This window comes from Castor canadensis, chromosome 8 (genome assembly GCF_047511655.1).
Source record: "Castor canadensis chromosome 8, mCasCan1.hap1v2, whole genome shotgun sequence".
Lineage (NCBI taxonomy): Eukaryota > Metazoa > Chordata > Mammalia > Rodentia > Castoridae > Castor > Castor canadensis.
This window is the reverse complement of record NC_133393.1, coordinates 47,887,112-48,031,290: the sequence shown is the minus strand read 5'-3', so window position 1 is coordinate 48,031,290 and position 144,179 is coordinate 47,887,112. Positions and strand designations below refer to the sequence as shown.

General features: G+C 41.2%; 1 protein-coding gene across 3 annotated transcripts; it reads left to right on the top strand.

Annotated features, from left to right (window-relative positions):
* Positions 1–68,216: 68,216 nt before the first annotated feature.
* Positions 68,217–132,841, top strand: Ly86 (lymphocyte antigen 86). Of its 3 annotated transcripts, none has more exons than XM_074082957.1 (5): positions 68,217–68,440; positions 100,675–100,761; positions 101,986–102,114; positions 126,823–126,870; positions 132,433–132,570. In XM_074082957.1, the coding sequence occupies exons 1-4, from the start codon at positions 68,227–68,229 to the stop codon at positions 126,846–126,848; spliced, it is 456 nt and encodes a 151-aa protein (XP_073939058.1). In that variant the 5' UTR covers positions 68,217–68,226; the 3' UTR covers positions 126,849–126,870; positions 132,433–132,570. The 3 variants fall into 3 exon arrangements, with proteins under 3 accessions (XP_073939058.1, XP_073939057.1, XP_020028286.2); XM_020172697.2 differs by having other exon boundaries at positions 68,219–68,440; positions 126,818–126,870; positions 132,433–132,841; XM_074082956.1 differs by lacking the exon at positions 126,823–126,870 and having other exon boundaries at positions 132,433–132,615.
* Positions 132,842–144,179: the final 11,338 nt, after the last annotated feature.

The following is a 144,179-nucleotide window of genomic DNA, read 5'->3' as shown; positions in this document are numbered from 1 at the left end:
AAACCAAGTTTAACATCTGGTGAGGCTGAAGTTGTTAAATTTCACTGGGCAGGGTATAACAGAAAAGAAAGCTGATCAGAGAGAGAACTCAGGAAATCTTCAGGGGATTCCTCTTAAGTGCTCAACTAAGTACTGATAGGTGCACATGTGAAGGAATGAAGAACTCTCTGGGGGGAAACATTGAAAAGGAGCTGGTGGAATAATCCCCAGGGATAAAAATTTGTTTATATTCCCATGAGCTAAGGGAGAAAGACTTCCAAATACATAGGCATCAAATAGTTTCATAAAGGAATTACTTCAGAAGTAGACAAAATGTCAAAGCCATCCAGCTCATTCTCAGGCTGTTCAGACTGCTATGACGAAATACCATGGACTGTGGGGGCTTAATCAATCTAACAGTTCTAGAGGTTGGAAAGTCCAAGATCAAGGTGCAAGTAGATTTGGATTCTGGTGAGAGCCTTCTTTCTGGCTTGCAGATACCTGGCTCCTCACATGGTGAAGAGAGAGAGTGTGAGAGAGCTCTGGTCGCTCTTTCCCTCCTTATGAGGATGCCAATCCCATCATGGATGTCCCCACAACACACACTTATGACCTCATTAAATTTTATTTCCTCCCAAAGATCTAACCGCCAAATACTATCACATTGGGCTTAGGGCTTTATCTTAGTCTGCTTTGTGTTGCTATAACAGAATAACAGACACTGGGTAATTTATAAAGGAAAGAGGTTTGTTGGCTCATGGTTCTAGAGGCTTGAAAATCCAAGACTGGGAGGACACATCTGGTGAGGACTCTGTACTGCTTCAATTCATGGCAGGATGCAGATGAATATGCAGGCATGCACTAGAGAGAGAATGCAAGGGATAGACTTACTTTATAACACCCTGCTCTCATGGTGATTAAATTCATCCTACAAGAACAAGAATCCATTCACACACGGAAGGCATTAATCCAATCATGAGGACTCTACCCCATGTCCCAAACATCCCACTGAGTTCCACCTCCCAATACTGTTATATTGGGCCCAATCCTCAGCACAAGTTTTGGTGGGGAAAAGCCATATTTGAACCATTGCAGGCTTCAACATATAAATTTTTCTGAAATGTTCAATCCACAACACTCTACCCTTGAACCCCCAAATTCATGTCCTTACCTCATGCAAAATATACTCATTCCATCCAACAGCTCCAAAAAGTCTTAACTTATTCCACCACCAGGTTTAAAGTCTCAGGCTAGAGTTTCATCTAAGTATCATTTAAATCAGACGTGGGTGAGACTCACAGATATGATTCATCCTGAGAAAAACCGGTTTCCAGCTGTGAGCCTGTAAAACCAGATAAGTTATGTACTTCCAACCTGCAATGTTGGGCACAAGGTGAGCATTCCCTCTCTAAAAGGGAGAAATCACAAAGAAGAACTGGGTGAGGGTCCTTAACAAGTCCAAATCTTAACAAGCCCATTACTGGATCTTAAAGTTCTGGACTAATCTTTGGCTTGATGTTCTTTTAAAACCCACTGAAGTGGCAGTTCCACCTCCATTGTTCTGCTAGGAGAGGTTGTGCCCCAAAGAATCTGCCAGGTTGAAGTCACATCCTCAAAGACTCTAAGCAGCTAAAGTCCAAAAGTCAGGTTGGTCATCTCTGAAGTGTGCTCAGGGCCACTCATCCCTTGTCTTGAAGAATAGTGCATGTCACAGCCAAGTATCTCTATGGTCCAGCCCCTGCATCTAAGAGCCTCAACAACCTTCCTTCACTCTATTCCAGCTCCAACCCCTTCAGTTCAAACTGTCAGTTTCTGCTGGGATAACTAAGTCCCTAGGTCCCACCCATATTAATGTCATTGCCAAATGCTTGCTTGGCCACATTCATAGTGTTCTCTTGAGGACAAGCTTTCATAGTTTTGCAATATGGATAGTCTGAGAATGTGCCAAACCCTTAAATTCTGCTTCTTTTTGTTTAACAATTTCCTCTTCATCTCATTTCCCTCTTCCTGCATTTTACTATAGGCAGTCAGGAGGCATCAAGGCACTCATCAACACTTTGCTTAGAAATCTCCTCACCTAAATGCCCAATTGTATCACTCACAAATTCTACCATCCACAAACACTAGAACACAGTTCATCAACTTTTTTGCCAGTTTATAACAAGGATATATTCCTCATCCACAGCATACTTCTCATTCATCAACTGAATGGTCTTTAAAGTCCTTACTCCTACTAACATTCTGCTTATGGTTATTTACATGTTCTCTAAGAAGCTTACTGCCTCTTTATCTTGGTAAATTTCTCATATGCACTTGAAAAAGAATGTGCAGTCTATGCTTTCAAGATGAATGTTTTAAAACAGCAATTAAGTCAACTAGTCAACATTGTTAATAAACTCTATCTTTGCTGATTTTCTGTCTAATTTTTCTATCCATTATAGAGATAAATTTGATAACTCTGTCTGTAACTATGGGCTTATCTATTTTTCCTTGCTATTCTATAATGTACTTTGAAACTCTACTTTTTGGAATCATAAATATTTATGGCCCCTTTGTCATTATGAAAAAGCCTTCTTTATCTCCAATAATACCCTTTATTCTGAAACTGATTTTATTGGATGTTAATATAGCCAGTCCAGCATTCTTTTCATTAGCACAATGTATCATTTCTATACTTTTACTTTTAACCTATTAGTGTTTTTATATTTAAAGTGTGTTTATTGTAGGCAACATATAGTTGGTTCATGCTGCTGTATTCAATTTGACCATCTCTGTCTTTCAAGTGCAGTGTTTAGGCCATTTATATTTAATATAATTCCTGATAGGATTAAGTTTAATTCTTGCTATTTCTTTTCTATTTATTAAATTTGTGCTTTACTTATTTTTTCCTTTTCTTTCTTCATGATTTTACTTCATCTCCTTTTTTGGCTTATGAGCTATAACATGTTTTAGTGAAGGATTTAAGGATATAATGTATTTTTTATGCATTTCAACTTATTGCATACTACTTTCCAGTGATATATATTATATGGCTAAGTTATATTGCCAAGAACTGTAAAGAAAATAGGTAAAACATCCTATTTGCAAGATAACAACAAGTTAGCCTGCTACAGTTTTAGGCAAGATACAAGACTCCTAAATCAGAAATGTTGTGATTTATTAGTCACAACAACAGCAGTAGCAAAAATGCCAGCATTTTTGTCAGTTCCCTGAGATCCAATTCCCTCAAGCATCCATACCAGGCAAAAAGCACTACATGCCACCTCCTGAGGGTTGAGTGAAAAACGAAACTTTCATAGCAGACAGTGAGCATGTTCTTTGCTCCCAAGGAAGACACTATCTCTAGCTTCCAAAGATGTTTTCTATACACACAAAAGCACAGATAGTGATATATTTGCTATGCAATCATCTCTAAAAAGATCATTCAGAGCCTGAGGCACATGCTTGAAATTCCAGTGCTCAGGAGACTGAGGCATGAGGAATGCTAGTTTGAGGTTGGATGGGTTACATAGTAAGACCTATTGAGAGAGAGAGAGAGAGAGAATATAAAAGACCTAGTTTACCAGGCATATGGAAACACAAAATAACCATGGAGAACTGTTTACCAGCAATATCCACACCTCACTTCTACACTACACTTGCTTCTGGAAAATTCTCCCATGATTCTCCACCTTGTCAATCATTCCTATCAATCTAACCCCAGAGACCCAAATCTTTCTCATTGTCTGATACAACAGAAACAGCTGTTTTCAATAGGACTCCAAGCAGCAAGCTGAGGCAAACCTGCAGTATTGATCTGAAGCATGTTCCAAATGTCTCAGAACCAACAGCTGAACACATCCTATAAACCATAAGGGTTTTCTACAGCTTGGTCATCACATGTCCATATTAATCCTCCCTCTTGGTCCAAGACACTAATCCAGGCACAGCAGGATGCATTCATTATTTCACAGATGGCCTTGGCCTGCAGAGAGGAAGCTGGGAGAATTCTGTTACCTGGGTTAACCCTAGTCAGTGAGTTGAAACTGGCTTGCATACCTCCCAGGGCCCACATGGTGCCAACAACCACTTCAGCTAAAGTCAGGGACAGACTTCATACCATATTTTCTAATTAGAATGGGTTCCATCATAGCTACGATTATCTACATGGTACACATAAATAATAAGCTGTCTATCCTCAAAGCTTCCCCCAATAACCCCAGCTAGTCCTACTAGGAGAGATTCCCACAGGCATCTGAGCCTGGGCTTCTCTTTTAGCCCATCTTTAAAGTGAAGATCACTTTAAGAGGAAAACAAGTTAATGCCTGGTTTCCATACCAGGACAGTTGTTGGTTCCAATCAATGAGGCCCAAAGAAAAACCTATGCCTGCTGGGGACACAGGTTGATAGTGTTTCTAACATGGCCTGTGGTTGACTATTTAGCCTCAAAGATCCTATCTTTGCTCAGACAACTAAGTCTACTCCTCATTTGTGGATGGACTACCTGAAGAGACATAATATAGCCTTTCCTAGTTATCAACCAGGTGGCATTCACCCATTCCACGGAGTGGTTGAGTTTCACCAATTAGAATCGATATGTGTTTTATGTAAAAGGCTCAGGAACTAGGCCTTTCACCTCCTGATGTTTTCAAAAGACTTCATGGAAACGCTAAGGGGAATGCCCATCCAATAAAGGTAAGAGCACTCTAGTGAGTGATGTCAGATCTAGCAAAGATAAGTCAAATTTAATGTGCTCACAACCATTTAGAAGAGCCCTGGCATGGAACAAGATATGAGGGTGATTCTCAGAAACAAAAATCCTAAGATCTTCCTCATACATTCTGGAATCTAAGGTGTTTCCTCTTCAGGTGTCCAAGTTGTTGTTCTTCCTCCACCACAAAATTGATGTTTTCCCTCAGTAGATGTAACTTCACCTGTTAGACAACTGTTTCCTACTTACACTCAGACCTTTTATCTACAAGGGTCACATGAAAGAGGCACCAGGGTATTTTCATAAAGCTCACAGAGACCCTTTATGTCCTCAATTTGTGCCACTCAAATTGTGAGCAGTGAATCAATTATCCTTGTGATCCACGATCATGATAATCTCATGAAAGAATCCAGGTAACTGACCCAGAAAGAAATCCAAAACTTCTAGGCTCCTTTAGGAGCCTAGGCACCCTAAGTGTGCCTGGAGTTGCCATTAGTGAAAACAAAGAAGCAGCTTCATGTCCAGGAATGGTAGGAGTGGAATCCCAAATATTCATAGTCCTAAAAAACCCCCATCCATTTCATCCTCTTCATTACCTATGAAGCTACTGAAGGATAATCCCTTTCTGGGACAGGTGCTACTAAAGTGTATTGATCAAGAGGACTTCTATCTGAGTGACTTAGACAACTTGACTAGCAGCTCTGATTGATTTCCATAGTTCATGGCCTCAAAGAGGAGTATCTTCAGTCAGTCAGCTCATCAGTTTCCAAGTCCCAGACCAAGGCCCAGGTCGTCGGCAGCAGTCCAACTCTTAGTCAAATGTAACAAAGTTCACCAAGAAACACATTGGCCAGAGCTATGAGAATGGCACATGCAATCTAAATGTGTTAGAAAATTACACCCCTCTTTTTGCCCCCACACGGCTCACCTTGGACAAGTAGGGTGCAGGAACACATAGGTAATTCTTCCTCTTTCTTCTCCTGGGTTGTATGGCAACAGAGTTATATGGCTTTTCAAAGGATGGCATGTGAGACAGTGACAAGCTACACACAGCTGGGACCAGTTCATTAATGTATCTCCTGTTGACCCTCCTTTCTTGGTTGCCTATTCCCCTTGTCTCTCATTTGCATTCTCCAAGAGTTTACTTCTCAAAAAAACAGTAGCACAAAGCCTAAAACAATTAGCACAAAGGCTAATACAAAGCCAACTACGAGGTTTTGTATTCTGTATTATGTCACCCTAGAAAAATCACCATTTTATAGCATAGTGAATAGTAGTACTAGCAAAGGTTATCTTGTTGGCAATTTTTACAATAAACTACTTTAGAGAGGAAGGTTAGTTGGAACCACTCCTGTTTCTCTGACAGCATTTACATTTCTGAGCTGTAAGACACTGTCACCCACTAGTTGCCCACATATCCTAATTACAGGCAAGGTAGGTAGGAAGAAACAAGCAAGGTACTAAATGCTAGCCTTGCAAAACCAAACCTATAAAGCAATGACAAACGTCATATTTCAAGACAGAACAGGACAATAATGGAGTTTCAAACAAACAAAAATAGAAGACAAATGACTGAAAAGTATGTTAATTTTTTATTAAAAAACTTTGAATCAAACCTATAATTCATTAGCATAACATTTCCTACTTCCCATCTGGAAATCAGAAATATTGGTGATATACATCATGTAGCAGAATCCAACAAAATCATTTAAGAACCATAAATTTGGATGCATGTGGAAAATATGTATTTTATTTGTGTTTTGTGTGGAAGAGGTGCTCTCCCCCTTTAGAGGAGCATAATTTATATCTGTTTCTCCAGCACTGATCTGAACTTAGCACATTCTTGGGTGTTTCAGAATTTATGCTCTACTTTGCATTTTTCAGTCCAACTATTTCTCTGTAAGGTATCCCAGTGGGAAGAAACCAAAAAAAAAATTTCTTTTTTGCTTCCCCAAGAATCTTAAAATTCTCGTAAGAAAAATGAAATGACCAACAGTGGTTCCCAATGAGAATCTAAAAGACAGGAGGTTCATGTGGCTTCTTAATACATGAGTTTCTCTCTGTGTATTCATGACCCACAAGAATGTCAGAGCCCACAGGTTGGAGGACATAAGAATCTCAGCTCTGCTTACACTTTCACAGAGGTAGCTAATAAGGGCAGACATCCTCTTCCTCTCAAGAGGCACTGGCTACAGCCCAGTGATACATACTGCCCAATTCTTCCTATTTCAACACGTTGCACTTGACATTGGGAGGACTCCAACTATATGTAGGTGGTCAAGCTGCACAAAAGATTCTCCTCATACCAGCCATTTGATTTAACACTGAAACATCATCCTAGTCGACAATGGACCCACACCAAGGACACACAGAAGATGGTCCATCATTGCCTCCATGCATGACTTCCTACACAAGAGTCTTGCCCTTGCAAGAAAAGAGGTCAACTCAGGTACACCACACTGTTGAAGGTACCGTTTGAATATCATGATCAATAAACATTTCCTCTGCCTTCACAGAGCAGATGGAAAAGAAACAATTGGATCTCAGAGAATTGATAATCTAGACCAACAAAGAACAGAGAAAAATCACACTTCCTACATTCTGGTTGCACTGTGAATTCCTTACTGAAGACCACAGGAGGAGAGAAAAAAGGGCAAGAAGGAAGCACCGTGGCTAAGAAACACACACAAGCTACTTAGGTGGCTACAATTAATCACACTAGTTCATGCCCTGGTAGCTGAGAAATATTGGGCTAGAAAATTAACTTAGAAAAAATAGTTTTTATACAGTTTAACATTTTTAAGGATATAAGTATACATGTGTGTGAATATATGCATATAAAACAAAATCACATCTAATACTTTCCCTTATCATGAGAAGCTGCTGATAGGACAGATTGAGGAAGTGAGAGCAATATTAATCAATCTTAATCAACTTCCATATTTAGGGCCTGGAATTAGACACCGTGGACATTGGCATAAACCTTTTGCACTTAGCACAAACTGTCCACTATCTTTCTCCTCACTGAGGCTTGATCCAAACATCTATAGGCCTTCCTTGAGGAGGAAAATCAGTAACAAAAGCCATTTGGCAAAGGGCTGTTTATTTTGGGTTCTATTGTTATGATGATTCTGGCTTCCAAGACAATTATTAACAAAAAAGGCCATCTCTGTAAATCTCCATTGAGTTGTTAAGGCAACCAGACCAAGATTAAATCTAGAAATGTTCACTCCACCACCCCCTCCCTCCACCCTGTTATCTATCTTGCAAGTCCTAGTTGGTTGTGCCAACTCATCACTACATTTCTGCCACTGCATCCTGAGAGTATCAAACAATATGAGGTAGGTGTGGATTTGAAAGATGGCATGGAAGCATGTATTGGTGCCCAGGTTATGTTTGTACATCTGCGGGTTTATGTGCAATTCTGAAAATAGTTCATCAAATTTTCCCCTACACTCTGTCAGATTGAACCAAAGAGATAGGATAATTGACAGTAGTCTTGGCAGTCAATGATTAAATGTGGGGGTGGCAGAAGGGGAGTTGAAAAGAAAGGGAGCCAGCAAAGGAAGGAGGGCAGAAATAGGAAATTCAGAGGGAAGAGCTGTTCAAGGTGGATAATATATTCTAATTTGGGAGGTGTCCAGCAGGAAAAGAGAAATTCAGATAGGGGCTGTTGAAAGAGGTCAGAGCCACAGAAAGACAATGGCTGCATGTTTTTTCCTTATATGTGGAAGATAGATTCAAAAGATAAACATACGAACAAAAACATGATCAAACTCATAGGTAGAACATTTGTAATAGCAGAACTACCCTATGGAACTTGGGGAAAGAGGAAAAAGAAAAGAGAATGATAGAGCATAAACAATGTCATAAAACATAACATCTGTGAAGGTAGAGGATATGAGGATGTGTATTGAAAGCTATTGAAAAATGGGAAGGGGAGTAAAAGGATAAGAGAGAGCAATGGAAGGAGGTTGAACAGACCAAAGTAAAGTATACTCACAGTGGGAATAGACTGAGAAACCCCTTTGAGCATCAACTTAGATAATAATAATGAAGTACAGGACTGTAAAATAGGTATAGTGGGGGGGTCTTATGGGAGGGGGAGGATGAATAAAGGAGATTAGGTGAGGGAAATGGTTGATGGACTTCATATACTTATACAAAATAGAACAAAGAAACCTCTTGCAATAGGTTTAAGTGGGGTGGGGAATGAGTCAAGGGGGAGAGACATTGGAGGTGATCTAACCAATCTACAATATAAGCCTATTTGAAATTGTCACAATGAATTCCATGTACAATGAATATATCCTAATTTTAAAAAAATTAATGAAAAAAAAAAAAAACCAAAGAGATCAGAGCCAGAGATTCCATCTACATCACAGTCAAGGGAAAAGATAAGCTTTCTGACCACAATATGGCAAGAAAAAAGAGAAGTGGTCTGAAGATGTGACTTTAGCCATAAAAGTCCATTCCTAACCAGTGCATTTGTTGGTTGGGCAAATTCAGGACCTAAGCCCAGGGAGCTGGTGAGAAGGTAGACATCCCACCTAGGCAGTATGTGGTCTCCTGACAGATTAATGCACTTTGCCTCTGAGCTCAGAGATACCCTGGAGAGAAGACTCATGCTGCACACACCTTGTGACTCAGTTTCCATCTGGCCACCAGAAGTTCTTCTGCCTCACATGACCTATCAAATAAATGAGTGGTGAATTGGGAGAACACACGTCCACATTAATTGAATGGCCAAATTGAGCTTCTGCAAATGAACTGCCATTGTTTTGAGTCCCACATTTTATTTCACTTACAGGGAGTTTGCTGGGTGAAAAATGACTGCTGACCCCATTCTGTGGCCTTTCTTAGAGAGGGTGGTATGTGGGGAGATGACTGGAGAAAGTGGTCCCTGCCTGTGAAGGCAATGAATACTCTGTCTTACTTGAACCGCTGGCTTCCAAATTGGGGTAGATTGTCTTGGAGAGATTTTAATCACAGATCCCTTCTTCTAATCAGACCAACTAATTAAAACCTCAGGAAGTAGAGCCCATGAATTCGATCTTTAGCAATCTCATCAAATATTTTAGAGATGGACTTTTACAAGACCCCTTTTTCAGAAATCAATGCCTTAGGGCATTTCACCCATTCTCTGTAAGAAATATCTAGTGATTTTTCAACAGTTCCATAAGAAAGAAATTTTCTTGGCAAGGCCTATAAGCATGGGGGTGAAGACTTGCTGATAGGGAAACAAAAAGGCATTTTCTAAAATTGTCATTTGTTTTCATCATGATATTTATTGGTAAGATCAAATCACACACAAGCTTCACATCAGATTGGTATCTTTAGCAGAAGAACTTTGGATCAAAAATGGCTGAGAAACTTCACAGTTGAGATGATGCCACACTTGAGTTATGCAAAATTGAGCTCAAGTTTTTTTGGGGTGTCCATGTCCCTGAACTTAAGAGTCTTCCTTGTTGAGCTCTGGGCAGGCCATGAGATGTCCCTGGAGGGACACTGAGGGTCCTGCATTGCTTAGGAGGACACTCAGCATGTAGGCCAGAAGCTTGGCACTTCCAGCAACTCTAGACAGAAGAGGATCTCTTCCTCTCTTTCACTCCTTCTGAAGCCTGAGAGGACAGGGCACTCCACTCCCAGGGAGCAGAAAATGCTCTGGATTATAGGGACATCAGCTCAGGAAGCCATTCTTTTCCTCTTACCTTCAGCAGTGACACCAAACATTAAAACTCACCAAGCTCACAGCTAACATGTAGGCTCATACATAAGTGAATCTCTCAGCCTGCTAGCTCACAAGCCTCTCGAAAACTGGAGGCAGAAGATGAGATATTTGGACAGAAAATAGGAAGGGTCTCAGTTCATACCTCTTCTGAATTTGTCTCTTTGTCTTTGAATTTGGAACAACTGACCTTATGCACTTCACTAAGAGGGTGTGGGTGATCAGAAGGGCTCCCAAGGTCCCCTGAGGGGCAGATGAGGGGCTGTGGGGAACTGTATGGAGCCATGCAGCAGAGGGAGTTTCAGAGGTGTGAGTCCCAATTCCCTTGCTTTTGCTGTGCTTTTTATACCTTGCCAGGTGCAGACAAAGCTGTTGGCAACAATTTCCCTCAGAACCCTGAGAAATCTCAGGAGCCCAGACTTTCAGCAAGAGGTGGCAGAGCTCCAGCCTCCCTCCCTTGCCTAGCTTTTTGTTTTTTTAGATTTGGGTTTGTGGCTACAGTTCACATGTCCCTCCCCTCCCCCATGGGAGCTCTCATGGGCAGTGTGGCACAGCTCCAACCTTCAAGCTTCAGGTAAAAAAAGGCTGGGATTCTGGTTAGGGGCCCCAGCCCAGAGAGCTCCATTCAGCATCACCCCCATTCAGTCCTGCACTATGAAGGTCCTTTGTCCCCAAGTCCTGGCCCTGTCTGCTACTCTGGCCTCTAATAGCCACAGGTTCCAACCCTTAGGTCCCCACAATGCAACCTGCTTTGTCTGCACCTAACAAATCACCTCTCTCTGCCACATATGACTGAGCAAAAGTGGGGTGGTTCTTCCAGCAGGTGCCAGGATTTGAAGTTGACCTTCATGTCTCATTTTCCAAGGCTCCAGTTCTTGGCTTCCAGAAACTGTATCTTTTTGGTGTATATTTTTTTTTCTCCCTCATGCCATGTTTCCAGGGAACACATCACCCTTCCCCTGCCCAACACTGGGTACCCAGATGGCTCCTAGGGTCTGCAGCAATCCCCCCACTTCAGTGTGACCTGCCAGTTTCTCTATGGGATTCTTGCACATGTAGAAGGTCCTCCCAATTCCTTATTTCACTTCTTCTCCAACCTCAAACTCTTTTTTCTACATTTAATAAATACTCATAGAATGGCCTTTATGGCAAGGGTTGGGGTTATTTTTTATGCAAGGATACAGATTTGCGGGCCTGGTGTTGAGTGCAGTCATTTGAGAAACACTGAGAACCTATGGAGTGAAGCAAAGGCCAAGTGGTAGAGAACTTCCTATCACAGTCCTGACTTCAATCCCCAGTGCCACCAGAGTGGGTAGAGGGGAGGGTAGATAGAGAGAGATGGAGAGAATCTACTGTATGTCAGACACTGGGAAGTCCACAGTGAACAAAAGAGCTGTCACTGCTGTCCTACCTTCCATCCAGGGAAGAAGACAGTAAAAAATAGAAACACCAATAAAGAAAATAATTGTATATTTTCAAAGTACTGTGAAGAAGCAGACACAAGGGCTGAGGTAGAAAGTTCTCAGGTAAGAGAAATATCAATACTAGATATGGTGGGGAGGGAAGAACTCTCTAAAAAGATTACATGAAAGCTGAGACTCAAATGATGAAAAGTAACCAGAGAGGTGTGTGTGTTTGTGAGTGTGTGTGTGTGTAGACATTCCATACTAGGGAAAAGCAAGTGCCAAGCTCGTGGGGTAGGAAAGACCCTCAGCTATTCAAGGACCTAAAATAAAACCAGTCTGGCTGAACATTCACAAGAGGAAGTGGATAGTCCAAGAAGAAACAAGAGAGATTGGGAGGAGCTATGCTATATAGCATCTTATAGGCCACAGTAGAGATTTGTTTATTTTACTAATAAGATTTATTGTTAGCTGTGAGGTTCCAGAAGCCTTAAAAATATTGCTTTGGCAGTTTCTCCTGGCGTATATCATAGAGTTCCTGATGTGGTACCTTCCTGCATTTTAGACACACATTAATCTGACTAGGTTTCTATAGTGACCCTCCTCTACACACATTGATCCATACCCACATACATGAGTGTCTGGGTGTTTTGTTTCTTTGAATTCTGAGGTCGAATTATACTTCAGAACACTTTACAATTTGCATTTTCCATGTGGCATTGTTCTGTGGACATTCCTACACATTGGTATTCATGTCCCTAAGGCAATCTGTTCCAGCCCTCTGTTCAGCCTTCCCCATACACACACCTCACCCATGCACTGCTCCCCTCCTCAGCCTCTCCCTCCCCCAGATATACACAGGAAAAGCCTGGACTGACCTAAGACTACAAGTACCCCTTGCTGAAGATGCAGTGGACACCTGCTCACAAACATTTCTTCTCCAATGGTATAAGCATGCACTACAGTAAATTAGTGTCTCTGGGGAGGTTGCTCCTGGGTTTATGGTACAGACCTTCACCAGAGTCATTTCCTTCACGCCAAAAAATGTGATGGAGTTGGTTAGGATCACCGATACACACACGAGTTTTGGAGTGGAATCTCTCTCCTCTCCTCCATGACATGCTGACTTGGGTTCACATGGTTAGAGGTCTTTACCTTCATGGTTCCTTTAATACAAACACACAAACACACACTTTACCCAAGACCTGCCTGCCAGTAGTCCAACCTCCGCACCCCCAGATGTTCGAGAGTTGAACTCATTTCTCTTGATTCTACTTCTAATCACTTCTTGCCCCAGGATTAATCACAATTCTTCTATGGAAAATTGCATATTGTAACATGTTTCACCTGCAATAAAGGGTGGATGAACTCTGCACCAGAGGGAACTGTGAGGACTGGAAAGATGGAGTTTGGTTGGGGAGTAGGGTGGGGAGGCATATGAAGAACGAGTTGACCAGATCACGGGAAAGGGATGCTCTGAGACTAGCAGTATCTGGTGTTTCTTTACTGTACAATTCCACTGAGAACCACACAGTACATCTCTGGACCCTACAGGACTGCCTGGAAAATTAAACCAAACCATCAGGTGTCCCAGGTAAGCTACATATTGGGAAGAAATAGGGCAGTGAAAGGTTTAGATGTCCTTTCTTTTCTTTTTTAAAATTTCAAAGATTCACACTTTCTGCACGTAAGTTTAAACATATATATTAATCTAAATCTCACTCTCACGTCCCCAGAAAATGTGGTTCCATAATCCATGGGAAAGAGGAGGGCTTAGGCTGAGCTCCCCAGAGGCAGGTCCTGAAATAAGGACGCTTGTGCAAGTGACTTTGGAAAACGTGCTGCTAAGGACAACGAGTAGCAAAACAGGAAGAAAGAGACCAGGAGCAGAGACCAAGTGCAAGCACCAACTCAGACAAAGACCTGGGAGGGAGATTGCAGCCTGATCCTGGAGGGCTCTCAGGAGCAGGCACTCCACAAAACTCCTGTAGCCACCAGCCCCTGCACAAAACTGCCTGCCCTAAGGGACTTCCCCCAGGGACTTTCTGCTCTCGTATCCTGCAGACTCTGAAGGCTCCAGGGCCCCAAGGCAGTGAGAAAGAGAAGCAGCCCAAAGCCATCTGGTACACAAAAGTGGTGAAGAAAAGTAGAGGTGATCTGGGCAGAGCAAAGGCATCATCCGCTACAAAGCAGCAAAGACTGAAATTAATGAGACTTGGTTTCCCCATTTACAAAATGAGATTCTCTAACTGTCCTACAACCTAGATTCCTTATCTGTAAAATGGGGTATGTAATGCAGTCATGTGCCACATAACATTTTGGCCAATGATGAGCCATGGCCCATCCCATAAAATTAGAATGGAGCTGAAAAATTCCTTTTGCCTTAAGACAACCTAACTGTTGTGACATCATAGCACAATGTGTTCTCACCATCTCTGTAGTGATGCTGATGTAAACACACCTCCCTTGCTGCCAGTCATATACAAGTACAGCATGCACAATTATGTAGCATGCATAGCTACATGCTAGCAAAGCACCTCATGACGAGTTTATGTCTTTACTGTACTTTCATTGTTATTTTAGGGTGTGCACTCTGTTCATAAAATGTTTGCTATAAATAGCCTGCTGTGTGACACAGGCAGCAGCCTTTTCCATCTCACGTTTACTGAGTCTCCCCTGCATCAGGAGGCCATGTCACATGATTGACCTGGAGCATCTAGGTTTGTGTAAGTGTGCTTTAGGACGTTCGCACAATAACAGAGTCACCCTATGAGGCATTGGTCAGAATCTGGCCCCATCGTGAAGTGACACAAATGGCAACACCCACTTTTGAAATATCAGCTGCTATAAATATTTACAAGCAAGCTCAACAGTAATTTCAGCTGGGCCTCTGGCTCTGGATATGATGCTCAGTTACCTGGAAATGAAAGGTTTCTGTAAGGCAGGAGGAACTTGGACTACATTTATGAGGAATTTTAAAAGCATTTCTTTGGATAAAATTCATCCCTGGGTCTGTATGGTGGTTTCTGCTCTGTTCATCTCTCAGGCACAATTATGAGACCACTTTTAACACAGCCCACAGTGGCTATGAGCACTAACCTACTATTAGGCTAGCCATACTCTGAGCTGAGCCAGGAGCTGTGAGGGAGTGACTCCTTTATGGCATTCAAATAACACATAATGTGAGCTTTCTCTAGAGAAGGCTTTTGAGAACTATAAGGAATTAGTCATATCTTCCAATGTGGGGATTTTAACAGTTGTGAAATCATGAAGAAGACCTGACTCAACAATTCCAATATTGCAATATGTCACCTCACTGTCATGTTTCTGAAAATTATGTGCTTTAGAAGACAGCAACTTTAAAAATGAACCCAACTAAGGTTGGAAAGAAAGGGAGATACAGACAGAGCAAGAGAAAAATATATAATTGTTGAACAATTTAAATGAGCTGTTTAACAATTCTGAGCTCATTTAATATATTTTTTCTTAAAAAGCACATTGAATAGGCATGTTTATTCTCTCAGTGAATTTTATGTTGAAAACGCACTCATTAAATAGTGGCTTAATTTAAACCTCCAATGCAGAATATAAACTGGATTTAATATGTTGCACAATATTCAAATGAGTCATCCCTTTGGTCTCCCTTTGGGTAGGTTAAAAAAAGATGAATAGACTTTCACTAGACAAAGATGATTAAGCCAATTCAAGACAACCTTTGTGCTATATTTTCCAGCCTCTTCATTAGGTTACTCCTCATTAACTTCCCTAAATGAGCTACAAATAGCTATCAGGTCCTGTCCTTCATATATGAAAATTAGGCCATTAGTGAGCACATGACTCTTGAGGTATTTTCCAAGAGTAGTGAAGAGTTTGAACTTTTTCAAGCACACCTCTTGGCTTCCCTTGACAAAAGCATACATTTGCAAGATGGCTAGCCAGGGTGAGGAGGAAGCTAAAAGACTCCAAAAGAGATGGTTTTAATGAGCTTGGTCTCATTAACATGGTATGATAATTGAATAACCCAGCCAATACAAATGCAGCACTGGGCACATTTGAAGAGTTATAAATAGCTCCATGAAATGTTATATACAAAGCTACAAATAGCCCTATCCCTTAAAGAACTATGCAAACTATTGAATAGAACAAGTTCTAGAATGGGTGGTATGGTGAAAGAATCACTGCTCCATATAATTCATTGAATTCCAAAATACATGTTGGATGTGCTAAAGAAGTTTATTCCAATATGTTGACTTCAAATACTTCTCACTTTTCATGTATTTTAAACAAAACAGTTCTCCTCAAATCAGTCTACAAATTAAATGCAGTTCCAATCAGAATTCCATCGGGACTGTATATGAACTTAACAAATTCACCTGAAGAGTGACCTGAAAAAACAAAGCAAGGAAATTTGCCTAACCAGACACTAAGATACTACAAAGATGAAGGAATTAAAATAAAAAAGGTGGTGTTGGCATTGGAAGAGACAAAGAGATCAACAGAACAGAGTAGGAAGCTCAAAAACAAACTCAAGTCAATGTGAGAGTGTTTTCTATGATAGACATGGCATGATAATGTGAGAGGAGTGGGCTGATGGAGTGGCTTACGTGGTAAAACATCTGCTTAGCAAGTGTGAGGCCCTGAGTTCAAACTCCAGTACTACCAAATAAATGAATAAATAATAAACAAATAAATGAGAGAGGAAATGATAGGGAGTTTTTTAGCAGCTGATGTTAGGAAGCTTCACAACATGTAGGAAAATGTCTATGTCATAGCACATAAAAATACAAATCTAAACTGATTAAATATCCAGTATGAAAACTGAGACAATGAAATAAATAGATATTCAAATGTGACATTGGGATGTATAGAAAGAGTTTTGAATAATATTCTAAAAACACAAGGTGAAAAATGGTTGATAAAAAATTGAAGATTTCTGTTCAATGTAGAATACCAAAAACAAAGTTAACATACAGGTGACAGACAGAGATGAGAGTTATGCAATACTGAAAATGACTTGAAAGTTAATATTAATATTGCGCCAGGAACTCCTACAAATTAACAAGAAAAATATAGGAAACTCAATTTTAAAATTTCTAATGAATATGAATAGATAATTCAAAGAAGGGGAAGACCCAAACATACGTGTGAAAATATTCAACTTTATCTACAAATAATCAGAAATATACACATTAAAGCAATTTTATGACCATGTGGTTGGAAAAAATGTGAACACTGTAAAATGCCAAATGTCAGTTCTAATCTTGGTGTACAAATACCTCTTGTGCACTGGTGTGAGAAAATACTGATTTCAGTATATGAAATTGTTGTTCAAATGAATTCACTGCCTCTCTGCCACCTCCACAAGAGGCGTGTGCTCTCTCTCTCTCCATCTTGGGCATGGCCATGTGATTCAATGTGGAAGACTTCCTGTGTAGTTCTCACTCCTAGATTTAAACCTGGTTGCATGACTTGCTTTGGTCAACAGAGTGTTGGCAGTAGTGACTTCAGCAAAGGCTTGAAATGCGGTCATTTGATTGGACTTGATCCTTGTGCGTCTGTCTTGGCCACAAGAAGAAAATGCCCCAGCTAAGTCACCTTGAGTTCAAGAAGGAGAGACACATGGAGCAGACCTGACCCAGCCTGGACTGGACCTAGCTGAACTTTCAACTGATCAATCAATGTAAGTCTGATAATAAATTATTATGCTTTAAGTCATTTAAGGACAGTTTGCTTCACAGCATTATTTTGGTAACAGCTGACTGATACACTAATACAACATGTAATCAGTACTTAGGTTATATATGTATAATAATATATACACTGTGAAATAGAAAGCACCACAAAGCTTCCTCTGCTTTTTACTTTTTGAAAAATGTCTCCTACTTTGGGGGCCAAAAATTCTAGATGTCTGCTTTTCAGTCTCTGTTGCAACATAAAGAAAATTCTAGTCAGTGGGACCCAAAAGGAAATCCACTAAAAGACTTCTGGTAAAAAAAAAAATCTATCTATCTATATATATATATATTCCTCTACAATAAAAAGTGACACATGGGAAGCTGTAACCTCTTCTTCAGTAACTGTGATTATGTCTTCATATGGATACCTATTAAGAAAATAACATTGACTTACAGAGAATAGTAGAACAGAAAGATGGAACACATATGGATCCTTGATGACACCACTAGGCAGCTAATACACCCTCTAGAAGACATGGAACAGTTTAGGCTCTTACTATTTAAGTCATTCTTAAGTGAGACGCTAAACACATTCTTAATGCTCCATCAATTGAGCCACCAAACTCAACTCTTAGATAGGAACAGGTGCAAAGATAAGAGGACAGATGAAATGGTGTCCATCACAATATTATTTTATGGTAGCAATACTTGAAGACCACCTACGTTTCTACCACTTGAAACATGGATGAATAAAATGTTTACAATGAAACATTAGATAATAGTCAGAAGTAGTAAACTATGCTTACATAATATCTAAATAGATTTCAGAAACATGGAATGAAGAAATAAAGGTATATAACATGTGCAACTTATAAATACAGAATACAAGTACATAAAACATACAATTTCCAAGAAGCCACAGAGAGTCAAGGAAAATATTAAAAACACTACAGGGTATGCTTAAGTTGCAGAAAAGAATATAAAAAAGGTTAGGGAATGAAGAAATTAAAGAACTAAAACTCTGAGTACTTGTATTAGTTACTACTGCATTACAAATTATCCCAAAATTTAGTAGCTTTAAAACAATAAATATCTATTGCTCCAACATTCACTTGGGTTTGGAATCTAGGCCTGGCTTACCTGGGTGCTTTTAGGTCACATTCTTGAGCCCAATCCAGTTTGGGGCTGTGGTTTCATCTGAAGGCACAAGGGGAGGATCCACTTTCAAGTTCATTAGCAGGATTATTAACAGGCTTTAGTTCTTTGTAGATTGTTCCCTGGGGCCTCAGTTCTTCACTGGCTATTGGCCAGAAGCCTCCTTCAGCTCATTGTCCTCTTCTCTCTCTATAAGGCAACTCTAAGCCCAACAAATTGATTCCCTCAGAGGGTGTGACCAAGTTGAGGAGAGGGTGCAAGATAGGAGCCACAGTCTTACCTTTGTCACATTGAATTTACTGGCACCAAATTACCAGGCCCAACCTACAGTCAGGTGGAGAGTATGACACAGGGCATGAAGAGTAGGAGGTGGGATTGGCGAGGGCCATTGTAAACATTCTCTGACACAGCCTTCAGTACTATGAACAGTGATAATCACTTACCATGAATGGAGGAATGTGACCAATTCAACTTGTGGCCTGAGGTCCAAACAACAAACAAAAACAGATGGCAAAAAGAATCATCTTAACTTTGACTTTTATAAATTTTCAGGTCAAGTAGCAACTAATTGACATTAAATAATATTGAACAGACTGAGTAGTTTGGGGGGCCAAAATGCTGACTTTGTGTCTGAAACTATTAAGAAACACAGAAGAAAAACTCAGTTTTATTATTTAAGATCAAAGATGAAGAGGCAGAAAGAAAAGTGAATGTTAGTATAGTTTCTATTGAAAACACCAGCTTAAATCCAACTTTAATGTGAAAAACATTATTTTAGGTACTAAAACTTTTTGATGTATATTCAGGCAATTTTATAATAGGGGAAATTTTTTAGGATTCCCTCATTTAATGGGTGGAAAATCAGAGGTCCAGATGGCCAGGGGCTTTCCTCAGTTCTTGGCAGCACTTCCCCCTAGCCAAGCAACTCTATAGGCAGACTTACCTATGAGAGTGGAAGTGTGGTCTTTACAGTCTCCAATAGCATCTAGTCTGATTATAAATGGGTGAATATTGACACAGTCTTCTTTTCTTCTCCAAGAAGTTCATACCAAACAGTTAATTGCATTAAGTTGTTCTGAATTCAACTTCTGTCTCTGCTAACAAGCAAAATTCAGCTGTCACCATTTTTTCTATCTAGAACCAGAGAAAGGCTCCTTTTATTTTGTTTCAGCATTATTTTCCTGAAGCTCTCTCATCCTTTTCATGCTTCTCATCACAGTGTAAGTCCATGAAAAATTAACACTCCTGTTCAGCAGGGAAGCTAGCTCCTTTAAAAGAATGTTCTGGCAAAGACAGCATCAGGATATGCATCTCCAAGCAGATCTGCTTCAGAAAGGTACAGTGTGTTGCAGAAGATTTTCCCTAGAGAAAAGCTTCTCTAGGGAAGCTTTCCCTAAGGATCCCAAGAGCTGTGGCAATTATTTTAGACTCCCTATATTCTTCCTCCACTATCCATGTTTTCATCTATGAATTTGCAAAATCAAAATAACCCACTACAATGATGCAGAAGCCATGATACTTTCTTGGAGTCCATGGCCAATGAAGGAAAGTTGTTGTTTCTAAGTCAAATTATACAAACAAAGTGACAGGTGCAATGCTGAATAGAGCAATCAAGGTTTGGGGATGAGATATTTTGTCCACAGCAAAGAGTTTAAAACATCAGGGTCAGTTAGAAAAATAGGCAGTGAGGCAAGGGGGAAAATATACTTGCAATGTAAAAGTTCTTCAGTGCCACGAAAATCTAGCCAAAGAAGATGGTTGCTGCAGCATTTAATGAAAGCTAAAATTGTGTTTTTCCTAAAGCTAAACATTGAACTTCTAAAAATTTTTGTATTTAGAGTTACAAATAACCATTTGGGTTAAAAATTTTCAGTGAAAATGTGATTGGAGCTTTCGAAGTATGTCATTTGATTAAAGAGCTACTCTAGTGATTATATAAGAGTACCCAACTGGACTTCATTTGATGAATTTGATGCTATGGCTAAATAAGATCATGATTCCTCATCACTATACTCATTCCTCTTTCTTCTACTATCCTAGAGATATTTGGGCTTAGTTTGTTCCATATTCATACTTGCAAGGAAGCATTTTGTAAAGTCACCAGTGGGTGACTCAACAACATTAAGACAGAAGAGGGTATGATCCTAAGAAATAGACACTGGCTCACTACCAATTGGGAACTCTGACCAGGCGAATTTTCTTTTCAATGCCCTCATTTCATGTCATCCCTCAACACCAGACTCTCCTGGACTCAGCAAACTTTGTTTCTTCCATGGCTGTTCCATCTCTGTTTCAACTGGCTAGACAGTCTTAAAACCCTAGCCCTTGGAATCCAATTTGATGCCCAGACTGGTAAATAGACTTTTATTATGCTTAGCACCCATTTCTCTCCACCAGTCCCCTCTTAGTCTCATATTTATATCTTTCTGCCCAGCTCCAACAATAGCACTCGACTTCAACAGTTAGTTCTTGGTTCTGACAGACTTGCCATTCCTCCAAAGCCTCTTCAAAGATCATAATAGCCCCAACACCTTAGAATGAATTTGGGTAAAATATATGGAATGTGTGAGTCACCATAACACATAAACATCAATTTTACCTTATCTCTAAATATTTCATAAGCTCACCACTTTCTTCCTGAAATTTTACAAATAACAAAATGACTGAGCACAAGAGATTCATTTCTATGGAGTATATGTATCGTGAAAGCCTTTAAAACAAAAGTACTAATAACATCCCTTTGATTAACCAGAAAAGCAATGAGAGAAACACTAAAAGGTCCTCTCTCTGTCTTTCCAAGTTTGTTCAGCAACAGCACAAAATCTCTCAGAATTAGAGCTTGCCACCTTCATTCGTCTTGTATGTGCCTCGCTCATTCCACATAGATGCTATTAAAATAACTACTCTAACTCAAGGTTACACTAACGGAGCTAAAGAATCTAGAGCCCACACAGTAATAGTTCCACCGTGTGTGATCTTAGACCAGCATTAAACAGGTAGAGGAGAAAAAAAGCCATTTAAAATACAATTTTAAAAAGTAGTTCTCAGTCAAAACTACTCTCCTCTAAATCCACTCTAAATCACTGCCAGATTCAATAGAAACTCAGAGGGAACTGCACACTAATGGATTCTCAAAAGAAAAACACATTATAATTGAACCATCTTATTCCTTGGCACAAATAGCAGCTGTTCTGGCCACACATGGAGTACTATGTTCGATTCTGGCGCCATATTTTAAGAGGGAGAATGACAAACTGGAACACGTTCAGAACAGGACAACCTATTTGGGCAACTGTTTCATATGATAAATGGTAGGAAAAACTAGTGATCTATAATCCACCAGTGAGGGAAGCAGGGTAGCTGCCTGGAGTTGTGGGAGTGGCTGGCAGTGGGACTAGAATTATACAAGAATGGCTAGGAACATTAATCAAATGAAGAGCGCTAATCAAATAAATGCAAATTAAAACAACAGTGAAATACTATTTCCACATCCTCTCACCTCAGCAAATTGGGATGCACACATATTTCTCCCAATGGAAATGCTTACTGTTTCACTGATGTGGGGAGCTTTTCTGGTAGTCATTTTGGAAGTAAGAATAAAATTCTTAAAATTATTTATTCCTTTTTACCAAATGTTTTCATATCTAAGGGCTTATCTTAAGAAAATAACCAAAAGACCAAAAATCGTATGTTCTCCCTCATTTGTGGACATTAGATCAAGGGCAAACACAACAAGGGGATTGGACTTTGAGCACATGATAAAAGCAAGAGCACACAAGGGAGGGGTGAGGATAGGTAAGACACCCAAAAAACTAGCTAGCACTTGTTGCCCTTAATGCAGAGAAACTAAAGCAGATACCTTAAAGCAACTGAGGCCAATAGGAAAAGGGGAACAGGAACTAGAGAAAAGGTTAGATCAAAAAGAATTAACCTAGAAGGTAACACCCACGCACAGGAAATCAATGTGAGTCAATGCCCTGTATAGCTATCCTTATCTCAACCAGCAAAAACCCTTGTTCCTTCCTATTATTGCTTATACTCTCTCTACAACAAAATTAGAAATAAGGGCAAAATAGTTTCTGCTGGGTATTGTGGGGGGGCAGAGGGAGGGGGCGGAGTGGGTGGTAAGGGAGGGGGTGGGGGCAGGGGGGAGAAATGAACCAAGCCTTGTATGCACATATGAATAATAAAAGAAAAATGAAAAAAAAAAGAAAATAACCAGAAATGTTTTCAAAGACTATTATAAATGAATGTTCATCAAAACAATAATTATGCTTACAAAAAATGGAGGCAATACTAAACACTCAGTAGAAACCTCTGGATAGTCTCCAGTAATAACTGTATAGTGCTTACAATGTGTCATAGTGTCCATGATCTCCTCAACAGTTCTGTGGGAGACAGAATTAACCCCATCTTACGGGGAAGGAAGTTTAAGGGCAAAGTCATCCCAGATAACATACAGTAGAAGTGAAATTCCAACATGAGCTGGCCCCAAGGCTCACATTCACAGCCATGTTAAGCTGACTAAAATGTTATGATGTGACAAAATACAGGACACTTGTTTTTTAAAATTAAATGAAAAAGGATATGATGAACTTACTCATATTAGCAAAAACTACTCTAACTCCCTTTTTTTTTTTTTTTTTGCGGTACCAGAGCTTGAACTCAGGGCCTACACCTTGAACCACTCCACCAGCCCTTTTTGCCTTAGGTATTTTTGAGATAGGCTCTTGCGAACTTATTTGTCTGGGCTGGCTTTGAACCATGATCCTCCTGATCTCTGCCTCCTGAGTAGCTAGGATTATAGGTGTGAACCACCAGCACTTGGCTCTAACCCCATTTTTAAGAAAGCTAAGACCACATTAGCCTTTCTTCAATCTGTGGCGTCACCCCTGTCCTCCAACTTTCTAAAGACTTCCCCACAACCCCCTCCAGCCCTTAAGATGGAATTCTTCCACACCACAGAGTCATCTGCTGAGCTGCTAGGAGGTGCCCTGAGGTCTCTGGCTAGCTTTTACTCTGCTCTTTCAACTGTTGTCTTGCAGGATCAATGGATATAAGGAACTAGGAAGAATATTTTTATTTTTACATTCCTCACACCACACACACACACACACACACACACACACACACACACACACACAGAGTATTTTCAGGCAAATTAAAAAACTAAAAATGAATCATGGGTTTGGTTACTTTTTTCTTTCCATCTTAGAATAATTAAGAAAAATTGGATGGTAGATGTAATTACTAAGAAAAAAATTCAAACTGAGGTTAATCTCCCTCATCCAATCAAATGAAGTAAAAGGTTTTTATCTTTTTTTTCTTCATGCTGTACAGTTCCTTGTCATCCTGTAAACTAACTAACAAACAAACAAAAATCCTCATATAACAAAAAAATCAAAAGTACAATTCTTGCTTTTTCTGTCTTAACTTTTGACTCACTTATGAATGCAAGTCTGTGTTTTAAATCCATGCTATTTACTCCACAAGTTCCTTTTAAAAGCTAGTCAAAAATATATATATAAATGACCAGATAAAGAGGGTTTTAGAATCACTTTATATAAATACAAATCAGAAGTAGAAAAAATACATAGGTAGAATTACCCTACAAATGCAAAGAAGTTGCCTAGCAACATAGGTATGTCAACCTAGTAACATCAGAGAGAGAGAGATTCTCCAAAGACAGAGTTTATGCAAAATAAGCAGAAACATTTGCAATTGCAGAAACACGTATGCCATCATGAATCATGGGCATATTAAGGGAGGCAAAAGGAGACAGGGTTTTTAATTCCAAAATCAGGGGGACATGTAATATGTTTAGAAACAGGAAAACATTGGTTACCGGGCTTATCACAGGAACTGAGCTTAGTTTGAGACAGTGCATGTATCAGGCAAGTGTTCTTCTCTGACAGCTGGCTAACTTGAGACTCAAATAATGAGCTGCAGTTTGGAAATACTTGGCAAAAGTTACGGGCATATGTGCATAGGGCCCTGAAGATAGTCTTGCAATAGTTATCATAGGTCTATACTCATGAGGGCCTTCCTTAACCACCAGGATTGTTTGTTTGGGTTTGACACAAGTGACTTCATTTTGATTGTGCCAACTTTCACAGGTCTTATATGAAGAACTGGTAGAATGCTCAAAATTGCTCCAAAAGACTCAAGTTTGATCTACAGAGAGCTAGTAAGAACTGAGTATCCCCTAATCTTTTCATTCCTTTGACTTAACACTCCCAAGATTTACAAGCAGCCTGGTGTCTACCAGAGATGTATGTGGCTTCTTGAGGAATCTCATATTCTCACGGTGACTCCTGATAGCAAGCCCCAATTTGACTGAGTTGGTTGTCATCATGGGTCTTATCATGTTCCCTTTCATGCTGCTTCAGCTCTATACCAAATCCAGATATGAAAATGGTATTTTCCTTTGCTTTCACAAAAACAGAAAAAACTCAGAAAACTAGCAAGTTAGTACAACCCATTCTCACACTTACTTTGTGTGGTAAAGGTCACTGGAGCACTGGAGATTGGGGAAGATCAAAGAAATTTACATCACAGCAGTGCAAACTACAGAACAGCATAACCTGGTTCCAAGTCTACTTCTGATCACCTCCCTGCCATCATGGTTCACTGGGCCTACCAACACAAGTAAAGTGTCTTCCCCCAGAATTCTTGCTCACTTCAGTCTGCTTTCCTTTCTCTTCTTTATTTCTAGTGCAAAGAATTTAGTCCCTTTATTTCAATTCCTCCTGTTAATCCCATGTGATTTGCTATTTTTTTTAACAAAACAAGTCCCTTGCAACAAGAATGTTAGTGATCTTATCACTGAAATCATAGAGGCTCAGAAGTCATTTGGCCCAATACCTTGTTATAGCTAGAGAGAGAGAGAGAGAGAAAGACTCATTCCAAGGTCTCAGATGTTAGTAACCAACATGAAAACTGCTTCTCCTGACTGCATGATGTTGTATTTTCTATACTAAAATGCAACTACTAAACACTGGACAAAATGTTCATTGTGTTTGTTTGTTTATTACATTATAAGAAAGTAATGCAGCTGTTGAACAAACAATTAGTCCTAGGAACTTTTTATTACCAAATGGTTTTGATCTTACAAATTTTCCAGGTTAATAAATTCCTTTTCTGACATATAGATTCTTTGTATCATGAGCTCAAATTAATATATCTCCACTCCTGATCTCAGTTCTATCCTTGTGCATCTAAATGTCTTTAGTACCAAACCAAATGGTTGACAAATAAGCAAAACAGAATTTTTTTTCGGTGCTGGGATTTGAACTCAGGGCCTAGACCTTCAGCCACTTTTTTGTGATGGGTGTTTTCAGATTAGGGTCTTCCAAACTATTTGCCCAGGGCTGGCTTCAAACTGTGATCCTCCTGACCTCTGCCTCCTGAGTAGCTAGAATTATAGGCATGAATATATAGCACTCAGTCAGAATTTTTTTTTTTGAGACAGGGTCTTGTATGTATCCCTGGAAGGTCTTGAATTCTCTGTTTAACCCAAGTTGGCTTCCAACTTAAAATCTTCCTACATCAGTCACCAGAGTGCTTGGAATGGGCATGAACCATCACACCTGGCCTATTTTAGAGGAGTTTGGGCCAAGCAATCCTGATGCTATTTACTGAAATGCAGAATCTGGTCTTTTCTTTCCGTAGGAATGTCTTGATTATTGTCGGATCTTTGCTTTTTTTTATAATTTCCCCACAAATTTTTGTTTGATTTATTACTAGCTGACTTGTGTTTTTATTGCTGTTGCAAATAGCATCATTTTAATGTATTTTTGAAATGTTTATGGTTGACTTTTTAATATCGATCTTGCATATCTACTCACTTTGTTAAATATTTACAAATGTTTTATAATCTGTCCATAGCTTCATTTGAATTTTCTTTGTAGAAAACATTATTATCTGCAAATAATGGTAGCTTCATTTCTTCCTTTTCGCTTCTTAACATTTCTCTTTCACTCTTATTTTCTTCTTCTCTCTCTTCCTTTCTCTTTCCTTCCCTTTCTTCCTCCCTCTTTCTCCTCTCTCTTTTTCCTGGGCTAGCTAGAAAATACTGAATGTCCAGAACAACATTAGAACTAATTCTAATCTGATGGACCATCCTGCATCCTGATATAACATTTGCTGAAAGTTTAGATAGATATACTTTGTCAGGCTAGTGATTTCTAGTTTCCTAGTAATGCTAACTATAGAATAGATGTTGAATGCCATAAAATGTTTTGTTTGCATCTTTTGAGATAATCTTAATCCTTTACTGGTAAATGACAAATTACCAAAAAAAAAATCATTAAACCAATCTTTGCTACCCAGTATAAGCCAATGTGATCGCGTTTTTCATACATTGATGGATTTAACTTTCCAAAGTTTAACTTAGAATATTGTACCAATGTTCCTAAGTGAGCTTATACTATCTTTGTCAGTTTTGGAATCAAGATTCCACCAACCTCATAAAATAAATCCCCTCTTTTTTTCCACTTTCAGGAAGAATTTTTGTAATGTCTTCCTGAAAGATCAACACAACTCATCTATAAAATCCTCCAGGCTTGGTTTGCTCAGTAGGAATATTTTAAGCTACTAATTTTTCCTTTTGACAATGGTTATAGGACTGCCAGTGCTATTTTTTTCTTTGAATGGTTTTGACTAGATAGTCCAAGGAATTGTCTTTGTATCTAAACTTTCTGGTTACTGGCCTATAATTTTTCATGGAATTTTATTCAATTATATCTTCTTTTTCTATGACCATGTTTGCTTTTTAAATTCCTAATTGCTCACTAGGAAAATCTCTCATTTTAATAGCACAAATTCACTGGAGATTTGTCCATATTCCTGATGTTTCAAAGAACCAGCTTGTAACCTTGCAGATTCTCTCCGATGTATTTTTATTATTTCATTCATTTATCCTCTTTATTTTGTTTGCTTTTTTTCATTTCTGGTACTTCCTTGGGCTTACTCTGTTGTTTCTGTTTTTCCCCCAAACTTAAGTTGTTTTATTCTTTAATTCACTAATTCTTAACCTTTCCTCTTTTCTCATAGAGTCACTTAGATTTTCCTCAATTACTTCTTAAGCTTCGTTCTGAGGTTTCATTGTATTTATTGTGATTACTGAAATCACAATACTAAATTTGAATATCATCCAGCCATCTCACCCATATCACTTTAAGCTTTCTAGTTCTTCAAGGTGTTATTGCTGCTGCCACTTCCCTTTCATGCTTTTAGACTGAGCATTTTTTAGAATTCAATATTTCCCCCTACTAATTTGAAAACTGTGAACCCTGCTTTTGTTCTTTCAGGAATTGCTCTGGAAATTTTAGCATGCAAACTTAATGTCAAAAGTTAATTAAATCTCTACTCCCCTCTGTGAGAAATACAGAACTTTAACTTCAATTGCCTCGCTTCCAACTTACTATCTATTATCTATTATCTTGGTTTCATTTACTTTTTTTTTAAAGCCCCCAAACATGACATTATTGAAATCACTGCTTTAAATAGTTAATTATTGGTGTCCTGAAATCATTTTTCCTTCTTTCTAAAGTAGATCCTTTGTAATTTTATTTAGTGCATGTCTCCTGTAAGTATACTAGACCTTTTCATTTTTATCTTCTGAGACTATGTGCCTCTCCTCTATGTCTTTCTCTCTTTGTTGTATGTGAGTAATATCTTCAGAGACTTCCCTCTAGTTCATGGATTCTCTTTTAATTTGCATATAACATGTTAAAAACATTCACTGAGGCATGGCATGCATGGTGGCACATACTTGCAATTCCAACCCTTGGGAGGCTGAGGCAACAACTTTGAGGCCAGCCTGGCTTGCATAGTGAGATCCTGCCTCAAAAAAACTTACTGAGATTTAATTTCAACTGATATATAGAGATTTTATCTCCAGAAGGTCTATTTGCTAATTTTCAAATCTTTTTAGTCATTGTTGATAGTCTCTTGTTTTTCACTCATTTTGGAGATTCCATTTTTATTTCTTTAAAAACTTCATATTCTATATTCTATATGTAAGCAGTCTAATATCTAAACCTGATGATGGTCTGAATTTGATTGCTGATTCCCACCGCCCTAGTTTGCTGTTTTTGAGTGCTTATACTTTTTGAGTTCATATGCAGCTGAATTTAAACACTGGGACACAGAAGGGCTTGCAGGGCAATGTTTTCTTTGGATGGTTCATGCTTGCTTCTAAAGCTGCCTGAAAGCTCTGACACAAACACTTGTGGTGACATTTTAGCTCACTCCCAGGTCCTACTGTCACCTTCATTGCAAACACAATTGTAAATCAGAGACTAAGCTCTAAATCTTTTGATTTAACCTCAAAACTCTTCTCCAGCTACCTGCAAAGGGAATTCTGAGTGCTGACCTTTCTCTATTCCTCTTTTTTCCATCAATTTCTTCCCACCATAGCTTGTCAGCTATATTCTTTGACCCCTCCAAGATCAGGAGCAGGGGAGAGAGGATGCAGAAAAAAAGAGAGTCACATGGAAACAGGGTTGTCTCTGTACTAGAGAGATGGCTGGACTCTTCTTCTCATAGATACTTTCCTGGGAACTTCAGAGATTCTTCTGTTGGGTTTTTCCAACTCATGAGACCCAGCTGATGCCATATATGTAAAGGACTTTTTAAAAGAATAGTTTTAGGTTCACAGGGAATTTGAAAGGACAGTACAGACATAACATTCGGTTCAGGAAGTCAAGAAAGCAGTCTGTGTATATAATCCACCCCAACATATACAGAGTGGTACATTTGTTACATCAATGGACCTAGGTGGCACATGGCTGCCACCCATAGTTTACAATGGACTCCACACTTAGTGCTGTGCAGTCTATGGTTTTGACAAGTGTATATTGACATGTATCCACCATTGTAAGCATGACATAAAATAGTCTGTCTTCCCTAAAAATTCTCTGGGCTTTGCCAATTCATCCATCACTGTCCTCTAGGCCCCTGGCAACCTCTGCTCTTTTTGTTGTCCCCATAGTTTCATCTTTTCCAGAGTGCCGTGCAATTGGAATCATGTAGTGTGGATGATACCTACTATGCCGGGATCTTGCATTACGCATTTAAGTTGCCTCCATGGCTCTGCATAGCATTGTACTCCATTTCTTCTTCACCCTGAATAATATTCCATGGTCTGGGTCAACCACAATCTATTTACCCATTCACTTCCTGAAAGGCATCTTAGCTGCTCCTAAGTTTTGACAACTAAGAAGAAAACTGCTATCAATAGCCACATGCCATTTTTGTGTGGTTGTAAGTTTATACTTTGTATCAAGGAGTCTGACTGTTGGGTTAGTGAGTGTACTTGGTTCTGTGAGAAATTGTCAAACTGTCTTCCAAAATAGATAATAGCCTTTTAACCCAACTGAACCAGCTGCCTGCCATTGGCCTCCGGTCCACAGGCAGGTCCCCTTATAAATGCTCAAGGTTGGCATCCATGATCTCTGCCATGCAGACCTCTAGAGCCAGGCCTTGAAAGGGCTCAGGTCAGCTATGCCTCCCATAGGGACTACATCTGGCCCAAAAGGTACCAACCAGGACTCTTCAGTGAAGTATGGCTTCTTGCTTGACACTGCAGCAACTCCCCTTTGCTCCTCTGTGCCAGCCAGCACCTCTTACCCTCCAGATTACTTACCTTGTAACCATGGACCAAATACAAAACCTTGTGTAGCAGTGGTATATGTTGCTTTTCTATGGAAAGGTTTCACTTGCTTGTCACAGGAGACACAGGACCAGAGGGCAATTTGTGCACATCCAATAAGAATCAAAACCACATTGGAGCCCATGTTGCCTGTTATGTGACGACTGCTGTCCTGTGTTTGCTCTTATTCCCCTGGCTTGGGCTTCAAGGCTCAGATGACAATGAGGTCTTTAGATGGTTCCTCCTCCTTGGCAGCCTGAATTATGCGTTATATCTACGAGAACTAGGAGTGTGCCAGCATCTTGGCTTAGCTTTTAAGCCTCTTTAACAGCTGCTTTTGTTTGGTTTCTTGGCATCTCACTCTTCACATGCACAGTTTAGAGATTAAAAAATCGTTTGAAGAGAAATTGCAGGCAGACTCAATTTTCTTTGGTTCCTTTTTTTCTGTGTTCATGGTCCATCAAGTCCTGGCAACCTTGTGTCCTGAACTCCAATTTTTTTGACTGTGACAAGCAATGAGCTGTCACTTTTTGTTTGGATTCTACACCCCATGACAGTACATGAGTCAGCAAATGCTCTCAGGGGACAGGAAGACCTATATGAGACTTATTTCAATACATTTCTCTCCTTTTCCATCTTGGCGTTTCCAATTCAACAATCTTGATTGCTCTTTGATGCACTCAGGCTACTATTTTATATTTTGCTTTATTTTATTCAACTTTCACAGTTCTTTAGCACAGGGTTATTCTGATACAAACTACTTCTTCACAACCAGAAATGGAAATCCTCCCACTTCCTTTCCTCCCAAGAAATGTATCAAGTAATATATTTTATTTTCTTTATTTTCTTGGGGTTTTTTTTCTTTTTTTTTTTCCCTTTAGGTTTTTTGAGACAGAGTCTCACTATACAGCCCAAGCTCGCTGGAACTCTCTGTCCTCCTGCCTCTGCCTTCTGAGTGCTGGAATTGTAGATGTGTACCACCTCACCCAGCTCATATTTTCTCATTTAATGAAAATGTCTTTCTGTTGGCTTTAATTGTGAAAGATACTTTGACATAGAACAAAAATTCTTGGATCACAAATAATACCTTTTCTTTAAAATTCTGTAGCTGTTGCTTCATATTTTGGGGGCATTAAGGTGTTTCAGAAGAAAACTCTTTGTTCTTTTAACAGGTGTTAAAATTAATTCAACTGGTGTTCTGAGCAACACACCAAAAAGAATGAGATCAGATACCAACCAGTGTCTGTACAGATTTTCAGAGAAGGCTGATAGAGGGGATTCCACAGCTCTCGGGCCCTGGCCAAAACCAGAAAGGTAATGAGAAGCTGGGCACGGGATAATGTGTGAGGAGGACTTTGGGGAGGAGGTGGCATTGGAGTGTTGAGTCTCTGTCCCTCACTGTCTTTTTCACCTCAAATATTGGGGGAGGGTGAGCTAAAGCGACCACCCAGACATCTTGAGATGTTTTCCACCTTCAGATTAGGAAAGTTTTGCCATATGGGCTTCTATCTACTGCCTATGGTTTTTGTTTGTTTGTTTGTTTTTGCTGGGCTGGGTTTGAATACAGCCCTACCATTTAAACTACGATGCCCCAGACCTTTTGTTTATATTTTGTTTTTGAGATAGAGTTGGCCTTGAACATTTAATCCTTCTGCCTCTACCTCCTGAGTAGTTGGGATTACAGATATGTACCACCAAGCCAGCCTATCAATGTTTCCCAAATAATTACATTTCAAGTTTAATATATGATTTATGGTCTCAGCAATCAAACATGCATAGAAAAATATCTAAGGAAACACACCAAAAGATTATAATATATTGGAATCTAGGTAAATATTTTTAAATTTTTGGTATTTCTCTTCACATATTTCCTTACTTTCCAAAAATGTGCAAAGATATGACACCTTTTATGAAGGAAAATCATATTTTTAAAAATCTCCATAAATAATGTTTAACATTATACCATGTGTGTTTTGTTTGTATGTATTTTAACATACAACTATGTAAAAGAATCCAAATGACAAAAGACCTGACTAAAACACCCTCCCTCAAGAAAAACAAGCCAGGTGTTTTCTCTAGTAGGCACTGCCTCCTATATATTTGTATTCTCACGCATTTATAGAAGGAGAGTAAGAAAACGCCAACTTCAGACATTTGTAGACCTACCTGCATGTTGGGCACACCTTGAACATCTGCAGGGCAATTCCCTTGAAAGCCCAGCATTCCTTCCTCTCCCCAAGCTCAGTTAGACCCGGCTGTCATTCTGCCTGTTCATGTGACCACAGGGTGTCACGCCATTAATATAATCCAGAAGAACATGACAAGCAGCTGGGCCAAGCCCCGCCTCCCTCGTCAGGGGCGGTGTGGGCGCTCCTGGGCAGGTGGATTGCAGGCCCAGATCCTAGAACCCTCTGGCTACTGGGAGCAAGCACCAAAAGGCCTCAGCCCAGACTGTCACTCAGTGTGAAAACTGTCCCTAATCTGAAGGTTGAAAACATCTCAAGGTATCTGCATGGTCCCTTCAGCTTCACCCTCCCCTCCCCCAGCACTGGAGCCAGTGAGGGATGAAGGCAACACTTACAAAGCCACCTCCCATCACCCTTCAGTCCACCTTCTCTGACTCGTGGAGCCCCTCTACCCCTCGCAACTGGTTCCACTGACCTGACCCCAGGCTGGCATTCTACTCTTTCACCCCTATTTTGTGAGTGCCACCTCTTGGAGGCCCACGAGCTCTCAGAGGACCAGAATGTGAGTGTAGCCAGGCTTGTATTCTAGTGTGAACCCAAGCAGGTTTTCTACAAAAGCGATTTAACTGGCCAGAAGCCTTTCCCCACTTGCCCCAGGCCTGGAAACCCAACCAGGCCAAAAGGAACCAAGAAATGTCCCCCTCCCCCCACCCCCAGAGGTCAGCAATTAGCGTTGCCCCTGGCACGGACGGGTTCTTAATGGCTCCTGCCCCAGAAATTGCCTTCAGATCGACAGCCAAGGGAATCGCCATGAAAAATTCATCAGCCTCTTCCCGTCCGCCGCCCAGCAGCGCGAAGCAGATGACCTCGGCAGGAGCCAGCCCGCAGTGGAGCGTCGCGTCGCCGCCGCGCCCCGGGGACTGGGTGCACTGAGCTGGGCAGCGCCGGAACCAGGCCGCGGAGCTGGGAAGGAGACCACCAGGCCGGGAGCTACGGGGAACGGCGAGGACTGCGACAGTCGGGCCCTATGATGGCCCCTCTGGGGTCCGCGCCTGCAATCCACAGCGCCCACCTGCCCTGGAGCGCATGCACCGCTGTAGACCAAGGGGGGGCTCCGCCGGGCTGCTAGCCTTATTCTTCTCCGTAATACCAAGGGAGTGCACACCTGCGATCCCCATGGTCCCTCGAGTCTACCAATGGGCCAGCCTTGGCGACTGGCCTCCTACCTAGGACCTATTTCCTTGCCACCACCTCCTGCGGCCCTCACGCAGGTCCGCCGCACCGCCCCTAGGGGATGGGGGCGATCAAAGGCAGCAGATGCCAGAGCAGGGGTGGCGAGGGAGGCCAGAGTTGGGGAAATGCAACCAAAACGCAGGTTTCTGGAGGCTTCTCCAGCCTCTGCCATCTGGGCCTTGTGCAGACAGACGCTGCGTAGGCCTGGGTACTCGCCACCTCCGCGCCACGCCGCTGCGGCTGCTGGAGAGCTCCACGTCGGGGACTGCGGATGGGGACGCTTGTCTGGGAGCACTTGCTCCCCAACTCTGCATTTTGAAGTCATTTTCTTGAAATCAAACTTTGAATAACCACCGACGACTTGCCTACGGGTCACGCAGGACCGTGAGATGCCATTCTCTGGCCTCTCTGGGATGAGCAGCATTTTTCTGTTGTTTTGCTTTTGAATCAAATGTGGTGATTAGGGAAGTTTTAGATTCAGGTCAGGCTTTTCCTGGACCTCCAAGGATGGAGAATGTGATAGACTTTAGGCCAACAGCGCCATCTGGTGGTTGTCATCCACATGAGCGCGCTAGTGAAGGGAGAATGGAGGATGGAATGATGTAATGGTCTCCATTTGTTCTGCTCAGGGCCGACTCGTGTTACCAGGTGTTTTATAGCTCAGTTGTTTGGTTTTTGTAAGTGCGGCGTTGGACAAAGGGCTTGTTCATAGGGCCAATGCTTTGCGTGGTAATAGAAATGTCCTCGTTGCAATCTATTCTAGGATTATTGACTTTGAAATGGAAGGAGTTGTTGGAGATCAAAATTCAACATCTTTTATTCACAGTCATGAAGTGGGGATGCTTACCTGACCTTCAAGTCCGCCAAGCCCGGACCTGAGCCCCCCCTCCCAGTCCCGCACCCCTGATTTCAACCCTAAAGTTGATATTGCATTATTCTTGCCTTCTCTTGCAGGAACAGCTCCTTCCTTCCCTTGGGACTGAACTACAGACTCGACACTGCCTAATGAACTCCAGGGACCCTCATTCTCAACCCTGCCTCCCCCACACCCTCAGACTTCTTTCTGTTTCCTTCCTTTTCAGCCTGAGCTTAGTCATCTCCCCAGGGCTCTCCTGCTTCTTGTGTCCCCTGGGCTGTCCCTTGCCCTTTGTCCCTTACTTTACCCCTTGCCGATGTGCTGCCGCAAGCATCATTTTTATCTCATCCCCATCCTGCCCAGACTAACTACAGAAGGTCACCACTTAGGTTGGCTGGGCCACCTGCACGTGCCCTGACTGCTGGGCCTCTGGTGAAGCTCTCTGCAGCTCAGTGCTTTCAGCCTCTGTGGATTCCCGCATTGCAGACACTCCAAGTGCTTCCTCTGATCGTTTGCTCTTGCCCCTACAGTACCTGCAATCTGAAAAACAAATTATACTTTGCAGAGAAGTTTGCCAATATGAGCTTCCTCCATGTTGCCTTTTTTGGCCTTAAAATGTTTAATGTTTTTATCATCTCCTGTCTTTTCATTCTTTCTTCAGGGAGAAAGAGAAAATATTTTGTCTTTCCCAAAGCAAATGCATCTGCTTTTACCTTTAACATAAAATGGTGAGTGCAAACAAAACAGTCTGGAGGGGGAGAAACTCTGAAGAGAAAATACAAGAAGCAAAAGGAAATGTCAAGGAACTATAACATTCTCAGAAGAATGAATAAAAACACTGCATGCATAAAAATATGAAACAAGAACAGGAGTATTCAGATGACGGGAAAGGCCAGAATTTTTTTTTAAGTGATAGTTACAATGAAAGATTCCATAAAGAATAAAAGTTTGGAGAAGTTTCCAGAAAGTATAAGAAAAAGACAAAAAGGTAAACAAATTTTTTAAAAGCTACAAGATTCAGTCCAAGGTGAAATCAGTCACATAGCCTGAGAGGCTCAATGCGAAATTATAATGTGGAGTCCTTTGTTTAAAAATCTTCAAGAAAGCCCGGCATAGTGATGCAGGTCTGCAATCCCAGCACTCTATAAAGCCCCAGCCCTCAGAGGCAGAGACAAGAGTGACGTAAGTTCAAGACCAACCTGGGATACATAGTGAGATCTTGTCAAAAGAAAAGAAAAAGCAATAACTTTAAGAATTGTAAGGGCTGACAGCAGAGCAGTAAGCCAAGTGTGGGTACAATGGTTTGAACATATCTCCTTGACTCTTGCCTCCCTCACAGCTCAGGAAAGTCAGCAACCCATGCAGGAGGAGTCCCCTTCTTTCATCAGAGTCTTCATCAGAGCCTCAAGGTCACTGTCCTGTGGACTGCCAAAATTGGTGGAAGACAAGGTGCCATCTTAGCCCTAAGGATGCAGAACTGTGCTTTCCAGTGCAGAGGCTTCATTACAGCTGGCTATTGAGACTCCAGTGTGACTGGTGGGATGGAGATGGCCTATAAACATAAAACATGCCACAGATTTTAAATATTTAATATGAAAAAGGATGTCAGGTAAGTCACTAATTATTGTTATATTGACTACATGTTAAAGTGAAAATGTTTTAGATATATTGAATTGAGTAAAATGTATATTATAATTAATTTTACCTGTTTTATTTTACTTTTTTAAGATGTGACTACTAGGAAATTTTTCAAGATGTGGCTTATGTTGTATTTCTGTTGGATGGGGTTGGTTTAAAACAATTTATTACTGAACTTGTCATTAACTGACTATGGCTATGGCAATCAGCTTCCAAGGAAAAAAGCAGAAACTATTGTAAGTATTTCAAAGTGAGGAAGTTTAGTATGGGTTACCAAATTATTACAAAGACCAGAAAAGCAAAAAAGGAAAAAGTGGTATTTCTAGAAATCCTAATCAGCAGAAAGTGAGCACCACCCCCTTCTTCCACCATACCATCTTCCACCTTCAACTCCCTCTTCCACCTTACTCCCCACCCACCTACACTGGTTAGGCAGTTCCAGAGTCTGTAGTCATGGCTATGCCAGGCAAGCCCATCACTGCTGTGGTCAGTGTGGGCACTGATGCCACTGTCACAAGAGTCAGCAGTCACCCCGACCCCTCCCTGGGCTGGAATGACTGACACTTAAGAAACATCTTTTCACACTTTCTACTTCCTGTGAATGCCTCCAAGGGCAGACCCAAGCAGAACGCCACTGGAAAGGGCTCTGCAAAGGTACAGTTTGAAAGCTTTCAGCCCTGATGGTGAAAAGGAGGCCAAGTATAGAATCTCTCCTAGAAGACAAAACAGAAATGGATAGATGTGACTGCACATACTAGGAGGAACGCCTCTGGAAGAATGAGAAGGAATTATTGATAGTGACACACAAACTACTACAAGAGCAATATAAATTTAAAACTAATTCAATTATAAACTCCAAAAAAACCAAAAAGCTGCACAATAAAGGAAATATACTCACCATGCACTACTTGCTTTGGCTATGAACAGTGTTCATATTAACTTATAGAAAAATTATGTGTAGTTTGGGGTTGGTGAGGCAAGTAGGAGAGTATGTGTAGTAGGGGTTGGTGGATTTGAAATCTAACTCTTCATCGCCCATGATAGAATGTAATGAATAAATTTGAACACAGTGGGGAGGGAATTTAAAAATTGCAGTCTGAGTGGTTATCTGTATGTTTGAAGATATATCCTCATGGAAACAGTTGAATAGTTAAAATAGAGAATAGATTCTGGAGGGAGGTAGGGGACAAGGCAGTTTGGGGTTATAAGTCCTGGGGAATTACAGAACTTGTTTTATATGTCATCTTATACATGTAATTCAATACATATGAACTTAAATGTAATAAAAATTTTATGTACAAACTCCTGTATATAAAATTCAATAAGAAGTTTTTAATTTCATAAGTAAGGAACTCTCTTTCACAAAACCCTGTATTTCTCATAGAACATTTATTATGCACACAAATTTATGATAATGATGAAAAGAAAATGTCATTACTGTCAGAGTAAAGCAGTGTTTGACAGCACTGAGTGACATGATTTATTTACGGAAGGAGAGGTTGACTGAGCAAGAACAAATTATAGCTCTCTTTGATCAGTACACTTTTTTTGAGACAGGGTCTTCCTATATAGCCAGGCAGACCTCAAATTCAAGATCAGTTTCTTGAGTGCTGGAGTTACAGACAAGCACCACTACGCCTGGCACTAGCCAGTATTCTTTACCACAAATTCATGTAAATAAAGTTTTTCTTTGGACAAACAGTTGTGGGTGCAAACACTGTTTTGAATGCATATATGTAGCATGTTGTTTCCATGTTGAGATTGTTAGTTAACTTTGATATCTATGTTAACACTTTGAGGCATAATTATATCTGAACAGACTTACTTACTACTCACCAAATAGTCACTTTTTTTTGGGGGGGTGGAGTTGGGGCTTTGTGCTCACAAAGCAGATACTCTACTGCTTGACCCATACCTTCAGTCCATTTTGCTCTGATTATTTTGGAGATGGGGTCTCATGAACTGTTAGCCCAGGCTGACCTCAAACCTTGGTCCTCTTAATCTCAGCCTCCCAAGTAGCTAGGATCACAGGTGTGAGGACCCAGTGCCCAGCAATAGCCTTTCTTAGAGTCAAGCAGGACCACATGACTCAACCAACAGGTTATGAATGGAAGTGATTTACAACCTTTTTTAGCCAAATTATTTCAGAGCCAAAGTCCAACTTTTCAGCACTGTCGCCCAGCAATGTGTATGGTTGAGAAAAGAGGACCAAGATGATGCATTATCTTGGGTTGCTGGGTTACCACTTGGGAAAAAGTTACCCTGAGAGTTACCCACCATTTGGTGTACTTTGGGAGGTTGAGAAATAAAACTTCATTGCGTTAACCTTTGAGGTGTTGGAAGGCAAGTGTTATGGAATCATAACTGATCCTGTCCTGACACGACATTCTTTTGTCCTTTTGGTTTTTTGCTCATGAAAAAATTTTAGTATTGCTATTTATAGAATCATTTTACTAATCCACCATCATAAATTCATAACCAAGTATATTTAAGCCATGATTCATTCTTCTATGAGCAAGGTTGAGTTGCACACACTAGACTGAAAAGATGCTTTCCTTTAAAGCGATTGTTGAGAAAGTGTCTCAGTCAATTTGGGCTGCTATCATGAAGTAGCATGGACTGGGTGCCTTGAATGACAGAAATTTAGAGTTCTGGAGACTAGCAAAGTGAGATCAGGGTGTCAGCATGGCTGAGTTACAGTGAGGGTCCTACCATGGATTGCAGACTTCTAGCTTCTGCTTGTGTCTTCACATGACAGGTTGCTTTCACAAGGACAGTAATTCCATTCATGAGTGTTCTGCTCTCACTTTCTAAAGGCAATCCCTCCTAATACCATCATTTTAGTGGTGAGGATGTCAACATAGGAGTTGGGGGAAGATGCAAACATTCAGGTAGTCACATAACAGATCCTTTCTCTGTGTGTAGTTAACTCACCTTAGGAGGAACTGAACCCACAATCAAACATCGTGTTCTAGCTAACTGACATAAATCCCAAAGGAAGCAGAGCAACAGGGGTGAGACTGTATAGACTGAGTCAAGCATTCGTCACTGTGGATACCATTAATCCGAAGCCTGCTGAATTGAGTGTGTTGAGCCAAGTTCAATATAAGACTGAAAATGAATGGGAGATACATTTAATCTCCCCAACACAGGAAAGAACAGCCATGCAGAAGCCAACTTAAACATCCGTGTAAATTCACATCTCAACAAATGCACATCCTAACTTGACTTGCATGTCCCTACCTGTCCTACTCACCCTCCAGCCTCCATGTCTTTGCTTCCAGCAGACAGCTCTGAGTGACACTATGCTAAGAGCTAGTGCAGGCAGGGAAAACCACAAGACATGTTCTGGGAGGATGCAGAAGTCTCTAGGTAATGCTTCAAGGGAGGCTTCCCACAGAGGGCAGAACCCAAGCATACATGCCTTTTTTCTACTACCCCCATGGTAAGCTGGAGTGACTGGCCAGCTTGTGAACACAAGGCTAAAATCTTTGGAACCAAAGCCATGCACCCAAAGAGGGATAAATGGAAAGAAAGAAGGAAAGCAGGGCTCCAATGGCATAGAGCCACTATACCCATCCTGGGTTACCTACCTCAAAATGCCAGATTGTATCCAGGAAGTGCAGTGCATGCCTATAATCCCAGCTTCTCTGGAGGCAGAGGCAGGAGGATCAATAGTTTAAGGCCAGCCTGGGTGAAGTTAGTGAGACTCTATCTCAAAAGCAAAATTGAAAACCAAAAGGGCTGAGGCATGGCTCAAGTGGTGGAGTGCTTGCCTAGAATGTGCAGCCCTCGGTTTAGTACCCAGTACTGAACAAAATTTTTAAATCTGGCAAAATTTTAAAAGCCAGATTGTAAGGAAAAAATAATATTCCTTACGATCACAGCACTGGGCTTCTGTCGCCTGTAGCTGATGAAGTTTCTATCTGTCTGCTGCCTTTGCACATTTGCCCATCTGAACAGCTCTGTTCCCCCTTGTCAACATCACAATTCCTTTCTATCTCACTGCAAGGCCACGCCTCCCTTCCTGGCTATTCTGTATGCGTGACCTCTCATCAAACCCTGCAGTGCACACTGCGTGTGGCATACGAGCAACCTTTCCACCTCCCTGGTCTTTAGTTAGCTTTTGTTTTGTATGGGATGCATTTTCTCCAGTACATTGTAAGATTCTGGCAATTGACTTTCTTTTTTTAATACTTGCACAGAATCCTTACATTTGGTAGATATGGTGCTTACTGAGTGTATCCCTTTAAAAAATCTAATTCTAGCTGGGCACTAGCTGGGCACTGGTAACTACTTGGGAGGCTGAGATAAGGAGAATCATGGTTCAAGGCCAGCCCAAGCCAGAAGATCCCGAGATTCCATCTCCAAAATAACCAGAGCAAATGAACTGGAGGTGTGTCTCAAGCAGTAAAGCACCTGCTTGGTAAACACACTGCCCGAGTTCAAACCCCAGTTCCACCAAATCTGAGACTTTTGCACTAAAGTTCATGAACGATTGGTCTCAGCTTCCAACATATAGTAGATTAATTATGATTCATTCAGCGTAATAATGCCAAACTTTAGCCCACGCACACAGCACCACACACAGCTACTCCTAAAGCTGTTAGAAAACACCAGCTCAGGGCATTTCCTCTAGTGGATCCTCCACTCTTCCTCAGGAAATTTTCAGTGATTCTAACATCACCACCTCTCTGTCCTTCACCAGGTCCATCTGGATTCCTATGGCCAAAATAGCATCCCAGAATGACTATCCCAGAATACACTTTAAAAAAGTGGAATACAGGGGGTTTTCTGGGCCAGAAAAATGATAGCCATTCTTTTCTGGACCAGAATCTGTTTTATTGTCCCTATTCTGCTCCATTGTCCCCTGCCTGGTCCTTCCCAGTGCATTATTCCCAGTAACAGCAAACGGTGCAGTATGCCTACTACACACATTGCTTAAGAACTCCCGTTTGTCTCTTCAGATGCTCTTCTGCAAGATTAGATGGATCACCACAGCAGAACTGTGCAGAGCACAATCTGTGGACTCTAATTCCAATCTGTGGCCTGACTGTGGAAAAGTATTTCAGGATCCCAAGGTCTGTGATTGCTCAGGCAGACAACTGACCCAAGTGCTATGGACAAACTCCGCCAATGAAACTCTCCACCCTACTACATCTGAATTTGGACTCAAGTGGGATGCATTAAAAAGGTGTCCAAAGTTATTGCAACAGGTTCCTCAAATTCCAGGAGCCTTGTGGGAAGCTGCAGACCAGCCAAACCTTTGCCAGGACGCTCCCTACAAGCCAGAGGGCTCCATCCCTGATGTTTCCTGCATATTCTACAAAATTTATCAAACTCCTTTCTTTCTCCTTCCACAAAGACTTAGAAATCCATGATAATGTAGCAGATGTCAAGTGGAGGAACTTTGTTGTTCTTCCATTTGCTTTTGGAAAGAAACAGCGTTAAACACCGGCCACCAGTATCCAGTGGGGCTGGGGCTGGGCAGCCACAAAGCTCTTTCTGCAAAACTTCCCAAGAAAGCAACCAGCATGGCCTCTGATCCAACAGAAGCAGGGTGCGGGCCGCTCTGTCCTTGAACGAGCAGGAATCTTATTACAGCTACATGAACACAATATTTCAGTAAAATTTTAGTGAGAAAATTACAGATTTACATGTAGTTATAAGCAATAATAGAGACATTGCTGCCAATCAGTATTTACTTTATTGATTATTAACCAACAACCAAGAGATTCAAACTATACTTCACCTGGTTCTCCCCAATGTAACAATTTTCACAACTATAATATAATATGACAAGCAGTATACAATCCACTAATATTTAGATCTCCAGTTTTACTTGTACTCCTGTGTGCATGCGTGTGTGTGTGTGTGTGTGTGTGTGTGAGTGTGGTGCTGTACAATTTTATCAATCTGTAAATTCATTCATATTACCACAGCCAAGATTACTGAATATTTCCAGAGTAGGGGTGTGGCTCAAGCGGTAGAGCACTTGCCTAGCAATGGCTAAAACACAAAAAAACTCCAGCACCACTAGGACCCGTCCTGCTGCCCTTTTCTAAGCACACCCCACCCCTGCTCAAGCCTCTGGCAACCACTATTTTCTCCTCCACTTCTACAATTGTGTCATTTAAGAAATACTATAATGGAATATAATATAATACTAAATGGAATATACAAACATTCTACAAATGTTAAAAATGCCCTGTTACTTCTCAGGATTAAACTGTGGACTCAGCATAGCTCCCTGGAAAGCCATCCAAGTCATGCAAGTCTGCCGGTGTTCAGAGTTCATTCTTTGGTGTTGCTCAGCAGAATTGCAGTTTCTGTGCACCTCAGTGTGTTTAACCTCGTATGCGTTGGAGTACATTGAGGCTGCTGCTGCCACGTTTGACCATGAAACAAAGCTGCTGTGAACATTCGAGCAGTGCTTTTAGCACCAGTGACTGATGAGGCTGAGCACTTCCTGTGCTTATTGTCCAACTGCAGATTGTCCTCGGTGGAAATCTCTTCAGAGCATGCACCCAATTTCTAATCGGATTGTTTTTTGATTATTGAGTTTTGAAGGTTCTTTATATAGTTTGAATAGTAATCTTTTCTCAGATATGTGGTTTGTAAATATTTCTCCTAGACTCCATAGCTTGTCTTTTCGTCCTCTTCACATGGACTTTCATGGAACAAAAGTTTTCATTGTGATGAGGTTCAATGTGGTAATTTTTCTTCCATGGATTGTGCTTTGGTGGCAATTCTAATGATTCTTTGCCTGGCCCTAGAGCACAAAGACTTTCTTACAGGCTTTCTTCCAAAACTTTTAAAGACTTATATTTGCTTTAAGTCTATAATCCACTTTGAGTTAATATTTATAATGTCTAGGTCAATGTTTATTTTTTGCAGTTGTGAGGATGAAACCTAGGGCCTTCCACATACCTTTACCTCTGAGCTATTTGTCAGTCATTTCAAAGTTTGTTTTTGTTTTTTTGTCTACTGATAACCAGTTGCCCCAGCACCATTGAAAATCTAGCCTTCCCTCACTGAATTGCTTTTGCACTTTTGTCAAAAGACACTTGGGAAGATTTGTGTGGATCTAGTGTGAAGTTCTTCATTCTGTTCCACTAATCTGTTTGTCTGTCCTTCCACCACTACCACACAGTCTTGATTACTGTAGCAACACAATAAGACTTGCTATCAGACAGATAGTAGACTCCCTTCCTTATTCTTCTTTGTCAAGATCATTTTACCTACTCTAAGGCCCAAGCCTTACCATGTATATTTTGGAATAAGCCTGCCTATTTCTATAAAAAATTATCTTTCTGATTTTTAACAGGAATATCATTAAAACAATAGATCTATTTGGATAGAATTACTGCTTTCAAGATTTTTTTCTTTGTCTCCAATACTCAAAACTTCCAAAGAAGTCCTGGTGTTGATTTTTTTTTTTTTTTTTTGGTATATCCTGCTGGGGAGTTTCGTGTCTTTTGCCAAATTTGGGATGCTTTCAACTGTTACTCGTTCAAATCATCTTTGGTTCCCTTCTCTTCTTCTTGCATTTAATGATACCAATCTTTGGAATCATTTCTTCTTGTCCCTGGGGCTCTGTTCATTTTTTTTTCATTCTACTTTTCTCTCTGATATCCATATTGGGTGAATTCTGTTCTGTTTTCAAGTTCACTGCCTCTACCCTCTGTTGGGAAAAGTGTTTCTCTGACTCACTGCTGTGGATGGGGCTCCCCACTGCTCCCCTTGTGCTGGTGGCACATGATGTAAGCTGAGGGACTCTTGTCCACCTTTGGAGGGAACAGGATGCCTGGGATACCTCTGCCTGCTAGGCTGGGGGTTGGGAAATGCCAGGGTTAGGAGGCCTTCTTCTGTTAGAACCTATGACACTTTACCTTTGTCCCAGTCCTGGGATCGCACACAAATCCATCTTCTCTCTTTCAGGGAGTTCTCAGGCTTGTCTCTGGAGTTGTTTATGGAGTTTTTCTGACTGTGTTTCAGTGAAGAGGAAAAGAGAGAGATGGTCTGTCTTTTCTCACCTGGACAAGCAGTCTCCCAGGTGTTCTTTAGGAACACAAAGGCTCTCAAAAGGAGGGAAGAGGTGCTCCCAGATGTAGGGAAGCTTGGGGTCTCTCAGGGAGTAGGAATCCCACCAGTCTGTGACACTTTCCTCAAAGGTATGTACAGGAGTGCCCAAGCCATACTAAGGGCCCGTGGATCTGATGAGTCACTAACATATGCCACAGGGTACTGTGCCCACACTTGGAAGAAATATGACTGGGCAGAAAGAGGAAGTAGAGGTGGCCCAGTGACCAAAAACCTCAGTGTGACTTGTGGATTTATGGATAGATTCATGGGGCAACAGTTGAGAAATTTTACTTAAACAGGATAGAAAGGGCATTCATACAGTCACAAACTTCTGAAACTATTTTTATGTACGTTACTGTTTATAAACAGGGAAACCAAGGCTCATGGAGACCAGGTACAGCCTGTAAGAGGCAGAGCTGGGATTTATTCGAAGCTGGGTTGTCCTGACCCTAGAAATGCACATTTCTTGGACTACATCATCTGTGAATGGGCCAGACTCCTGTCTTTGAGGTCACAGTGGGCACACTTCCTGGAAATGGAGCAAAGTTGATTTGGTTCTAACTTTTAAGATCCTCCCCATCTGAGTAGGGGACCAGGTGTCTCCTTCAACTTGCCTCACAGCTTCATCTCTTTAAGGTCACAGACTGGCAGTGTGAGATTCTCCTCTCTGCTCCCCACAGCCTGCCCCTCCCCACCCTTAGGGAGGATTCCCTCATATTGAGTACAAGCAAATACAGGTAAATAAATCTGGCTGGAATTGGGAGAAAGCTGGATGAGGTGAGGCCATCAGGAAGAAATGACTACTCTGGTGTGACCACAAGCTGGTGAGAGGAGGAAGCCTGGGCCTTTTCCTTGTCATTCAACATGGAAAAAGGCTACAATATGCAAAAGCAAATTCTCAACCTCATTTCCACTGAGCCTAAATTGAAACATTTATTAAAACTGAATTTAATTTTTTCTGCATCTCTCTCATCCCAGAGGGAAAACTTGTGTCGCTGGTGCACCCTACAATAATGGGTAGAATTAATATGGAAGTCGTGCAATTTGAAATGCAGTAGACTGGAGCTTCGACTCTTCCTTAGCTTTCCAGCCTTTGGCTTCAGAACAAAGACTGCAGGTCTGAGAAGTGATGACACAGCAGAAAACCCAGTGCCACCTTTGGTCAGCTCTGCTGTTATACCTTTGTCTGCAATGTCCTGCAGATGTCAACTTTTGGGGCAAATATTCCATTTTAAAAATCAACTCTCCTGAGTTTGGCTATAAATCTTTTATGGAAATTAAAGATGAAAAATACATTTCTTTTTCATTGGTCTCATTTGTCTAATAAATGCCTTAGGGACTCACAGCTCAATCAATGCTTCCAAGCTCCTGAAATTAAATTATCCTCCTTCATGAGCTAGATAAAAATGATTTAAGTAGGTGGAATAATTTGGCTCTTATCTTAGTGTTATTGAGTGAATGGTATTATCATCAATGTTTTTCCCTGCCTGTGCTATTTATTTCAAGAACAATCTAGTGATTCTGCAGACAGAGAGTCAGAGAGAAGCAGAGAGTTACAAAGACAAAGACAGAGAGCGATTATTTCAGTAAAGAGTATGTTTCCAAAATAATTGAAGTCAGTAGATAGAAAGTCTCCTACTTACCTTTGGAGACGGCCACTGACCTTCATCAAATGAAAATGGATTTATTTAGTCTCCCTCAAATCAGAGCATTCATAATAAGTTTAGAGCATTCTCACATGAGAAACATACAAGGTAGAATTACAGAGGAAACTTGGCAAAACTTTCTCCATCATTTATTTTGTCATATTTCATTTTCATGTTTATTGTACATATATTTATCTAACAACCAATGTTTTCTAGACTTATGGCTGGGCTCTGGAACTCACACAGTTTATAGAGGTACACATATAAACTAATAATGTTGAAAAGGTTGGGGTGTGAATCCATGGTTGGATGTTTCCTACTTTGAGCAAAATCCTGGGTTTGATCCCCATCACTACAAAAATATTAAATAAATAATGTTAATACAGCATAAATAAATGTTAGAGTTAGGATGTATAATTGAGCCCTAAGTGAGAAGGAGTCCCGAATGGTGGTCCACCGAGATGATACATATTCTAAAGTAGAACTTTCCAATGGACGTTTCTGTGCCACGGACTGTATAAACAAGTCTAGTAGATGGCTACTAGACTCATGTGGCTACTGAGCACCACTTTTTCATTCTATTTCCTTTTAATTAACTTGAACAGCCACATGGCTAGTGGCTACCATACTGGATTGGATAATTAGATAGCTCAAGGCTTTAGTAAGCATCACCACCTAAGACCTTCTTAGTTCTGACTAAGTAGGTCTGGTATAGGGCCCAAGAATTTTTACTTTTACAAGCTCCAGGTGACACTGATGCTGCTCGTCCACAAATCTCACTCTGAGAACCACTGTCCTAAAGGACTCCAGCCCTTGCTGTCAGTGTAGGGCCAATATGAGCCTTTTGCCACAGGTAGACTTACTTTGAAGCCAGAGAAGTTAACTTATCACCCTCACTTCCAAGTCCCCTTCTAGAATCTGTCTGTGGAATGGCATGGCCAAGGGCACTTGAGAGATAGAATTGAGCATGCATTCTATAGGGTAAGTGGGACACATTTCGGTGTGTGGAGTCACTGCCAATAGTTCTGGGGTAGGAATTGTTTCCAGGAGTACTCCCACCACCCACTCTGTGGACCCATCAATACTGGTTAGAAGGTTCAGGAACAGAGGTGGCTGGATCTCCATACCATCAAACTTCAGAAGCGTGGGGGTGCCGGGGTGGGAAGAGAGACAAGGTTTGAAATGAAGACATTTAGCACTGTAAGTGGAGGTTTGGTTTTTATTGGGACAAAGTCAAAATAGAAGTTCTCTCCTATTGGAAATATATTTGATGATTCAGTTGATGCAACTATAAACGTACCATCTTCTTTTTTTCCTTTTTTATAAGGATAATGGAGTTTTTGATAAAGCTTGAAGTTGTCATTTTACCTATAATTTGGAAAACATTTTTTGGAATGTGTTGATAAAGCAAGTGAAAACTTATCAAATCCTATCTTGGATTTAGAAAAGGGACATCTATTGTGGTCATCATTAAATTTGTTTCCTAAAAAGTCAAGAGAAAAATCCAACCGAAAATTAATAAAATATAAACAGAAGCCATAAAGATAATCAATTCAACCAGTAGTAATCATTTGAATGAGAATTAAATTGTAGCAAAAAAAATCTTTCCTTTTAACTTTATATTAAGCTAAAAGTAGCAACTCATTAAGAGGAAATGTTATACTTTGAATGAAAGTAAAGAATGGGCTCTTTGCATTGTTTGATATTCCAATTAATGAAAAGTGAGAGAACAAGTATGGTGGCACATGCCTGTAGTCCTAGCTACACAGGAGATGAAGGCAAGAGGATTATTGTCCAAGGCATGCCCTGTGCAAAAGTGGGATCCTACCTGAAAAATAAACTAAAGCAAAAAGGGCTTGGAGGCATGGCTCAAGTGGTAAAGCACTTGCTTGCAAGTGCAAGGCCATGAATTCAAACCCTAGTTCTAAGCGGAAGGAAAGAAGGAAGGAAGAAAGGAACAAAGGAAGGAAGGAAAGAATGAAGGAAGGAAAGAAGAGTAGGTCCTATAGACAAAATGAGAAGACTGATCTCTCAGGGAGCTGGCACAAACTACTGATACCAACAGTGATAACCTAAAACTCTTAATAAGCCACTGACGTGACAAAACAGCTTATCACTATTACCAGCTTAAAGGTTTTTCAGAGCTTAATCAGTATTGGAAAATGCTGAAAAGTCCTTACGATTTTGTATGAAAGAAGCCCAGTAGACATTTGCTCAAATTTGACAAGAATTCCTAATATTTCCCAATAACTAATTGGAAAATGAAAATGATTTTTGTAGACCACCATAATAATACTAAATTCAGTTACTAATGCCAGAGGAAAGATTGAATTATTGTCTGAGTCCCCATGCAGGAAAATAGTGCAAAATTACCATCAGTAGAAAGGGAAGCTGAAGACAAGGTAGGTGAAACCAGTACTTAGAAAAACCAGGTAGCCAACTAAAAAGATTATTATTTTTACATATTTTGCAATGTTTTAAATATAATGATTTTAAAGTTCATGTTATATTTTTCATTTTAAATATTTAAGTATTTCTTGTATTTACAATTTTATGTATTTTTTTTTTTGTTCAAGAGCACACATGCATTGTAAACATTCTAGGCTATACAAATCCTGAGTTCACCTCTGCACTTATCTAAGTGGTTATGAAGAAAACTGAGCTAAAGGCTCTACAAACAAAACGAAGTTAGGAAATGCTTTCTTCACTATCATACGTCCAGTGCCTAACACAGTAGGTGCTCAATTAAAACTTATTACAGAATAAATGAACAGCAGTTTTCTGAGATAGAGCAACACGCATCAGAAGTACAGGGGGGCAGGTCAGGGAGAAACTTCTCTTCTTTTTATACACCCCAAATGTTTCCCTTCATTAACCCAAATGTATTGATCTTGTGAAATACTCTGCTAGGTTCTGAAGATCTAAGGCTGTGTGTGACAGTCTTTCAAGGAGCTATAATCTAGATAAGGGGACAGAACCTATATAAAATAGAGCACAACCTTTCTTAAGTACTGAACCTGTGGGCTGATGCTGCAGAGGAGAGAGACCACCCTAGGTTGGTGTAGTTGGGGAAAGTTCATGAAAATGTCCCTCTGAAGCAGAGAGGAGAGCAGAGACAGGAAGAGAGGTGGGACAAGGGGAGAAGCCTCTTGAACTGCTTAGAAAAAAAAAGTAGGCACTTGCTGTAAATGGGGAGACCTGAAGGTGGCGCCAGTAGTTGGTGACAATCAACTGTGAAAGCCAAGTAATGTGGTGCCATCTTGGATAAAACAGAACACACAAAGGTGAGACCTGCTTTGGAAGACAGTGGGGTTCAGTTCCCATGGCCCAAAGGATGACTTAGAAAGAGAGACTCCAGGCAGAGACCACATTGGAAGCTCAGATGCAAGGGCACAGATCCAGGATTATGAGAACACAAAGTAGGGGTGAGCCAAGAAATGTGTTTATGTGTGTATGTGTGTGTACGTACATGTATATTTGAGTGTGCATGTATGTGTGTTTGTGTGTGAATTTGTGTGTGTGTGTGTGCACGTGTGTGTGTGTGAATGTTTACTGAATGCTTAGGATGCAGCAGATGCTCTTATCAGGACTACTTCACTTCATCTTCAAGCATCCCTGGGGAAACAAGTCTTCATCTTCATGACATGTATCGGGACACTGGAGTTTTGAGAAGGCATCAAGATGGAAGCTGGGGTGCTCTATGAACATATTCTTTTGGGGCTTTTGCCCTGCCCACATGCCACACTGACTGCATTAGAAAAGAGAGAGCTAGAGTTGGGAATCACTTCTTTTAAGTTTGCAGCACGAAATCCAAGGTGAGCGAAAGAGAGAGGGGTTGGCCAGAGAACTGGTTGCAGAAGAGAGGAAAAACCAAATGCTTTTCTCCTACCATAGTCTCACAACACTCAGTCACTCAATATAACACTTCTGACACTAGGTTGGGGGATTCCCCACAATTAAGCAATTCTCCAGTAGACACCAGCTGGGTGCCCTCTGATTCGGTTCAACATGGCACTGTCTGCTTAGACATAGCCTCACATCCCACAGGTTGAGGGTTCAGCCCCCAAGACTTTCTCCACTCAGATGCCAATTGCAAGTCCCAATTGTGACCTATGCCTCTGACCCACTGGTTATAAATCAGGCCTACCACCTCCCCACCCCACACACACACCTTGAGTTTAACTAATTTGCTAGAAGAGTTCAAGGAACTCAGGGAGATACTCACACTTACCCACTTGTTCTGAATGACATAAAAAGAACACTCACAAACTGTCACATGGAAGAGTTGCATGGGACAAGGGCCCTGAGCATCCGCTTCTTCTCTGACGGACTACCCTCCAGCATGATCCAACCCTGACCTTTGGGTTCTTATGGAACCTTTAGTACATAGACATGATTGACAAATCATTGGCCATTGCTGATCAACTTAGCCTTCAATTCCTCTCCCTGGAGAGGTTGGGGATGGGGCTGAAAGTCCCCCCTTCTATGATACTCCCCTATTCTCACTGGTGAGACTACTACACTACCCAGCAGCCATCCTGAAACTACCAAGGCTTTGCCAGCCTGCATTATCCACAGGCTTTCAAAAGATACTCATCATCCTAGGAATTCCAAGGGTTTTAGCAGCTGTGTGTAGGGAAATGGGGACAAATACCAAATATATATATATTTTTTTCACAATATAGGGATAAAGAAGAGCAATGACCTGGTTTAAAGGAATGTCTTTTGTATTGGAACAGCTGGAGGACAGCTTCTTTCTCCTGTTTTCCCAGCTGACAAGCATTTTGAACCCTAGGACTTTGACAGAATCTCTCCCCAGCTGTCCCTGACATTTAAAATCTGTTCCCAGTTAGAATTAAATGGAATCTTCAGTTCTGAGATATGAAGACTATTGCTAAAAGGTTGTAGAAAACATTTGTTTGAGCTTTTTTCCCTGTTGCAACTGACTTTCTAGACAAAGACACTGAACGCCAACAGGCTTCCCCTGTCTCCACGGAAGAAAAGGCTAGGAGGTAGGATTCAGAGCCAGGAAGGTGATGGGCTCTCGGATTTGGCTCTACTTTTCTCCCCAGAGGACTAAATCATGGTCCCATCTGAAGCTAAGCTAATTAAGTGCTAGCACTTCCTCTATGTCTTTTGCGTTCTCCAACTCTTTGCAGCTCCATCCTCAGAGAAAACTCAGGTATGCTCAGGAGAGAGGTACTTGTGCTCTAAGAAGGAGGAAATATTTACGAATTCCCACATTTTACATGTTATAGCAAAGACATATTAGTTTGTTTAAATATTTTCTGACAGTTCAGCTTTAGCCTCTGTCAAGGACAACTCACCACAACTGGATAGCAGTCCTCTTTTTCAAAAGTCAAAAACAACTGACCACTTTACATTTTTCTCTTGCCATGGAGCGTGTGAAAATTCAAGAAATACATGGTGATACCGTAACAGGAAGCTCTGAAGATCCTGGGGACATTATTTCAGTTTGAGGAAATGACATTAAAAGTGAAAATAACCATCTCTATTTGGCACCAAGTTGAATACTATTTTTGAATTGTCTTTGTAAATTTCACAAACACTGTATGCTCATTATCAAATATGCAAATGCCAGAGAAGGGTACTGCTAGAACACCCTTTTCTTCACTGTATATCACAGGACATCAGGTTTTGCTGTGAAATTATACATTTTTCAACATAAAATAGGCCCTCTATAATCCAGAGATAGATACTGCCCAGCATCACTCTTGGCTCTCCCCTTAAAATGGCTCAGGTGTCATCATTCTACTCGATTCCTTTTTGAGGTGATGAAATTTCCACCCAAAGCATGAAGACATATAGGAGACATTTTTACCAGGCTCCACACAGTAAGATGAATGTAGATGTCAGAAGAGGTCAACTGTCTTGATTGTGAAGAATTCCTCTTCGATTTGAGAAAGCACCTCTTGTCCCTTGTTTCTGGTGTGTGTGGGGTGAGGGTGGGGGCTTTACACTATCCTTTCTACACAAGCAAAATAATGGTAGATGGGGCTTTGAAAGTGCCTTTATTACAAAGTTAAGGTCAGCAACACAATTTAGCTTTAATGTTTTCAACCATTTTACAATCCCTAAGTGCACAATTCGGTGGCATTACATATATTCACAAATTGGGAAGCCATCACTACTACTCCAGAACTTATTTGTTACAACAGAAACTCTGTAACCATTAAGCAGTAATTCTCCATTTCCCTTCCCTTATCCCTTGGTATCATACAATTTACTTTTTGTCTATAAATTTGCCCATTCTGGTGCCACATGTAAATGGAATCATAATATTTGTCCTTTTGTGCTTATTTTACTTACAATAATTTTTTAACGATTCATACATGTTGCCTGACACGGTGGCACATGACTGTAATCCCAGTTCTCAGGAGGATTGCGAGTCTGAGACCAATCTAGACTGTATAGCAAGAAACTGTCTCAAAAAAGAAAAAAAGATTCAGATATGTCATAGTTTCTCATAATTTCAATCTTGTTTAAGGTTGAATAATACTCCATTGTATGGATGTGTCACATTTGGTTTATCTATTCATTCATCCATTGATGGACATTTGGGTTGTTTCCACATTTTGGCTGATGTGAATAATGAACATTGGTGCATGAGTATATGTTTGAGTGTGCCTTCATCTCATTTGGGACACATACCTAGAGGTAAAATGTCTGGATCCTATGAAAATCCTATGTTTAGTTTTGTGAGGAGCACAATGGCTATACCATTTTACAATTCTAACTGAAGGCATGAAAGCTAGCTTTCCCCACACCCTTAACGACAGCTGCTATTTTCTGGGTTTGTTGTTTTTATTAGCCATCCTAGTGGATACGTCAAGGGAAATGGATACATTTCCCTAATGACTAAGGATGTGAGCATATTTTCATGTGTTGTAGAAGAAATCTCTACTGAAGTCCTTTTCCCAGTTTTTGAGTTGAATTGTGCTATTGTTGAAATGGGTTTTTTAATTCTGGATATTGATCCCTTGTCACATATATGATTTGCAAATATTTTCACCCATCCTTTGAGTTGATTTTTCATACCCCTGACCAGGTTCTTTGACAATAAAGTTTTTTTGTATTTTCATGAAGCCCAATTTGTCTATTTTTTTTCTTTGACCGCCTGCTGTGTATAGATGTGGTCTGAGTGTGCCCAAGGGTCCATTTATTGGAAGAATGGTCTTCAGGGTAGCAGGATTGAGAGGTGGTAAAACCTTTAAGATGTGCGGCATAGTACACATCTAATTGGGAGGGAGTTTGCCTTCTAAAGAGATTAAAGTAGTATTTATTTTTCTTTGGTGGTGCTGAAGATTGAACTCGGGGGCTCAGGCTTGCTAAGCAGGCATTCTTACCACTTAAGTCATAACCCTAGTCCCTTTGCTTTTAGGTAGGTTTTTAGACAGGACCTCTCACTTTGCCTGGCCAGTCTTAGACCCTGATTCTCCTACCTCCATCTCATGAGTAGCTAGGATTGTAGTCGTGAGCCATCACTCTCAATTCCTAAAGTAGTTCTTGTGCAACTCTTTTGTAGTTCTTATGGGAGTGTAATTATAAAAGGACAGCCTGGTCACTCCATCTATCTCTGCTTCCTGGTTCAAGATGTGATTTTTCCTCTTACACACACACTACCATCAGCATTGCAGCCTTCAACAGATTCTTTACTAAACTAATTGAACTTACAGCCTCCAAAACTATGAGCTAAATAAATACCTTTTCTTTATAAAGATGGTCTATGTCAGGTATGCTCTTAAAGTGACAAAAATATGACTAGTACATTGCCTGTGCTTTTTATGTCACAATCAAGAAATCAATGACAAGTTCATTGCCATGGAGATACCGCCCTATATTTTCTTCTAAAAGTTTAATAGTTTTAGCTCTTAAGTTTGGGTCTTTGATCCATTTTGAGTGATTTTGTATACATGGTAAGGGTGCAACTTCATTCTTTTGCATGTAGAGATCCACTATTCCCAGCACCATTTGCTGAAAAATGCTATACTCTTCCATTAAATGGTTTCAGTAGCCTTACTGAAATTCATTATATAGGTGAGGGTTTATTTATGGGTTTTTAGATTCCAGAGGTCTATGTGTATATTTTATGCCAGTACCATGCTGTTTTGATCACTATAGCTTTGCAGAAAGTTTTGAAATCCAGGAGTATGAGTCCTTCAACTTTGTTCTTCTGTTTCAGGATTGTTTTGGCTGTTAGGAGTCTCCTGAGATTCCATATGATTTTGGGGATGGGTTTTCTGTTTCTGCATGTGTCATTGGGACTTTCATAAGGATCACATGGAATCTGTAGACCACTTTGAGCAGTAGCAACATTTTAATGAGACAGTTGAAAGCTAAATTGACTTCTTAATTTCCTTTTTAAAAGATTGCTCAATACTGATAAATAGAACTAGAGCTGATTTTGTTTTTATTAAATCCTGAAACTTTGCTGAATCCAGGAATTAATATTTATTAATTTATTTTATTAGTTTGAGTATATAGTAGTCAGGATTTTCTGCATATAAGAATGTTGCCTGTGGTCAGAGATAATTTCACTCCTTCCTTTCTAATGTGAATGCCCTTTATTACTTTTAATGCCTCATTGGTGAAGCTAAGTTGATTAGAAATGACAAAAGCAGAAATCTGAGTCTTGCTCCTGATCTGAGTGAGGAAACTCTCAGTCTTTACATTGAATATGAGCTTACCTATGGGGATTTCAAATATTGACCCCAAATTCTTAATTTGGAGAACCTAGAAATCTACCAGCTGGAGCTACTCTTAGAGGGAGATGTACATCAGCTCTGGAATCAGGCAGACTCAGGTTCAAGTCAAAGAATCTTCTTCCACAGCTTCTATGGACTTTTTATCACGATAGAGTAATGAACACCAAATTTACCCACCACTCTAAACAGCAGAATGGAATATATGAAGCAATTATTTTCAGGAATTGGACAACAGGCAGCATGGGGTTATTTTAACAAGGTTCAATATTCTTTGAAGCAAGTCAACATAATTCAAACTCTCAACAACATAGCATTCATGATGCCTATCATAGAATGAAAAAATATTGAGCACATAAAGAAGCAAAAAAGTGTAACTCAGAATATATCAGTTAATAGAACTATCTAGAGATGACTCACCAGTGGCATTTAGTTAATAAAGATGTAAAAATGGCTACTCTAAATATAATTAAGGACTCTTCTCTGTCCTTTCTCAAGACAGAGTCTCACAACATAGCCCAGGTTGGCCTGGAACTTGCAATCCTCTCTTGTATGCTGGAATTATAGCTATGTACCTCCATGCCCATCTACGATTAGGTTTTAAGGAAACAATGAACATAATGAATGAACAAATAGGTACTCTGTACAAGGAAATAGACATTACAAAAGTGAGCTAAATGGAAGTTTGAGAACTGAAAGATACATTATTTTAAATAAAAAAGTATTACATTTTGAATTTCAAATAGAAACTTCCAAACAGAAACACTGAGATGAGTAAGAAGGAAAAAATGAACAGAGCCTTAATGATCTATGTGATCATTTCAAACAATCTAACATGAAAGCAATCAAAGTCCCAGAAAGAGAAGAGAGAAATATTGGCACAGAAAAAATATTGAAAGAAATCACAGCCTAAAATATTCCTAGTATCAATTCAACTCACAGCTCCAAGAAAGTCAAAGAACTCCAGGCAAGATAAACACAGAGAAAACCATAGTAAGACACATGTTAGACAAATTTCTGAAAACCGAAGATAAAGAGGCAACGTGAAAAACAGTCAACAAGAAAGGTACATTCCCAGGGGAGCAACAGTAAAAGTGATCCTTCACTGTTTATCAGATTCAATGTAAACCAGAAGATAGTGGAACAGCATCTTTAAGGCATGGACAAATAACTGTTACCTAGAATTCTAGCTACAGTTAAAATACTTCAAAAATCAAAGTGAATAAAGGCATTTTCTGATAAACAGAAGCTGAGGAAATTCATTACCCACACATCTGCACTCCAAGAAACATTGAAAGAAATATTTTAGTCTTAAATAAAAACAGATGGAAATGGTCTCTCACAAAAGAATGAGAAATGGTAAGTAAGTGAACAAATACAAAAAAGCATTTTTCTTAATTTTTAAATTTTAACTTATTTTAAAGACAGCTGACTATTGTTGGGCGAAGCAGTGCACCCTAGGCCATGGGCATCTGTGCAAGTTCTCATGGTGTGTGCTCGGTGACAAGGTTTTTCTGTCTTCTGACAAAGGGTGGTTTCTGTAGTTACTCATGAGGTGACTGAGAAGCAAGGCCAGGACAGTGTGACAGCGAGAGAAGTACTTTCTTACGATGAGAAGAAGACTGGCTTCTTCGCTGTTTTATACAATGCTCACTGCATGCTCAAAAAGCACTGTGCTCTCACTCTGGGCTCCTTCACTGTGTCACAAACTTTCTGCATGTGTGGCATCCATCTGAGGCCATCACATTGCCCACACAGGACATGGAGGCAGAGGGGTCCGTGTAACTGTGCCAAGGTTCATGCTGCTCACTGCACAATGAGTAACAAAGTCCTTTGTCCCTGTCCCCGGAGTCTCCATGACTTTTGCCAGCACCATGAAACAAGCTAACTTGTTAGTTTGCAAGTCTTTGAATTTTCACAGTTGTGAACAACCGGTTAAGCAAAATAATAATACTAATGATGATAATGTATTGTTGAATTTTGTAACTTGTAGAAATTAAATACATGCAGTAGAACAAGGGCAGTTAAGTGGAAATGTTTTATTTCAAGTTTCTTATAGATGAGTACCAGAGTTTCTAGAGCAGTACTGTCCAACTGAAATGTAATGGAAACAACAAATGAAAATCACATATGTCTTTTCAAATTTTCTAACAACCATATTAAAACATATAAGGCTGGGCATCTGTGACTCACTCCTATAGTCCTAGCTACTCAATAGGCAGAGATCAGGTGGATCATGGTTCAAAGCCAGTCCTGGACAGATAGTTCATGAAACCCTATCTCGAAAATAGCCAACACCAAAAAAAGCTTGTGGAGTGACTCAAGTGGTAGTATGCCTGCCTAAAAAGCATGAGTTTAAACCCCAGTACTATCTTCCCAAATTTTTTTAAATTTAAAACATAAGAAAGTAGGAGAAGTTAATTTTAGTATATTTTCTTTAACCCAGTATCTTCAGAATACTATCATTGCTACATGTAATCAACATAAAAGTCATTAGTGAGGTGTTTTACATTCTTTTTATACAAACTCATCAAGATCCAGCGCGTATCTTAAGCCGTCAGCACATCTCAATCCTTTTAGTCACATTTCAGATGCTAATACTGCTGATGGCTACAGCCCATTCAGCAGCACAGCCCAAAAGTAACAACTACCGACATAAAACAGGGCGGTCTAGCTCAAAAGCCAACAGCGGAGATAAAATGAAATGCTAGAGAAATACTATACAATCCAGAAGAAGGCAGGAAAGGAAAGAAAGGTGGGGAATACATAGGAAAAATGTTATTTCAAGGTAGAGTAATCTCTCCTGCACCCCAGCCACAATAGGGTGGAAGGAAGAGGGCAAGAAGGCTGGAGTCATACAGGTGTAGCCCCAAACCTACCAATGACACACTTAGTGAACTTGGGAAAGAAATACAATCTCTCATCTTGCATTTATTCTTTTATCTCACAGCTTATTTACTTGTCATTCATTTGGGGCAATGGGGGGCTATAGTTAAGAAAATGGGTTTGGATATTGGTTCTAGACTTGAATCTTGGCTCTGCCATTATGAGAACTTGGACAAATTACTTAGTCCTCTAAACTTCAGTTTCCTCATCTGTATTAGGGGCATTATATATCATCTACCTCAAATTCATGTGAAAATATTAGTTAGTTGGTTATTATTGATGTTTAATCAACTAGCTCATGACCTATGGTCCAGACACCATTCAAGGCAGTGAGGATTCAAGGGTGAATGACAAAGTCCTTTTTCTCAGCAGAGTAACCAGGCACACAAGGTCTGACTGTCTACCTACATGACCGTTGCAAGGCTAAAAGGGGAAAAAGTAGAGAATCACCTGGGTGAAAATATAAATGTTGCTATGCAAGCTTTCACATAACCTTTTTTCCCTTAGGAAAACACTACAGCCAAGGTTAAAAAAGCCACAAATATAGTTCTGATCCAGGCATTCTATCCAAAAATTAGTAGGAGTAATGAGTAAGGAATAAATCATTCCCATTTAACTTTAACAGATTTCTACTTGTTTATCAAAAAACTCAAATCTCCCAAATCTTGTTCAGTGCTTTAGGAACTAGTATTTTGTTGCTGTTTTTCTTCACTAGCATTCTTTTTTCAAAATATTGTTTTGGTTTTCGTCTATACATCAACTCCTAATTTACAGGGTGAGAGTTGTTCTTTAATGAAGGCTATTAGGGTTTTAGGGTCACCATATAACAAGCACTTTCCATCCATACTCAGTCTTATCTTGCTTTCAAACCTAAAATCTATAAGATAAACTTTCACATTGCAGACAAGAGTCTGTGATTTGTCAAGGTCACACTGTCACGCAGTGATCAGGGGTAGACCAGAACACAGACCCAGGTCTGTGTGATTCCACCTTTTATAACCTCTTCTTATAAACATATCTGTTCTGGAAGCTGCTTGGGAGAAAGTAATTGTTGAGCATCAGTATTTCCTATTTGTTCAAAGTCTGAGGACTTGGTCACACATCTCCAATGGCTCTTACCAAACACCAGAGGTCCTCAGGGGACTACACACTGCAAGTTGCAATTGTAACAGTGTCCCCTGCAGTCCAGAATCATGTGTCCACAGACAAACACGACCCCTGGAGCAATGTTCTTAAAGAATTCATCTTTTCCCACAGGACTTTTTAGTTAATCATCTACAAATAAAAGAAACTACCCAAGCAAGCACAACATCTCAGGCCAAGAATTTTTATTATTATTATTCAGTCATGGTAGCACACAACTGTAATGCCAGTGGGCTGAGGCAGGAGGATTGTGAGTTCAAGGCCAGTCTGGACTATATAGTAAGATACTGCCTCAAATTAATTAATCAGCTAATTAAAAGATAAAGAAATCTTTTTTTTATTTATACATGACAAGAACTGTATGTTTTAGTTAGTCTATATCATCCTTAAAGTAAACTTAAGTCTCAGACAAATCTCATGTCAGGTTCTTCTTTACCTATACCAGATCATCACAAAGTCTATCCAAGCATAAGGAGCACCATGCAAAAAGGAGGGGACAGTAATGTTTGTTGAATGGAATTTTCTTGAACGTCTAAATTCAACAATTTCTTATCCTCTATTCCTTTCATCAAATTTGATTACATAGTAGAAAAACAGCAATAACCATGCACATGACTTTCAAAGGAAGAAATATAAATGACAGGGAATAATAATAGAAAACATGCCTAACTGTGCTAGTGCTAAAAGAAATACAAATAAATATAGGGAGAAACCAATGCTTGTCTACTAAATTAACTGCAAAAGATTTCAGTAATAATAACAGTTGTTGATGGCATTGTTGAATTGTTCAATATTCCTGGGAAAGATATGATGGTGTGTATCAAAGCCTTAAAATCCAGTAATTCTTTCCCCCAAGCCTTTCACTTGTAGAATTTATCCCAAGGAAATAATTGTGACTAAACAAAAACATAACCATAAGGAAATTTGTGATAGCATTATGTCCTATTCTTATGCTATTAGCAACTGCTTGAATGTCTAATATATACATTGATTAAATAAATCACAGTCAATCCTAACAGTAGATTACTATACAGTCAGTCATTAAAAGTTATATAATGGAAGGATTCTAAATGGACATTGTAAATAAGGTAGTATGTATGGTTGCACAATATGATTTTGTGTATACTGAAAGAACATTTCAAAAAATGTCAACAGTGTTGATCATTGGGTGCTGAGATTATGGGTGATTATTTTTCCCCTTTCTCCTGCTTCCTTGCCCCATGATGGGGAGGGTTGGCCTGCTATCTGAAAGGGTCTTCAAAGAAAATATATTGCTTTAAGAGTGAGAATCAAAAGGAAGAAATAGAAATTTGATCTAGTTTTGGAAAAAGATAATGCCATGTTTTGTAAATTTCTTGGGAAGCGTAGATTCTTTGATGGGGTAAGTCATTGATTTTCCTTATCTGTGATGCCCATTGAGTCAGAAATCCAGCCAAAAAGGCAAACCATACTCTGTATTTCTCCCATTAGATATAAAGCATTTTACTGAGTACCTGTTACATGCTAGACACTGATCATGCAATGATGAGGGGGAAAGAAAGAAAAAGGGAAGGATGGGGAAAAGGGAGGGAAGAAAACTTCCTTGGTATATTATGCAAAAGTCTGTCTTAGTTAATCTTTTGTTGCTATAACAGAATACTTGAGACTGGGTAATTTATAAAGACAAGAATACAGATTTGGAGGCTGGGAAGCCCAGGAACATGGTGCTGGCATCTGATGATGACTTCTTCTTGCATTATAACATGAAAGAGGACACCACACAGTGAAACAGTGCAAAGCTGCTTTTTTATAGCAAAACTGCCCCGAGTCTTCATGATTCAATCACCTCCTAATGTGGTTCCGGTTACTCTTTTTTTGGAGATCAAGTTTCCAAGACATGGATTCTGGGGTGGACAAACCTTCAAGCCATAGCACTGGGCTTAATGCAATGGTTGACTCTGAGCAGTGCTGTAGAAAGCAAGATCCACAGGGCTACACAGCCTGTCCTAGGAGGATCTGCCCAGCCCAGCAGAGCAGCTTTCTCCAGGAAGCAAGACTGAGCTCTCAAGGAAGCATCAGCATTGAAAGGTGTACGAACATCCCAAGACCTGTTCTAGGGATGCCAGGGAAGTGGGACAGAAGGAGGAAATGCCAGCTATGGCCAGGACTTGGCCACCAATGATAGGTTTTGGTGGGGCATCTTTAATAGATTCTCATTCCAACAGGACAACTCTCGGTGTAGACTAGAGAATGGGAGAGGGGAGGGGGGTGTCCCAGGAGGCCTGTCTGGAGTCTGGCAATGGAGATAGACACACATTCTAGTTGGAGTGTAAAGCCCTACTCCATCCGATGGAAAGCAGTCTGTGAGGAACAGATTATTTTTCAGTGACTTCATCTTTGACTGCCTAATGAGGACTCTCTGATCCAGGACTTCAAAAACCCTAACAAAGCGAAGACCAACTTTCTGGTCAAGAAATGACAACTCAGAGTCAAGGATTTAACATAATTAAATTCCAGGTGAGCAGAGGTCACAGTCTTGGAAAGCACCATTTTGCCAGAAAATTCTCTCCCCACTTTATTCACTGTTAACGCAACAATTGGAGCTGACATATCCAAGATTCAAAGGAAAAGCTCAATTTCTGACTATGAAGAAGCCATGAAATGTCTGACCCTTTGTTTCAACAGTGTCTCAGGAGATACAACAGGCTTCTCCTGTCACCAGCATCTTTGAGGGCCTCTCTCTTCTGCCCTTCAAAGTACATATCCCATTACCGTTTAACATCTCTAGTGGGAAAATATCTGCATCATGTTAGTCTAGTTAGTCATTCACTGTAGCATCTATGACCTGGCATTAGCCTATGACCAGAGTCTGCAAAGTAGATAACTGTGAAGCTTTAAGCAGCAAGACAGCTCCTAGCATATGATTTTCTTGAAAAATAAAAATACAAACAAATACCATTTATTGATTATTATTGAGCTATTTATACATAAACTAACATTCAGGGAGGACCAGGAGACTCACCAACACCACAGAGTAGAGGGGAAGACTCATCTCAGGCCTATCTGAGCACAAGGCACCTCTCCTTTCCAATACTCCAATCTGCCCCCTCTCCCCATCTGAGAGAGAGGGAAAGAAGCCTGGGTCAAGCCTTCTCCTTGTTGCTATGTGGGCCAAACCTCATTGGTTTCCAAGAATGGGGGATTATTTGCTTTCCTATCACTGGAGGGGAAGATAAGCAAGCTAATGTACAGTGCTGCAAAGAAGATGTTTTTCAGAGGACACAAGAATGGGCTCTACAGTCTAACTGTCCAGTCTTCAGTGATCTTGGATGAATTATTCCCAACTGGGGAGTGAGAATATCACTCAACAGACCACTGTCTTTTCACTGAAATACTTGGGTACAGATGTATTTTAGAAATCTGAATTTTGATTTTAGAGAGGCAAATGGGGTGTGGTACAAGACCAATTACCCACTCATTAATCACATGAATATTTGTGTAGTGAAATAAAAGGTCCACCTAGATGGGATAAATTAAAACTATAAGTAGTGTCATCAGTTTAGATGGCATTTTTTTCTACTAAAGGAATTGCTTTAAAAACAAAACAACTTTTCTTTCTCAAGACTTTGGGATTTCAGAGTTGTAGAGAGGGCAGAATCAGGGAAAGTGGCTTACAGAGCTGTATTTGACTAGTAAGGCTGTTGGGAGGGTTAAATGAGTGAGGAACATGTGTGTGCTTGCTCATGTTTGTGTTTAAACGAGTACCTGACATATAATTGGAGTGTAGTACATCTTGACTATTCTCATTCATTCCAGAATAGAAAAAAAACACAGGCCACCTCAATGATTATTGTTTATATGTTAAAAATACTGCTGGGTAAGTTTAGTACTCCAGAGACTAGAGTGTTCTCCATCAGATCTTTGCTGAAGAATTCTGAATGGGTCAAACAGCCACCATGAGGAGAGAGCAGTCAAGAAAGCTATCTCCCAGGGGTGTGACCCAAAGAAGGATAAGTTATTTTACTCCAACTACTACATGCTAGTCCAGCAAAATATGTATGCCAATAATATGACTTAAACATGACAAATACAAATCTGATAGTGATAGCTGGAAATTCTAGAGCCAACCAAAGATGAAGGCACATATCAAGCTAGAGCCTAGGGGTCTAGCTACAACAGCAAGTTGGAATTCCTCCATACCATATGAAAGATTTCTTCTCATTCTTTATCACGCTTCTGGTTTCCTCCCTCATGCTTTCCCTTCAGCTTATTGAAATTCCTTCAATGGTTTTAGGATGAAGTCTTGAGGAGCAGAGTTTTAGCCACAAGTTGCTAATGTGTCCCATGCTATAGGCAATTTTTACACAATGAGCATCAGTTCTTTCAGATAAGACCTCCCCTCCCTGAATCTCAGAGCAATTCCTTCTGCTTTAATCAGATACTATAATGTGCTGCCCTTTAAATCATTGGAAAATTGATCAGACTGATCTATAATGCCCACCTCTTCCCTGGTGCAGCACACGTGCTCCTCAAACAAAATACATTTCAGTTTGTGGTTTGTCATAGAATTTATAGACCCATTTAGAAACCAAACACTTTGCAAATTATATCTCTGGAATAATTAAACATTAGCAATGATAATAAATAGAGCAACAATAAGAAAATGGTAGAAGAATGACATTTCAGATAAGCCTGCTACAGCTTGTCCACTGGAGCAAACAACTATTGGAAAACCTTAATGAGCTCCTGGTTGAAGGAAAAATTTTTTAACTTTATTGTATATATGCAACAGCCAGTTGAAATATTTCAGAAAGCTCAGTTCAATTTTCTATGTAGAATCCAAGCAAATTTTCAACAAGCAAAGAATCTTTTCTTTTATTACACAATTGTACTAAACACATTTGTTATTGTCTGATACCTCCCACAGGAAAGTGAACTCTATAAAAATAAGGACTTTGTTTTGCTGTATTCCTGGTGTTTGGAACTGTGGCAGGCATGGTACAGGTACCTAATATTTGTTGACTAAATTATTGAGTGAATCTGAGGCAAGTTGACAAATAGATTTTTCCCTAAGCAGGTGACAGGTTTTTGTACATTTCTATCAGAAGCATACATATTGTGTATTATCAAGATTCCAAGAGACTCTGGGCATCTTACAGTTTCCTTAGGTGAGTCTTTTAGTAGTCTGAGAACCCTGGGAAAAACCCTACAGAAAAGCTCAGTAGGATGGCACCAATTCTACAAGATATTTGTGTAGTCAACATAGTAGAATGTGTGAAAATAACTGAAAAACATCAACAGTCAGCCAGGGATGGGGGCTGTCAAAATGTGTCACACAGGAAGTATACTGGCTTCCTGACTTCCACACAACAGGGGGAGCAGTTTCACTCAATTGAGAAGGCAAAAGCAAGTGAGATCCAGCCTGTCTCCTTCCACTGGGGTGTGGCAGGAACTCAGAGACAGGCCACAGGGAAAGGAGCAAAGGGGAAGTGCTAGACAAAGGAAAATTTTTGCCTAACTTAGAGTATGAGCTACTTGTCATTAGGTAATTTGGTCATTGTGTGAATATCACAGAGTGCACTTACACTTACACTTAGGTACCATTGAAGACTTGCTCTGGCCAGTAATTTTCTTCCCCAATCAGCTTCACATTAATAGTAGAAGATTCACCATTTACTAAGTGGGTCCATATTTTATTTCAACACTGAAAACAAACTTCTTGTTTTGGCTTTTGTCATCATGGTGAAGAGAAGGACAGGCTCTGTGTCTGGTCTTCAATTCAGGTCACATTGGAAGTTTCTCCCTACCTGACATTGGCTCTTTGTGGATTTCTCTTGATCTCTGCCTTCAGTGAAGCAGGTCCTTCAACAGCTCTGTCACTTTGTTTTTGTTCTCCAGGAGTGTTCCTGTGGTGGATGGCTATTGTTTAATAACCATCATTGATTTTCCACCTTTGTTGTTCTTTTATCACTTTTAATTTCACTTTTGGTCAATCACTTGACGTGGCCTCCTGGAGGCCACATTAGCACTGGAATTTGTTTGTTTAGGGATCATGATAAGCAAAACAAAATGAGATGGAATTAAGCACAAGGGAAATGATGCAAGTGACGCCACATACGTGAGATGACTGAAGGGGCTGCTCATATATGTGGCTCATTGTTGACCAAAACATTGTTATACAGAGCGTCAGTGTAATAAATATTGGAGGGGAATGAGAGGAGGATGGCCATAGCTGAATACAAACAATGATGAAGGCACATTTGCTGTGGGAGACAAAGAATGCTTATCACCAGTGTCCAGTGCTACAGAATAGGTGCAGCCACCTGCCACCTGCCTGCACATTAAATGGATATAAAATTGTCCTGAACTCCCTTCAACGTCCTAAGGAATGCAAGGCTCACACCAGGATTGAAGCGCTTACCCAAGGGGACTGCATTCCCATGGCCTTCACCCCTAGTGCATACTACAGTGATGCAAACGTGAACCTCTTCCCTTTCTGTGCACACACACACACACACACACACACACACACGCAAAGAGTGGGAATAAATCTCCACGAGTGTTTGAAGGTCACAGAGTGGAGAAGGCGTCACCCTGCACACTGTTCTTAAGACACCTTTGGCTCCTCCCACCTGCAGAGAGGATGCTCTCCCACAGTGAGCAGCAACTCTCCCCAACTCACCTCTCCTCCTTTTTTCCCTCCACTCCTCGCTTTTCTCTCCATCTTAGTTTCTCATATGGAGCAGTTTCATCCTGACTTATTTTCACTGCTGGACTCCTGATTTCACAGTCTCATCTTTTATTTGTCAAGTCTCTTCTTAAATCCAAGAGTTTTCTACTTAAGACCAGTTCATTGACAGGCATTTTGATAACATTTTTACCCTGCAAGCAAAAAAAAGCAACATCTGCAATCTGACCTCTATGGAGAGAGCAGAGTATGAGCTGCAGAGGAAGAGGGTTGTCAAAAAAGTAGAAGAGGAATGCAGATGACACCAGAGATGAGGCATTTTTAGCCACAATTTGCTAAGGGATTGGAAATTGATCAGAGTCTGACAATATATTTGGATTTATATCTATATAACCATATTTTAAATAAATATCAAAACTGTTTATAACTTTATTTTATAGAAGAAAACAGGACATTCTCAAAGAATGATTTTGTTGTCTTTATAAAGCTTCTGGTTAAAAACTTGTGTGAGTCAGCTTTCTGTTGCTGTGACAAAATACCTATGATAAACAACTTAAGGAAGGGAAGGTTTATTTTGGCTCAGTTTCAGAGGTTTCAGTTCATGAAACCTTAGCCCCATTGCTTTTGTGCCTGTGATGGAGATATTACATCATGACAGGAGTGGGTGGTGAAGGAAACCTGTTCACCTTACTGGGAAGGTAGTGGCTGGGAAGCAAAAGAGAGAGAGAGGTAGGGGGGAAGGGTCAGGGATCCCAATATTCCCTTCATGGGCATGCCCCCAACTTCCTCTCACTAGGCTCCACCTCCTAAAGGCTCCACCACCTCCCAATAATGCCACAGACTGATGACGAAATCTTCAACACATGGGCTCATAACCAACCTGAAGACAGCATTACAGATTGACTTCTGAAACAAATGGGCCATAACCAGGGATTTCAGTCAACTCCTGGTTCTCAGTAGGCAGCACTAGTAAGTAGAGTTCGTTAGAGAAAGCAGTTTATTCTTTTCTATATGGTTTACTACATGTTATATAAAATGCCGTCTGTCTATAATAGCGTAACATTTTATTATGAAGTCTTTTAAAAAATATTGTACATTCTCAATGGAATGTTATTCAGCCATAAAAAATTTAAATCCTGCCATTTGCAACAACATGGATGTAATTACAGGACACTATGTGACATGAAATAAGTGAGGCCCATAATGTCCCTTATATGTGGAAGCTAAAAAGCTGATCTTATAGAAGTAGCATAGTGGTTACCAGAGCCTGTGAAGGGCGAAGGGTAAGGGATAGATAGATAACGGGGTTGAACAGAAGGACTAATTTCCAACGCTCCATAGCATGGTAGGTAGCTATGGCTGACATCAATTAATTATGTATTTCAAAATAGCAGGATTTTGAATGTTTTCAACACAAAAAAGTGATCAATATTTGAGGTGGATATGTCAATTACCCTGATCTGATTATTTTAAAGTATATGCATGAACTGAAATGTCACACTCTACCCCATTACTAGGTGCTAATTAAAATTTTAATATATAATTGCACATTCTGTGAAGACCAAATCGTATACCTACCACAGAGGTTCTTCAAGTTGGCCCCAGGTCAGCAGCCTCCACATCACCTGGGAACATTTCAGGGACACGGGTTCTCAGGCCTTGTCCAGACCTATTGAATAGGAAATTCTGTGGTGGGCCCCCCATCTGTGTGTCTGTGTCTCAACAAGTTCCCATGGAAGCTGAATCAGTTGTCTCCCTTCACTTTGAGAATCACTGTTCAAAGCTAGCATTGCTGAACTTATGTACAGATAGGAACATAATAAAATAAATCCAGACTTCTTTCCCCAAATGACTACTCCCTGATATTTCCCAAGACATCCAAATTATCCACCAATTAATTCAATGTATTTGTTTATCTTCATTGGTAATTAAAATGCACCTACTTCAAGAAAGTGTTTCAAGATTACTCTAATTCTTATTTAGCCACTGGCAGAAATAGTCAAATTACCAAGTGCTCTTGAAGAAATGCTTGCCCTCCCAGGGGAAATGGTGTTTTTTGCTGCTCCTAAACTCTGCTTACTGGCCCTGACTCTGATTCTGGGGTGATCCAGGGTGATGTGGGGCATTAGGGTTGAGAAACCTTGCCTTCCTGAAGCAGAACCACAGTGAAGAACAAAATCTTGACCTTGAATAGAAAATGAGATGTGACATTAAGGATCCAACCAGCAGCTAAGCCATTATGCCAGCCTTGAAAGGAATGCTCTGCCTCCCCACGCTGCCAGCTCCTCTCACTGAACCAAAGCCAGACAAAGAACAGGGCTTATTTGTCAAGGCAGTTCTTGCCCTCTGCTCCTGAGACCATACCTGCTGCTCCCAGGGCAAGACCTGGCTCTGCAGAAGGATAATTCACCCATGAAAACCTCACCCCAATAGTGGAGTCAAATCCAAAGGAAAGTCAAATATCAACAGGGCAAAAGCCATTCAAATGCCACTCTCTAGCCTCAAAATGCCAAACACTACCTGTTGCCCCAGCCAGTTCCCTGGTCCACAGTCTGCACCAGGAACCTCTAGAAACCAGATTGCTGACAGGTGGCTTGTGGTTGGTCTTTCCTGAGTTTGCAGGTCCCCCTGGGGTAAGGGCTGTCACAAAGGCTGTTCTGAGGAACTGAGGCATAAGGTCATGTATCACTGCCCTGTGACAGCAGAAAGCCAGCATCCACCTATCCCAGGCCAGGCCTAGCTTCACCCTAATCCTTCAGATGCAAACAGCCTTGCGGACCAGTATTCAAATGCCTCTGCTTGCTGCCTTTTATGTCTCACGGTGGATTCCCAGGAGCCTAAATTTTGAGAAGTGAAACTGAACATACCACTCCCTTCATGAGGGAGAGGAAGAAACTCAGAGGCCTTTTCATTTGGGCCTGTTGTTTTCCTGTTGGTCACACACAGGCCTTTACCATGAGCAATGTTATGACCACCCTCCTCGTCTGGGCTCTGATTGCTCCCAGCAGTGGCGGCCATGGTGGAGGGGACGCTTGGCCCACACACATGGCCTGCAGCAATGAGGGCTTGGAGGTGCTCTACCAGAGTTGCGGTAAGACCTTTTGAAATTTCCTACTGTGTTTATGGGGTACTTAAGGCCCATAGATGTGGGCTGCCTTAGCACTTAGTTGGTATGGGTAGGAGAGCCAGAACCAGCAGCCCAACACTTTCTCTACCTAAAGAAGGCTTTCAAGAGCCACTGGAGCCTTGAGAGGAGAGGGAAGAAGGAAGGAGGACAGCCTTAGGAGAGCAACAAAGAGGTCAAAAGAAAGGAAATAAGAGTCTAACTATAGAGCTGTGCAGGATGGTACACACCTGTAATCTCAGCACTTTGGAGGCTGAGGGAGGATCACAAGTTCAAGGCCAGCCTGGGCTGTCTCAGAAAAGGGGGAAACACTGTTGATGGGAATGTAAACTAGTACAACCACTCCGGAAAAAAATTTAGAAGCTACTTAAAAAGCTAGACATTGATCTACCATTTGATCCAGCAATACCACTCTTGGGGATATACGCAAAAGACTATGACACAGGTTACTCCAGAGGCACCTGCACACCCATGTTTATTGCAGCACTATTCACAATAGCCAAGTTATGGAAACAGCCAAGATGCCCCACTACTGACGAATGGATTAAGAAAATGTGGTATCTATACACAATGGAATTTTATGCAGCCATGAAGAAGAACGAAATGTTATCATTCGCTGGTAAATGGATGGAATTGGAGAACATCATTCTGAGTGAGGTTAGCCTGGCCTAAAAGACCAAAAATCATAGGTTCTCCCTCATATGCAGACATTAGATCAAGGGCAAACACAACAAGGGGATTGGACTTTGAGCACACAATAAAAGCTTTAGCACACAAGGGAGGGGTGAGGATAGGTAAGAATCCTAAAACATTAGCTAGCATTTGTTGCCCTTAACGCAGAGAAACTAAAGCAGATACCTTAAAGCAACTGAGGCCAATAGGAAAAGGGGACCAGGAACTAGAGAAAAGGTGAGATCAAAAAGAATTAACCTAGAAGGTAACACACGCACAGGAAATCAATGTGAGTCAATGCCCTGTATAGCTATCCTTATCTCAACCAGCAAAAACCCTTGTTCCTTCCTATTATTGCTTATACTCTCTCTACAACAAAATTAGAGATAAGGGCAAAATAGTTTCTGCTGGGTATTGAGGGGGTAAGGGGGAGAGGGAGGGGGCGGAGTGGGTGGTAAGGGAGGAGGTGGGGGCAGGGGAGAGAAATGACCCAAGCCTTGTATGCACATATGAATAATAAAAAAAAAAAAGAAAGAAAAGGGGGAAAAAAGTTTAAATATAGAAATCACTAATAGCAGCCCCCAAAATAAAATGATCAATGAGTCTTCCAAATCATAAAAATTAGGAAAAGATGCCTCCAAGATTGTGCCTCTTGGCAGTGTGTTTATTTGCAAATCAAGTGAAAAAGTCACTTGTGCCCAAGAATTCCCATGCTCTGCTGCCACCTCCAGAGTTCCTGTGGTAGTTGTGTCGCTCAGTAACTCAGCAAGCACCTGGGAAGCAGCAACGGATGCCAGGGTTTTCTCTCGTGCAAAAGGCAGCAAAAGTGAGGGCTGTGATTTGAATGTGAGTTGGAAGCTCAAGCCCCTGTGCAACTGTGCTTGAAGGTGGGACATAATGAGAGATATTAAAGTGTGAGGGCTCTGCCTTCATGAGTGGATTAGTGTCTCTTTATCCAGAATCCAGGAGTGGGTCAGTAATAAAAAGGCCAGTTTGGTATCCCTCCCATCCTCATCTTTGTCCTTCTCTCATGTCATGACACAGCAGGAAAGCCCTCATCAGATGTTAGCCTCCGGATCTTGGACTTCCCAGCCTCCAGAATGGAGAGTCAATAATTTCTGCTGTTATAATCTACCCAGTCTGTGGTATTCTGTGCTAGCAGCACAAAATGAAGCAAGACAGTAAGTGAGGTGTGGTCTTTGTCCTAATGGGCCAGAGCAAGCTGCCTCCAGAGAAATCACAATCCAATGACTAGAACATCTGAACCAACCTATTAGGGTGTGTCTTTCTCCACTAAGCCTGCTATAACAAAATGGCTGAAACAATAGAACCTTATCTTCTCACAGTTCTGGAGGCTAGAATCTAAGATCAAGGTGTGGGCAGGACTGGTTTCTCCTGAATCCTCTCTCCTTGGCTTGCAGATGGGGCCTCCTCCCTATGTCTTCACATGGTCTCCCTCTGTGTGTGTCTGTGTCCTGATCTTATAAGGATACCAGTTAGATTGGATCATCTAATGAATTCGAGGCTCATCTAATGACCTCATTTAAACTTAATCACAGGTTGGAATGTGGCTCAGTGGCAGAGCAGTTTCCTAGCATGTTGGAGTTCAATCCCCAGCTCTACCAAAAAAAAAAAATGTTAATGAGGGCCAGGCATAGAAGTTCACAACTGTAATCCCAGCATTTGTGAGGCTGAGGTTGTTCAGGCCAGCCTGAATCATCTCTTCAAAGACCTTATCTCCAAATAGTCAATTCTCACATACTGACAGGAGTTCAACAATGAATGGGGATGTGGCACAATTCAGCCCATCAGAGAGTTCCTAAGTGAGGAGAAACCAGTCCAGCCTTGAGATCACACCTTCAGTGGTGATTAGAAGGACCTGCTCATGGAAAGGCACAGCATTATGAAATCTGGCTATCTGGAGGGAGACAGGACAAATGCTGTTTAGGTTGAAGGAAGTGGAGGGAGATGCCATTTAAGATCAAAGTTGGCCCCACTGTAGGCTTGGGAGTAGTAGAGATGCAGCTCTTGTGCAAATACCTGATCCTAACTTCTGCTACTCATGGAGCTGGTCTAGGGAGATCTAGACAGTCAGTCTGGTTGCCAGGGTCATTCACCAGATTTGTTTTACTACTTTAAAAAGAAGGAACGTTGAGTTACAAATAAGTGAAAGAGAATGAATGGCTGGATGGTGGAAGTGCTCCTCACTCTTGCCTTTCACATGGGGAAGGGACGCTAGACCACAGGCATCCCATTTATGTAAGCTGTGGGATGAACCATGGGCTTATCAGGAGTTGTCTTTCCAGTTCATCCTCATGTAAAGGTTTCCATGGCTACCCTGCTACCCACACTCACCCCCTGACTGCAGCCCAGTCTGACACATCGTTTCCACTCACCACCAGCAGAGGCAAAAAGACCTGGACCATGAGGGAAAGAGCAAGGGCATATGACCTGCCCAACTGGAGCGGGAGAGGCACAGCCTTCTGGAGATGAGGCTACTCCACAAATTTGCCAAACCTCGGGGAAAAAGCACTGCTCTTGGGACTCAAAATAAGGGAATAGAGGAAACACAGCTCTCGTCCCAGAGTGGCTTGACGATCAAAGAAACCACAGGGTAAATGCTTTGTGTGAAGGGTTGTCACAGAGGCAAGTGTTGCGTACAAGGGTGCATGGTGGTCAGAAGAGGGTGAGGTTCCTGTCTAATTTGTCCATGAAAGAATCATCAAGCTTGAGTTGAAACTTAAAGAATGATTTAAAAAGTAGCTATGTCTTCTAATCTTTGTGGAGGGCTTGCTAATGTGTGCCACGCATTGTGCTAAAGGCTGCGTAAGCATCATGCTTGTTTCACAGATGTGTAAACTAAGGGTTGGAGATGTTCTAACTTTCCTAAGGCCACACAGCTGATAGTGGCAGATATACCCTCAGAGGCACAAAGAAGGCAAGGTATTGAGTACATATTTGTGGAATTAAAACAAATTAACTGCCAGCCTGTCTGACTCCAGACGTCATGGAATAGAGGAGGGAAGGGAAGGAGAGCTTTTGCAGAGAGAGTAGCATTCTGAAGACAGAGAGGTGACAAGGTTTACAATTCTAGAGGCTGAGAAAAGGTTGGAAGCCCATGGGATGAGAAAGGGGCAGGAAATGGGGGCAGCGATAAGAGTGGGTTGCCAGAGGCTACTTTTTGGAAAGAGCCCTCAGGTTGTCAATCGGAGTGTGGATATTAAAACGGAAGCTCTTTGTGCTGAAAGTAGGATTTGTAGTCAGAAAGAGCCTGAACTAGCATCATTTTGACAGTCTTAAGATCAGAGGGATACTTGGTCACACTTTGGGATCAACAGAAAGGCAAGCTGTGTCCTAGGAGCTTCTGCAGGAGTGAACTCTACTCCATCTCCTGAAAGTCATGGAGTTTTTGGGAGCTGAATGGCTGTCTATCCCTGCCAGCCAGATATGGTCTCCATTTTGTTGCTGGGTTCACAGAGGCAGTGCCCCCAAGCCTTTCACACTGATTACACACTGATTGCTGCCTGCTGTGATGCTCTATCCAGCCTTGTGTTTAGACATCCTTAGGTGCCCACAAAGGGCCCTTCATTCTCACAGAATGAAGCATCCATTGTTTTCTAGGATTGTACTTCATTCATCTTTTCTCTTTTCATTTTGTGACTTTTGTGTGTCATGGGGAAGGAACATTAGGCTAAAAACTGCTCTAAATAATACACAATTCCTTAAAGAGGAACTCATAAATAGTTTCCTGACTCAGTACCAATCAGGAAGTGAGAATTTTTTTCTGAAAAAGCAGAAGTCCTACCCTGTTCAACTGCCAGAGCTACAGGAAAGAGAGCCACAGTCTTTATCAAAGCACAAGATACAACAAAAGCATTTGGGGACCTTTCCTTTGTTCAATCATAAAATAATACAAAAAAAACCAAAAAACCAGAGACACACCACAACTGCCCACCGTTGACTGAAATTCGGCCTCTAGTACACAAAAATATGAAGTAGATTACAGACTGGAAGAGGCTAGAAGCAGCAGTAGGAGCCATAGGGGAAGCAGGAGGGTAAGGGTCAGTGTGATGCAAGGTTGTGGACCCCCTTATTAGAGTTTTCACTGCTATGACCAAATACTTGGCAGAAACAATTTAAGGGAGGGCATATTTATTTTGGCTCATGGTTTCCAGTATTTCAATCCACTGTACTTGGTGCCATTGATTCTGAGCCCATGATGAGGTAACACAACATACTAGTGGGAGCAGATTCTTCATCTCATGGCACCCAGAAAGCAGTGAGAGAGGAAGGGACCAGGGACAAGATACCCCCAAGGACCTGCCACCAGCAGCCTACTTCTTCCCACCTCCTAGGAAAGTCCCACCTCCTAAAGTTTCTAGAACCTCCCAAAATAGCATCACCATCTCAGGACTAAACTCCCAACACATGAGCCTTCTGGGAGGGACAGTTCATATTCAAACTACAACACCCTCCAAAAGTTTATTTTAAATCCCTACTTCCCAATGGTATTAGGAGGCGAGACCTTTGGAAGATGATTAGGTCATAAGGGTGGGCCCACAGGAAGGGGATTTAATGCTCTTGAAAAAGAGACCTTAAAGAGCTCACTCATCTCACCATGTGAGGACACATTGAAAAGACACTTGGAAGCCCACACCAAGAACCCAACCCTGCTATCACTCTAATCTCAGACTTCCAGGCTCCAGAACTGTGAAAAATGTAGGTCTGGTGTTTAAACCACTCAGTCTGTGATAATTTGTCATAGCAGTCTGAACTAAGGGAAATAAGAAAAAGTAGAGGAGATCAGGACATATGTAACAGACGAGGCAGGTGAGAGGTAAGGGCTTAGGATCTAGAGTCAACAAACTTCATTCAAACTCCTGAGCAATACTCCCTAGGTCTCAGAGATCCTTGTTTGTGAGGTGAGTGTGTTAGCTTCCTACTGCTGCTGTAATAAGTATCTACTTCATGACTTAAAACAACACAACATTCATCCTCTCAGAGCTCTGGGAATCAGAAGTTTGAGTCAGTTTCCCTGGATCAAGGTGTTGGTGGGGCCTTACTCCCTCAGAGGCTCTCAAGGAGAACCCATTTCTTTGCCTTTTCCAGTTTATACAGTGCATTCCTTGGTTCCTGGCCTCTTCCTCCATCTTGCTCTAGTTGTCACCTTGCCTTCTTGTTCTGTGTCAAATCACTTCTACCACTTTCCTAGAAGGACACTGTGATTAGGATAATCTCCCCAACTTGAATCATATGTGCAAAGTTCCTTTGGCCATCTAAGATAATAGTCACAGTTTCCATGGCCAGGACATGGCTGCCTTTGGTGACATTATTCAGAGAGCTATGCAGGGATAATATTTTACCTATCTCGCAGGGCTGCATGAAGATTAAATGCAAAGGGCTCTAAAAAGTACTTAGTGCCTATTGCATGTTCAATAACTCTTCACTGCCAATGACTTTGTAAGGTATTTTACAGCCAATAGAGATACCTCTATTTGACTATGAAGACAAATCAAACAAGGAAATGACATCGTTTCTTTAAAAAAAGCAAAACAAAACAAAACAAAAACCTCTGGGATAAGCAGAGAGGAATTTAACTCCAGAGTAAATGGCTTCCTGAGCAGCATCTCTAAGAAATTCCATAGTTACGTGGGTGTGGACAAAGCCTCAGAATCAGGATAGGTTTTGCAAAGGGCCACTCTAGAACTCATGAATGCAGCACTCACAGGTCTGCCTTATTCTGGGAGAAAGTTGATTGTCTACAGGAATGGTTGAGTTGTGTGCCCTTCAGGAAATTCTCTACCCCCAGAGTATTATTATTGTTGCTTTTGTGGGGTTTGTTGATGGATTTTTTGATAAGGATTTGGGAGCAGAGATCTGGGTTGTATTTTCTGTAAGAACCTTGTGTGTAGACTCCAACATTGTCATTTCACATACTTCAACCCAACAGAGCAAAGAGGAGGGTCATACACAGTAAGGGACCTGTGACACATACATAAATGGCTTCTGTTTTCTCTCTGATGCTCACAGGCCACCTGGAATAGTAGGGCAGTTGGTACCTGCAAACTGCAGCCCACAGGTCAAATCCCACTCAATGCCTATTTTTACATGGTCTGTGAGATGAGAATAGTTTTAAATTTTTTAATGATTGAAGAATCCAAAAGAAGAAGAATATCTGTGTGTGTTAGTCAGCTTTCCACCTCCATAACAAATAAGTTGAAATAATCAACTCATAAGAAGAAAAGGTTTATTTTGGCTCACAGTTTTGAATTTTCAGTCCATGATCTATTGGCCCCACTGCTTTGGGCCTGTGGAGGAGGCAGCATTTTATGACTGGAGCATGTGACAGAAAAATTGCTCACCTCGTGACCAGGAAGTAAAATGGTAAAAGAGGAATAGACCAGGGCAGTTCAGTTTCCTTTAAGGACACACCCCCAATGACCTAGCTTCCTGCCACAGGGCCCCACCTCTTAAAAGTTCCACCACCTACAAATAATGCCACATTGGGAACCAAGTCTGGGGTTTTTTTCTTTTTTTTTGTGGTACTGGGGTTTGAATTCAAGGTTTTGCACTTGTACAGCAAGCTTGAACAACACCTCCAGTCCAGTTTGCTCTGGTTATTTTGAAGATGGGGTGTCACAGCTATTTACCCAGGCTGACCTTGAACTATGATCCTCCCAGGCTCAGCCTCCTTGAGGCTGTAGCTAGGATTACAGGTGTGAGCCACCAGAGCCTGGTGAAGATGAAGCTTTGGGGAGCATTATTATCCAAACTAAACCACTGTGACACATGGAAATTATATGAAACTCAAATGTATGTGTCTATAAGTGAAATTTAATTGAAACACAGCCACTCTCACTCTTTTATGTATTGTTTATGATGCTTCTTATGCTACAATAGCAATACTGAGTAGTGGGATTTTAATCAATGGCCTTAGATATTAATCATCTGGAGATTTATAAAGATAGTTAGTCAAGAGTAGAAAAAGATCTCTCAAACTCTTCACGAGATCATAGCCTCAATTTCTGGATCTTCCAAATGATTCCAGCAATAGAAAGTCTATATGAAATTCTGGGACTGGCAGAATGGCTCAAGTGGTAAGAGCACCTGCCTAGCAAGTGTGAGGCCCTGAGTTCAAACCCTAGTGCTGTTCCCACCCCTCCAAAAATAGATAAATTCTATAGCAACCTCGATAAGCAGAGAATCCCTGTAAGTACCAGGTTATCAGTAAGGTGGGAGGCAGGGTCTCACTTTTGTAGAATTCCTTTCAGAAAATATCATTGTCATAACAATCTCTCTCTTCTGTATGTCATTTGAAATTAAGAAAGCCCTTCCACTTATAAGACCTCAGTTAATCCTTACAAAAAGCACTATGAGGTAGGTGGGTTGTTTATCTCCGTTTTCTAGATGTAGAAACTGAGGCATGTACATATTAAATATGTATCTAAAGTAACATACCTGAACCATGATACAAACCCCAGTGTTCTAACTCCATATCCAGTAGGTTAAAGCTCTCTCATGGAATTCTATTAGAGAGCCACCCATGCCATCTGATCTTAGAAACATGGAGTGGGGACAGGGAGAGGATACAGCTCAAAAGTAAGTCTCTGTGCAAAAAGATAAAAACCCTAAGTAGTCTGAGGGCTGGCAAAAGAAGGTGGAGGATGGGAGGAAGAGGAGGAGGAGAAAGAGAAGGAAGAAAGAAAGAAAGGCAGAAAAGGAAGGGAAGAGGAGGAAGAAGAAGAGGTAGAGATGGGGGAGGAGGAGAGAGAAGAGAGGAAGAAGAGGAAGTTGAGGAGAGGAAGAAGAGGAGGAGGAGGAACAGCAGAAGAAAGAAGAAAGAGTCTTCTGATTAAAGGAAGGTTTCTCCCTTTCCCACCCCTCTCCCTAGCCTCCCCTTCTCTGTACACTTTCAGAACTGGACCAGTTTGGCTTCCTTTACTAGCATACATCCAGAACTGCTCAGTGATACAGGAGGTCCATAACATCTACATTTTCAGCCATGTGCACCAAGTTCTATTTTGTTGCGAGGTGGTATCTGAAAGTGATATGTCACAAATTAAAGAAGGGTGGTTGCCTTATCAGTAAGAACAAGGTTGTGCAGTCAGAGCCCTCCTGTGCAGTTGGCATGCTTATTCCCACACCCAACATCAGTTTCCCCTATGGAGCGTGTGGGGTAGGGTGGGGAGCCCTAACTTGGGCAGTATGTTGGGGGCAATCCCATGGACCTGGCCATCCCCTGGGAGTTTCCAGAGTCAGTTCCCACGGTATCTGATCCTCATGCTTCAGACTTGTAGTCAACATCTGCTCTCCTGTCCTCCAAGGCAACCAGCTTTATCTGCATCTGCCTAAATATGTTTCACATGTTGCTGAACTTTGCAACAGGGCAGGCAATTTACCTGACCTCAAAAAGTCCCTTAACTACCTAGTCTAAATCAGGTCACAAGCACCTGAATAATCCATCAAGGTAGTCAAACAGGACAATTAATCAGATTTCTACAATGTAAAACGACGCTGGCAACAATGCCTGCAGAACAGAAGGTAAACTGCAAATGACCTAGCATTATTGCAGAATGAGCAAAGCATGTGGATAAAATGTTCATAGATAACATTTTTAAAATTTCCCTGGGAGGAAAGGGATGGGAAAAAAAAACTATTTTCCTCAGAACCCAATATTTTTTAAGTAAATGGAGCATAAAACAAACACCAAAGAAGCAGCAACATCCAAAAAAAAAAAAAAAAACCCACAGGCCATACAGTCATTTAGCAATACTTTCAAACACAGAAAGCAATTTCTGTCAGAATTTACTTTCCCAGATTAACAGGGCTATAAAACTGTACAATTAAGGAAAAATAGACACATAACTGCAGAGACAGAGATACAATTACAAAGTGAAAATTTTGGCCATGCAGGGTTAAACAGCAAGATGCCTGGGCTGACTTTTTGGGTCAAATTAAAGACATACAGGAGTGACAACAAGGAGATGCAGATTTTAAAAATGTTAGTTGAAAGTGAACAGGTGCTAGAAAGGAAGCAAACCATGCAGGTGTGTTCAAGGGACCCAACCACTGGGATCTCCCTGGTTTCCATTTGGTGACTACTTTGCAAAGCCTCCAAAGTGGCATGAAATCACCTAAACTTTTTAAAGAAGATGCTAAGTACTGTAGTGAACAAGGACCTAAAGAAGGGAGAGAGCCAAGAGTCTGGTTGCAAAGAGGCATCTTCTGCAGGCAGGAATATCTCTCAAAAGGGTGTCCAGTGTCCTTTCCAATCCTCAGATGAAATGCCCAGGGACAGCTGGCTCTGCTCATGTTTTGGGAGGGGCATCTATGGGGAGGGAGGGATGAGGTTGGGCTGCCCTCCACCCTAGAAGCTAATTTTGTGAAAGCCACAGTACAGTCAGCACATTACAAAGTAGCAGCCATTGTCCGGTCCTGGGCCTGCAGGAGGGGCATTGTGGGAAGACAATCAGAGGCCAAAGAAACTGAATGTGAAAGAGCCCATTCCAAGCTCTAGCTTGTGTAGCTGGGGCTCCTGGCAGAGTCCAGCAGGCACCACGTTCCCAGTGATGAAGGAGCATCCAGCTGGAGAGGTCATCAGTACTTACAACAGCAGTTGAGGAACACAGACCAGGAAGTGCCCCCGCCAAGACCCAGCAATAAGGTGGGGGTTTGCATTTAGCTCCATCCAGTAACTGCAGTCCACCTAGTTTGGTGTTGTTCTTTGCCTTAAAGTAGTATCCCGGGCCTACTGGAGAAAGAAGTGGGCAGCAGAAGTATTTTGGGGTTCACCAGAAACAAGTATTTGTACATTCGGCTGAGGCTGATGGGTAATTCATGTGCAGTGGGCAATGTGCAAGTCAGCATTTGACCTTCTCCAAGAAGGTGTCATCTTGAAACCCCAAACCAGTTTGCCCTCTAGTACCTTTCCACCTTCAGAACAGTGGTAAGTGGTAACGAACAGGACTGCCAGCCAAAGAAAAGGATCTCCAGTTAGAAATTCCTGCTGGCCTTTCAAAATATGATTTGTAGTCTTCAGATTCATAAGGGCTGCCTGTTTAGCTGTAGTGCTGTCCAAAGACTCCTTTATTTGAAACCTAACATGTATCTCCCCTTATGGCTAGATGGAAACCCCACAGCCTCTAGTGAGAAAGCCAGAATAGAAAGATCTGAGTCCCTTATCTGTTATCCATTAGGATCCTTCCCCATAGCTGGGATCTTTCTTATTCAAAAGGCTTCTCTGTATGTTTTAGTGCCCAATTTGTTCTTCATACACTGTGTTTAAAATATATCTTTAAACTTTAAAAAATTTAAGTAGTTTAAAAACTACTTGCACAACTACCACATGAAAACTTTGTTAACTTAAGCTGGTTTTTTTTTTTTTTGCAGACATTGCCTTAAGCATTTAATGAATACAGCAGGCTTTTCTAAATTGCTTTGAAAACCTTCAGTAACAAAGTACACACAAATTATCACAAAATTATCCCATTTATTATTATATTTCTTAAGATAATATTTCAAGATATCGATACTATGTGTTTAAATTTATTTCTTCCTCATCTTTACCCTCTTTTTTTCTTTTTGAGATGGGGGTTTCTTAGTCACTGCTCAGATTGAATTACGATCCTCCTGTTTCAGCCTTCTGAGTAGCTGGGATTGCAGATACATGCTTCTGCACCAGTTTATTACTTATTAGTCCCTATAACTCGTGTACTTTCCTGAAGTTGTATAATATTTATTTCAGCATCTTCTTGGCTTCTGATACGTTCCAGACCAAAGATAAAATATGGTCATTACTCTGGAAATAAAATTCCTGTGTTCTCCTTATTTGCTGCAGGTAATAAATGTTTCTCCACTCTCTAAAAAGAAAGATTATCACCTCAGATCAGCAGAGGATGCAGGCTTTGAACTACCAACCTGTTGACTCTGGACTTGGTGCTCAGTCATCAATTTAAACTCTCTTTACTTACGTATTGTCTACTGTATCCTTAAGATCCTTTAAGCCCCATCTTTTTTTTCACAAACTCCCTTCTACTCTGGTGCTTTTCCTCAAATGATGGGCTCTTAAGTTTTGCTGGGTCATTGTCTCATTGTTCCATTATTACTGTCCCTTGATCTGATCCATAAGCATTCTTAGAAAATTATGTCCTCTGTGATCATCTCAACTGCAGATTCTTTTTGTTAATTGTTTATACGTTTGTTCATATGTGTATACATTATTTGGGCCACCTGTCCCCCTGCCCTCTACCCTCCCCCTTCATCAACTGGAGGTTCTGATCCAATTGTATTTCTACTGTTGTATTTCTGAATTTTTGTATGGGACCACTTGAGCTGAACAGTCTTTCTGTTCTACTTTTTTCCAAGACTAGCTGGCTCATTTACAACTCTTTGTCCTCACTCCTACTTACTTACAAAGATAGAAAAAAAAAAAACACATAGCTCTCTCTGGTCTGTCCATATGGATATAAACATTCTGAATTTCTAGCTAACTAGGGAGGAGGCTTTGTGCACACCTAGTAATGAGGATGTGACCCAATTTCTTTCCTGCCTTTGTTATCACCCAAACATGCCTGCTAAATAATTCCTAGAGGCAGAGCCACAGAGGTGAAGTCTTCAAGAGCTCAAAACAGCAGATGCTGTCTTCCCTCCCATCACAGCAACTGTCTGGTACTGTTCATGCTAACACCCAGTCAGCTCAGGAGAAGACCCTGGAGTGCTCCCTCTTGACCTACCTCTTCTGTCACAGGTGGGCTTTACAGGTCACACTATACTCCCTGTTCACAATTCCATGGTGGTGTAGACATGGGGGACATTGGTCTCTTCGGTTATACTCTCAGTGTAACCCCACCCTGGGGTGAGGAGCCAGGGGCAGCTCGTGGGTGTCATCTTGAGTTGCAGAGTTATAGGTTTAACCGTCTGCCTTGTGGCCGCTGCACTGACTGTGGGGGGAGCAGTCTCATGATGACTAATTTCCCTGTAAGCTTGGCATTCTATAGGGAGAGGTCAGCATCCAGCCTGGCCCACCATAGGCAGTCTATGGGGTTTCTTATAGAGCTAGAAAGTGTTCAGACTAAGCAGCTCCTCAGGCCTTCAATCCAAGTGCTCCCTTGCTCAGAAGAGGTACCTCTGAGCCAGAAAGGCAGTGTATCATAAACATGGCAACCAGTCAGCAGAAGAGCCCAAGTGGACCTTCCCAGGCAAACTCTGCTTCCTCTTCAAGCATTAAAAACTACCCTGAGAATGCACCCACTTTCAGGTCATAGATACCACATCAACCAAGACCAGACACTCTCCTCAATGACATCTCCAAAGTGCAAAGATCCTTTTTCTGTGCAGCCCTTCTCTTAGGTGATTTTCCCACATCCTTTCTTGCCCAAGACCCTATATCTTTTGCATATACAAAAGATCCATGGGGCTCTTATAGTTTTGATAGGACCAGTAATTCCATAAAATTACATGGAATTTTATGTAATTTTATATTACGTGGAATTTTCTTTACATGGAAAAGGCATACAGTTGTCCCTCTTATCCAGGAGGCATATGTTCCAAGACCCCCAGAAGATGCCTGAAACTGCGAATAGCACCAAACCATATATATATATATATTTATTTATTTATTTATAAATATATACATCCTATATATAATATATTTATAAATATATTAATATATATTATGTTTTTCCCATACATACATGCCTATGATAAAATATAATCTGCAAATAGGCACAGTAAAGATTAATAATAACTAATAATAAAATAATCCATTCAGGTCTCAGAATGTGAGAAGAATAGCAGATACTATGTTGTGCTGTGCTGCTAAACTAAGACAGTCAATAGGTTAAGGGTATTTTATGCATTTTCAACATATGATAGGTTTATGGCCCACCATAAATACAGGAGTGTGTATAAAGAATGGAGGGGGCAGTTGTCATTTGCAGTTCAACATGTCAGGGACTATGGCACTCACCTCATCTCTAGAGGAATTGTGCTGTTTGGTTCCATCTGATGGCCACATGAGATTGTGGGACCTGAAGGGCCTGATTTCCTAATTTTTCAAAAGAAACTAGACATCCTAGTCTAGAGGTACAACCTTCTAATTTATAAATATGGCACCTCGTCTAAGTGTTTTCAAACATGTTGTAGACTAACAAAATACAGGCTACAACCACATTTTTGCCACGTGGGTCTCTCCACGAGGCTTACTCATACATGACAACAAGTATCCCCTAAAATGAGGGCTTTGAGAGAGAGAAAAGGGGGACAATATAGACAGATGTCATAAACTTTTTGTAGCCTAATCTGAGACATATCATCCCAACAATTCTGCCATGTTTTACTGCTTAGAAGCAAGCCACAGAGCCACTCAAGGGAAGGGAATTAACAAGGGTGTGAATACCAGAAGGAGGGACCATAGCGGTCACACAGGAGCTGCCTAACAGAGGAAATCACACAGCACAAAACTACCAGAGAGATGTGACTGAACATAAGTATTCTGATGTCCTTTTCTTCATGCTAGCATTTGTTGCCCTTAATGCAGAGAAACTAAAGCAGATACCTTAAAAGCAACTGAGGCCAATAGGAAAAGGGGAACAGGAACTAGAGAAAAGGTGAGATCAGAAAGAATTAACCTAGAAGGTAACACCCACGTACAGGAAATCAATGTAAGTCAATGCCCTCTATATCTATCCTTATCTCAACCAGCAATAACCCTTGTTCCTTCCTATTATTGCTTATACTCTCTCTACAACAAAATTAGAAATAAGGGAAAGATAGTTTCTGCTGGATATTGAGGGGATGGGGGGAGAGGGAGGGGGCGGAGCGAGTAGTAAGGGAGGGGGTAGGGGCAGGGGGGAGAAATGACCCAAGCCTTGTATGCACATATGAATAATAAAAGAAAAAAAAAGAAATAATAAAGAAAAAAAAAGAAAGAGAGTGAAGACAATGTGTAGTTATGCAAGATCAAAAAGTTCGGAGATCCATTGTGCAATCATGTGATATAGTTTACACTACTGAACTGTACACTAGAAAATGGTAATGGTGGTAATTTAAATGTCATGTGTTTTTACCACAGTAAAAATAAACACATACATACATACTATAGGAAATGGCTTAAAAATAAATACTAACATTAAGCTTTATTAAGTAAAACATTCATGGCAAAATTTCAAGCATAACTATAAAACTAAAAATACACTATATGCTTTCTAGACTAACAAAAGAAAAAAATCAAACCCTCCAAACAATCCAAAAAATGGAAAGAATGGAGGAAAGGAACAAGGTACAAAAGAAAGCAACTTATGCCTGGGCAGAAAGTGAGAACCTAGACTAAAAATAACCAATGTAAAAGGGGCTGGCAGGGTAGCTCAAGTGTTAGCGTGCCTGCTAGTAAGTGCAAGGCCCCCAGCACTGTCACGAAAGGAAGAAAGATAGATAGAAAGAGAGAAAGGGATGGATGGAGGGAAGGAGGGAAGGTGACAGGGAAGGAGGAAAAGAAGGAAAGAAGGATACAAGAAATAATTATAAAGCTATTAGAGGTCATAATAAGTAAAAACTAACCCGATTATAAAGCAAAAAAAAGAGTGCCAAATTGCACTTTAAAAATCAACTATCTGCTTTCTAAAGAAATATGGTCTAAAATAGAGATCTACAGTGAACATTATATTTAGTGGTGAAATAATAGAAGCTTTTTGTTTAAAATCAAGGATGAAGCAAGCATGTTCATCCTCACCACTTCTATTCAGCATCATACCGAAGGTACCTACCAGATAGCAAGACAAAAAAATGTTCAAGGATTTGAAAGAGAAACAAAATGCACAAAAATGTTACTCTGTGCACTCAGTATGGCTGTCCACATAGAAAAACCTGACCAACAACTTATTGGAATTAATGACAGTTGAATTTACCACTGATTTTGTGACTAATTTATTACAATATTCCAGGAGGTATCTAACAGGTGCCACTTCAGTTTCTAAGCTGTTGAGTAGATCTTATATGTACAGGTCACAATTTCATCTCCTCTTCTGATGAATTTTGGTTGCTTCCAAATTTTTGTCATTGCAAACTGTTAAGAACATCTCTTATTTATGTCTCTTACGTCAGAAAACATTCCCCAGCCCAGGACTTTGCTTTCCCTCCTTCTCTGAAGCTCAAGTTAGGGCAAAGATAATTTAGAATAATTGCACTAGCATCTTCAGATTTGTCTAGTACACACACTAACCATTTTTAAGTATTATGTCCTGAAAACACAGGAACCACATCAAGTTGTTGTGCGGTGATGTTAAGGAGAGGAGCATAGCGGTGGAGTCAGGCTTTTTGTCACTTTGTTGTGAACTTGACAATGTGCTCTTGCAGTGGGTTAACCTGTGTGGGGCTAATGTGAACAGCAGGCTGTGGTTATTCGACAGGTGCACCTTTCTCATTCATTCATCTGAAGCCCAGTTTCCCAGCATATTTTTCATGACTACTTCCTATCTTTCAGTGTAACTCTCTTTATATTTTTAGCAAAACCACTTTTTAATCCTCTAATGAGAAAGAGAATAACACTAGGGAGTGTTGGTTTGGAAGAAAGAGAAATTAATCCTTTCCTTGGTGAAGAATTTCTTTTGCTGACTGAGGGGTCAAGTCTGCAGTAGTTGCTTCTTTTTACATCCAGCATTGACTTTCAATAGCTTGTAATCCTATATTATTCTTGCCCCTGGGATCCTATTTCTGGGTCTTCTGTGTTACAGGAAGAATATGTGCCAATAAGAGGTGTGTGGAGTTTCCCATGAAAGCATCTCTTCTTTCTGGCAGGGAGACTCTCTTGCTGAGCTGGGCATCCAGCAGACTCCTTCAGGCTCCTCGATGAAGCAAGAGATGCAGGAAGAAATGATGAACTGGTTTGGGGAAGGAGGAAATTGACTCCCCTGATTTCAGTCCAAGACATCCTGGCAGGCATTAGACATCTACTTTGCCTTCTCTGGAGAGCTCCACAGTATTTGTAGGAAGGCTAGGATTCCACACCTGGGAGATAGTGGGCCTTTTACCCTGCAGGGGAGACTCAGTCTCTAATGTTCCTTGAGCCGAAAGCCTCTTGGTAGGAGCAGTTTTCTGCTCTTAAATCAGAGGCAACCACATGCAGAAGCTGACGTGCGCTAATGTGGAAAAGAAGGCTCATTAGGAATCATCTCATCAGTGGGGCTGCTTCCTAGGAAAAGTGTAAATGGATTTCTTTTCTCCTGTGGGTCAGCAGGAGGATTGGAGGCACCAGTGGACAATTCATTACCAGGTGGAGGGAGAGCAGGCCAAAAATAGAAAAATACGTAAAGCTGATCTCATACTAGAACACATTTGGGAAACAAATCTCAACAATTAACACTTTCTTTAGGCTTCTGAGTGTGACCAAAATTGCCTCAGAGGTCCCAAATGCAACCTTGGGAAGAAATGAAGGTGGCTAAGCAAAGACACCAGCTGTCATAGGCATCCGTACTGCCTCCTCCCCTACAGCACTAACTTCGTTCCTGTGACTCCAATTACTTCACAGAGGGAGATGTGCTGTTCCCTGAGGGCTAAGAGGGTGTGGAAGTTGTTGATTGCAACTGGGACTCCATGCTTCCTACACGTACCCCCCCATTTCTCCCTTAGCAACTAGGTTCTCCAGCCAGAGTTGCTTTTAAGAGGACCCTGCTTACCCACTGAGTCCCTACATTGCTGCTAAGGAATGTCAGTCCATGCACAGCCATGCGGAAAGTAGCTGGGCAGTTTCTTATAAAATTAAAATGCCCTTACCACACAGTCCAGAAATGCCATGCAAAGGTTAGGTGAAAAGCGAGGAAGGAGGGAGCCAAAAACAGATAATCAAGTGGTTGGGGGACAGGAGATGTCTTACTTGAAGCTTGCTAAGTCAATGTAAATTCTATAAAATCTGTGAAATGATTTCTAAAGAGATTTATTGAGATCATTTTAAAAGGGTTAATCTTTAGAGTGAAGCCTGGTGGATCCAGGGGCTCGCTACTAAGATTACACACCCAGGGTATTAGCAAAACACCTGCATGCTTGTAACAGTGGTTTTCAAATGAGGTCAGGCAATAGAATCATTTTAAACATCTCAATTTATAAAAATCTCAATGCTGAGGCAGCACTCACACACATTAAATCAGAATGGCTGGACTGGGACTCAGGTATTGGTGTTTTTACAATACTTCTTAAATTGATTCAATGTACATGCTTGAGAATTGGTGGCCAGTATCATCCCTTATCACAGAACCATGTTCAATGTACTGCTATGTATGGTCGTCTCCTCTTATTAGGGAATACGTTCCAAGACCCCCAGTGGATGCCTACAATCATGGACAGCATCGAACCCTATATAATATTCCATTCTTACTATTGAACTTAGCAGCTTCAGCTTTTGATTTGCTTTCTTTATCAAATTGAGGACTTTATCTTTTCACTTAGTGGAAGTATTTCACAGCTTCCTTTTGGCACATCAAAACTGATGGAATCACCCTTACTGTGTTTTGGGGCCATGATAAAGTCCAATAAGGATGACTTGAAGGCAAGCCCTGTGATACCATGACAGGTCTGATAACCAAGACAGCTACTAAGTGACTAATGGATGGGTAGTACATACAGTGTGGATATGCTAGACAAAGAGATGATTCATATCTTGAGCAGATGGCTGCAGATTTCATCCCAGTGTTAAAAATGGAGAATAATTTAAAACTTGTACATTATATATTTGGAGTATTTTCCATTTAGAATCTTTGGGGTGCAATTGACAACAGGTGATGAATACCACAGAAAGCCAAACTTCTTTTACATGGGGAGGGTGATTGAATTACAGTACAAAACCATCTCTTCCCATGCCCATAGGAGCCATGCTTAGGGTGTTATAGAGGAATGGGTTCAGAGACCAAAGGGACTGCATATTCACATACTTTTTTGTGAATAAAAGGACTATAATTAGTGGGTTTCACTTACTGTGCAATTGGAAGGAAACAAATGAGGGATCTAGAGCTTTCAGTTCAGCAAGCCAAACCTACCTTCACACTTAGAAGCATATTCACCATCGTTACCAGGCAGCCTGCAGGGCACTGGAGTTCTTAATCTCTCATGTCACAGACAGTAGACAGTCCATTGTGACAGTGTTGATTCCATTGTTATTGCGTTTGATATCAAGAACCATGCTCAAGCATCTACATATCTCAGGTGAATACACAAGAAACCATATAGTATATATAACTTTGAATGTATGAGTCAATTCCCAATGAAATGCTGGCAGAAGAGACTTAAATGGGTTCAGAGTTGTTATTTTTTAAAATAATGATGCATTGGGGCCTTGCCATGCTACTCTATAGTAATGATATACACCAGGTAGAAGAAAGAAGAGATAGGAAATAAGAGAAATACCTTACATAATAAGTTATTTTGTTTTCTACAATAGCAGGGAAGGAGTAAGAGGGGAGGAGGGGGAACACAGTGGACTCGAATAGAAAAGACGAATGTTAATTTTGTGTTGTGGTGGTAATGAATTTCCAAAGCCTTAAGCATTATCTTCTTTTAGGGATCTACAATGTCCTTGGGATGTTACCCTATGAATTCATTCAACAATTAAAACACCTCAGTCAATTCACAGTCACGCAAGAAGACAAAGTCTTAGATCAATGCACAATTAGATCTGAATCATAAACAGAGTACAAGCATGCAGAATTGTTAACTATCCAGTCTAAAGGAAGATGTCAAAAGCTTGGTCTGTTTGTTATTTTATTTAATTTGGAAAAGAATTTTCAAAAATGCAAAGGAATATCTGCTTTTTAACCTGGGACTACACTCAGGAGTCCAAGGTACCAAACTAAATATCCCCATTATCTTCAAGACAAAGTGAAATGTGCTAGCAGCTTCCCAGAGAGCATTGCCAAGTGTGCAAATGAGACAGCTATCACTGTCTCACACCCAGGCTTCCCAAGTAATTGCTGCCAGCCATCAAACTCAAGGCTGGGAATAAAAATCTCAACTTCCTAACAGCTTCTGCTATCATCAAATTACCTGACCTTCTCACCTTTCCATCTATTTATCTAACTGACTGATAATATTTGGCATGTCTACTCAATTAGATACTGTTTATCTGAATCTGAATAAATAATACATGGTTCCTAACTTCTTGCAGCTTACAGGCTGGTATGAATTAAGGGGAGAGCAATGGAGCCATGATTTCTACTATGATAAGTAAAAGTATGATGCAGACTAGCTCAGCAGGCTGTGGGAGGCCAGAGAAAGGGTAGGTGAGAAAACATGATGGTATCCTGGAGAGATGTGGTTGAGGCAGGTATGAAGGTACAGACGCAGGAGAGGCAACCAAATTCTTACTATGTGGGATATAAATCTCTCATGAGATACTTACTGGTAATTAGCCAACCACACACACTTTCTTGACATTGACCTTCCCCTGGCTCAGTCTATTTTCTGCTCACAGCACACTCAGGAAGCAATACTAGCTCTCAAAGTAAGGTGTGCTGTAGAAGGTTAGGGAATGTTTACAGGGAAAAGTCAGTGTCCTGGGCCTCGGAATATAGTCAGATCTAAGTATTGGAGAAGCATGTGAAAGTAAAGAGAGAAGGAGGAAAGGAAAGGAGAGAGTGAGAGGAGAGGGAAGGGAAGAGAAAAGAAGAGGAGAGGAAGCAGAGGAGAAAGACTACCTTCATATAGCAGGAAGGATAAAACAAGCTTGAGGTTGAGAGCTGGAGGTACAGGCACATAAGTGTACATTCACACATACACACATCCCTAGAAAAATGGTGAAATATAAATTAACTCTGTAAATTGTACCAGTGCCAATGTCTCAGTTTTGCTACTATCCTATTTGGGGAAGTATATATGATACCACTCTGTATCTTCTTGCCACTTCCTTAAGAATATAATTATTCAAACAATAAAGTTAAAAAGACAAACCTTCAGCACAATTGCAAAACATGATCAACTCAACTAGCTGCATTGATTTGGTTCCTACTCTATGCCTCAAACCAGCCAACCAGCATTGTGCTACATCCACAGACCCCAAGACTCAGTAACATATATCCATTGTGGTTACTTAGACCAAACCAAACAAGAGCTCAGCTGGGTGCACCTGGCACCCTACCATTCTCTGCTGAGGCATTATATTTCCCCAGGCTGAGCTTTCTCATTGTTACTTTCTTCCCACTGGTTCCAGTTGAACCTCCCCATATGCATACACTACCTAGAAACTACCAAAGCAAGAGGTGTCAGCTCTGAACCACAACTCAAGTCCAGCCACTAATAGAATGAAAAGGGATCTGGAGCTGAGATCATTAAGGTCCTGCTTTCTCTAAGATCAGCTAGTTTCTCCAGCTCTACTCCAGGAATGTGCAAGGAAACCCATCCAAGAGGGATTCAGTCGCTGCTGGCTGCTTTTTGGAACCCCATCCTCACATCCAACAGCACTGATACCCACCTGTTTGGGAGGAGCCCTCCTTAAGGGACCTTCCAGGACTTTATAGGGCCTTCCAAGGCACAAGTTGCCCCCAAGAGGTGGAAGACGCTGAGGCATTGGAGGGGGAGGCAGGCTGAGTCCCCTCACTACAAAGCTATCCTCCAATGGGCTGGAGCCATAGGCATCAACAAAACAGACAGAGAGTATAACACAGAGGCCAAGGAAGAAATATATAAAAAAAAGAACAGACCTTCTATTTCTTGATGAAGCATTTACTCCCTTCCTTAGCTCATTTGCTGCTATATAATGAAGAATCTTGAGGAAACATTTTTCTCTGCCCTCACAGCCTGGAAACACCAATTCTCATTAAGCTTTCAATTTTCTTGTTTTAGAGATTCAAAGTCAGATGATCTGATTTATATGTATTAAAAGTTACTTGGGGCAAGGGACCAGGGGAAAGTCTCCCACAGCCAATCTCTTCTCATGACATATAAGATGAACTACTTTAAAAACATAACCCACTATCTCTTATTTTGGTAAGAGATGGTCTTGAGGCATTTGCAACATAGAAAAGGCCTGACAATTAAGAAAGTAATATTTTTCTTTGTGTGTGTGTGTGTGTGTGTGTGTGTGTGTGTGTGTGTGTGTCACTGGTGTTAAACACAGGACTTCACTCTTGCTTGCTAGTCAGGAGGTTTACCACTTAAGCCACACCTCCAGATCTTTTTGCTCTGTTATTTTGGACATAGTCTTGCTTTTTGCCCAGGTCAGCCTGGAACACAATCCTATTTTATTTTATTCACTGGAATGACAGGTGTGTGCCACCACACCCAGTTTTTTTTCTCTTGAAATGGAGTCTCTTGAATTTTTTTGCCCAAGCCTTGATCCTTCCAATCTCAGCTTTCCAAGGAGCTAGGATTACAGGTGTGAGCCACCAGCACCTAGGTATGAAAAAGTAATCCTCAAAAGCAATAGTGGATTTGTCCTCTGGGAGGAGGGGATAACTTTAGCAGTGTCCAGAACATTTTTGGTTGCCACACTGAGAAGGGAGATGCTTCTATCTAGTGGGTAGACTCCAGAGGTGCTGCTAACCATCCTACGGTGCACAAGACAGCCTCTCACAATAAAAAATCATCTACAACAAAATGACAATAGTGATAGGATTGAGAAACTCTCCTTCTAAGTTCTCAATGAATTTGATCCAAATAATGTTTCATATTCATTCAGCAAGCAATAACTTGGGACCTAGTATACTCTTAATACATGATGCCCTGGTACTGGGACTCTGCTTTCACAGCATCTACTAGAGGAATGGCAGAAGCATGCAAACAAATGTAATATGGAGCATGCGAAGTGCCTGAGTGGAGACCTAAATAAATACAGGGAAAGATAATGAGTTTATGAGGGTGACATTGGGAGATGGAGAGGAAGTGATGTCACTTTTTCCAGGAGGTCTACAAGCAGCATATTTACATTAAAAAATATTGCTCTCTGCCATTTGTTTACTGATGGTTTGCTTCTTCAATGGTCCACTGATCATTCAAAAGTGTATTGTTCCAAGATGGTGGCTAGAGGGAGGAAGCAGAAAGCCTCCTATACTGAAATCTTGGAGAGAAGCTGGAGACACACCTTGCAGGCAAAACCACTGAGAAGAGGCAAAACTTTGACCCCTCCACACCTCCAGCCGATGTAGAGCATCTCCACTTCACATTAAACGGAGAAACCAGTCGCCTGCACCCAGACTGCTTGGGAAGATGAGGACAAGTTTTGCTCTACTTCATGCGTCCTCTTTGATGAGGCAACTACAGAACAACATCTGAGGCACCATCTCCAGAATTGGAGGCTGAGACGGACACCAAAATTATTAAGACTGAAACTTCATTGCATTTGAACTTGGAGGGTTTTTTTTCTATTTTTCATTTTGTTTTATTTTATTTTATTTATATATATATTTTTCTTTTTCATTTACTTATTTTTATTTTTATTCTTATCTTTATTCTTTTTATTTTTTGTTTTCAATCCTCTCTCTGTCTCTCTAGTGCCTGTTAGACTTACTGTCGATTAGTACACTAACACTCCCTGTTTATATCTTTAAAACTTTCTTGTTTGATTCCTTGTTTTGTTTTTTCCTACTTTTCTGCTTATTTGTTTTTCCCTTTTTCTTTAACTTCTTTGCTTTCCATCTCCTCTCACCCTTCCATTCTAAATATCGCCATTGTTATTATTACAAGCTAGAAAATACTTAATTGCACACAGTACAGGGACAGTAACAACACCAAGGGCAATGACAGGAAGACAGAAAAAACAGAGAAACCAGTTTCCCCACAGCAAAAAATTAGTACAGGAACCAGAGGGAAATGAAGAGAACAGATACTCAGATCCCAGAGTCCAAAAAAATGAAGATAAACTATGCCAAAGAACCCAATGAAGCCCACAAGAATAATCTAAAAGAAAACATACTACAGGTACTCAATGAGAATTTTATAGAGATGATACTGGATAGGGTCAACCAAAATGTACAGGAGACACTCAAGAAATTCCAAGACAACAAAAATAGAGAATTTGAAAAAGCAAAAGAAGAAATAAAGGAAACCACAGAAGCACTGTAAAAACACCAAAGTGAAACAGAGAACACGATTAATAAAGAGATAAATGAATTCAGGAAAAAAATAGACAACATTAAAGAGGAAACAACCCAGGATATGGAAAACCTCAGAAAAAAGAACAAAACAGAACTGCAAAACAAAACGGAAGGCCAATCCAGCAGAATAGAACAAACAGAAGACAGAATCTCAGAACTTGAAGATGAAATGGTAATTAAAGGAAAAACCAAAGAACTATTAATTAAACAACTCAAGACCTGTGAAAAGAAAATGCAAGAACTCACCAACTCCATCAAAAGACCAAACTTGAGAATCATGGGCATCGAAGAAGGAGAAAAGGTGCAAGCGAAGGGAATGTGTAATATATTCAACAAAATAATAACAGAAAATTTCCCAAATCTAGAGAAAGATATTCCCATACAGATGCAAGAGGCCTCCAGGACACCAAACAGACCAGATTAAAGTAGAACTACCCCATGACATATCATCATTAAAACAACAAGTTCAGAAACTAGGGAAAGAATATTGAAGCCTGTAAGAGAGAAAAAACAAATAACATACAAAGGTAAACCCATCAAAATCACAGCAGACTTCTCAACAGAAACATTAAAAGCAAGAAGAGCGTGGGGTGAGATCTTCCAGGCACTGAATGAAAATAACTTCAACCCCAGGATACTCTACCCAGCAAAACTATCATTCAAAATAGATGGAGCAATAAAAGTCTTCCATGATAAGCAGAAACTAAAACAATATGTGACCACAAAGCCACCACTAAAAAAGATTCTTCAAGGGATTCTGCACACAGAAAGTGAAACCCAACTTAACCATGAAAAGACAGGCAGCACCAAACCACAGGAAAAGAAAAAGCAAGACAGTAGAGAGTAACCTCAACTTAGGTACACACAATCAAACCTTCAAACAACTAAGACAACTAAATGACAGGAATCACCACATACCTATCAGTAGTAACACTTAATGTTAACAAACTTAATTCACCCATCAAAAGGCACTGTTTGATGAAATGGATTAAAAAGGAAGATCCAACAATTTGTTGCTTACAGGAGACCCATCTCACTGACAGAAATAAGCATAGACTTAGGATGAAATGCTGGAAGAAGATTTACCAAGCCAAAGGCCCCCGAAAACAGACAGGAGTAGCAATACTTATCTCTGACAGAGTAGACTTCAAACCTACATTGATCAAATGAGATAAAGAAGGACATTCCATACTAATAAAAGGGGAAATAGACCAAAAGGAAATAATAATTATCAACCTATATGCACCCAATGTCAATGCACGCAATTTCATCAAACATACTCTGAAAGACCTAAAAGCATATATCAACTCCAACAAAGTGGCTGTGGGAGACTTTAACACCCCATTATCATCAATAGATAGGCCATCCAAAGAAAAAGTCAATAAAGAAATCCAAGATCTAAAATATGCAATAGATCAAATGGACCTATTTGATGTCTACACAACATTTCATCCAACTTATACACAATATACATTCTTCTCAGCATCTCATGGAACCTTTTCCAAAATAGATCATATCCTAGGGCACAAAGCAAGCCTCAGTAAATATAAGAAAATAAAATTATACCATGTATACTATCTGATCACCATGCAGTAAAAGTAGAACTCAACAAAAAAAGTAAAGACAAAAAACATGCAAACAGCTAGAAACTAAATAACTCATTACTTAATGAACAATGGGTCATTGATGAAATAAAAGAGGAAATTAAAAAGTTCCTGGAAGTCAATGAAAATGAAAACACAACCTACCAGAACCTATGGGACACAGCTAAGGCAGTCTTGAGAGGAAAGTTTATAGCCATGAGTGCATATATTAAAAAGATTGAAAGATCCCAAATCAATGACCTAATGATACATCTCAAACTCCTAGAAAAACAAGAACAAGCAAATCCCAAAACAAATAGAAGGAGAGAAATAATAAAAATAAGAGCTGAAATCATCAAAATAGAAACCAAAAAAACCATACAAAGAATTAATGAAACAAAAAGTTGGTTCTTTGAAAAAATAAACAAGATCGATAGACCCCTGGCAAACCTGACGAAAATGAGGAGAGAAAAAACCCAAATTAGTAGAATCAGGAATGCAAAAGGGGAGATAACAAACACCATGGAAGTCCAGGAAATCATCAGAGACTACTTCGAGAACCTATATTCAAATAAATTTGAAAACCTTAAAGAAATGGACAGCTTTCTAGATACATATGACCATCCAAAACTGAACCAAGAGGAAATTAATCAACTGAATAGATCTATAACACAAAATGAAATTGAAGCAGCAATCAAGAGTCTCCCCAAAAAGAAAAGTCCAGGACCTGATGGATTCTCTGCTGAATTCTATCAGACCTTTAAAGAAGAACTGATACCAACCCTCCTTAAACTGTTCCACGAAATAGAAAGGGAAGGAAAACTGCCTAACACATTTTATGAAGCCAGTATTACACTTATCCCAAAACCAGGCAAAAACACCTCCAAAAAAAGAGAACTATAGGCAAATCTCCTTAATGAACATTGATGCAAAATCCTCAACAAAATAATGGCAAACCGAATTCAGCAACTCATCAAAAAGATAATTCACCATGACCAAGTAGGCTTTATCCGAGGAATGCAGGGTGGTTCAACATATGAAAATCAATAAGTGTAATAAACCACATTAACAGAAGCAAAGACAAAAACCACTTGATCATCCCAATAGATGCAGAAAAAGCCTTTGATAAGATCCAACACCATTTCATGAGAAAAGCTCTAAGAAAACTAGGAATAGAAGGAAAGTACCTCAACAAAAGCTATATATGACAAACCTACAGCCAGCATTATACTTAATGGAGAAAAACTGAAACCATTCCCTCTAAAATCAGGAAACAGACAAGGATGCACACTATCTCCACTCCTATTCAACATAGTACTGGAATTCCTAGCCAGAGCAATTAGGCAAGAAGTAGGAATAAAAGGAATACAAATAGGTAAAGAAACTGTCAAAATATCCCTATTTGCAGACGACATGATCCTATATCTTAAAGACCCAAAAAACTCTACTCAGACGCTACTAGACATCATCAATAGCTACAGCAAGGTAGCAGGATATAAAATCAACATAGAAAAATCATTAGCATTTCTATACACTAATAATGAGCAAACTGAAAAAGAATGTATGAAAACAATTCCATTTACAATAGCCTCAAAAAAAAATCAAATACCTAGGTGTAAACCTAACAAAAGATGTGAAAGACCTCTCTACAAGGAAAACTATAAACTTCTGAAGAAAGAGATTGAGGAAGACTATAGAAAGTGGACAGATCTCCCATGCTCATGGATTGGTAGAATCAACATAGTAAAAATGTCTATACTCCCAATAGTAATCTACATGTTTAATGCAGTTCCCATCAAAATTCCAATGACATTCATTAAAGAGATTGAAAAATCTCCCGTTAAATTTATATAGAAACACAACAGGCCACGAATAGCCAAGGCAATACTCAGTCAAAAGAATAATGCAGGAGGTATCACGATACCTGACTTCAAACTATATTACAAAGCAATAACAATAAAAACAGCATGGTACTGGCACAAAAACAGACATGAAGACCAGTGGAACAGAATAGAGGACCCAGATATGAAGCCACACAACTATAACCAACTTGTCTTTGACAAAGGAGCTAAAAATATACGATGGAGAAAAGACAGCCTCTTCAACAAAACCTGCTGGGAAAACTGGTTAGCAGTCTGCAAAAAACTGAAACTAGATCCATGTTTATCACCCTATACCAATATTAACTCAAAATGGATCAAAGATCTTAATATCAGACTACAAACTCTAAAGTTGATACAGGAAAGAGTAGGAAATACTCTGGAGTTAGTAGGTATAGGTAAGAACTTTCTCAACGAGACCCCAGCAGCACAGCAACTAAGAGATAGCATAGATAAATGGGACTTCATAAAACTAAAAAGCTTCTGCTCAACAAAAGAAATGGTCTCTAAACTGAAGAGAACACTCACAGAGTGCAAGAAAATATTTGCCAGCTACACATCAGACAAAGGACTGATAACCAGACTATATGGGGAACTTAAAAAACTAAATTCTCCCAAAACTAACGAACCAATAAAGAAATGGGCAAGTGAACTAAACAGAACTTTCTCAAAAGAAGAAATTCAAATGGCCAAAAAACACATGAGAAAATGCTCACCATCTCTAGCAATAAAGGAAATGCAAATTAAAACCACACTAAGATTCCACCTCACCCCTGTTAGAATAGCCATCATCAGCAACACCACCAACAACAGATGTTGGCGAGGATTCAGGGAAAAAGGAACCCTCATACACTGTTGGTAGGAATGTGAACGAGTACACCATTCTGGAAAAAAATTTGGAGGCTACTTAAAAAGGTAAACATTGATCTACCATATGATCCAGCAATACCACTCTTGGGGATATACCCAAAAGACTGTGACACAGGTTACTCCAGAGGCACCTGCACATCCATGTTTATTGCGGCACTATTCACAATAGCCAAGTTATGGAAACAGCCAAGATGCCCCACCACTGACAAATGGATTAAGAAAATGTGGTATCTATACACAATGGAATTTTATGCAGCCATGAAGAAGAACGAAATGTTACCATTCGCTGGTAAATGGATGGAATTGGAGAACATCATTCTGAATGAGGTTAGCCTGGCCCAAAGACCAAAAATCGTAGGTTCTCCCTCATATGCAGACATTAGATCAAGGGCAAACACAACAAGAGGATTGGACTTTGAGCACATGATAAAAGCGAGAGCACACAAGAGAGGAGTGAGGATAGGTAAGAAACCTAAAACATTAACTAGCATTTGTTGCCCTTAACGCAGAGAAACTAAAGCAGATACCTTAAAAGTAACTGAGGCCAATAGGAAAAGGGGACCAGGAACTAGAGAAAAAGTTTTATCAAAAAGAATTAACCTAGAAGGTAACACACAAGCACAGGAAATTAATGTGATTCAACTCCCTGTATAGCTACCCTTATCTCAACCAGCAAAAACCCTTGTCCCTTCCTATTATTGCTTATACTCTCTCTACAACAAAATTAGAGATAAGGGCAAAATAGTTTCTGCTGGATATTGAGGGAGTGGGGGGGCAGAGGGAGGGGGCAGAGTGGGTGGTAAGGGAGGGGGTGGGGGTAGGGGGGAGAAATGACCCAAGCCTTGTATGCACATATGAATAATAAAACAATAAAAAAAGTGTATTGTTCCTAGGAGCAGGGTGGTGGGAGTGGCCCAAATAATGTGTACACATGTAAGTAAATGTAAAAACAATAAAATAAATGAAAAAAAAAATATTGCTCTCACATGTAAATTCAAAATGACTGCAGGAAAATTCACCAAATCCCTGAGTGCTTTTAAAGAGATCTTTCTGTTTCTGCATGCATTTCCTTATAAGAGAAGAGAGAAGCAACTTGCTGCTTTCTTTGTGACTTTGTTCCTTAGTAAGATTATTTTCCTAACAACAATAGTTTTCTAGTATCAAGGAAATGCTTTATTTCATTCTCCTCCCTTTAGTTTATTCTATCTATATGTTTAAAATATTAATAAACACCAGTAGAATTCTGAAACTGCTCATTAACTGAGCAATGCATACCTAACCTCTTTTATTTTTCCTCAGAAGGAAACTTAAATTTACCTACAATTTGGAGGATGAACCTTCATAAACATTGTTAATTGACCTGTATTTTTTCAATATTAAGTGTCAAGTATGTAGTAAGAACACTTGTCTCCATCCCCCTTTCTTATCTGAAAGAAATCCTGAAACAGCATGAAAATGCTTAGGTATGAGTTCAATGAGCATAAGATAAAAAGATATTTCAGGACAATTAGTGACCACGCCAAGACAATTAGTGACCACACCAAGAGGTTTTGATTAAACAAAGGTACAGCTTTGTTCTATTTGCAAGGTTGGAATTGCTTAGTGATCATTTCCATGGCAAACACCATAGATGTTGCTATGCCTTCCAGGTCAGTAGTGTGAATGTTAAAACTGTCTGTAGCACTATTGTTGGCAAATGTAAGCTATAACTTGACAGAAATGGAAATCAGATATGAAACAATTATCCTATGCTGTATGCCCACACAGAAAATATTCCAAGCTATTCTACAAATCCAATAATTAGCATACATAGCTGAGTCTCTACTTTCTGAGTATCACTGCACAATACTAGGCACCCACTAACTCTGGGTTTAAAACTCAACACTGGCACTTTTCTGCCAGGATCTGTTAAGTTGACACAACTTTTCTGAATCTACATCCTCTATATGTGAAATGAGGAAAAATCACACTTATCTCTCAAGATTATTCTTTATTCTACCAGTCTGAATCCTGTTGGGAAAACAGAGACCATACCAGTTATTTTAACAGAAAGAATTTAGTATAGGAAATTGGCTAACCAGTTATTAGAAAACCAAAAGAAAAAAAGGATGATGAAGACACAGCTATTGCCCAAAAGGATGGGAGAGAAAAGGAGAGGAAAGAGGTTGGAGTTATGAGAACTTGGATGCTTTTAAGACAAACCTTGTGAGGCTGAGACAGAGTTCAAGAGAAGGGACAACCACTTCTGAGGTACAATCATTGTAGAAGCTTGGTGACTCACAAAGCTGAAACCATCTGATTCTAGAAAGGTGCAAAAGCAAGCGGGACCACTGGAGCCAACTGACACTGCTAGGATGATGGACCATGACCAGTGACACTATTGCAAGCACACAAGAAGCAAGTCCCTTCTCTGACTGCAGCCTCCTTCTGGCACCTAAACTGGCAACTGGAAAAAGAGAAATGATTAAAGCGAGGCCAACCTCACAAAACAGAGTACAGAAGAATGGATTCTGAGATGAGAAATGGCTAACTTACTAGATGACTCATCCTCCCATTCATTATATACATTTATGGGGTGCTTAGTGTGTGTCAGATGTGCTTGATGCTGGGGAGCCTGGAGAAATAAAAGAAAAACTCATAAAGTCTACAGCTCAGTAACTAGCACAAGGTCAACCTCACTAAAATTAGCTCTCTGCTCTTAGGCCCAGTGGGAAATGAAAAGGGAAAGGAAGTGGAAGATAAAACAACAAAAACAGCTCCTACTTTTACAGGGTCTAATGTTTACATTAAGTGTTGTGGGATATGTCATCTGGCAAAGAAGTACAAAGTGATGCAGAAGCTTCTTGGTATCCACGGGTTCCACTGATTCAACCACAGATCTAAAATATTTCAAAAAATTTGCATCTGTGGTGAGCACGTACAAACTTTCTTCTTGGCATGATTCCCTGAACAATACAGTATAACAATGACTTACACAGTATTCACATTGTATTAGGTATTGTAAATAATCTAGAGATGATTTAAAACCTACAGGAGGGTGTGCATAGATTCTATGCAAATATTAAGACACGTTACATCAGGAACTTGAACATCTGCAGATTTTGTTATCAATGGAGACCGGTCTCCCATACATACTGAATGATAACTGTGCATATTTGCACTCACTCAGAAGAATTTCTGACATAACTGTTTTGTGAATTCAGAGAAGCAAAAGAATATTTTTGGCAATCCCAAGGAAGTCTTCTCAAAAAATGGGAATGAGCAAGACCTGAGTATTTAGACTGTGGAAGCTAAATAAGGAGTAGGAAGGGCTGAGGTTGTAGTTCAGTAGTAGAGCACCTGCCTAAATGGAAGAAAGTGTACAAGCAAATCAAACAAACATGGTGGAAATATGTTGGGTGTGTATGTTGCCAGTATCAAGGAATACAAGATGAATTCATGATGTGGGGTATATCATGGGGGAGTAGGTTATTTCTGGACTTCATTCTGAGGCATAGATGAGCCACTAGAGCCTCTTGAATAAGCAGAAATTATGTGTGAAATGTATTATCTTTATGTCCTTGATGTCTAATGCAATAGCTTGCATATAATGGAATATTTGGGGGAAAATTTTTATTACAGTGAATGGGATGGGATAGGATAAGATAGAATTAAAATGGCAGGTCTTAAGTTTGAAAATTTGCATACATCTATCTCTGTCTTAATTTTAACAACCAACGTTTTATGAACTGTTCTGTGGAATCTACAAGCAACTTTAAATCCAAAAGTTCAGGAACTAAAAGAATTCAAATGATAATAAAATTTAAAGTAATAAAATTTGAATGACAAAACTGTTAAGAAATAAAGATGTAACCCAACTTTCATGACCCAGTATCCATTCCCTGTGGTCAGAGTGAACACCACACTGACACACTGACCAACTGTAAGAGTGGACATGACATTGCCTGGACAGAGTGGGAGGGGCTGGCAAAAACATCACAGACATAAAAATATATCGGGCAATGTGTTTTTTTGAGTAATTTTTAGTGACTTGTGTGAAAACAATAACATAATTGGCATGAATTTTAAATCTGAGTTTCTGAGTATACAATGCACTCATGAATAAGATGTTGTTTTTCTCTTGGCAGATCCATTGCAGGATTTTGGCTTTTCTATTGACCAGTGTTCCAAACAATTAAAATCAGATCTCAACATTAGATTTGGCATCATTCTGAGTGAGTAGAAATTATTACCTTGAAATAAAACATAGCACAGCTTCTTCCAACTCCACAGTCAACTGACTTAGCTTAACTACAACAGCTGACTACACTATTCCCCCATCACTCTCTGGAATTAACACTATTTCCGTCTTCATTTTCATTCTTCTCTCTGGGTAATAGCTAGGTAGAGCAGAACTCTCATTGAATGCTATGCTTTTGCACTAAAAAGACTCCAGACACTCATTTGGGTGATATAAGCACCTGAAATCAGTATACCTAGCAAAAAAAAGAAATTATTTTCAGACTGAGTATTGGCGTCTACACAGGAGAGAGGCTCTACTCGGCTATCTGTGCCACAAACAAATCTACTACCTACCAGCAGTGTAATTCGCCATTATTTTGTTTCCTGAATAGCTGTTACACATTCTCAAATCTTGACCCAGAAAAAAAAGTGTAAAATCTCTCCTCACCCCAATCAATGAACAGTACACTTTCTGATTGGTTTTTGTTTGATCGTGTCATTACAGTTACTCAGTGTATTTGCTACAGCTATTAATGTATCCCCTTTTCTAAAATGGTTTTATCAAAATCTGAACAGAAGGATTTAATAAACATGTGGAATCATTCCAGAGAAGGAGAAGGAGCATTTCCAGAATGAGAACTTTCATGAAACTCTGTGTTTCTAGAATTTTACACAATATCTATATTCCAGCAGTACCTCAAGAAATGCCTTGGTAAATAAAGAAAGAGATAAAAGAGGGATAAGGAGGAATACAAAAGGCAGTAATGGAGAAAAAGGCAGAAAGAACTGGAAGCCACCACCAGATAGATCCCTGAAGCTCTCCGTGCAACTGTGCGCAGTGTCTGCCTGGCAACAGTAAGGGACTTACAGGCTTGACCACTCCTGCTGCTGTCATGAGGAATAAATAATACTATGTAATTGGGACTTTCTAGAAGCCAGACCTGCAGACACCCCATCAAAGGTTATAGCAACAGGACTGGGGAGTACAGACCATAAGTTACCTTGCCCCAAACAGGTAACATTTAAGAATGAGCCACTTCCCTACCCAGGGTCATCATCAAAATCCCCTGAGACATGATTTAAAATGCTGTTTTACCAAGAAAAGAAAATTACTACCCATGCAGAGCAAACTAATGGGAATTTAGTTCATGCTGTTATGAACTTTGACGGCCTTGACTGCAGCAAAACAGTAATAAAGATGCTCTTCCTTTCTTTAGGACAAGACATCAAAGAGCTGTTTCTTGACATAGCTCTGGTTTCTGATGGTTCGTCTATTTTGAATTTCTCCTATCCCATCTGTGACGAGGACTTCCCCAAGTTTTCCTTCTGTGGAAGAAGGAAAGGAGGTAAGCTATCTGCCCTGGCTCTTCCCCTCACCTTTGGACAACCTTAATCTCACTCACCAGTACCTGTTACATAAAAATAATAAGAAAGTCCATCCCTGGGGCCTTCCTTGCAGGGCTGCTGTAAACATCAAAATGAAACGATGTATCGATGAGTTCAAGCAGAAAATTGTTACTGTAAGTAACAATAAAGAAAAACTGATAGCAAAAAGAGCCAACATTCCAAAAATCCAGGAGAATTCAACATGTTTACAGATTTCCTCTCAATGATCTCTTTAATATCAGAGTCTCTTCAATATAGCAATGGATGCTGAAAAAAAAAAAAACGAATGAAACTTAGCAAGTGTCACTGCCTCTTCCATTGGGGTTGATCACTGATAGGGCCATCAGGTAGCTAGACTCAAAGTAGATAAGCAGAAGCCCATTATATTAGCTCCCTTTTCTCAATTCACTAACCTGCTGCATTTTTGCCATACATAACTACAAAAGCACAGACCAGCCCCCCAAGCCTGCCCCACCTTCCATTTCCTCCTTATCCTTGCCTGCCAACCAAACTAAGGCCCTGAGATACCTCTTTGTTTAATTAAAGCTTGGGTCTGTTCTGCAACTTGCATTCCCCACAAGTTGTTCTCTTTCTGCTGCTTCCTCTTTCCCAGGGCCTCCTTCCTCTTCTCATTGGCCAAGGGGGAGCATAACTCAGTCTCACATTCCAGAAACATCTCCTTGTCTATTTCTATGCTCAGGGAAATTAGGATTTTAATCAGTAACAATCCTGGCAACTGACTGGATTATCCTTTCCAATCAAAAGATGTAGAAGACAGCAGAGTCACCTTGATATAGCAATGACACAGAAGAAGTTTGTCTGTAAGAACAGGAAACAGGGAACTTAAGGGCAGATTGACCAGAGGGAAACCAAGTGAACATCACTGTAATTTGTAGATGACAGATTCAATTCTGCTCTCCTCCTTGGCCTCCTCTCTGTCCCCTGACTGTGGGGCACATAGCCCTCTTGTAGCACTTGCCATATTATATAAACATTTATCCCAGTTGTCATCCACACTAGACTAGGAGCTTCCTGGGGCTGGAGCAGTATCACCTTTTTCTTTTTGGTCCCAGTACAGTTATCCCTCAGGGTCTATGGGGGACTGGTCCCAGGACCCCCTGCAGATAACAAAATCCATGGATGTGCAAGTCAATTACATAAAATAGGTAGCATTTGCATAGAATTCGTGCACTTCTTAAAGCATAACTTAAATCATCCTCCAAGTTATTTACTTTATCTATATAATGTAAATTCTGTTTAAATAGTTGCTATACCATATTTAGGGAGCAATGTCGAAAAAAAAAATCCATACATTTGTTTGGTATAGATGTAATGTTTGGGGTTTTTTTCAAATATTTTGCTACATAGTTGATGGAATCTGGGGCTGTAAAACCTGCAAATACAAAGGCCCACTCTGTTTTAAATATGCCTGGTACTTAGTGAGCACTTCATACAGACACTTAGAGGGAGCCTGCTAACATAACCAAGCATTGAACCAGCTGCTTACATCCAGTAAGTCATTTACTTCTTACTCAACTTTACATACAAGTCAGTCCCATCAGTACTACAAGTCAATAGAGGCTTTAGCATCCTATGCCAGGTTATAGAGCTGGTGAGGGACCCATGGCTAGGACCCAGCTGTCTCTCTCCCAGGCCCTGTCTTAGCTTGGAAAGAATGAATGAACAAAAGAATATACAATGAAACATATGAATGTATATTTTGGCCAGGAATATTTAAAATAATCGCTTAAGAACTGTTTCTGCCCAATAGTACAACTGTGTTTTGTTCTTAGCTAATGCACTGTAGAATGATATCAGTTTTCCTCTGTCAAGTTACTGGAGAGATTTTTGATGAATTGAGTACATGTATGCATTCCTTCAGCATCTCTGTTAACCTTTTCTACCTGCTCTCATCCAGGCCAACCCAAAGCCCTCAGCCAAGGTTAACCTTCCCTCCTCCCTTCCTTGTTCCCTCTCTCTCGATTCCTTCTTTCCCTCCTTTCCCCCTCTTTCCATTCACTCCTTTCTTCCTTCTCTCCCTCCTTCCTTCTGTCTACTTCTTTCTTTTTCCCTCTCTCTCTTGTCCTTCCTTTCCTTCCTTCCACAAGGATTAAGTACTGCCTCTGGGCCAAGTGCCCTGGGGAATCCAAGATGACTTAACAATGCTTCCTGCCATCAAGGACACAATGATTGGCTAGAGAAGATGACAATTTCACAAAGCAATGGTTCCAAGTTGCCATGTGTGGTGTGCACATTAAAGTGGAACAACGAAGGTCAAGTCAGTCTGAGAGATGGAGTTTTTTTCCCCAGTGAGTTCCACAGTTGGAACAGGACAGCCAGGAATTAAGTAAGGAATTACTTTCCTGTTGCCTTAAAGTTATTTATAGCCCAGTGCAGGAGATATATATATAATTTTTGCATGCAGCATAATACTGCAAGCATTTCCAGTTTTAAAGAATGTTTTGAAGGAATTCAAATCATATCACGCTGATAATGAAAGAACCACCCAGGAAAGGCTGTTTCATAGGCTGTCACCAATAGCCAGCATCTACAGTCCTATCTCAAGCCTTTTGCTTATCTTTCCATTTGTTCCCCCAAATAAGTGTTCTTCAGCTCAAATATAGCTATAGGAACTACTACCAGCTTAGCAAGAAAGAACACAGTCCGCTGTCCTATTCTTTAGATCAAGTCCCTTCCTCCCCTCACAGTGCTGCCACCTGGTGGTCTTAAACACAGCTCTCATAACATTTACCATCTTCCTAAAAGATCTCAAGTTTCCTTTTTTGCATAAAATCTAAGTTCTTCTTAAAATTAATTTATTTAATATATTTTTATTTTTAATTGACACTTAATACTTGTACATATTTATGGAGCACCATGTGGCTTTTCAATCCATGCATACAACTTGCAATGAGCAGATCAGGGTAACTGGCACGTCCATCAGCTCAGATACATATTCAGATGTATATCACTTCTTTGTGTTGGGAATATTCATGATCCTCTCTACGATGTATTTTGAAATATTTAACTAGTTGTTGTCAACCATATATGTCTTACTATGCTGTAGAGCATGAGTCATTCCTCCTCTCCTACTGCACCCCTGTACCCATTAACCAGCATCTCCCCCACTTCCTTCCCCCATTGCCCTTTCCTGGCTCTGTGAACCATTATTCTACTCTCTGTGTCACTGAGATCAACTTTTTAGCTTCCACATATGGTGTGAAAATGTGGCATTTGTCTTTCTGTGCATTATTTCTCCTAATATAATGTCCCATGTTCACCCATGTTGCAGAATTTCATTCCTTTTCATGTTTTAAGAATATTCCATTGTATATATGTCCGTATTTTCTTTATCTTCTCAACGGTGGATAGACTCCTCAGTTTATTCCAACATGTAAGTTCTTTAACAATCAAAGTGCATCATAAATCTGACTCTCCCACTTCTCCAGCCACCTCTTGCTCCATTCCCTATGTGCATCTTCAGCAACCTCAACAAACCATCACCACTTCTGACCACTGCCTGCATGTTAGCACAGTGTTGTCCTGACAGTCCCCTTAGCCTGAAATTCCTACTCCCCATTTGCCTTCCATCCAGATCTAATCCAAGAAGCCTTCCTCCAACCTCAGCCAAATGAATCACTTTGAATCACTGCCAGAGCCAGGGAAACACAGTGTCAGGAAGCAGGGTTAGAGATGCTGGTTAATGATACAGGGGTGCAGCTGCAGAGGAGGAGATACCTTCCAGTGTTTTATAACGGAGCAGGGTAACTATGGTTGACAACAAGGAATTGGTCCTTCTTCTGTTATAGACTTATCTCAACTGCAATTGTATTTGTGTGTGTGTGTGTGTGTGTGTGTGTGTGTGTGTGTACCATTAAACTTAGAACTCCTTGAAGACAGATGTGTTTCTTGCTCATCTCTGTCTCTGCAGACATGATAAACAATGCAGACCCAGAGAGAAAACACAATCAATCCTTGTTTTATTGAATTTGCATGTGGGCATATTACACACTGAATATAAGCAAACCAGTCCACATCAAAAGTGACCATCTAGTAAATAGTTAACAAAGACACAGACTCATCAAATCCTAGCAGTCGATTTTCTTAGTCCTCCAAGTTTAAGAAAACCTTACTATTTATTTCCCTGTGCATAGTTTTAGTAGAATTAATAAAACAGGAGGAATAGAAGTAATAAAACAGGAGGAATACTGCTCCCTCAGTTTGAAGTGCCCAATTCAGTGGATCAGCTCAGAAGACTGGTGTCTACCTTGTTGGAATGTCAGGCAGTCTGCAGCTATGTATTGGCTTTATTACTATGGAAATGATGGCTGCAAAGGCAGGCTGAGGGGCTGGCATTTGGAGAATTGTCAGAGAATTTCATTTCATGTAAAACAATCAGAAATGTGATATGCAGGTGATGCATAAACAAACAATTACATAAATTCTGTAAGCCGGAGAAACTGAAATCTTAACATCTGAGGCTTCTTGAGTTACAAAAAGTTCTTAACCCACCCACAAACCCACTATTCTTAGTGATTAACACTAAGATCAGAAAGGAAGAAAGGAACACCAGGAAGAGCTGAAGTCAACTCAGACTCAAGCACTGGCTGCTATTGGCACGTCAAGCATGAAACAGTCACTTAGGAGCTTGCAGATTCTTCTTAGCAGAGCCCTGAGAAAACTTGGTGTCCCCTGGAGGGTGTAATTTCTGCTGTCACTTGCAGTCAAGTTGTTTGGTATCATTTCCACAGCATTATCATGCATTCCTCTACAAAATGTATCCCATTGGCTGCTCTCCAAGACAAGTCAGGTTTAGTGAAACAGTAGGAATAAAATATTGCCTTCTTTTTTGCACCTGCCTCAGCTAGCTCTAAGACAAGAAGCACTTTGGATTCATAAACCAATTGACGCTCTCTTGGCATCAGAATGTATATGATTAGCAATTTAGGGGAAGCAAATTATATGCCCAGTTCTAGGACATTGATTAAGTAGAAGGGTGCTTAGCTAAACAAAGATATATGCAATATGCTGTGATTTCAAATTATGTTATAGGACATAACTGAATTATTTGAAAATATATTCATAAAGCTATTAGGTGATAAAGAAGCATGTTATAACAGAACACTCACTATTGGATCATGTTTCTATTCAAAGGTATGTAAGTGTATACACCAAAAAATAACTGTGTAAGAGTATACACTTGAGAGAATACTATTTATCTCTAAATGGTGGAACTGAAGATTTTTTTGGTCGATCTCTTTTGCTTATCCCATAAATAAGCAAGGTTTAGTCTTTTAAATGTTAGTTTATCGTTGTAGGAAAGAACAGAGAGGACAAATTATCTTCCCTTACATAATGAACCTAAGAGTTTTCAATCATCATTTTATGGGTTTTACTCTTGTCTTCATCCATTTTCTTTTGCTAGAATAAAATACCTGAGACCAGGTAATTTTTAAAGTATGAAGTTTTACTTTGCTTGTGTATCTGGAGGCTGGAAGCTCAAAGCACGGCACTGGCCTCTACTCAGCATCTGGTGAGAGCCTTCCTACTGCACCATAACATGGTGGAGGACATCACATGCTGAGACTGAGTAAGTGGGCTAGCTTGGGTCTCTCTTCCTCTTCTTACAAAACCACTAATTGCATCACAGGAGTTCCACCTTTGTGACCTCATCCTAATTACCTCCCAAAGACCCCACCTCCAAATACCATTAATGTATGACTTTGGAAATTGAGTTCCAATCCATGTAATTTGAGGACCACTTTGGAACAATAGCAATGTTGAAATAATATCTGAAATATTTTGAGTGTGCTAGTCAAGTTTCCACTGTTGTAACAAAATACCTAAGGTAAGCAACTTAAAAATAGGAAAAACTTATTTTGACTCACAGTTTTAGAAGTTCCACCCCATGGTGGCTTGGCTCAATTGGTTTAGGGTCTGTGGTGAGGCAGAACATCACAGCAGGGAATACATGGGAGAACAAAGCTGCTTACTTCATGACAGCCAAGAAGCAAAAACAGAGAGGAAGGAGCCAGTATCCCAATATCCTCTTCAAGGTCACTCCTCCAATAGCCTAACTTCCTCCCACTAGTCTCCATCTCATAAAGGTTCCACCATTTCCCAGTATCACCATCAGGTGGGAACAAACCTTAAACACATGAGCCCTGGGGGGACATTTAGACTCAGATCATAACACTGAGTAAAATAAAACAGATTATAATCAATAATACTATCACAATGTCAATATATTATTTGTTATTAATAATGAAACACGCTGTTAACATATTATTAAAATTATTTACACCTTTCAAATGTAACTACTAGAAACATAAATTTCTAAATTTCTGTTGGACAGTGCTGCATCATAATCTTCCTTTAACATTTTAGAAATCCCAACCACAGTCCAGGCCAAATAAATCAGATTCTCTGGGAGTCAGAACTAAGCAAGCTGAGCCCAATGTTCCACCAAGGCCAAAAGAGCACTCTTTTAGCTCCAGGCAGTCATTACACATAATGGCTAGCATAACCATAGCACTTGATGCACATCAGGCATCTTTGCAAGGGGTGTGTATTACTACTTTATTGCTTGCATCAACCTTAGGAATATAGAAGCTTGTTCTTAGCTTCTGTGATATTGTGGTTTATAATAGGAAATACATATTTGGTCTCTATCCTGGTTCCCAGAAGTTCCTAAAACTTTTGCAATTTTCCAATCAATTGAGGGACTGCAAAAATCTTTGTTCTAGTAGTAGATTAGTGATCTAGTTCCTGGTACGGCACCAAATTTCAAGCTACCCTTGAAATTTCTGGAGTGATAAAAGCATTTTTGTTCTAATCATGGACTTTGAGATGAGGACATTCACCAAAAATATGAAGCCATGATTAGAAGCTGGGAACCTTTTGCCTCACCCCATGGTCTTCTGGTAAGGAAAGAATGGCTATAAGTTAAGTTGGTAATGAACCATGCCCCTGTGATGGAGCCTTCTTATGTTTCTGAAGTGTAGGCTTAGGTTGCTGAACATATGGAGGTGCCTGGAAGGTGGTGTGCCCAGAAAGGGCATGGAAGCTCTGCACCCCTCTCTATAACATACCATACATACCTTTTCATGTGACTTCATCTGTGTCCTCTACAATATCTTTTTATAAGGAACAGATTAGTGTTAGTGATCTTCTGAGTTCTGTGAGTTATTCTAGCAAATTAACTAAACTGAGACACAGGTCGTGGGAACCTCTGATTTGTAGCCAAGTGAGAAAGAATTTGTGAGTAATCTGGGAACCTCCTAATCAGGATTGGTGCCTGAAATGATGGCGAGGACAGTCTTGTGGAATGGAGCCCTTATTGGTGATATGAAAGTCTGGGGCAGGGAGGGAATTGATGTCATCCAATAAGACTTTAACTATGTACATTGAAATAGAAATTTCCTATATTTTTACATGTGAAATACTCTTTTTCTTTTTATTTCTTCTACCATTTAAAAATACGAAAATCAAAACCATTCTCATCTAGCAGCTACTCAAAAACAGGCAAGGCATAGGATTTGTAGCTTGCCAACTACTTCTCTAGGCAGTTCTGAGAGCTGCTGTTACAAGGGAAGTCAGAATTCAAGGTTGGTAGCCAGTTTCCAAGAACATGTACCCCTGGTACTTACTATGGCGAATACTTGACCTAAAGTCCAGCAACACCTTCACTTTAACTACGCTTTGCCAGAGCCAACAAACTACATTTAAGACAATGGCCTTCACAGGAAGATTGGAGCATGGCAGCCAACAGGGAAAAACACGTTTTGGAAAACCCAGAGTGGAACCAATGGTCTCCTCTTCCTGCCAGACTAGATGACTGTGGGAATCTTCATTCCCTTCAAGGAAACCTGACATCCATCCTCAGAAGTACAGCCCACAAAATGGATCAAGGACCTTAATATCAGACCACAACTCTAAAGTTGATACAGGAAAGAGTAGGAAATACTTTGGAAGTAATAGGTATAGGCAAGAACTTTCTTAATGGAATCCCAGCAGCTCAGCAACTAAGAGATAGCATAGACAAATGGGACCTCATAAAACTAAAAAGCTTCTTCTCAACAAAAGGAATGGTCTCTAAACTGAAGAGACCACCCACAGAGTGGGAGAAAATATTTGCCAGCTACACAGCTGACAAGGGACTGATAACCAGAATATATAGGGAACTCAAAGAATTAAACTCTCCAAAAATTAACAAACCAATAAAGAAATGGGCAAGTGAACTAAACAGAACTTTCTCAAAAAAAGAAATTCAAATGACCAAAAAACACATGAAAAAATGCTCACCATCTCTAGCAAATTAAAACCACACTAAGATTCCAGCTCACCCCTGTTAGAATAGCCATCATTAGCAACACCACCAACAGGTGTTGGTGAGGATTCGGGGAAAAAGGAACCCTCTTACACTGTTGGTGGGAATGTAAACTAGTACAACCACTCTGGAAAAAAATTTGGAGGCTAAACATTGATCTACCATTTGATCTAGCAATACAATACCACTCTTGGGGATATACCCAAAAGACTGTAACACAGGTTACTCCAGAGGCACCTGCACACCCATGTTTATTGCGGCACTATTCACAATAGCCAAGTTATGGAAACAGCCAAGATGCCCCACCACTGATGAATGGATTAAGAAAATGTGGTATTTATACACAATGGAATTTTATGCAGCCATGAAGAATGAAATCTTATAATTCGTAAGTAAATGGATGGAACTGGAGAACATCATCTTGAGTGAGGTTAGCCAGGCCCAGAAGACCAAAAATCGTATGTTCTCCCTCATGTGCGGACTTTAGATCAAGGGCAAACACAACAAGGGGATTGGACTTTGAGCACATGATAAGGCGAGTGCACACAAGGGAGGTATGAGGATAGGTAGGTAACCTAAAAAAAAGAAAAAGAAAAAGATAGCATTTGATGTCTTCAATGCAAAGGAACTAATACAGAAACTTCAAAGCAACAGAGGCTAATAGGAGAAGGGGACTAGGAACTAGAGAAAAGGTTAGCTCAAGAAGAATCAATTTAGAAAGTAACACATATGTACATGGAAGCAATACTAGGAATCTCCCTATGTAGCTATCCTTACCTCATCTAGCAAAAACCCCTGGTCCTCCTTATTAATGTTTATACACTCTCTTCAACAAAATTAGAGATAAGGGCTAAACAGTTTCTGCTTGGAAGCAGGGAGTGGGGGAGAAGGGAGGGGGCGGGGGAAGGGAGGAGTAATGACCCAATCATTGTATGCACATATGAATAAAGGAAATAAAAAAAAAAAAAGACGTGCAGCCCATCCTCACAGCTCCAAGACATTCAACATAGACATGTTCTCTAAAGTCTAGGTTTGTGTCTAAAATATGTTGTACAGGGCCATGCAGGAATGAGAATCTCAACTGGAAATGAGCATAGAGAAGTGAATAAGGGGCCAGATTAAGATCATGAAGTAAACAGAATGAACATGTGGTTTTCACTCTTGAGTTCTGGCCAGGGTACATCAACTTAGGCAAGGTGCCATTAGGTCTACACCAACAAGTAATTGACTTCAAAAAATAATTTATTGACTATTTAATGGACTGGCCCATGGGTGTCAGTTGTACCCAACTGCTATAGTTTAGCTTAAGCATCCCCCCAAAGGCCCAAATGTTAAAGACTTTGTCTTGGAGTGGTGCTATTGAGAGGAGTGGAAACTTTTAAGAGGTAGGGCAATATGGGAAGACATTAGTTCATTGGAGGTGTGACTTGGAAGGGGATTGTGGTACCCACTGGTCCCTTCTTCTCTCCTTTGCTGTCTTGCCCATGGGTTGAGTGGTTTTGCTCTGCCCCAAGTTCCTCTTATGTTATCCTGGTCAGAATCCAAGGGAGGTGCAGAACACAGTGATACCCACAAGAACTGCTGATTTGTGGTGCATCCATTCCTGTAAAAGCCAGTTTTCAGCAGAAGTTAGTAACAAAATCTATGACAAAACACAAACAACAGAAACGGACATGCCTCACTTCCTGTGTGATGAAAGCTACAGGACAAAATTAGGTTTGGATTGTAAAGACATTAATTTTAAAAGATTGTAACTAAAAGAAACATCACGGTGACACTTCTTGCAAGCACAGAATTCTTTAGTCTAGGAAATGGTTGCTCTCTGATTTATCTTTTGCGTAAATCTGAACTTCCTGACTTTAAGTGCTTATCCAAAGTGGAGCATACATCATAATTACATGGATTTCAATATATAACAAGGTGGATCCCCTGAGAACTATATTTAAATTCTGGCATGATATTGCCCATAAGGCAGATATTATCCCTGACAGCAAGTAAGGGATTGGATATAATGCTTCCTGATTTTACATATGCAAATCAGCCAGAGGTATAACCTCAGTGGTTACTCGTGCTGGTTCTCACTGCTATCGAGGGTGTTACCTTCTGGTCCTGGTCCTTGCTGAACATTTGCATTCCATGTTCCTCAGAGCATCACTAACGCAGAGCCTTCTCAAGCTTGCTGTCTGCATCTACACAAAATCCAGTCCTAACGGTCCTATCTAGATAAGCATTCTGTTTGCATCCACTGATTTTAGAGCCCTCACTACTTCTGCTCCGATGTGCTCTTTTCCATGGCCCTTGAAAGGGGGAAATCAGGGATGAGCAATGGAAATGCAATCTGTGTATTATTAAATGTAGAAAAATTCCCATAAATGCTCTCTGCAAAATGCCTTACCCTCAGCAAGTGGAAGGCAAGGTAAAACCCACCTTCCAGACAGGAACTATCTTGAAGAGCAGTAATCTATGCTGACAACCTGACAACCTCTATAAAACATGTCAGAGACATGGCACCACCACAAGCCTCATTATTCAGTTGTTTGTTTGCTACAGGCATTGACAAATGCAAGCTCAGGGAATTCAGTCATTGATTTCTGCCATAACAGAAGGGATTAAGCCACCATATCTGAAGCCTCTTTTACAAAATATGTCACCTCTGTTCTTCCTGTCTGCTCACCTTTTGTTTCTGGGGGGCATTTTAGACCACCTGCTTCTGCAAGTTCTATTGCTGCAGGCTTTCTGCTCTGGTGGTCTCTGTACTTCATTCCCAATCCCTCCTAATCCCAGCTTCAGGTTCTGTCCTTCATCAACCATTGCAAATGGCTCAGATGACAAAGTGTCTTTGTTCTCTTTCCTACGGATGAACCTGTGGGCCCAAGGAAAGAGCAATCACTCTCTGCCACCTGGGAAATTGCACAAATTCTCCTGCCATCATCATTTCACTGTCATTTTGTAGCTGCAGGCAGCATGTTACCTAAAGCAATATTAATCTGGGAGAATTCCCTGCTCCCTGCCTCATCACACTGCAGTGCTGCTGTTGGGTTATCAGGGGCTTAGCCCAGCCCAGCAGCTCTCAAAATTGAGCATGCATCACCATCACTTGGAGGACATGAGGAACAGCAACTTACTGGGCCCACCTCAGAGCTTGTGGCTCAGTACATCTGGAGAGGAGACTGAGAATTTGCATGTCTTACGAGTCTCCAGGTGAGGCTGATGGTGCTGGTCCAGGGACCAAACTTCAAGAACCACTAACCTCATGAATAGGTATAGGGTTTGAAGCCAGACCTACAGAGAGCTGGACCTTTACTGTTGCTTACCACCTAGGTGACTCCAGGCAAGTTACTTAGCCACTCTGAGCCTCAGCTTCCTCATCTATACAATAAGAAAAAATATGAAGCCCTCACAGAGTTGTCACAGAATAAAATGGAGTATTGTACGTGAAGCCTTAGAATGGTGTTTGGCAGAGGAAGCATTCACTAAGCGACCAGTGGGCAGCTGTGTTGTGTAGCAACTTCTCAAGAAAGGGCTGAACCCTTCAAATGGTCATCAGTCTCAGAGTGGAAGTCTGCATTTTGATGAGGCACCAGGAGAGGTGATGGAGCCTTCAAGGCTTGGAAATTTAAGGCCTTTTTCCTCAGGGATAGCACAAAGATGCCTTTGGTCCAAGCCTATATATTTCCTGGTGGTCAAAACGTGGTCTCCCTGGTCCTGTTGCACCTCTGGGAAGAAAGCCCAATTTGCATTTCTCATAACATGGGTGATAGAAAGCTCCATCTCCTTGCCATCAGCCCTTTCTTATCTTCATTGTCTCCGGACTTCAAGCAGCTGTGAATTTCTTACCTAGCAGTCACCTCTTCTGTAAATTCATGAAGAATCAACAAAACCAATGGCTTACTTACTGAATTAGCAAAAAACTCTTACTCTTGAACTGCAGAGTACAGGCCTGGACATAACCACCCTAGGAGGGTACTGGCAATGACTAAGGAAAATAACTCTTTCCTGCTAAACAAAATGAAACACAGCAACCATTAAGGAATCCTATAGCGCTGGGTGCTTCTCCTCCATCTGCAAGTTCAAGCCCATTCTTAAATAAGTCAACAGCATGTTGAAACTGTCCTTTGACTTTAGTCAATTTGTTCTGTTAGTTGAGCCCAGTATAGTAAAACTGGTGATGGCCTAAGAGCACAAGCAATTTTAATTTTCTAAGATAATGCAAACTTCTCTACAAGTCCTTAGCCTATTATGAAATTCCATAAATCCAACTCAGAGACTTAGATGCAGCAATCATTTAAGAAGCTTAATTAAGGACAACTCGCAGCTCCCCCATAGCACCCTAGTCTGATCCCCAAGCCACCTGTATTTTCATTTTATCCAAATAAACACCCCCAAGAGCTCTGCTGTGCGTGGGCCTGGAGATCCCCATCTGAGAAATGCAGCCCTCTGCCATGCTTACTTAGCCTTCCCGACACCTTTGCTCTTTCCTAGAGCTTCCCACATTCTGCAGATCAAGCCAGTTTCTCTGCTCTTTCTTCCCATCACCACTTCTTCATTTCCATGGCTGTGGATCCAATCAGCCCACCAACTGACAAGCTGTATTTTGAGTGTTATGTTAAGCCTCAGTTCACAGTAATCCAAGATAAGTTGGTAGGAGGAAAAAAAAAATATTTTTTTTCTCTTTTCTTTGCTTTCAGAAGCTAGGTATCTCTCCAAGGGAACTTGGGCAGAAAAGACAAACAGGCCTGGCAGGGAGAAGGAAATTGAAAATAAGCCATTTCTTCTCCTGGGGCTCTTGTTCTCATCCAGGATTTAATCATTGGCACTGTCGAGTCCAAGGGCCAAGAGATACCTGTGGCTGTTGAGCACTTGATCAGGGCCAGTCCAGAGTGAGAACTCTACATACAGAATACACACCAGATTTTGAAGACCTTGCAAAACAATATATGAAAAAATGTAAACATATCACTGATACTTTGTTATATTGGTCCTATACTGAAATGATATTTTTACTAACTGAGTTAAACTCCTTTATTAAATTAGTTTCACTCATTTCCTTTTCCTTTTTCAATGTGGCTACTAGAAAATTTGAAATTACATATAGGACTCACAGGGTATTTCTGTTAGTGTTGAACCAGATCTATACTGTCCAATATGATAACTGCATATCACTGGTTAAATAATTTCCACTCAAGTTAAATTAAAAGTCAACTCATCTGTCATACTAGCCATGATACAAGTTCTTATAGCCACTACCATATAATTTAGGCGACAGATACAGAACACTTGCATCTTCACAGAATATTCTGTTACCTAGTAGCTTTACACTGCTCTAAATTATTTTTAAGTCTGTCTTGAATTCTTTGATATGACTTTATGTTAGAAATTTCATCCACTGGCCCAGCCCAAATCCAACTACTTTCTCTTCTGCTCAAATCCTAGATTAAGTTTATATCAAGGTTCTGAGAGACTCTGTGGAAAGCACAAATCCAAATAATCTGCCATTCATGGCCTCTTCTCAGACTGGCCTTCTTGGCCCTTCTCTCTTAATCCAAGACCACTGTATCAGTTTCCCATTGCTGCTGTAATAATTACTACAATCTTTGCAATTTACAACACCAATTTACTCTCATCCAGTCTGGATGTCAGAAATGTAAAATCAGTATGTCAGCAAGGCTGTGTTCCTTCTGTGGGCCTCAGGGGAAACCCCTCACCTTGTTTGGTTTCTAGACACTGCTTGCATTCCTTGGCTCATAGCCACATCTCTCCACTCTCTGCTTCCATCTCCCTGTGACCTGTCCTTGTGATTTCTTCTTCCCTCAGGACCCTCGTAATTATACTAGCTCCATACAGGTAATCCTGGATAATCTCCCCCATCTCAGAATTCTTAGTTTAATTATATCTACCAAGTAAGGTCACAAATTTACAGTTCCTGGGAATGGTCCTTGGTGAACCATTGCTAGCCTGTTCAGAAAACCAGCACATTTTATCTGGAAACCTTAAACTCTACATGTTTTCTTTTTTATTAAAATGCCTGCATAAAAGTCAAACAACTCTAGGAACTTCATGAATCATACACATGAGACAAGACATAAGTTTTTTTCTTAGGAAGTCATATCATTGCTTCATATCAAAGGCTTGCCTCATTGGGACATTACTGTTACCCTTTCCTGGAGAACATATTCCCCCCCATCTGCCATGTCTCTTACACAAAGGATAAACTATATGGCTAGAAGTCAATGACATGCCATGTGTTGGAAACATTTCTGGTTGAAACCAGCTTTACTATTAAGGAAAAAAGAGATAATGACCATTTCTCTGAATCACTGGAGAGTTGTAAGTAAAAGGTCATGAGTGAATCCACCCTGGGAGAATTCTTATTTTATAATTGTATTATAAGTGATCCGTTAAAAATTCACAGTGAATGTTTTTTCAACTTGTCAATAACATTAAATTTCTTTAGGGAGTGAAATGCCATAAGGATCTCACAAGCCTGGCTGAATACATAGGGGAAGATATAAAGGCACATTCACTGAGGCCAAGCTAAAATGATTCATGTAGAAGAACACTAATCCAAACTCTCATTACATAATTATGAGTTTTAAATTACAGTTTTGGTTTCAAAAGGATCACAGTAAGCATTCCCAAGACATACTGACCCTCTGTACAGCCAAAGGGGTTCAACAAAATGGATGATGGATGCTGGATGTCACCAAGAAGTATCTGGAAATAAAATTGAACGTGTTCTAGTTACCAAGCTCTCAGAACCAACAGAAATAATCCTCTCTATCAAAGTGTCATCCAGCATGCCAAGGAACCCCAAGGTTTTCAAGCCCAGTTTGCAATGGCTCACCTCTTTACTGAAGGCTCTACCACACTGGCCGACTCTTTGATGGCAGTAAAACTTCATCCAAAAGAATGATGAAAACACACAGAAGCTGACTTGGCCCTCCCCCTTCCTCTAATCCTTCTTTTCTTAAACTGGCTCACTTTCTCACCTGCCCCATTCATCTCTTTCTGTCACCTCTTTATCCCTCTCTCTCTGCCTCTGTTTTTCCCAAAATGTGAGGTTCAGAGAACTCTCAGGGATAATCCAGGGCATGAAAATTCTTCTTCCTGGTTTTTGGCATAGAAGTCAGGGAACAAGATTCAGAGCATTATGATCCAGTTTCTAAACTGAGTCATCATCAGGTCCAAGTGTGTCAGCAGTCAGGTTTCTTATGCCACCAGTAACTCAAACAGCTTCGGTACACATTAGGAAAAGGGACACTTTCTTAGTCTGCTTTTTAATACCCAAGACCAGATCATTTATAGAGAAAATAGGTTTATTGTGGCTCACAGCTCAGAAGACTGGGAAGTTTAAGATCAGGTGGCTGCATCTGAAGAAGCATTCATGCTGCATTATGACACACCAGAAAGAAGAAGGGCAAGAAGTACATGCAAGGGCTAGCGGAGTGGCTCAAGTAGTAAGAGCACCTGCCTAGCAAGTGTGAGGCCCTGAGTTCAAACCCCAGTGCTGGAAAAAAAAAATTGAAGTACATGCAAAAAGAGGAGGAGACAAAGGGTAATGCCCTGCATTATAGCAATCACCTCTAGTGATAACTAATCCAGTTCTGAGAGAAAAAGACCTCACTCTTATCGCATAGGCCTCAATCCCCTCATTAGGACAGATCTTTCTTCACCCCAAGTGCTTCTTTAAAAAATCCCACTACATCCCAACACTGTGACACCAGGGACCAAGCCCCCAACATGAGATTTGGTGGGAACTACCCATGCCAGGAAATGTTCTTCATTTGGGGTCCTCTCCAAACAAAGATGGAAGGCAAGCAGTGTTTTAGGACCTGATACCAGGAAGCAGGAGTGAGGGGAAAAGAGAGGCATTTAGTGAGAAGGAAAAGGCAGTCAGCACTGTCAGGCTGTTGATCACCAGAGCATGGAGCTGGGGCTTCATCCTACGGGGACCCTTGGGGAACTGCAATAGAGACTGCAAAACTATACCTCTCAAGGTCAAGAGGCCCCTCGCTCCATCAAAGCCTTCCTCTAGGACTTTACATCTCTGTATTTCCTTGTTACATTCCATGGGCAGGTCTGTAGCCAAATCCTGTGCCGGGATGGTAGGCCTTTGACCGGGAAGACATCAAAGGGCCCCCACAGCCTCTCAGCATGAGGCAGGGATTTTCCCATGCACTGAGGGGCTTTGGCACAAGGCTCCAAAATTATCTGCCAGTGGAACTCAGCCCAGTTGCAAGTTTCAGGGAAGGGCCAGTGGGCACAAGCTGGATTTCTGCTTCCTCTTGTCCCTCACTAGACACACTCCATGCAAGCATATGGGAGGGCCCCATAGGTCTTTTTTGAGACACTGTGGCCAGGCAGGCAACACTGAGATTCCTGGGGAATCCCCTCCAGATGAGGCAAAAAGACCTCAGAGGCTCTGCAGTCCAAAAGAGAAAATGGTCTAGAAATATACAAGGCCCTGGGTTCAATGTCCAGCACCAGCTTTTTTAAAAACAATTTTTAAAAGGCCTGGGAGCTTGAGAAGCTGCCAAATCAGGACACCAGATGAAATAACAATAAAAAGAAATTACAACTGGGCTTAAGTTGAGCCTGGAACTAGTTCCCATGTTACCCAGAATTCATTGAATTCCTGATGAAGCCTGAGCCTTTAGGGCCCTGGAGGATCCATCTACAGCAGAGCTACCTAAAGGCAGTGGACATTCAACTGCCCCAGGCAAGTTCACCATTATTTTAAGTAGGGCCCGGCCAAAAGCTCTGCATCCTGAGGAAACAGGAAACGCCATGACTTGGAGGGTCAGAGACTAGAGATAGCAGAGTGACAGGTCAGGGAAGACTTCGAGGTGGTATGAGGAGCTGCGCTGGCCTTTGCCCAGAGTCAGGTCTCTCAGGAACTACTCCAAGGCAGGAGGAGGTAAAAGATTATATTTAGAGCTCACTAAAGGAAAGCCACATACCCTTTCCCCTTTCCCTCCAGAGATGATGTGTGCAATGTGTGTGGTTGGCCTGGGAACATTATCCCCACTTCCTGCTTCCTTGTCCTACCACCTTGCCTTGATCTAGATCAAGCTCTTTCCCACTGTGTTCTTACAGAAAGAGGGCATCCTTCTAGTTCCACAGGGAAGATTGTTCAACATGCAATATCTCTCCTGCAGGTGTATATACCTGGAGGAGGGATTGCTGGATTGTATTTTTGAGTTACCTCCATTCTCTTCTCCACAATGGTTAGACTAAATTACATTCCCGCCCATGTTTGCAAGAGTTCCTTTTCCTCAAAGTAACCAAGATGTGAAAACCAACATCCATCAACAAATGAATGGATAAAGACAATCTAACATGTATACATCACAAGCCATAAATGACAGAAAACCTGTCATTTCCGACACTATAGATGAACCTAGAGAACACTATGCCTACTGAAATAAGTCAGACACAGAAAGGCAGACACTCCATGATCTCCCACATGGAGTCTTAAAAAGAAAAGAAATATATTTTAAAAAAGAAAAGATTAAATTCATCAATTCACAGAGTAGAGAGTGATTACCAGGGACTAAGGATAGAAGATGTTGGTCAAGGACACAAACTTACAATTATGAAACTGATCAGTTCTGGAGACTTGATGTACAGTGTGGAAACCAGAGCTAATAACACTAAAAGTTGTTGAGAGAGTAGATCTAAAGTATTCTCACCACAAAATAATTTTTAAAAAATGATAACTAGGTGAGGGGATTGCTATGTTAGCTATACACTGTACATGTTTCTGTTAATCATTCAATGCAGCTGGGGGAAAATGCCTTCCTGCCCCCCTCCACTACCTCTCTGAGCCCAGTAGATGAGGGGGCTTAATATGTTGAGCAAATAAATAAATGAGGACCAGGGTTGTAGCTCAGTGGTAGAGACTCTGCAAGGCCTTGAGCTCAGTCCCCAGCATCTAAATAAATAAATTGATGGTGTTTTTGTAATAAATTTGGAAGTTTGGAGGAAATTCCAATGAGGTCCTAGCATAGGCTGGGAAAAAGGGAGAAGGCCACCTGGCAGAGTCCACGCATTCAGCAAGCTGCCCCAAACCAGCATAATCTGTGCTGCCCACCAAGGACAAGAGACAGAGCAGGACACAGGCCCCCGTCTCATCAGTGTCCCCTAAAACTCTTTGGGTCTTTTTTGTTGTTGTTGTTCATTTATTCACATGTGCATACATTGTTTGGATCATTTCTCCCTCCTGCTCCCTTTCCCCACCCTTGGCCCCTCCTCCCCTCAGTTCCAGGCAGGTCCTGTTCTGCCCTTATCACTGATTTTGTTAAAGAAAAGACATAAGCATAATAAGGAAAACAAAGCATTTTTGCTAGCTGAGTTAAGGATATCTATACAGAGAGATTCCTACTCTTGCTTTCGTGTACCCATGTGTTACAACCCATGTTGATTCAACTTCTTTGGGTCTTTTATTTCCACACTTAAACATCAGTTTCTGGGGCTGAGGGTGGAGTTTAGTGGTAGAGCACTTGCCTGTCATGCATAGGCTGATCCCTGACACAGCAAAATTATATAAAATAAAATAATAAAATAAATTTCCTTTAAACAAAAGCCTGTTTTCAGAAATACCTAAGTGAATTTCTTTAGTCCTCTGTACATTAAAAACTGGTAAAGATTTCAAATGAAGGAAAGGAAGAAATGGGTGCAAATACACTGTCTTTTTATAGTAGCAGAATGTGAGAATGCTAATTAAAGAAACCTCAGAATGGGAGAGGATCTGAGAAAGGAAGGAGAAAGGATTTATTTTAGGTGTTGTTTCATCAGGTTAACAACAATAAAAAAGATAGTTCCATGAGTTACTTACAACCATCTCAGGATCTTCACTGGACCCCAAAAGAGCTCCTGCTCCAAGTGTAAAGTGTAACAGACAATTTAATGAAAATCTTTCACCCCAGAACAGGACCTGTTAATAGTGAAGAGCTCAAATTAGCAAACCTCGGGGCAGGTGAGCATTGCAGAATTCAAATGGTTTCCTTCAACAGCCATACTCACCCATTTTTCAAATCTGAAATTAAAAACTTACTGACTGTGCACACTAGCTCTACCACAAAGTCCCCATACTTCATGTATTTCAGCAACCACCAAGTCAATGTTCCTTCCAGGGAAATAATTTCACTACTACTTACTGGTTCTACCCTTCATAGGGACCTCATTTTGCTCAGTAAGTTTACAATCAAGTTCTCTAGTCCTCCTCACACCCACCAGGGAGTCATTCCAGTTTGCATTTTACAAGCTTGGAAGCTGACAGGCAGCAAGCATAAGCAAATGGCCCACCCACCACTTGGATAGTGACCAGGACAGCAGGGTCTTGAATCTGCCTGTATGCCTCCAGGGTCAAGTCCTTCTTACTGTGCCACCAAAGAGGACTGTATAGGAGCATAAAGTGAGCTTGAAATATGCCCAAGGGGATCCAGCCATACCAGACCAGACAGGGACTGGCAGATCTAATCCTTGTTCTCCAACTCTGCTCTGTACCCACTTTGTGTCCCTACTCCTGTGGCCAGGAGGAGTGATCTTGACTGGTTCACACGCATGGCAGTCACACCCTTGGATCGTGGACCACAGAAACCCATTCCATTCAAAAAAGCAAGGGGGATTTCTTGAAAGCTTATCTAGGAGTCATGGAAGCTCTAAGAAAGCTGGAATACGAAGCAGAAAATAGGCAGCTATAGAGACTGGTGGGTTGAAAGGAAATGACCTCTTATCAGAACAGACTGGGCAGAGGTCTCTTTCTCCCTCTGTTCTAATGGTCCTTGTTCAGAATGTATCCACTGGGGAAAAGATGATTTCCTAAAAAAAAGAAGTCCTATACCACTGTACTGCAGATACCGAGAAGGGTTTACCCCTCCAAGCCCTTGGCACTTAGAGTGTCCTCACACCCAGCTCACTCCTCACACTCAATGTGTTATGTAGCTACTTATAGCATCTTCCCCAGCTGCACTAGGCGGTTTTTATGATAGGCTCTGGAACTCTGACATCTCTGCTTCTGATCCCACATCATCCAAAGCAATTGTTTCCAATAAAATGGTTGCTTATTCAGAGCCACATATAATTACATGTCACATAACAGTGTTTCAGTAAATGAAGGCTCACACATATGATGGTCCCATAAGATTATGCCACCTGGTGACGTCATAGCCATCTTAGTTTGTGTATGTGCACTGCATGATATTTGCACAGTTATGAAATCAGCAAGAGATACATTTATTAGAATGTGTCTCTATTGTTAAGTGATGTGTGGCTGTAGATGTTTCCTTTCAAACTTAAATGGATTGAAACAATGAAATAGTAACTTCTGGTACCCAGCTGCACAGAACCAGGAATTGGCCAAGGGAAGAAATGATATGGAGGTTGGAGCCATGGCAATTTAGTAGAAGCCAAAATCTATCCTAAGAATGAGTTTCCTTTCAGAAGTTCAAGTCTCCAATTGCCTAGTAGAAGCATTTTTAAAGGGAAAATTATTCTCATGCCCTTCATTCAAAGGGGCTTGTCCAAAGTCCCTTTGAATGAGGACAGTTTGGCCCATTTGCAAATACCTGCTAAGCAGCTGTGAAAAGCCAGGTGCTATACAGGGCAGGAAATCACTGTGTCATCAAAAGAACTTGGGGCCTAACACCATCAATAACCCAAAAAGCATTCATTTACTTACCTTTTATTCCACCTACCTTCTAACCTCATCACCAGATTTCACTCCTCGGAATGGCTTATTTCCTAATCTAGTCTCATGTGCCAGCTGACCCTTCTAGCAGGCAAAGGGTTAAATAGAGGGCACAGAAAGAAAGTGGTTGCAAATCCATGCCCTAACTCTGGCTCTACTCATTCAACAGCCTCATTCAAAAACCACATATTGCACCTGCCATGTGCCAGACACTGCAATGTAGTGGGAGGTGGGCCAACAAGAAGACAGAATCCCATGCTAGTGAAGGAAACAGTCCTAGAAGTAAACAGTTGCAATCCTGGCTGGCCAGTGATTTTCATGCGCACAGCTGTATGCAGCCTCCAGCACAGCACCTGACTTACATTGGATGAATGCTCAGTAGCGTGGACTGGTGAATGAATTTGTTAATAGCAAACATTTACTGAGTACTTACCATGAGTCAGGAGCTGGTATAAGAGTTCTACATGTATTAACTCACCTGATGTACAATGACTGTGTGAGGTGGACATTACTGTCCCTCCATTTGCTGATGAGGAAATTGAGGCACAGAAAGACTAGGTAACTTGCTCAGGTAGTAGGCTCAAAGGTTACCATTCACCCCAAATGATCTGACCTCCCCATTGGCTGTGCTCTTAGCCACTGGTGGTCCTAACATGCTAAGCTCATGATGCTGGGGAGTCAGAGGAGGCAGGAACCTGAGATGCTAGGTGAGGTTCCTCCCTCTTGCTGTCTTCAGAATTGTCATGAATGACCCGCCTACTGCAACACTTCAACTGTTCACTTCCTTACCTTCAACAATCACTTTCACCACGACCACCCCAACCATCATCTCTCCTGTCAATCCCGGCTGTTGCACCACTTCTGAAATATCGGTGTCAATACTCTGACCTCCAGCTTTATCCTTCCAATTCACCAGGACCTCAACTGCAATAATGAAACCCTTTAAACTGACTCCACCATTGTTTTTACCTCATTGCCTCCTCTTGCCTTCATTTCCTTCTTGCCCTCCTTAGATGCTGAGGTCTGTTAATCTTCCCCTTGCATCTGTCCTCAGTAGCCCTGCCTTTCTCCATCTTTCATGTCCAGCAAAACTACAACCCAACCCTTGACAACATCAGAGCTATTTAATGTTCCTGAGAAAATGTACCTGTTGGGTGACTGGAGTATATTTGAGTTCACAACCACAAACCTCAAAAAAACTTTTTTAAACCCACTTAACACTGCCTAGCAATCCTAGGCAATAACTTTCCCCACTGTCCATGATACGTATTTAAATACCTTCTTTTACTCTGCAATACACCACACACCCTCCATATTCCCCTACCTGTCTGCCCATGACTTCATGGAGAAAATCAAAGTAGTCAGACAGGAGCTCTGTCATTGGTCTAGCAGTTAATCTGCACACTTCCCTATACCTGGACCCCATTCTGCTGTTTTTCTTCTAACAACCACAGGAGTCATTTTTGCACTTCTCTCAAAGGCAAATCCCTCCTTTCTACTCCCCTCCCCCCTGTTATGTTAGGAATTGAACCCAGGGCATTCTGCATGCTAGGCAAGAAGCTGTGCCACTGGCTACATCCCCAGCCCCCTTCCCACCTTCTTAAAACTTTCACACCTGCATTTATTCTCTGTATTCTGCATGTTCAATTTTTCTCTTCAATTCTTTCTACAAGGTCTTTCCTTTTGCATGACAAGTATGGTGCAGCATCTTCCACCTTGAATAAAGAAACAAACCACTCTTAATCCCATACCCTCCTCCAGTTAGCTTTCATGTTTTCTGCTTTCCTCTACAGCAAAACTCTGCCAACTTCCTCCCCTCCATATCATTCTTCATCCCAGGCATTCAGCCTCACCTCTCCAATGTTTTGGCCAAGGTCACGAAGACCTAAACCCACTGTACATCTCTGTCCTCATCTTACTCAGACTCTCAGTGGTGACATTCAACGCAGTTGACCTACTCTCCTATTCAAAAACACCTATCTCCTGGCTTCTTTGACCCCACATTGATTGCCCTCCACACTACAGGCTGTCCCTTAGGCTCCTTGGCTGACTCACTTCCCTGCTCCCAACCCCTTCACTGTCTACTGAGTCTGTCTCCCTAGAGGGTCTCATCCTGTCCCCTGGCTTTATCTCCAGCTGCATGTTAATGACTCCAGTGTTCCTAGCTCCATCCCTAACTCCTCCCCAAAATTCCAGAATTGCATATCCATCTGTTTTCAAAGCCCTTTTATTAATCATTTCCCAGAAATAAAGCTCTTCACACACACACACACACACACACACACACACACACACACACACACACACACATTTTCCTGTCCAGGTTCCCCCATCTCAGTAAGTTACCTAAATGCTCAAGCCACAGCTCTTCCTGGCCCTCACTCTCCACACACAACTCATCAGTGAGTCCTGCCTCCTGAGGCATCCCTGATCTCAGCAGTGTTTTTCCACCTCCACCTTCACCAGTCCTTTTCTCCCCCAGGCCACTAAGGGCCTTCTCCCTTCCCCTATCTATCTCTCCCCTCCATTCTCCACAACAGGATGTCTCTGGAAAACACAAATTAAGAATTTTCACTTGAGGTTTTAACACTTTTTCCATTGCCTTTGGAATTTAATCCAAACTCCTACCCTGCCCTCAAGGTCCTGAAATATTTGCCCCCCTTATTCTTTCTAAGCTCTTCCAACATGCTCTCTTTTGCTCACTGTGCTTTAGTAAACCCTTCTCTCTTCTGTCCTTCCACTTCCCCAACTCTTCCATATTAGGATCTTTGTCCTCATTCTATTGCCCTAAAATTCTCTTCCTCAGCTGTCTAAGTAGATCATTCATTCTCCTTCTTTCAGACTTAGCTCTTGGTTTCTTCTTTCTTTCTTTCTTTTTTTCTTTCTTCCTTCCTTCCTTCCTCTTTCTTTCATTCCTTCCTTCCTTCTTTCTTTTCTTCTTCTTCATTCCTTCCATTTTCCTTTTTCTTGCACATCCTAGACAAGCGCTTTACCACTGAGGCACACCCCTGGTCAGGGCTTAACTCAAATGTCATTTCAAAAGAGATGCCTTCCCTGACCAGCCATACTGTCAAACACAGTGTCTCCCAGTTCCTAGGACTTTCCAGGTGTTGTTATTCATACTTTACACTTATTAACTCTTTTAATTCCTCACAACCCTATGAAGAGGATACTACTTTTGCATTCTAATGCTCATCTTAAAAACAAGGAAACTGAGTACAAAGATAATATGATTGTCCCAGGGTTATTAGTAGTAGGAAGTCGTCTCAGAATTTAACCCTGTGCAGTCCAGCTCCAGTCTGACCTCTTCACCACCATTCCATGCTGTTTCCTTTCAGCATCTTCAACAATCTAGATATTGTCTTGTTCAGTTATTTCAGTGTTGTCAAGTCTCCTCATCAACATATAAGCAATGTGTGCTTAAAAATATCCAGTGATATTTTTCCATCACTGGATCCCCAATGCCACATGGTAGGTGACCAACAAATGTTTGTCATGTGAACAAATAAATGAATGAAGAGGCTGTTGCAATCAAGAAATTCAAACACTTGTATCAATGGCCATTGACTGACACTTTTTTAATGCTCACAAGTCATTTGTTTTAAATGACTGAATATCATTATCTGCTTTATATATTTTTCAGAGCAGATTTACTTTGCTGGCCCTATCAATAATCCTGGACTTGATATTCCTGTGGTAAGGTTTTGGTTTTCTGTCCTGTGTTGTTACTTAATTGTTGTATTGAACAGTTTATTTCTTGAAAGAGTAGAAAAATCTAAGGAGGAGTAGGGAAGAGATGGAAAAGTAGAAGAAAGTAGGGAATTACACAGTTTAAAACATTTCTGTAGGCCATCATTAAGAACACCCTTTCTCAGGGCTGGCAGAGTGGTTCAGGTGGTAGAGTGTTTGCCTAGCAAGCACAAGGCCCTGAGTTCAAAGCCTAGCACCACCAAAGAAGGAGGAGAAGAAAGATGAGTCTTTCTCATTAGACCTGTAATCCCAGCACTTGAGAGGTTAAAGCAAAAGGATCTTGAGTTGGCGGCCATCCTGGGATATGTAGCAAGACCCTGTATAAATTTTAAGAAGGAAGGAAGGAAAGAAGGGAGGAGGGAGGGGCAGGAAAGAGGGAGGGAGGAAATCCTTTCTTGAGCAGGGCAAGGTGTTCCATGCCACCTGTGGTCCCAACTACTTGGAGGCAGCAGTAGGTGGAATGCTATCTGAGACCACACAGGCAAAAACATGATACTCTGTCTGAAAAACAAGCTAAAAGCAAGAGGACTGGGTGTGACTAAATGATAGAGACCCTGCCTAGCAAAGCTTGAAACCTTGAGATCAATCCCCAGCATGGCTAAAAAAAAAAAAAATCCCTTCCCAATGAAACCATTACTTTATAGTGGGCATTTATAAGTGCTTAATACACTGGCTTTGTCCTCTTAGTATATAGCATTTGATATGCCTTTGAACTTTTGGGGTTTCTCTGGGTACAAACTCCACAAGAATCAGGATGCCATGTCTTGTCCACAGGGTTGTTGATGTCTTTGGAACTCCATATGGCTAGAGCTGCTTGGAGTGTGTAGGAGGCAGCCATGCGAGGTGTGAGCTGCACTCAGGGAGGTTGGCAGTGTAGAGGAAGGAATAGACACAAAGTATGAAAGCTTCAATGTCTCCCTAACTACCATCCTTTCACTCTTACTGCCAGGCTGTGCCTTAGTCCATTTTTGTTGCTGTCACTGAATAACAAAGACTGGATAATTTGCAAAGAATAAAGGTTTATTCAGGCCACATTCTAAAGTCTGGGGGAAGTCCAACATCAAGGGACCACATCTGATGAGGTTCTTTTTTTCTGGTGGGGAGTGCAGAGTTCAGAGGCAGCCCAGGGCATCACAGGACAAGAGGGGCTCCTGTAAAAGACAGAGCCAAACTGGCTTTTATAACAGATGCCACTCGTAAGATAAGCCATGAACCCATTAATCCACTAGTCCTGAATTAATTAATGCACTCAAAACAGCAGAGCCCTCTGAAAGGTGCCACTTAGTCCCACCTCCTAATACATCACAACGAGGAGTAACTTTCAACAAAATTTTTGGTGAAAACATTCAACCAGCAGGTTATCAAGTAAATAAAAAGTTCAACTCCTGATCATTCACTGGCAAGACCCACAGCTAAGACTTGGATTTTCCAGAAATTTCTTTTACTCAGAATAATGTGATTTTTGAAATGCCTGAATTCAAGTCACTCTGACATAGAGATAAATATATGAAATAAATATGCTACTCCTGAAAGAGTCTTATACAGCAACATAAAAAGGATGTGAAATTCAATTATTTATTTATTTGTTTTCAACTTCATCTTTTCAGTCATTCACCACCTGAAGGAAATTCAGAGTCTCCTTCACCATAAAGATCGTCCACTTAGTCTCATTTCTGGGTTTCCTTCTTGTCCCCACCTCTGGGTTTCTGAGTCACAGTGTCATCTCAACAGACCATCTTGGATTTCAACTAGTTTGGTTCTCACACTGGAGTTTCCAGCCTTCCCCCTCTGGAATTCTCTAGAGTTTTCTCCTCAAACCTTTCAGTATAATATGTAAGTTTTTTAAGAAAGGAAAACTCAATCTCTCTTCACTTCTCAGATGTGGAGCCTAAATTTTCCCAGATAGCTTTTCTTCTTTAAATCTTTGCTATTTGAACTCTTTTTATTTGCTCACTTTTCTTCTGATACCCCACTAGAGTGATGTAAAAATTGCTAACAACTGAGTTTCATTTTGCATTATTGACTTTTTAATATCAGTTACCCTTGGCAGTTACTATGAAACAGAAAAGCACTTTATAAAGCCACAGTACCCCTTTTTGAGGAAGTTCAACAAGTTCACATGTTGAAAATATCATTAAGTTGAAAATACATGTAGCACACCTAACCTACAAAATATTCTAGATTCACAACAGCACACTGCAGAGGGTTGGTTGTTTCCTTTTGTGACCATGTCATTGACTGGAAGCCATGGCTCACTGTCACTGTCCAGCATCAAGAGAGGATCATACTATATTCCGCTGGCCTGGGAAAAGATGAAAACTCGAAAGTGACAATAGAGTTCCTACTAAATGCTTCTTATTTGTGCACCATGTTAAGTTGAACCATTGAGTCAGGGACCATTGCACTGCAGCTTCTGACAGTGCTTGGGAAAGTGTAGTACCTTAGTTCTTCAACCAGTAACTGCTCAAGGACACACAAATCAAAATGAACCAAAGCTGTGGTCAGGTCCCCTGACCCTGGGCCAGGTCCTCCGCTCTCCTCCCCCATGAGGCTTGTGCCTGGGAGACTCCTGGCAAGCTCCTGGCCCACCCCCCAGCCTGCCGACACCTGGGCAGACCCAATAGCTACATAAGCAACTGAGGCACATCCCATATGTTTGTATGCAATGTAGCAGCTGGAGCCTGATTCCCAATCTGGGCTCTGCACACTAGCCACAGACAGCCATAGCCCACTCAGGTTTCCCTGGCCCACAGACATTGCAACACTTAGAAACACTGTTACCTAAAGCAAGACAGAGACAGTGGGAAGCCTTTTGGGTTTAAAAGACCTGTTCCCAACCCCTCCTCCAACCAAACCCCCAGAAGTGGGCTGTGGCCCTACCTTGGCCAAAACCTTTTCTACTCAGCACTCAATCTTCAGTGCCTTGGTCTGATTTTCCTTTTATAGGGAAAACATACATTATTTTTAATTTACAATAATTATTCATATTTATGGGGTACAGTGTAATATTTAAATTCATGTAGACTATGTGTAATGTCATGTACACAGGATAACTGGCATATCTATAGCCTCAAACACTTACCATTTCTTTTTGTTAAGAACATTCAAAATTCTCACTAGCTTAGTTTCTTTTTGACACACCTAATCTCTTGTCTCAAACTGAAGTCCTGCCAGTGATCCCATGCCTGTCTATGCTACCTTCTGTTTTCTGAATTTGAAGAGATCTTTTGGCCTCCAAAGCCTACTGACAACAACTTGTAGTTATCACCTAATCTGAATATTGCTCCGGTTGCAGCTACATGTTTCTAACCCACAGATCTAGTGCCCTCCTCAAAGCAGAAAGTCCATCACTACCCCGGCCTCATGTCCCAGTGCCTCCCGCCAGCTGCCACCAGACTGGCACAGTTCCTGAAGTACTCTTACCTCTTATGCCAGAATATTCCTATCTTCTAATTCACAATCTAGAACCCCCTTCCTTCAAATACTACATTTTCTCTTAGGTTCATAAAGCAATAACAAAAAACTCATTTGGTGTTCAATGGTTTTTTAGGGTATACATTTATATAAGCATAGAGAGTTTTAAAAAAAATAAGTAGATGATGGGCTGATGTGGTGGTACCTGTCTGTAATCTCAACACTCAGGAGGCTGAGGCAGGAGGATCACAATTTCAAGGCCATGTTAGGATACATAACAAAACCCTGTTTCAAAAATACAAAAGAAAAGTGGTAATGGTAGTGGTGGTGGCAATGACAATGATGATGATACACAATCAGATATAAATCTGAGCTGGCCTTCACTCAGAATCACCTCACTCTAACTTTTACATTGCTTCTAAGTTACAGCTACTTGCTCTGTGATCACTTAAAAACCCAGAATCCTCAAGTTGAATGATACCTAAGTTTGCTCTGATCCATCCTCACACCATGGCACCATCCAGAGCACAGCCTGGTTGCCTCAAATGAATTTCCAGTGCTGGGGAATCTACTCCCTTCTGTGCCTTTGCTAATTGCTGGCAAGTTGCTTTCCTCTGATGAAAACTGCTTCTCTACCCAGTGGGTGACAGGCAGTTCAAAGATGTACCAGGCATTGTTTATGCATCCTTCTCTCTTGGTTCCTCTGTTCTGCTTGACATAACCTCTCACCACCCCAAGCCTTTTCTTTTCCAGATGGGTGCATCAAGAGTCACACTACCACCCTGTGCTATGGGGTGATGAGTGGGACATCAGCAGAGAATAAGACAGAAGTGGATCACCACTGAATCTTCCTGCAATTCTTCATTCAGCATGGCTGGCATGGCTTCTTTTAAGCGGTTACCTGCCAACCCACCCTCTCTGGACAGCAGTTGTTAGAAAGGGACCTGGTAGAGAATTTTGAGTCTATGTTTCTGAATTTTGTTCCTGCTGGTGGTCTTTTATCCTCCCAGTTGCTCAGGCCAGAAGCCTTGGGGTCACCTTTAACCCATCTCTTTCCCTCTTACCCATTTGGGTTTCCTCAGAAAATCAGTAGTATCAGCCCATCTTTCAAAATCCATCCAGACAGAGTCCTGCCCTTTTCCCCTTTCCACCAAGTCGTCCCTATCTCTCACCTGGATGACTGCAATGGTCTTCTGCCTAGGCTTACAGCTTCACCCTCTCCTCTATGGCCAGAGTGATCCTATTATCACATACATCAGATAGATCACCCATCTGGGAAAACTGTCACACCCGCGTTCCTTTCAGACTGGAGGCTAACATCCTCACTATATCTGTGAATCCCCAAAGCTTTGGCCTCCTGTGACTCCCAGCCTCCGTCCTCTCCCTGCAGCCCCCTGGACCCCCTGACTGTTTGACTGTTCCTCAAACAGGGGGACATCAGCCCCATAGCAGCATGGCACCCTCCTGTGTGTCCTTCAGGTCTTTGCCTAAAGGTCATCTTCTCAGGCAAATCTCTCTTGACACCCTACTTAAAATTGCAAGCCAGCATTAGTCCTGCCCCTCCCAGCTATCCCATCCATCTCCATAACCAGCATCCGACATGCTCTACAGCTCCTTGTCACGGGGTCTTGGTCATGTCTCTCAATGAGACTATAAGTTTCACAGGGTGAGGAGTTGGGTTTGTCTTGTTCTACTTCATCCCCTGGGTCTGGAACCACATCCAGCATGTAGAAGGTGCTCAGTAAATGTCATCAGCCTTCAGAGATACTGAGGAATTGGTTCCAGGACCTCATCAAATACCAAAATCCACTTATACTGCAGTCTGTCATATAAATTAGCATTTTTATACATGATCTACACATATCCAACCATATAATTTAAATCATTTTAGATGATTGTATTAGGTATATAGTTTAGGTAATAATGACAGAAAAGCATTTGTATATGTTCAGTACAGATGCAATTATTTTTCAAATATTTCAATCACCAATTGGTTGAATCCACAGATGATGAACCCTTGGATATGGAGGGCTGACTGTATTTGTTAAATGCCTACAAGTCACATGACTAATACTTTACATGTGTCCCTTGCAGGGAAAATACCATGTTTTACTGGAACTGTATGATGAAAACCGTTCCATGGTGGCATGTGCCAATGCTACTATCATCTGCTCCTGACCATGGTCTGCAGCACAAAGTACACCGTGTTCAGTGTCCAAGGCCTCCAGACTCTGTGAGAAGAGCCAGAGGTGATAGAGAGAGGCTCTGTGAAAACCTTCCTCCAAGAGTGCAGCTGCCAACGTCAGCTTGAGTCAGATGTCCCCAGACTCCATGGATGTAACAACACCCTGAAATGATCACTTCTCGGGACGCTCTAGGTAGTCACTAAGCAGTGTGGAGGGCTGTTCCTTCTCTAAGTAGTCACTCATATTGACTCGCCTCCTTCTCAGCAGCTGAGGAGTATTTCCTCACAGTTACCTGGAATAAAGAAAGCTGGCCCACAGTTGTTCATCATGGCTTTTCAATGGTGTAGTCAGAATCATTTCCTCCAGGCATGGGTGTCAGAGCTGGTACAGCAGAAGCAGTTCTAAGACATTTAAGAGGGTGATATCCTATCTAAAGTGACAGTGCTGGGACAACGTGTCATTACTTCTCCTGAGCAGAGCCCAGGCCCTTGGACTGTGAAGGCTGAGAAGCTGATAAAACCTCAGCAAGACAGACCTCATCATCTCACTTGTCCAAACAATCATTTTACCTTCATCCTGTATTAGTCAGCTTTCCAGCCCTGTAACAAATACCTATCATAATCAACCTATAAAGAGAAAGGGTTATTTTGACTTTCAGTTTTGGAAGTTCCTGTCCATGACCAGTTGGCTTTGATGCTTTAACTTGTGTTAGGTAGCACATGGCAGTGGGTATGTAGGGGAACAAAACCACTCACCTCATAAACCAGGGTGTGGGGGAAGGGGGAGAAGGTCCCACAGCCTTCTTCAATGGCACACCCCGATTACCTAAAGACCTTTCCCTAAGTCCAGCCTCATAAAGGCTCCATCAATTTCCAACAGCACTACCCTGGGGGAACCAAGCTTTAACACAGCCATCTTGGGGAACATTGAAGAGCCAAACTATAGCATCCCCCAAAGCATGATTTTATGGCACTAATTCTTATATTTCTGCCTTCATTCACTCATTCAAGGGATTAGGTGCTGAACCCTTTACATACTGGGCACTGTGCTCTTCAAATGCATCAGGGAGCAAAACAGACACTGTTCCTGCCTCCACAGAGCCAGCGGGGCCCTGACATACTAAGAAGCCACACATGCAGTAGTGGACACCTTCATTCACATGGGGGACTCCCTCCTTCAGTGCTCAGTGAATGAGCAAGTTGCCCTTCCCGTAGCCAGAGCCAACTCAGAAGCCCCGTCTTCTCAACTCCTAGGTGTGCAGATGACACAGAGGCCCCTGCAGCCCCTTCTTCACCCTGGGCTCCTCTCACCCTCTCCTTCCAGTGCCCCTAGTCCAATGTTTGGCCCTCTTGCTCCTGCCAAGGAGCTACAGTAAGGCTAGGGTTAGGGTTACAGTCAGGGTTAGTTCTGCCTGGTAAGCCCTAACTTTAAAACTAGTATCTGAGGTTTTCTGGGTTATGCAGAGACAAAATGATAGCAGTGTCCAGATCTAGGCCAATAGTGCTTAGGAGAAAAGCTGTTCATGGCTGTGTGCCAGGCTCAGGAGCAAACACTGGATCACAAACAGGGGGTTGACCCTATTAGCACAGAAACAGCAAGCAATTTCTGACCCTTCCACATTCCCTCTAGCTGGAGATGTGTTCCCCTCCCTTTGCGGTACACACTCCTGCAACTAGTACAGGCCCTCAGGCCCACAGCTCCAGGCAAGGCATCACAGCCTTCCAAGATACCAGCAAACCCAGCTGTTCCCTTCCCTTTGCCCTTGTTCTCAAATTTAACAGTGTGTCTGTGTGTGCTTGTGTTTGTGTGTGTGAAAAGAGGAGGGGGAAGGAAGCGATAAATGGGGGGGGGGCATGTAGAGATTCAGATACTGTAGGTTTAGTTAAGAAAGGACTTCCATGTATGGAGCTGAACCTTGTCCAGCCAGAGTGAATGCCCCAGTACTCAGCGTTTCACTAAGGACGTGACTTAAGAGAAAAAGAAAATGTTTCTCTGTACCCAAATATGTCTTTTCTGAATGTCCTGTCATAAGCCTTAACTTTCACCATGAATTTCATTCCTGAAAGCTGAGAACATTTTCAGTGTTTAGGAGCCCCTCTTAAAATACCATTGGCGCTGGTAGGAGAAACAGCTGGAGTTATTTTCAGTATTTAACCCTCTGGTGGAACCTGGTAACTGAGACCCAGGGTGCACTGGCAGCTCAGGAGGCAGGAGGCATTAAGGTGAGCTGGCACCACAAGTCAAGCCATCTGGAGGAAGAGGAGGATGAGACCCAGATCATGTATCAAATAACCTAAATTTACTTCTCTGTTTCAAAAATCATCATCAAAAACACTAAAGATGTGTCACAATAGACGCCTGAGGAAAAAAGAAAAGCAGTTTGTTTCAGGATTATACTCTGCCCCCAGAACCAGTACACTCCGTGGACATTAGCCAGCTCTGGTCCTTTGTGCTTATTAGCCCTTCTTTATATGCTCCAGGAACTCTAATCCCTCTGTACAGGGCATTTTTCAAAATCTATCTGAAGGAAATTCCATGCCCCAGGAAAACTTTGTTAGGGAAGGGTCCAGGCAGAATGCTGAAGAGCCCTCTGGGACAGGGTGACTGCCTCACTTAGATGGCTCTGGCTGTAACAGAATGCACCTCTTTGTGGCTTAACCTATGGAGACTTGGTTGATTCTTGTGACTGCTGAGCCCTGAGGGTTCAGCTGTCAGCCAGAGTTTGCTGTGGATGTTTGTGTGTTGTCAAACCCTTACTTCCATTTCTCTGTATTTCTTCCCCCCCACCAGCCCTCCTTGAATGTTGTCTTTACCCTTGGCAGACTTATGTATAGTAGCAAATCCTTTCAGCAATTGGAGATCTCACACCCACATTTATCCTGAAACTCTGCAGTTTGTTGAGATTGGACCCACTGCAGTCACATGACAACTCCTGACCAATCACATTGTCCCTGTCCTGATTGGCTTAGCCAAAGTCACATGCTTCTACTGGCTCCACATATATCTCTAAGTTTAACTGGGAGAGTCAAAAAGGGGTAAAAGGGAGACAAAGAGAAAAGATGTTAGCAGTTGAGAGCATGTTTAAAATTAGGCCAGTTTTTGAGTTATGATTCTCAGCTGCTCAGTGGGCAAGTAATGTGCATTTTCTAAGCCTCAGCTTTCTCATCTGTAAATGCCAACTGTAATCACACCTATTAAATGAGAGGATACATGGGTAGTCACCTTTCCCTCACTGTGAGCAAAGTCCCTGAGATAATCAGTTTCATGAAGGAAAAGGCTTATTTTGGCTACCAGTTTCAGAGGTTCATCCCATGGTCACTTGACCCTGATGTCTTAATCCTGTGGTGATCCAGTACATCATGGCAGCAGCACATGGTGGAGGAGGCTGCTCACCTCCTGGCAGCTGGGAAGGAAAAGAGAGACAGGGAGGGAGCAGGTCCCAATGTCCTCTTCAAGGGCACACCTCCCACTAGGCCCCACTTCTTAAAGGTTTCTCAGCCTCCCACTAGCACCATCCTAGGGACCAAACCTTTAACAAAAGCTGTTGGGGGACTTTTTTAAACCAAACCATTGCACATGTAAAGCACTTAGAACCATGTTTTGCATATCATCCAACAAAAGCAAGTATTATTACTATGCACAGTGGTGAATATCTGTAATCCCAGCACTCAGAAGGCTGAGAAAGAATCACCAGCTCCACGCCACCATGGGTTACACAGCAAGACCCTGTTTCAAAAATAAATAAATAAATAAACCAAGGGTGTGACTGTGGCTCACCTGGAGCATGAAGCCCTGAGTTCATACCTCAGTACTGCCAAAAAGAAAACCAAAAAAGTAATTATTATTATGTTGGAATGGACACTCATCTGTGGAGCTAAAGCCCCATTTCCTGATTGATCTCTCCTTTCCTCCTACATCATTGTGCAAAGCCCAGCTCACAATCATTGTATTAGCCAGCTTTCCATCACTGTGACAAAGTGCCTGAGATGATCATCTTATAAGAAGCAAAGGTTAATTTCATCTCATGGTTTCAGAGGTTCTAGTCTATGGTGGCTTGGCCTGGCTGCTTTTAGGCTTATGGTGAGGCAACACATCATGGTTAAAACCCATGGCAAAGGAAAGCTACTCACCTCATGGTGACCAGGAAGAAAAAGAAAAAGGGAAAGGGGCTGGGATCGCAATATCCCCTTCAAGGACATGCCCCCCCCCCCCCGGTGATCTAACTTCCTCCCACCAGACTCCACCTCTTAAAGGTATCTCCACCTCCCAATTATGCCACCAGCTGGGAACCAAGACTTCCACACATGAGCCTTTGTGGGACATTCTAGCTCCAAACATAACACTCACAAACCCCCATTCCCACCTAGGACCTGAAATGGATCCTGGCATTTCAATTTCTTCTAAGCATGGTATAGTTCATTTTATCAGACCTAGGATGGAGGCATGTACTCTGGGTTATATGCTGGGACCATTAACTACAAAATATTTAAGAGAAACATTTTCTCCAAAAACAGAAACATTATAAGCAGGCCAATATGGTCCTTTCAAAGAAAAGGTGTATATTCTTAAATTAAACTTGTCTCCTGCAAATAAAGACACAACTCTAAGACGTGAAGAACTAAATATAACATCTGCAAATTTAACAATTATGTCTGCCTTCAGAAAAAAAAAATACCCCAAAATAGCTAGTGAGAGATGGGAAAGGTTCACATCCTGGTTCTAACCGGGACATGTCAGGAAGGAGAGCTGACAGGGTTCCATTTGATCTGGCTGAGTATTTCTGAGTCAGCAAGACAAGTCTATCTATTTTCCTGATCACCTCATTAGGAAGGCAGGGCCTTAGATGAATTGAAAAAGAGTTATTTTACTTGTATCCATATATAACTTCAGTTATTCAATTTGAAACTGAAGCCTTCAGGGGTTTTCAAATATATCAGCCTAAAATTTTTTTCTCCTTGCTAACCCAGTTTTCCTTTAACACGTGCTGTGGTTTGGACCATGAATGCCCTCAGAGGGTCCATGTGATGGAAACTTGGTCCCCAGGGTGGTACTATTGGGATGGGGGGAACCTTTAAGAGGTGGAACCTAGCAAGAAGTCCTTAAGCCACTGAGAGTGTGCCCTTGAAGAGGATTGTGGGATACCTTGTCTCTTTCCTCTTTCCCTTTTGCTTTCTGGCTGATGAAGTGAGTGCTTTTGCTCCACCATTTGCTCCCAGCATGATGCGCTGCTCAGCACAGGCCCAAAGAACTGAGCCAATCATCATGGACCAAAACTGCCAAAACTGTGAGTCCAAACAAATAACCTTTTCTCCTCATGAGCTGATTGTCTCAGGCATTTCAATAAAGTAACAGAAAGCCGACTAACACAACATGTGACCCAAAGAAAAGATTCTTTCCCTTAATCTCTTGGTCTCTGTACTACATAGTGATACTTTTCTGGATTTCCCTGAAACCCAAACAATAGTAAAAAGACAAAACATTCATGTTACAGAAGCCTTCTTCCTTTTCTTCTGCTCAAAAGAAGTGGAAGAAATTTGGGAATAATCAAGGGGGTGGATGCAACAAGGCTTCCACATAAAGATACAGCAAAATGACCAACAGACAGAGGCAGAAAGACAATGAATGCCAATAATAAAAATATTAACTTCTTTAAAAAGGTAACAATAATTTGAGCATTGTCTCTGTGCTAGGCATTGTGTTAGATATTTTACCTTCATCTCAATTCTTTATTTTCATTAATAGGCTGTGGGTGGTACTGAGGAATTTAGAGTTTGTAGAAGTAAGGCAACTGATCTAAGGTTCCCCCAGCTCATGGGCTCAGCCACTGAGCTGGGACTCAGATCTGTCTGATTCCAAATGCAGACTGCCTGTCTGATGTTGTCTTGACCTTTGGGTTAGATATGATACAACTAAAACCATGTGGTTTTAGTTTGGGGCCTGTAGGTTTGATTAATGGATTAATCCATTGATGACAGGATCAGCTAAGGCTGGATTTTTCACTTTCTCCTGCCTTCTTCCCCCTCTCCCTTCCATTTCTTTCTTGCATAAATACTGATTCAACACCTACTATTGATGACTGCTATTAGGCACAATACATCAAATATTAAAAATGAGTAATATATAATATAATCCCTGTTCACAGTCAGCTTATATTTTAGGGAAAGGAAAGAAAGAAAAGCCTCTTAAGATGTGGAGACCACAATAAGGCTCAAGAGAGAAGAACAAAGCCCCACGGCTATAAGGAATGAGAACATGGCTTGGTGTCATGGTGGAGGGAGTGTTTGGGCCAGACCTTGAACAAGAATGGGATATTAGAGGAGCCTGCAATGGCAAGCAGTCCCGACTATGGTTCTCCAGTCACCAACCTGGTGTTTCATTTCTAAGAACTGGTACACCCTGTAGTTCTGCTACCATTAGGCAATAAATTCAATTTAGACTTATAGGCCAGACTGTTACTACTTAGCTGTGACTCCAGACACTCCATGAATTCACAAGTACATCCAGATCTCCTACAGTCACTCTATGTCTGTCCCCTCTGCTGAGAGTTCTCTTAAAACCCTCCTGAACAACAGCTTTGTGTCCCCCTTTTGCTAGAAGTTATTCTCTTGAACTACTGCTCCTTCTTGCTCTTTTCATGTCTGACTCATGGTCAGAGTCCACATGGGGGTGATTCAGCAGGCAAGGGTTCTGCAGAGGGATCCCTCGGGATAGATGAATGGTGGAAGGAAGGAGATGAGGCAGTTAGTCAGAAGACAGCATCAACACAGAGGCATCATCAGAACCCAGAACAAAAGCTGCCTGGAGGGACCATAGATTTGGGAAGTAAGAGCCAGACACTACCAATTTGAGGGTGATGGGCAAACATGCTGAAAAATGCCAGGCAGGAGCCCTGACTTGGGGAGGCCAGGGCAGGCACAGCATGGCCACCTGGGACTCTGCATGTTCTGATTTCATTTCATGTTCACATTCATTCACAGCCTGCTCTGATACCCCGTAAAAAATAACACTCATGCCAGGACAATGGTCTATGAGACTTGTTTTCCTTTCTTCTACTTTCTCCTTTTCCAACCTCACTGCTGAGAATGGAATGAAAGCATTTGAAAGACGTGTCAACTCCAAAATCCTCCTACTTGGTCACCTGGTGCCAAGTCTATGCTGGTCTGCCTCAGTAGCATTGACTAAGGACTCTCTCCAGCCTGGGTGGCAAATGTCATTTCCAGAGTTATTTAGAAGAAGGGCGATCGTTCCTGCCAAACTTTCATTATTTGTTGGCTGTTCTCAGCTGCTTCTCAAAGCAACAAACTCTTTGTTTGTCTGTTTCAGCTTTTTATTTCTCCATTACAGTGACATCCTGGGAGGTGTTCTTTTTTGTTGTCTGTTTGGTACCTGGATTTCATTGTTCACATCATGTGTATTATAACTTCAGTATTCCACAGCAGTGTTCCAGATCTTGGAATTTGAAGCAAGCCACCATCATGAGCTCAGTTGTACATATTCTAGGTCTCAGAGAGGTGTCCTCAGAGATCCTTCAAGGCTAACAAAAAGTCCCCCAAAATAAGTCATTAAAAATAAGCACCACTTTTAAAAGAAACCAAGTCTCAGCCTAGCAAAGGCACTGTACCATCTCCTCCAGATATCTTCAGGGAGAAAGTGATGGTGTCGCCCTCGCGCTATGTCAGACTCCGGGTGCAGAGGCACAATAGGAAAGGCAGCCTGGGGTCCTGTCTTCCACCCAGTCACTGCAATGTGTGATGGAGCCTTGAGGAGAGAGGAGCTGCAGCCTGAGCTGGCTTCACAAGATGCTAGCACTGCAGAATTCTGTGGGGCCCCTGTGGTAAGATGACACAAGGGCCAGAGCTAGGCTTGTTCCATGGGCTGGGGGACCCAGGCAGGCCTGGGTGTGGGTGCCATACTGCCCCAACATGCATGGTAACCACAAGGCTCAGCCTTCAAGGAGCTTCAAGATTTTGACCAATGGCTCAGAGAGGAGGGCCTTAAAGGGTGCGGTATGAAAGAACTGTGAGTTTTTTAGTTTCTTTCTTTCTTTTTTTTTTTGAGATGATGTCTCCCTATGTAGCCCAGGCTGGCCTCCAACTCAGGATCCTTCCTCATCAGCCTCCTGAGTTCTGGTGTTGCAGGTATGCATCACCACACTTGGTAAGAACTGGTCACCTAGCCATAACCAGGATAGGCTATGAGGAGAACTTCAAGAGGCTCTGTGATATGCAAGCAGGGTTATGAGTCAGTGATATTTAATAAGGTTGTTTTTATTCAAGTGTCTTCATATGAACCCACAGACGACTGGCTCCTCAGAAGTTCCTGGTTCCCTGGTGGACAGGACTTTCTTCCCTTCCTCCTTGTCTCCTCCCTTGGAGCCATGACAGAATGGGGATCCCATGTCACTCCCAAGTGCTCTGCCCCAGCCCCTTCTGCTTCCCCCACTGCCATCTGAAAATCTACTTAGACCTACTCATAACACCTGTACTGTTCCTGCAGTAGTGTTTTTTCTTCTGCTCTCAGACAGACAGTGTGCGTTGCTCCTGTTTCTATGAGTCCCTTCCTCCCCTCATCCTGACAAGAGGCCTTAGAACCTGGCCTGTGCTATTCTAAGCGTACCCCCACCCTATCCATTCATTCACCTCACTCTCCAAACAAATGTGTGGGGAGGTCTTGGGAAGAATCACTGTAAACTCAGGGCAATTCACAAAGTATTAGACTATAAGCATATAACAAGAATGAAATTTGTAGAGAATGCTGCAATATTTATAACTAGCATTTAGTTACTTGGAATATTATTGTATCCCTGACTTTCTAGACTCCACTAAAAGTAGCTAGGTCTTGACTTCAGGTGCATGAATCAAAAGCCATATAAAAGTTCAGGCTAGCAAGAGAGCAGGAGGGCATAATTAGCTACTGAGAAGGGAATGTACAACAGAGTTGACCTACAGCCAGGCTCTGATCATGTAACAAGCACGCCTCAGCCTTCCAGTGCATACAATGGCCTTTGTTTCAACTGTTGTGTGAGCAGACCCAAAGACTGCACACAGCATCCCCGCCAGAACAGGTGACACCTTCATGAATTGGAGAAAGGTGCCCTTTCTGGGTAGAATGGGAGTCAGTGGCATACAACTTGACAAGCAGATTGGCACCATTGGGCAAAGGAAAGAGGTATGCCTAGGCCATGGCAAGTGGGCACACACTGGATTTTAGTCCTCTCTCTCCCCTTAGCCAGACTACCACTTGTACAACTTTACCCTGCAGCTCAGGCCCAGTTCCACAATCTGCCACATGGCATATACTGAAGAAAGAGAGCTTGAGGAATATCCTGCTTCAAGAAGACAGCAGTCCCTTCCTACTGATCAATATTCCTGATCTCCTCATTACCCCGTCTGTCCCAGCCCCCATTCCCCACAACCACACCCCAGATTTACTAAGAGAACATCCCATCCAAAAGTTATTTGGAGGCAAAATACATCAGCTTCCCTTCTAATTCTCCTTCACCACTTTTCATATTTACTTGGCACTAGACTTCTCTATTAAAAACACACAAAGTCATTAACTCTTTTGGCTCTGTAACAGCCTTGCCTTTTCCCCCACAGAAACTACTACTCCATCATTTGGGGACTATCACTCTCTCTAAGAGGCTGCCCTTCTTTGAGGTCCAGGCTGGGTTGAAGGCCCCTCTTTGGGGCTCCAAAAGCTACCTGCCTTGTCTTGCCCGGCATGAGAAGCAACATTCTACTGTCCTTGCTTGAGGACTTATTTCTCTCCTGTAGGACATCAGCCAGCTGACAGCAGAAACAAGGTTGCAACAATTCAACTTGCAACATGTGCTATTGCCCAACCAACATTTTCATGCATGTAATCTCACTTAAGTTTTATAACAATCCATGACGTAGACAGTTTAATTCCCATTTTTCTTATTAAGGAACTGAGACTCAATGAGTAGTCACAGGGCAGTCACTGGTGGAGCCGTGTTTAGTACCCACATGTATGTGACTTTAATAGTAGGCAGCCAGCACACCATGGTAGAGATCAGTGTGAACTTGGACTATGACAGACCTCTGTTCAAATCCCACCTCTGCCATCTATGGGCTTCATGAGCTCTGTTAAATAAAGACAATGACAGAACCTATGACTTCAAATCATTTAGGGTGGAATGCAAGTAAAATAATTGCTACAAAATGGGTAGCACATAGATTGATAAAAATTAGCTAATATCACATGACATCACTCTAACTAGGTCTTCCCAAGATAAGGGCCCAAGTTCAGTACCTGAATTCAGCAGAAATTAGGCACGATTCTCTGCTCGCTCTCTGTGGGGGAGAGATTACAAAGTCCAGCGTCCTTCCATGTCTGAAGCAGCCATCTGAGTGCTTTCTTGTCCTCCACTGGCAGCCACTCTGCTCAGACAGGGTATTCTGAACAAGACAGGAGTGTCCAGGAGCACTGCCCTGTGGGGACACCCACCCCTCGGCTGTAGTGTTCCATGGACACAGTTCCTTATACCTGTCCCTTCTTCATCTGTGCTCCTCCTGTCACTATTTCACAAGGACTGGGGCTACTTCAATGTGACCACAAGTCACAGAAGTCCCTTAGAGGTCCTTTCAGGCAGAGGATGTCTTAAATAGAATAAGTGACCACTGAGTCCTAAAAAATATCCAAGAAAGCATAGCCCATACATTCTTTGGAACTATCATTCAGTAACTCCACAGTCCTAAAGTTCACAGGTCATATCCATATCTGCCCCAAGTCTTTTTTCATTTTGATTTCTCCCTTCCTCCCTTCCTTCCTCCCTTCCTTCCTTCCTTCCTTGAGGTGGTCTAAACTTGAAAGCTGCCATTGAAAAACAAGGAGAGGTTGAGTCTGGGCTCCATCACGTCCTGGCCATTTGGCCTTAGGCAAGCTACTTCATTTTTCAAGGCCTCAGTTACTCATCTATAAAACAGGCTAACAACTTCTGTCTCACAGATTGTCATGTGGAATTATAACTTCTTGTACTTGGTAAGTATGCAAAAAATACTCTTTCTTCCCTTCTTTCTCTGAGCCGTTTTAACTGCACACATTAAAACAAGCACATGGTATTTATATAGAACATAATAAGTTTTAATGCAATCAGGAAGAATATATGGGCTCTAAATTCACTTATGCAACTTGCATATTAAAAACTGAAAAGGTAAGTTTACAAAGATGCAAAATTTCTGGAGATGAATAATACTGATGGTCACACAACACTGTGAATTTACTAATGCTGGAGAACACTTTAAAATGGTTAAATGGGGGCTTAGGGCAAATGCCTGTGACTCCAGCACTCAGGAGGCTGAGGCAAGAAGACTGCAAGTTTGAGGCCAGCTGGGCTACGTAGTGAGAACAGGTTAAAAAGCAAAGAAAAAAGGAAGGCAGGAAGGAGAAAGAGAAAATGGCTCCAGGTCTATTTCTTACTTGCCATGCCCTTCCCTTTACTTAGCATTTTCACAAAGCATTCACTATTGTATATGTCTATTTACATTTCTTTGATCCTGAAATGTTGGCAGACATCGACACTATAATAAAAATTTGTTCAAAAGCATTCTTTCAATTTTTTCTCAAATTGCTTTGTTCTTTGTAAGAGTAACAATCTCTTTAACTAAGGCTGAGACTGGACTAGAACCACTG

What these genes read in the sequence shown, in the direction of transcription:
- Ly86 (XM_020172697.2), top strand. Translation starts at nt 68,227, where the DNA reads ATGAGGGAGAGGAAGAAACTCAGAGGCCTTTTCATTTGGGCCTGTTGT. An exon ending in CTGTGGAAGAAGGAAAGGAG is followed by an intron (nt 102,115 to 126,817) that starts GTAAGCTATCTG and finishes TATATTTTTCAG; the next exon opens with AGCAGATTTACTTTGCTGGC. An exon ending in CTGGACTTGATATTCCTGTG is followed by an intron (nt 126,871 to 132,432) that starts GTAAGGTTTTGG and finishes TGTCCCTTGCAG; the next exon opens with GGAAAATACCATGTTTTACT.